Source organism: Anopheles merus, chromosome 3R (assembly GCF_017562075.2).
Source record: "Anopheles merus strain MAF chromosome 3R, AmerM5.1, whole genome shotgun sequence".
Lineage (NCBI taxonomy): Eukaryota > Metazoa > Arthropoda > Insecta > Diptera > Culicidae > Anopheles > Anopheles merus.
The window spans coordinates 44,387,149-44,531,327 of NC_054084.1; the positions used below are offsets into that span (position 1 = coordinate 44,387,149).

At 39.6% G+C, this 144,179-nt stretch overlaps 4 protein-coding genes across 11 annotated transcripts; 3 read left to right on the forward strand and 1 right to left on the reverse strand.

Annotated features, from left to right (window-relative positions):
• Window positions 1-11,813: 11,813 nt before the first annotated feature.
• LOC121596411 (retinal dehydrogenase 2-like) lies at window positions 11,814-13,725 on the reverse strand. Its single transcript, XM_041921317.1, has 3 exons — window positions 13,507-13,725; window positions 12,644-13,424; window positions 11,814-12,568 (listed from the first exon to the last, which is right to left on the reverse strand). Exons 1-3 carry the CDS (start codon window positions 13,540-13,542, stop codon window positions 11,916-11,918), a joined length of 1,470 nt encoding a protein of 489 aa, XP_041777251.1. The 5' UTR covers window positions 13,543-13,725; the 3' UTR covers window positions 11,814-11,915.
• Window positions 13,726-15,109: 1,384 nt separating this feature from the next.
• Window positions 15,110-16,858, forward strand: LOC121596412 (trans-1,2-dihydrobenzene-1,2-diol dehydrogenase-like). The gene is made up of 3 exons (XM_041921318.1): window positions 15,110-15,508; window positions 15,576-16,117; window positions 16,285-16,858. Exons 1-3 carry the CDS (start codon window positions 15,301-15,303, stop codon window positions 16,552-16,554), a joined length of 1,020 nt encoding a protein of 339 aa, XP_041777252.1. The 5' UTR covers window positions 15,110-15,300; the 3' UTR covers window positions 16,555-16,858.
• Window positions 16,859-30,260: 13,402 nt separating this feature from the next.
• On the forward strand, window positions 30,261-113,631 carry LOC121596845. Of its 8 annotated transcripts, none has more exons than XM_041922138.1 (9): window positions 30,290-30,469; window positions 31,950-32,011; window positions 46,116-46,506; window positions 85,614-85,828; window positions 93,422-93,557; window positions 100,995-101,128; window positions 105,356-105,478; window positions 107,379-107,571; window positions 112,286-113,631. In XM_041922138.1, the coding sequence occupies exons 3-9, from the start codon at window positions 46,443-46,445 to the stop codon at window positions 112,423-112,425; spliced, it is 1,005 nt and encodes a 334-aa protein (XP_041778072.1). In that variant the 5' UTR covers window positions 30,290-30,469; window positions 31,950-32,011; window positions 46,116-46,442; the 3' UTR covers window positions 112,426-113,631. The 8 variants fall into 8 exon arrangements, with proteins under 8 accessions (XP_041778078.1, XP_041778072.1, XP_041778075.1 ...); XM_041922141.1 differs by having other exon boundaries at window positions 30,290-30,415; XM_041922142.1 differs by having other exon boundaries at window positions 30,320-30,385.
• LOC121596846 (prostaglandin E synthase-like) lies at window positions 58,958-60,031 on the forward strand. The gene is made up of 3 exons (XM_041922146.1): window positions 58,958-59,191; window positions 59,322-59,398; window positions 59,683-60,031. The coding sequence occupies exons 1-3, from the start codon at window positions 59,066-59,068 to the stop codon at window positions 59,921-59,923; spliced, it is 444 nt and encodes a 147-aa protein (XP_041778080.1). The 5' UTR covers window positions 58,958-59,065; the 3' UTR covers window positions 59,924-60,031.
• Window positions 113,632-144,179: the final 30,548 nt, after the last annotated feature.

The following is a 144,179-nucleotide window of genomic DNA, read 5'->3' on the forward strand; positions in this document are numbered from 1 at the left end:
AATCAAATAACCAACACCACAGGCCAGATCAAGCGTGTTGTGTAAATGGTGATAATATTATGGAAATAGAAGCTCTTCCGTCCGATCTAGCGAATATGATTAATGTCACAGTATGCACAGTTTAGCCGACATTGGCATCTTCAAAATGCCAGGGGGAGAGCAGTTTGCACGCGCGAAATATACAATTTGTGAGTTCTTGAAGACATGGTCCGGGACAGCACTACTGGCACTTGTTAACCTGTTGATAAAACATCGATTATTAGCTATGTGACACCAGCAATCATTTACGTACACATTACGAAGAATTGCATTGATTGATTGTTGACGACTTTTAGAAGCGCCCAGAGGAAATGTGAAAAATTTGGCGTAAATTATTATTGCTTCCACAGTGCAAAAAATAAACACAAAAAATATAATAAAGCCGAAATTGAACGTCAAAGGTTCCACGATGTTAAAACAGAAAAGACCTTCCTTTCCACGAACGTCATGGCCAAGTGACCAAATGTACCCAAGAGAGAAACTTTTAGAATGCCAACGAGAATATCGTTTCTCGTGTTTCTTTCACTCAATCCTAGGCAGAATGGAATGAGCCATCGCTTGAGATGGAATGGTTTATTTCGAACGCAAAAAATGGCATCCCTAGCGATGTGCCTTTGTGTCTAGTCGAGGAATAATTTAAAAATTATCAGATTTTCGTCGGCTGTATTTTGAAATTATGCAAATGCAAGCTTGCGTGCCTAAAGCTCGTGCCGGATCGGCAAAGGTAACTGGTTGGCCTGGTTGAAAGAAATGAAGCTCAGCAAGTAAGATGCTACTGAGTGGGTGAATAGATACTGAATGAAAGCAAAAAAAAAAACCAAAAAAGATCTTGAAGTTTTAGAAGAAAAGTGTGATTAAAGCATGTTGCTAGATTTTGTCACTTTTTACACGCGTTCAATTTAACACCACGCTGCTTTCCATACTTTCACGCAAAAAAAAAAAATGCATATTTTAAGCGAACGGAATGAAATGAGGTTAATCTTCTTTTTTGCTTTGCTTTCTTATTTTGAGTGCAAGTTGAGGTAGATATTTTCTAAGCGAAGACTTACGAGCTAATACAAACCGGATCATGTCTTATTAAAGTATGTGCCTTCAAACATAAGGTTCATGAAGTGCACAGACAGCTGATTTAAACTTTGCCAGATATTTATCCTTCATTCTTGAGGACGATATATTAACTTAGAATAAAAATTGATTACCTGATTAACCTCTTTAACCAATATAACCCTAGATAAACCAATAGTTTATCGATCTCTGTCGCGCACACGAAAGTGTCTTTCGGAGCAGCAGCTTAAGACAGGCACAGTACACGCCGACTTAAGCACAATAATAACGCACCAACTGGTTCTTGGCAAATAATCCATTCATTAGTTTATTCAATTGATTTTATACTCTAAAAATGCTGACCGTCGTCGATCAGCATATTTTTCTTAGTCTATTCTTCTTAGCCTATTTTCCATTTAATCGTTAAACCAGCGCGCATCGCTGGCGCGTTGCATAACGTAGCTAGTCAGCATTTATTGACCTAGCAACGCTTTGTTTTTTAAGCCTAAATTGTCGTCAGCGACATCCCTCCCCCCGTAAGTCCTCGTAGGGGAGTTACAATTCTAGGTTTAACGTGGGTGGCCTGCATGGAGGAGGACCAATATTTTGTTTTAGATATTTCTTGATTAACATCGCGGAAACCAAGATGACCGTAATAGAAACACTTAGTATGGTTATTGAGAAAAGTACATAGTTACTAGTTACCGATTCTACTTCGTTAGACTTATCTTCTTTTGATATGCTTAAATTAACATGGGTTTAAAATATGCTCTAACTTGCTCAGATTTTATTAGCATCGTCGGTTGTATTTCGAACTTGCTCGTCAAAATGCTACAGTCTAGTGACAAGGTTATGATTCCGATTGAGCAGCTTGGGGTAGTGAGTGTTTTGTTACATTTTAGTAATATCTTATCAGGGTTGGTAGAGAAGAACAGAATACTGTTTGGATTTGTAAGTTGTATAAATTCAGTGACTTCTGGCCCTATTTCCTTTGAACTACATCTGGTACCACTTTCTGTGTGTAGTAATGCTGATGCTATGCAGTCTGGTTCTCGTTGTATTATTTTCTCAGAAGATATGTAGTGCGATTCGTTCAGTTTAAAAATTTCCTTCGGGTATAAGTAACTAGTTTCGTTGATGGCTATTGTTTTTTCATGTATGTCTAAAATCGTATGATTGGCAAAGTTTGGAACGGCTATGACTTTAAACATCTCGTAATTTTCTATCGATACAATTATGTTTTTGATAGAAAAGACTATTTCACCCTCTTCTATTCTCCTATTGGTTATTTCCGAGTATTCTAAAACGTTATAATGACTTGCCATCTTTCTTCTTATAGTTTGTTTTAACATCTCTTCGTCCTCTAAATATAATTGGGTTGAATCTATTTCGTGATACTTATTTATCATGTCTTGTACTAGAGCGGTTGTAAGCATGATCGTTTCTTGTATATACTTTGTTAGAACTTCATTTTTGTTATGCTTAAATTCCTTGCTGAGAACATCTATACCATCATAGAGTTTGTCTATTCGGTGACGTAAATTTTCTGTTATCTCATTGTGTTTTTTATTTGTTTGGGTCAAACGTTCGGACACATGTGTAATTTTTGTATCCTCTGCTGCTCTGAAGGCTGCTAATTGCTCGTCTATGTCGTCTCCCCCGAACATGAAATCTTTTAGTATACCAAATATTCCCCGGGAGCGTTTTGTCCTTTTGTGACTTATTCCTTGAATTAGTTGAATTGCATGGTTGCATTCGTGCTGAAGTGTAACTTTTAGATCCGAGAGTTCAGAGTCCGTACTATTAACGGAGTTCAATACTATGGTTAAGTGTTTTTTCAACGTTTGTAACGTATCCGTATCATTTTCCGGACGTGTCCCCGTATGGAATGTCGTTTCCCATGCTCCTTTTTTTAATAGGAGTGTCCCAATATGATCAAAATATATTCCTGGTTCAGGGATAGGTACGATCGATAAGCATTCGACTCTAAACAGTGCGGCTATGTATATTGTTATTTTAAGGATGAGCTCCATGATACGGGCCTAATTTTGAGCTTTTTCCTTTTTGGTATTTGACTTGCTAGTTCTTCTGCTTTAGCTTTTATAACGTTAAGATTTGTTTCTTTCCTTTTTCCCCAATTTGAAAATGTTTGATCTCGTTTTACCTCGAGTACTGCTAGTTTTACAGTTGGCCTGTTAACTAAATTATTACCTACTTTGATTCGTGCTGAACGAGTCTGTCCGTCTACGCCAGTTACCAGCTCGCAGATTCGGCCTTTAAACCATTTTCCTTTCCTTTGTTCATCGGGAAACGTGACAATATCGCCTATTTGTAATGGTTTGGCCGGTTGAGTCCACTTCTCTCGTTTAGAAAGCTTTGGGAGATACTCAGCTATCCACCGTCGCCAATATTGTTGTGTGATTGCCTGGGCCCTTTTCCAATCGGACCGTACCAATTCTGTTTTGGTGATATCTGAGATATTCAGCTCTGCCTCGCCGGAACAACCTAGCAAGAAATGAGCTGGAGTTAGGGGCTCGTCATCTTCTCGTTCTAGTGTTAAGTGAGTCAATGGTCGATTATTTGTTAGGAACTCTATCTCAGTTAGTATTGATCTGAGAACGTGTTCTTTATAACTCTCAGCCATGGGAAGCAGACTCTTGATTTCTCCAACCATTCGCTCCCACGCACCTCCAAAATGAGGGGCGCCTGGTGGGTTAAAGATCCATTCTATGCCTTCTGAGGCACATCGATATCTTATTTGTTTCATCTCATTGTCGGCTCCGACAAAGTTGGTCCCATTATCGCTGTATAGGAAAGATACCTTTCCTCTTCTGTATTGCAAATTTTTTAAGCAAACAATAAAGGTGCTTGCCGTTAGATCAATGGCTATTTCTATATGGATTGCTCTTGTGGTTAAACACGTAAATATAACACCCCACCTTTTTTCTGACCGTCTGCCTATCGTAACGAATAGGGGGCCGAAGTAATCTACTCCACAATGCGTAAATGGTTTTTTAAACACTGCTGTTCTACATGTTGGCAGTGGTGCCATTATTGGTGGGATTGGTTTAGCTCGTGCGTTTTTGCAGTATTGACATTTGTTTATTACGTGCTTAAGACTGCTTCTGAGATCTATCACCCAGAATTTTTGACGAACTGCAACCATCACTGATTCGCTCTTCTGGTGGTAGTACCTCTCATGATAATGTTGTAGGATAAGGTTTGTAATGTGATGCCCTTTTTGGTAGGACAATAGGGCTACGTGCGTTAAATTGAAGAAATTTAACGTGTTCAAGTCTTCCTCTAGAACGCATGATCCCATCTTGGTCCAACATAGGGCACAGGCACCTAACTTTACTGCTGCCATTAATCGGGTTCTTCAATGAGAGTTGTATCATCTCCGTTTGAAAGCTTTCCCATTGAGCCTTTTTTATTAAGTGGCGCTCAGCTAAGTCAAGGGTAGCTTTATCGATTGCTGTCGAAAATGACAGGGATTTAGCCTTACTTTTTAACCAATCCAAGTACTTTAGTGCGTACGCTACCGATCGTTTTAGACGGTGCCAGTTGGAACACCATTCGACGGAAATGGCGTCATAATCTATTCTTTCCACTGTTCTCGAAGTGTTTACCCTTTTCCGGTCTTCAAATGTGTCCGGAATGTCTGGTGTTAGTGTTTTTATTTCTAAATTTTTGAGAAAGTCGGGACCATTTAACCATATTGACTTTTTCTTACAAGTTTTTGTAGCTTCGTCAGCAGGGTTTTCTGCAGATGCTACCCAGTTCCACTGCTTCGGAGAGTTGAACTCCAAAATTTCTCCGATTCTCAGGGCTACGAACTGATTATATGTTCTAGGCTCTGAGTTAAGCCAAGCTAGAACTGTTTTTGAATCGGTCCAAAAGAATTCTGTTTGAACCTTTAACCGCAATTCCCTCTTGATTGATTCGTTTAGGCGAGTGCCTAGCACTGCCCCTTGCAATTCAAGCCTAGGGATCGACAGTGGTTTGGTAGGAGCGACTCTTGATTTTGCGGCCACGATACTTATGTCGATGCCTAAGTCGTGGACTGTCCTAAGATACGTAACCGCGGCAAAGGCTTTTTCCGACGCGTCTACGAAAGTATGGAGCTCCCTGATCTTTACGTTATTTCCAATCGAAAAACATCTAGGTATAGATATGTTGATCGAGTTTTCGATTCGGCTTATCCAGTTTTCCCATTTTTCCTTTATGGACTGTGTGATTTCGTCATCCCAGTCTAGTTTAGTTTTCCAAAGATCTTGCATCAAAATTTTACCTTCAACAGTAATGTTGGCAAGATGACCTAGAGGATCGTAGATTTTCATTATATATGAGAACATCTGACGTTTCGTTAATTTTTTAATATCTGCCCTTTTAAACTTGTAGGCAAAGACGTCAGACTCTTTGTCCCAAATCAATCCCAACACTTTATCGAAGTTTTGATTTTTCTCCTCTATGCCAATTACACTTTTCTCAGATAACCTGTTGGTTGGAATGCTTTTCTCTACTTCTTTTGAGTTGGAAAAGAAGTTTCTCATAAAGAATTTAGCATCATCATGTATTTTACACACCTCCGAGATAGTATTCACGGCTGTATCAATATCTGGATAACTATCTAGGTAGTCATCTACGTAGTGATTTTCAATAATCGCTTTTACTGCCTGGGGATAAATATTTTTGTAACGCAGTGCGTTCTCGTTCTTCACAAACTGAGCACAAGTTGGTGAACAAGTTGCCCCAAATGTCATCACTTGCATAACGTAAACTTGAGGAACGTCAGAAGGCGATTCTCGAAATAGAAATCTTTGAGCGTCTTGATCTTCCCGTCTCACCTTTACCTGGTGATACATTTCCTTGATATCTCCTGAACAGCCTATTTTGTGTTCCCTGAAGCGGACTAGCACTCCGAACAGGGACGCAGTAAGATCTGGGCCGGAAAGAAGTTGAGAATTAAGGGATATATTTTGATTTTTTGCAGCCGCGTCGAATACTAAACGTGGTTTGGGAATGGGTTTATTATGGTTTATCACGGAAAAGTGGGGAATATAGTTTATTTTCCCGTTCAATTGCAGCAGTTCCATTGGTGTCGCCTTACGTGCATATCCCTTTTCAATGTATGCGTTTATTTCTTTATGATACCATGATTTTAAGTTTGGATCCCTTTCCATTGCCTTCTCTTGACTTTTTAAGCGCGTAAGCGCTTGTCCGTAACTATCTGGCAATTTAGGATTGTCGGTTTTCCATACTAAACCAATTTCGTATCCGTCGCCAGTATTTTTAAGCGTTTCTTTCATAATCTTTAACGCTCTTTTGTCTTCTTCAGAGGCACGGGTTGGAGTAGGTTTAACTCCAAATTCCTCTGTAGAAAAGAAACCACGCAAGATTTGCATCATGTTCTTGTTTTCTTCTTCGTACGTCTCTGTCATCACAAATGAGTTCTCTGTGACATTTGGCGTATTCGTTCCCCCAAAAATGACCCAACCAAGCCTCGTTTCATGGGCAATTGGTTCGTTTGGTCTACCTTCTCGATATTTTGCACCATGGCAAAGATACGAATGTGGAAGGCCTAGTAGCACGGTAGGCCTCGCATCTGCATAGCTAGAGATACTAATGCCTTTCAAATGTTTAAATTTTCTTTGCAAAAACGGAGCATCTATGCTTTGAACGGGAAGGTTAAGTTCCCTTACACTTCTGAGACCTTTAACTTGGAATTTTCTTTTGTTAGCTCCCTCTACTGTTATGGGAACTATCCTACTTTCTGTCTCTTTTTGAATGCTTCCGTCCGTCCAGGAGAGAGTTAGCGGTCTTTTTGGTCCGTGAACGTTTAGTTCTTTTCGGACACTTTCCAAAATGAGGCTAGTTGAAGAGCCAGGATCCATGAATGCATAAGTTTCGAATTTTCTTTCATTGTGGTGCAAAGTGATGGGCACGATCTGATAGAACAGATTATTCTTTTCCTGATGGCAATTTATTTTGTTTGTAGGTTGCCCTTCTACCAGATTTCTTTTATGAAACATACTATGATGCCTTTTGCCGCAACCGTATACATTACATTGTGGTGGTAGGCGACAGTTTTGGGCGTTATGGTTGCTGTACTTGCAGCAATTGGTGCAAATTCTATGCCGAATGAAAAGAGATAATTTTTCATCGGGCGTCTTACCGTTCAATTGTCGGCAACGAGTGGTTTCATGAAGAAATCCACAAATTAGACATATCGTTTCCTTTTCTGGCCCTTTATGACGATGCTGCATGTTTTGACGGTTCGACCTTTCTTGTTTGGCTACTCCTTCGTTCGCGGCCAGTATAATGGCCAGTTCTTCAGAGGGTTTCAGCCATTCTGCTAGGTCTTCTAGCGTAAGATTCTTATTATCTTGTTTCCTACTTATTGTGTGTTTCAACCATTCGTTCCGAAGTTCGGTTGAAAACCTTGATGTCAAATCGTTTAGCAGCCTCTGATCATTCAAAAAACCTTCTTGTTTCAACAACACCATGTTATCAATGAGATTGCGCAAAGCGTTGGAAAATTCTAAAAATGCTGAGGGATTATCTGTCGTTATGTGCTTTACTGCTAGTAATTCTAACAGTAAAGACTTGTAAATGCTTTCAGCATTTCCAAACATTTTGTCGAGCCTGTTTAATACAAGCGGAACGTTTTCTGGGTTAAGCATTAACCCGCTAACCGCACGAAGTGCTTCGCCTTTCAGATGCCTTTGCAGCCTATTCATGTTTTCTAAATTTGAAAACTTACAGGCTCGGGAAGTTTCTTCGTAGGCTTGTTTAAATTGAGGCCAGCATTTATAGCTTCCATCGAAATCTGGAAGCTTTGAAAGTGTTACTTTCGAGTCCTTAGAACACAACGATTGAACCATTTTGTCTAAACTCTGAGTTAACAGTTTTACGTCTAAACTTGTCATTGGTTTTTCATTGACCTCTTCTGATTTTTTGTTTTGTATCTCTTCTTGTAGCCGTTTTAGCTCTTCTTCTATTCTTACTTTTTCTTTTTCTTTTTCTTCTTCATTTGTCATTTTTTCTTTCAGCAGTTTTTGCGTTTGCATTAGTGCTGACCTATATTCCTGCCGTTCAACTTCCCTATCTTTACACTTTTTGCATAAAAAATCTTTAACAGGTGATTTTATATCTAAGCATGACAAATGAAACCACCTGTCGCAATCAATACAAGTTATCAGTTTCCCTATCTCATCTGGGTTCGTGCATAATTTGCAGTGCCCATTCGGATTCTTTTTAAAATCATATTCCATCTTGAACTCACCCTGGTTCAGATCCGCTTCAGCAGAGTCAACTCCTATTCGGCTGGTCAGGGACGGCTGGATCGGGAGTGATGTCTTCACTGCTGCTTGTTGGTCTTCTCAGGATCAAATACGACGTCTTCTGTATTACGTGCCGGTTGCCCTCAAACCGAGAACGATGGTTGACTCAACCGGAACGATGTTTTCTTAGCGGTGGGTCGGCGGTCATACACACGACGGTCATACACACGATGGATACACTCGTCACAATTAATTTCATCAATTTGCTCTTCCTACGTTGCACTGCGTCGGATGCCTTATGCAATATTTAGCTCGCGGCACACGTGTTTCGTTATGCAGACTTTTATAATCACGTTTCGTCGGAGTTAACGTCCGATACTTGCGACGCACGCGTTTTACGATAACTGTTTTTTTTTTTCAACTGGCGCTAAACTGACGGTGTCATGTTGTGTTGCGAGAACGGATGCACCTTTCGAAGCTCGCGGCGTACACGTATTGGTCACCTTTTCACTAGTTCAGCATTTGCCTCATACGTTGGCAGTATCGAGTTCACTTTCGATTGCGTCACTTCACTAGCGGTAATGACCGCGTTCTATTCACTGTTGTGTCGTTGCACTTACAGTTATTTTGCACTCACTCACCGCCGAGGCGCTTCTCGGGTTTTGCTTCGTCGGCAACTGGTGCGTGGCCCTTCTTCCTGGGCTGGCTGTCGTATATCGGCTACGCCGGATCGTCGTCCGTCGCCGTTGTTTCACTATCACAACCCTGCTTGGGTTGCTGTGGGGTCTATTCACGCCTCTACGGGCTTGTTACTACTTCGGGTTTTTATTTCCCGATTTATTTGACTACTTGCCGAACCGTTGGTTGATGCGTCCTCTCTGGAGCCACCATTTGTCGCGCACACGAAAGTGTCTTTCGGAGCAGCAGCTTAAGACAGGCACAGTACACGCCGACTTAAGCACAATAATAACGCACCAACTGGTTCTTGGCAAATAATCCATTCATTAGTTTATTCAATTGATTTTATACTCTAAAAATGCTGACCGTCGTCGATCAGCATATTTTTCTTAGTCTATTCTTCTTAGCCTATTTTCCATTTAATCGTTAAACCAGCGCGCATCGCTGGCGCGTTGCATAACGTAGCTAGTCAGCATTTATTGACCTAGCAACGCTTTGTTTTTTAAGCCTAAATTGTCGTCAGCGACAATCTCTTCTAACCATGCAGGTTCTGGCATCCAGTTTTTCGGCTTTCAGTACGTTTGGCCGCCTTTCATTGAAGATTTCGTGGAATAACTTGTACAATGGTGTTTTTGTGAGTGGTACCGGAGAAAGTAACAACCGACATTCCGATCGTTGCTGACGTTCATACTGCACTCCATTCACAAGGAACCCCATTTTGCTTGCCAATGCAAAACAGACTTCCACTTCTCGGGCTGAAAAATGTCTTACAATTTTACGTTTCAACCTACTCCCTCGTGTTTCACCGACATTCTTTCCACTGTACACGAGCTCATCCAGCAAGACAGCATTTCTTTCCGTGTCTCCAATACTATCAACGTTTGATAGAAATATGCTTTGAAGTAAAGTTCAAACGGGACGAATACTTGCTGGAAACCGACATTCGACTGCTGCACTCAATCGTTCTTTCTCTCTCTCTCTCTCTCTCTCTCTCTCTCACGCACACACACACACACACACTCACACACACAAACACACACACTGTCTATCCCTCTCTCTATGCACTCTCTTCCTGTGGAATGATGCTTCAGTTGTTGCCTACTTTGACTTTAGATTTCTTCGAATCGTTGGATTCCTATTTCTTCCTTGCCAAAGTCAAGTGGAGTCTTTGCTGTGAGTTGGACAATGGCGTGCTGCATTGCTATCATCATTGATGCCATTTCGGCGTTCAATTGAGCACACTTCAGCCGATTGATGCAAGTGGCTACCAACGATGGGTACGTCAAAACGAACGATTGGGTTAGCATTACATGGAAATGGCATCTGAGAGCACAAGATGTGAAGAGTGAGGCAAATGATTGTATCGATAAGTAGGCAATTGTTGAAGCTAGTTTCAAACTTCTGTCTTCGTGGGTTAGTAAGAAGAATATGCAATAAAAAGCTCAGCATCGAATAAAGGTGCAGCGTTCAGTGGCATCTTGCAGCACGTGTCGTGTCGCATAGTCTAAGAATTGTTCGCATTCCCAACATCAATCCAGTCTCAAGCATCACCTTTAAACGAATACCTTTTCTCTGGGAAATTTCACAGGATTGTTCTGCAACACAATGCTGTCTGGTGTAAAAATAGCATTACATTATTTAATCTAATACTCCCATCGCTATCGTTCACATAAAGCGTTAGACGCCTCATTGCGCTCGGAGCGTCACCTGGTCTAATTTTCATGCATCAATGCACCGACAATCTTTGGAGTCTTTGCGTTTCCTTTATATACCCGTTTCTTTCTATTTCATCCTTTTGCTCATCGTATGGCATTCCATGGAACAGCCCAGGGTACATTTTTCGTACCATTTTGATGGTGAATAATTGGATGGCATTAAGCTTTAATGTAAAAAACGTGGCTGGTGAAATCGCACCAACCGGAACCAACCGATGTAATTTGAGAAGTCAATTCGTTTGCACAGGGCTTTGTGATTGTGTTGTAGAAGATTTAATCCAAGAAATGGGTGTTTTTTATGCGTACATCGTACGAGTACGTGTTTGTAACGCTCCTTGAACGTTCGATAAATACTCATGTAAACGAACAGTTTTGGGTTTGGGATGAAATTTTGCAAGAACGAAATGGTTTTTAAAATCTATTATATAATGTATACTATACACATATAATGTTGGGTCATGGTACGCTATGGTACAGTCATCAAGTTGTACGACTTTACAACATGCCCGTCATGGGTTGAAGCCCCAAATAGACCCAACCCCATACGTAGGAGTGACTATCCTGTTATGGTAACCAATATGTCACTGAAAGCCAAGCCCCACTAGTGGGTGGTACAGGCAGGCCTTAACCGACAGCGGTTGTTGTGCCAATAGAAGAAGAAGAAGAAGAAGAAGGATATAATAAAAAAAAATTACACAGTAAATGTGTAAAATTAAATATTTTGTTTAATGACAACTATTCATTCAGTTGCAGGAAATTGAGCTTAAAATGAGTTCAAAAGATTAAGTGTATTAGTTAACATGTAAGCAAAGACCACCTTCTCTTACCATGTTCAACTGTCCCTTTTTGGCTATCCGTAATGTTATCAATGTCTCTTATCGAACAGCTGGCGCTGGCAGCCGTTTTCTCCCAGCGTCTTCTTTGTCGACTGAAGATTTATCGCATTGCTTTAGCGCTGCCGTTTCCCAAAAATACATGTCGAGGGCTTGTTTTCGACCGCACTTAACGGCTCCACAGCGATGAGCGACTTGAGATAAGAGCACAAAAATAAAGCTACAGGTAAAGATGAAGATGTATTTGTTTTGAATAACAACAGAGCACGACAAAGCAACAATCGTAAATCTTGATAACTGAAATCGCTGAAAAGCAGACCCTTTTAAATTTTAGCTGGAAGTCGGATGGAGACGGATTTTGTCTCCAGGTAACCTTCGAGCGAGTCTTTGCCCAGCTCACGCCCAATGCCGGACTGCTTGTAGCCGCCGAACGGAGCCTGGTTTACTACGGCCAGGTAAGTGTTGACCCAAACGGACCCAGCTTCCACCGCATGGCTGAAGGTGAGGGCCTTGTTGATGTCGTTCGTGACAATACCAGCGGCCAGTCCAAACGAGGTATTGTTGGCGCGTTCGATCGCCTCGTCCAGTGTGCGATATTTGATAATGCTCTGCACCGGACCGAATATTTCTTCCTTCGCGATAGTCATGTCGTCCGTGACGTTGGAAAAAATCGTTGGCTCAATGAAGTAACCCTCGTTGCCGACTGTCTTGCCTCCAGTGACCAGTTTCGCACCCTCCTTCTGACCGACCTCGATGTAGCCGAGGATCTTCTTGTACTGCGTATCATCGATCTGTGGCCCGTGAACAGTTCCTTCCGTGAACGGGTTGCCAACTTTGCGCGCCTTTGCCAGTTCGCTCGCTTTCTGGACGAACTGATCGTAGATGCTCTCGTGTACAAAGGTACGCGTAGCCGCTATACAACACTGTCCCTGGTTCTCGAACACTGCCATGTAAGCGATCATAGCCGCCTGGTCAACTGTGGATATGAAAAAGATAGCGAATGCAATGGAAATTTTTATGACTGATCAAATACGTGAACCACCATACTTACCATTAGCATCTTCGCAGATGACGAGCGGACTCTTGCCACCCAGCTCCAGAGAAACCTTCTTCAGATTGCTAGTGGCTGCTGCTGCCATAATTATCTTTCCTACTTCAACGGAACCAGTGAAGGCAACCTTACGAATCTCCGGATGAGAGCTGATGGCTCCACCAGCCGTCGGACCGTAGCCAGGCACAACATTGATAACACCATCCGGGAAGCCAGCTTCCTTCGATAACGCCGCCATGTACAGAGCAGTCAGCGGCGTTTGTTCGGCCGGTTTCATGACAATCGTGCAGCCAGCGGCCAGAGCCGGTCCCCATTTCCATGCCAACATAGCTAGCGGATAGTTCCAGGGAATAATCTGTCCCACCACACCGACGGGTTCTTTGCGCGTGTACGTGAAATGAGGTCCATCCGATGGGATCGTATCACCCCCGACCTTGTCAGCCAGCCCGGCATAGTATCGGAACGTTTTGATCGAACCCTGCACATCGTACATGGCATTCGGGAACGGTTTTCCATTGTCCAGCGATTCAAGCGAAGCGAGCACATTAGCGTCACGTTCCATCAGGGTAGACAGCTTCCAGAGCAGAGCACCCCTGGCAGAGGCATCCATCTGGCGCCAAGTGGACGTGCGTACAAAGGCAGTCTTGGCTGCTTTCACTGCCAATTCAACATCGGCCTTATCACCTTCGGCAATGTCGGCCAGTTTCTTGCCAGTGGATGGATTCACCGTGGGAAAGGTCTTTCCACTTACAGCATCCACAAACTGGTTGTTTATGAAGATCTGTGTACCCGCGAAACCATACCATTAGCCTCGTCCATTTTTTGATCATAAAATACAATTTACTACATGAGATTAAACTAACCTTGGTGTACTTAATTTCCTGATTCGGGTTCGCCATTGTATACAAGGTATATAAATAGTTTTCACAACACCAAAATAACAAATATATCACACTTTGTGCCGATCAAAAACGCTCAAGGTCAACCTGGAGTCAAAACCGCAGTATCAACCAGCACGACCGATGTCTGCGCGAAGAAGATGATGGAAACCGCCGTTCGCGAGGTGTGGCTTTCAATTTTTATACACAACTCGTTCGAACAGCGCGGCTTTAGTGTGCGTGCAATCTAACCGCGACCGAGAGATACGAAGGGCCTAACGCAACCAGCAATACACAATCCCCAACCTAACAGAGCGAATGAAGCCGGCCGGTAAAATTGGAATGTGTGCCGCCTAGGGGATGAAGCTGGTGTGTGAGCCGCTGTTTGTATTAGTACGATCGCTAATCAGCGTTCCGTACAGTGCATTACTTGCGTTTTTGTACACAATATTCCAGATGGTTCGTATCGAATGATGGGAGGGATGAATGTGTCAGATGCTCGATTTAAAAAAAAATCATTGCAATTAAAAATCCACCCTAGGTGTGTGAGTTACAGAATTATAAACAAAGTGATCGTCCATGGCCTATAAAATGTTTAAATTGTTCAACGAACAATAAACTATCCTTCAAGGGCTGTAAGAGCAAGTGACATCATGTTACAAAAAACTGGTTTCAATTACATTGCCTTTTTCAAATCTAATCTTTGTCACTTAGTCTACCACATTGACCTCTGGCGTATAGAATCAACATACGTTGAGATATAGTTACCCAAATACCCTCATCAGTGAACAAATGGAGTGCACAAATACAGATCCAGTGGTTTATCACATAAATGTGCAGGGCATTAAACAAATGATAACGCGATGGTGATGCATTATTATTTGTTGAGTTTGTGTGTTGGTGATCTTTGCAGTTGCCATCGTTTGTTTTGGCACTTCTCTGTGGAGAAATTCATTGTTTTGAATAAACAACTATAGGCTAGATATAAGAAGTTGGCTTGATAATAGTTATTCTACGGTACTTTTGTGTGTGTTTGTCGTAGAAAGATGTACCGGTATACGATTGTAATATAAACAAATATTTTATATTTAATGTATATTTTTTATAATATATTTTACTTTATTTTTTTTTGCTCTAGTTTCTAGTTCTAGTAAAATCACACCAGAATATCGTTCAATGAAATTCCTGCTGGTAGGAAAATGATCTTTACCGTTAAATAGCAATTCTGCTCTATCATTATGTTTGTGTTCAGTTGACCGTATATCTGGGATTTTGTTTGACTGGTGATAACAACTCCCCTACTTGAACAGATTTCTACCAATGCAGATGTACGCAGAGTTTTTTTTTATTCTGATTAAACAGCCATCCCCCTTCTTTTAAACAGGCCTATCAATAGTGATAGTAAATATAGCATTGATAGTAATCATAAAAATAGCAATAGATTTTTTATAGTTATAAGATTCTTATTTTAGCACGATAATTAGGATAGCTGACATTTTTTTATTGTTAATTTTTTACACGAAATATACATGGGTAAACATAAACTTGTGTCCCACGCTGTAACTGAGCAAGTTGACAGCATATCTTGTTTGTATTTTTTGTGTATTCAGACAAGTGGTTTCCCATTCTCAACCACCTTCTATTTTAGTTTTACGGCATAAATACGGTGGCCTTTATCGGTTGCAGTTAGCCCCTTGTCCGTCTAATCAAGGTGCATCGGTGTATCATTACGTGACAGTTACACTATCAACTGTGTTGTAACCTAACTACAGAACAACGATGGGATCGCCACTTCGATGGGGAATTGCTAGCGCCGGCAAGATCTCGCACGATTTCGTGAATGCTGTCGGAACGCTGCCAGCGGCGGACCATCAGGTAGTAGCTGTAGCTGCCCGAAAGCTGCTGGATGCTGAAAAATTTGCCACTCTCCATGGTATTGAACGGGCATACGAAGGCTATCAGGCGTTGGCGAAAGATCCAAACATAGGTAGGTAGAACTGTCGTTTCTCACCTCAACAAGCATGGGATAAAGTTGTCCATACGGCCTTTCGCAGATGTCGTTTACATTGGGGCAGTTAATAACGCACACTACGAGCTCGGAGTGCTGATGTTACAGCACGGGAAGCATGTGCTGTGCGAAAAACCGCTCTGTCTGAACGAAGGCCAATCGAAGCGGCTCGTCAAGCTGGCAAGTGAACGGAATCTCTTCCTCATGGAAGCTATCTGGTCCCGATTTTTCCCGTTTTATCGTCAGCTCCGCGAGCGCATTGACCGTGGGGAGCTGGGAGAGATTCGCGAGGTGGAGGTAGAATTTGGGTTCGTACTGTCCGATGTCGATCGCTTGCGGCTCAAGAGTCTCGGCGGAGGCACCGTACTGGATCTGGGAGTATACACGATACAGATGTGTCTTTGGGCGTTCGGTGGAAAAGCACCGGAAAAAGTGGTGTCGTCTGGTGTGACCAACGACGAGGGCGTTGATTTGGAGGTAATGGCTGAGCTGCATTTTCCCGGCGGAGGTATTGGGCGTATGAAAACGAGCGCTCTGCGGCAGCTAAAGAATACCGCCGAAGTTCGTGGTAGTAAAGGCAATGTAACGGTAAGTTGATATGATCATCAGCATGGTTAAAACTACGTATTCCAGTTGTCGTCATCTTCAGTACATCCATTTATATTGAATTTCTATGGAATACATAATTAATTCTATATAAATCTATTAAAATAAAATATTGTTACACATTAACATACTTTATGTAATTTTTACAGCTACACGACTTCTGGTGTCCACAGTTACTCACCGATGTTGACGGCAAGGAACTAGTAGACACGCTTCCCAACGCTCGGCATCCGTTCAATTTTACTAACAGTTGTGGCTTACGGTACGAGGCAGAGGAAGTGCGCCAGTGCATTGTAGCTGGCCGATTACATTCGGCGTCTGTATCACATGTGGACAGTTTGCTAATTGCCCGCATCCAGGACCAAATTCGAAAGCAGGTAGGCGTAGTTTTCCCGGAAGATGAGCAGTTTGCTGTTTAAAATTCGTTATCATCTTCCATAAACACATTTATGCTGCTGTTTTAATTCAGTGGGGTTGGTTAAGTTAAGGTGTATTATTACTTTCATATAATCGTGAAAAGTCGTTTGGAGATTATCGGATTAAATCAAAATCAAACGTATGACAATCATACTGAAAAAAAAAAACAAATTACTGATAGTCTGTTCAACATTGTATCAGAAAAAAGAAAAGGAAAAATATGTTAAAAAAGGAAGGATTATTATTTTACTAAAAACAAGTTTGCTTGGTAATAACCATTAAATAAATATTCAACTACAACATAAATTTTGAAATATTTTTTGTGATAATTCTAAGGGAAATTTGTTGTGATGTTGTTGTATTGTTACAAAATTTCTAGCTCCATTACATTTTAGTACACGTTAGTATTGGCAGTGGGGCACACCATCAAAAATAGGGTAGTATCGAGTTAGTTTAATTTCATTCACGATTTTCCAGTGAACTTAAAATTTAAGTAAGCTGATTTATTGAATCATTTCATTGCCATGTGAATAGTCGTTCGTTTCCTTTTACACCGCGTTTAAAGAATACCTGAATCGAACGATTAGAATCGAGCGAGGTAACTTGACATCATTCTATTCCCACCTTGTTCATGCAAATGACGCAAACGGCACTAAATGTTGACTGTTTTCGCTCCCACCCTACTAACTAGCCGTTCGGCTTGAATAAATTTGACCCAACAGACTGATCCTTAAAGACGTTGGAAATAAAGACGGTCCTTGTACACCATGCGGTGTACAGCATGGATCGGTGATTCGCATTGTTACCTTCGTTACCTTCAACGTGTGCGGGGGAATAGGAGAATGTTGTCCATGGAAGTTGGGCGGTATGCATCGCGGATAGATGAGATTGCTAGCAAAGGCATTGACCCAGCTCACCAGAAACCAGCGTACCAAGCATACTACTGCTTGACGCTGTTCTCCTCTTCATGCTCTTCTATCAAGCACCTTGCCAATCAAGCACCTTCGTCTTGATGGAGAGGTTCGGTATTCGATGGCAACCGAAAGCAACCCAAGATAAAGATATCGCTTACCGATCCTTGTGGAGTGAACCTGTATCTGCTAATGCCATAAATTTATCCCTAAGCACCTTTCCTTGCATCGCTGCCTGCGACAGGATGGGGTTACCACATGCTTTTCCTTTCGCATTCCACGCATTCGGGGTGCGTGGTACGTGTAACTCTTTCACTTCGTACGAAATTAGATTGGAAATGATAGCCTTCCATTTGGCTTTTACCTAGCGCCAGAAGCCTTCACACGATAACAAGAAAACCGACACACATACACACTCATTGCCGGTTGTTGTGTCTGTGTTTGTGTGGTTTGTGTTAGAATGGCTAGAGGAACATTCGGCGCCAGTGGCCCGTCGAAAGTGGCATGCGGGGTTGGCCTGCCCAGCTAATGGCCATCCCGTGCACCAGCGACGGATCGACCGGAAGCTGTCGGTGTTGTCGTCGTTACAAGTGAACGGTAAATTCAATCAACCCGAACCACAAGCCACCGGAGTCTGTCCGTTCAAAGGATATGATCCCAGTTTTCGGGGCCCTGTGCAATAGAGCACAAAATACAGGAGCGCTGCCAGCAAAGATTGGTATGTATTAAATCACTGCAATAGAGAAAGCATACACTCGGTAAAGGTGATAGAGAATCTTACTAATGAATGTTGATGATGTTGATGGTTGTGATGAGCTGGGTAGGTACATAGATCAGAGTACAAAAACTCATGGAACATCAAGCTATGCAACATGTGTTGTCGGGATTATTGAAAAGCTAGCGTGGAGACAAATAAATTGAAAAAAAAAAAATATTGCAAACGGGTGTGCTTTATAAGTTGTGTTATTTGTAAAATCCACCAACTCTATTTATTAGCTATTTTGTACCAGTTACATACTTTCTTTTTGTGGTCTTTATTTTTCGACATAATTGTTACCAAATATCGTTGAATTAATCGAGTTTATGTTGTGGGACCAACCACAGGATATTCGTTGTAACAAATGCATTAATCCTAAATGATAAGCAAAAAATACAAAGCAACTGCAAAACCTAAGCTACCATTCTTTTAAAAGTATACTGCATTCCAAAGAAGAGCCACCCAAAACATTAACACCTGTTATCCAATCGCTTTCAAATGTGGTTACGCAAAAAGATGCTGCACGTGTGCTAATGAAGCAATTTGGACAATGCCATTAGCGAACTTTCTCCCTGATCACGTAGACGTGTTTGAGTTAAACTTGACTGACAACTGGTCTGGTTGGGTTTTAGAGCCAACAGATGGATATAGATTGTCAACATATCTCACATAAAAGTTTTACCTTACGTGTGTTTGTGGTTAGCGAATGAAGAAAACATAAAAAAAGAGAAAAACTAAACAAAATTTTGAAGGAAACATAACCATAGAACATTCGACTGATCAGTTGCAATTGAAGGTAGCGGAATAGGCTTCATAAACCTGCTACCTTGCAGAGAGTTTCCGTAGTCAGAAAGCTGCAGAAAATCACACCATGATGTGCAATGAGGGCATTGCGGTAGGTTGCTAAAGAAATTTAACAAATTCAATTTCCGGCCTCACCAACCATTGTGTTTGTGTAAAAGCTTTCCTGCTTCTCGCACAGCGCTGCGTAAGGTAAGTCATGACAGAAAACAATCCTACAGTTTACACAGTGCTCGACATAATGTTACACTTCCTTCTCCCATTGTCATTTGGCACAGTGGCAGAAGATAGTTAGTTTGCTTCCGTACGTGCTGAAGCGATATCAGAAAGAGAGAAAGACAGAGAGAGAGAGAAAAGAAAGAGAGAGAGAGAGAGAGAAAAGAAAAAGAGAGAGAGAGAGAGAGAGAGAGAGAGCGATCGTTGTGTGCCAGTGCCTTCAGTACCTTCTCTTTCTGGAGATCGTTTTGGTAGAAGCTACTCGGTTGTATTTCCCGACGTTGAGATGAACATACTAGGGAACGGACTGTGGCAGATTGGCTCGCATAAGAGTAAGTATAAGACACCGGAAGCCTTCAGCAAACCAGCAAGCTTTTTCCCTTTCCGTACTACCACAGTAAGAAAATAAAAGGTTGCGATGCTTTTAAATAAATTACTTCCACCGACTTCAAGGTGCGTACCGTCTCGTTCTGGGTTGAGTGTTTGCGTCAGTGCCTCAGAGGCTCAAACGCAATGCTTTTTGTCCATTTGTCCTTGTTCACAAGGAACAGGTAGAGTTAGCTACAGTTCCAAAAACATATCACCGAAAAATTGCCCCCCCCCCCTTCCACCCCTTGCGAGGTAGGTGCAAAGGCCGTGATTAAAAGTAATTAATTTTATCGCAATGCAGATTGTTGTGGAGCTACGAAAGCACCAGCCTTCGAACTCGTTGAACTAATCTAAGAAAAGTCATTTCGCGCGCCAGAAACTTAAACTATGCACTTTTTACAGAGAGAATGTCGTAGTCTGCCGTAGCCTTCAATTCACTAATGGGTTTTTGCCAAACGGATTTTGTCGGCCGGATCACCCTGGGTGCACTGAGACATTTTCAATCAAATTAGAACGCATTCGAGTGCAATTATGTAGCGCCGTTTCAGGTTGGAATATTTGGGGGTTTCTGGACCCGGTTGGCAAGTACTGGTAGCGAGGACAGGTGAAAGAAAAGTTAATCTCCAAATGAAATAAATCTGCTCCGGCAGTTGTGCATCCTTTAATTAGGTACAAAACAAAAAGTCGACAATGCGCTTGGCGCTTGGTAGATATTGCATAAGAGCTTCGTTATGGTAATACCATCAAATCGCGTCGGTAATGAGATAAGCGTTTTAACAAGGTAGTTGTTCTTGCAATTGCTGGTGTTGTAGAGATCCACTGTTGATAAATAGCATTTTTAATCGATATAATATATCTTCTTATTAAGTTATTATAGTATAAATTCACGTATAGTATATGCCGATTTCAACAGGTTGTACATTATTAAAAGACACCTTTCACTGAAAGCAGCAAAAAATCAATACATATATCTCCAAGAACAACCAACAAGGGAAAATGAAGTTAGTACATGAAACTCTTTCGTGAATAGAAGAATATCCGCACCAGTTTGGTACGGTCGCGAACAGGAAAGTAATCGAAACTAATTGGCAGGTGGCAGTGTCATGTGCCATCGGACCGGAAGTGTGTTATAGCCGTACTTTGTCTTTGCTGCTTGCTTGTTCTGTGCAAATGGCATTCTCTTTGCCATTGCTTCCAAAGTGCCTAATAATTTGAACATCCCCATCACGTAGGACTCGAAGTGGAAAACGGTGAAACCAACGCCTAATTTGCCGCTCCCAAATTAGTGACAGTGTTATCGTTGCGATCGATTTGAGAAACCCCACCACCAATCAGCGCAGTGTACTATACGTCGTACTATTTCTTTGCAATGTATGTACTCTGATACACCACTGTACACCACACACACACACACACACACATTGGATTATTTTTTAATGTGTCTTCGGGTATGCTTCCGAAGGGTCGATAGTATAGTCGATAGTCGACTCGATACCTGGTGGCAAAATAATTAATAACAACATCGCTAATTCGACCGCTCCAACCTAGTGCAAAGCTGCTCAAGGCTCGCCAGACTGACCGACTACGGACGTGGAATATTTGCGCGACCAATACATGCTCCAGAATGCACAAAATCCTACAAAAAGAGGCATGTATAGAGTGATTAAAATTCAATTGTCAGACGCTGGCACGGAATCTCAATTTAATGTGGATGCTTTTGACTCGGTGGCGAACAACGGCATTGGTGTGAAATGATTTCACAGCCGGTTCGCCATTTCCACCGATTGACTGCTACCGAATTGCTTCAAAGCGCACATTCCAACAGACAAGCGGACACGCGAAACAAACAATAAATTTTCGTTCTCTAAAGCGGATGAAAATATTGAATTAATTCATCTGAGTCAATAGTGGCAGCAGCAAAGCGGCTCGGTACACGCTTCGGTATGCATAGCAGGATGGTGTCCTATACATGGACGTTAAGGGCAGAGTATTTTGTTCGAATGTTTCGGAACTCATATCATCTAGCCTGAAGGAAACGTTCTACCAGCGCAAAGTGAAATCTTCTAAAGTGACTCCAATGATTTTCCATTTTATTGGCATTGTAAAACGGAAACGGTGCAGATATCTAGAAGATACTTCTTGTTCAATTTGGCGTAACGTCCTACACGGCTATGCCAGCATATAGGCCTTAGAGACTTATTTAGTACCACGCTCCCGGATAGTTGGTCCTCGCATTCTAGATTTGAACGCATGACATCTGAAAACATTGTAGGTCTAAAACCTATTATCATAACACCATAAGGTGTGCGCATAGTTTCGTTGAAAATGGACCAGCCGGTTTCGGAAAGTGGTGGCAGCAAACACCGTGACACGAGATTTTTATATGTATAGAACTAGAATCTTAAGATATAGCTTAAATCATCTACGCCAGACATGTCAAACATACGGCCCGCGGGCCACATGCAACCAGCGAAGGCTCTCAATCCGGCCCGCGAAGAACTTTAGCAGTTATTTGAATGAAGCAGAAATAGATTGTACATTATACGGGATAAGAAAAACGGGTGTATTAATGTTATCCACTGAGGAAAAAGGTTTCAACATTCAGTTTTAGTAGGAGGTCGACTGTATGCTGGTAGTCCCTTTTGCTCAACAAAATGGCCACATATCTATCCAATATTTCCCGATGTAGTGATAAATTTTGATTCATCGTTATTAGTCATTACCGTTGAGCAGCATTTGTACTGCGTATGTATACGAGGCAATATACGAGGTTTAAAGTACTGTAAGGGTAGCCGGAAAGATAGCAGATATCTGAAGCTATTGAATATGAATTATCAAATTTAGGCGAGTTAGCACGACCGCCACTAAAGTAAAGCATGAGTATTGGAGGCTACGAGAAAAATGTAAATAAGATTTTAGGTTCAAGAATAAATCCTTAATGATTTTTGCCGATTGAAAGCACTCTCATCCCACCGCCGCCCAACTGGGGCCCGCGAGGAGATTTTGAACCGTAATCCGGTCCGCGACCCAGAACGAGTTTGACATCACTGTAAAATACACTAATGTTAGTTTATGATCTTTGTTAATCAATTCCTTCACTGCAGAGCAAAAATAGAGTTATTTTTTGTAAAAAATAATTTAAAAAATTTAATTTAAGCAACTTCGGGGTTGCTGTGCATACTGATATACTGTGGAAATGATCACAAAGTAGACATCTTATACTTATGCGGACTTTAAATTTCTGTTAAACTTGAAGATAATAGAATGAAAACTTTACACAAGAGCCTATAAACTGCACCGAGAGTGAGTACAAATGGGCACGCATCAACATTGTCGCTTGCTCTTAAATGTCAATAGCATATAACTGTATACAACAACCTTCAGTGTTCACTGGCCTATGTCAGTCCTAAGGCTATCGTCGAAAGACAGTGCCGCACGATTTGAAGCTCGATTACATATTCATACGAATCATCCCGTCCGCGAATGTATTCTCCAGGGTAATAAATCTAATCGAAATTCCGCGCACATGCTCCTCGGGCATCAAGCCCTGCTGAATGATGATTTATCGGTGTGAATGATCGCGTGTGTGCGTGTAAACAAGATGTGTTTTGTGAGCCATTTTCGTTTGGATTCTATAGTCGCTGGAAGGCTAGTTTAATCGGCTTTAATTTAGCAGCACTCGAACGTACAATGCCGCAAACTTGTGCTTTTCGAGCGTAGTATTGTGTGAAACACAAAGAGCTTTAAAGTTTAGCTTCCAAATGCAATGTTTGGGTACACACCTGAGTATGGTGGAGCTGTTAATTTATATTTCCCCAATGGCCGACAGCATTTGAGTTACTCATGAAACTTGTACTAAGATTTATACATTTAATTATATCTTATCAAATTACATGTAGTTTACCTGATCTTGTTTTCTTGTTATTGTAATTTATTGCTATAAGGTTTTTTTTCTATTTCTATATTCTAATTCAAAGATTGTTTTAGTAACAATATTACAAATTCTTTAAAATACGTTTATTTATATGTACATACATTTCAAAAAATTAGTTACAATACACAAAATAACATTCTATATTCTTCATTACATTTTAACATTTTAATATTACATTTTTATATTTTAACATTACATTTTAACAATTTTTGTCTACAATGCACATTGTCAATTGTGAAAGAAGACACATTCAATAGCAATTATACTTGATGAAACGTATCAAATAGGTAGTTTGTTCAGTAGCATATAATTTTATGGATTTTCCATCGATTTTGAAGATTGGAGACCAAAATCTGTTAAAAAGATGAGTTTTATTTATTTACGCTCTAAAAAAGGAACTCACAGAAGATATAATATTTGTATGACAATTAATCGTACAGTATGAAATTGTACGAGAGAAGTTTCGTTGAGCAATAATTTTGATCTGGACTCTTGATTTATCTCTTATTGAGTCTTCACTGTTTAATATATTGCAATTTGATCCAGGTATTTTAAATCGTCCTGGTAAATTACACAAATATTACGATCGTAAGTAAACATAAAAATACAAAAACAAACAATGAAACAGATAGCGCTTTTGGGCATATTAGTCATCGCATCTTTGCCAAACAGATCCTGCCGACGGATTTAGGTCAACAAACAAAAGGATTCATCAATGCAGGAGGATTTTCTGACACTTTTCTTGGAACAGCAACCCTTGAGCAGGAATTGGGACACCTCCAAGGGTGCTAAAGGATTATAGCGCTCGTCACGTAAATCAGATTAAACAAACACCACTGACATCGGTCGATTAAATTGAAAGAGCGTTGCTTGACGAACGACTTTCTACCCTTCAGTGGATCAGTGCCGCCTAGAAGAAAAACAAACCAAGCAGGGAAAACGATTTTGCTTTCATTCGTCGCTTTCGTCCTGCGAGTACATGTGACATGTGGCAGGCGTGGATATGACATTGAGCGGTAGAGGCAAAATCAATAGAGAAACACTGGAACAGTGTTCCAGTAACAAAAGATCCGCTTCCGGTTGTTAACGGTATCCTCTGCGCCGCGTCTGTGCCAAAAAGCTTTTTCACTAAGTCGATGCCCAGGATTCCGATGACGATGATGGTGATTAGAACATGCCTTGTTACTATCTCGCGGTCGCTATAGTCATGTGTAAGGATATGTTCAATACCAGGAGCGTATCTGCCGAATCTGCAAAACGAATGCGGGGCAGGGTCATGATTTCATGTCGTTCTTAGTACATCGGACTGTTGAGGTTGATTTCCGGCTCAAAGGATTCGGGGAGCCGATACGACGACGTTTGATTGACTTACAATAAGACCCGGCTTCCGGTACCATTTGACATTTGATGGTGTGGGCGACCTTCCGAAGTCATATCGGTTCGCATCAATCAATCAAATTTCCCCGACCTCTATAGCGATTGTTTGGGAGGTAAAAATCAAATTCGGTCCTTAATCAGGGTGCGATTGTTTTTAGTAATTGTGCAAAAGGAGTAGGTCAACAATGTGTGCTCTGAGCTGAGTGTGCGTCGAGTAGGGAAGTATTTCGTATTCTCGACACATGATTGTGGAAACTTATTCAATGGTTTTGTAGAATTACATCGCTGATTAGAATTGTCATTAATTAATTTAATACATAACAATTACACGTGCAAGATTTATGTGTTATCTTATGTTCAAAATAGGTTCTTACAAAAGTGTCTATTAAAGTAATATTCAAACCTGTTCACCCAGCACATACTGACTGAAGATTACAAACATATAGGTCGAGTTGTATGCATATTTGGCTGATATAATAATTAAAGATGAAATTATTAATGATTTTCCTCTACTTCGTTGGCACAGAAACCGTTGTCGGTCAAGGCCTGCTTATACCACTGGTTGGCTTGGTTATTGTAGATTTATTGATCACGCATAACAATATAGTCTTTCCAACCTATGCACAGTGGAAGAGCCGATACAAGCATCGGGATAAAAATATGTTGTTATTAGATCTGAATATTTTCTATTGAAGGAGGATGTTATACAGTGAACCCTCTCTTATTTGAGAGGCGATGGGACTGTCGAATAGAAGGGGTTTTCAAATTACAGAGGTTTAAAGTGAATGAAAGGTCCATACAAACAAGAAAGAGACAGAACATTTAGTATGCAACCTTAACTGTTGCTATAGGAAACTGCGAACAGAATCGCTAATTTGAGCATTTACTTACTTACTTATCCGGCACTACAACCGCTTTGCGGTCTTGGCCTGCCTCAGGAGTGTCCGAAACCGCTCACGGTCTCGCGCCTTCGTCTGCCAGTCCGTTATCCCGGCCTTAATGGCGGACGCCTCCACGCCATCTTGCCACCTCAATTTGGGCCTACCACGCCTCCTCTGTCCTTGTGGACGGCCTAAAAAGACTTTACGGGCTGGGTCGTCCGTTTCCATGCGTATAACATGGCCAGCCCACCGGAGCCTGGCGAGCTTTATACGCTGTACGACATTGAGGTCGCCGTACATCTCGTATAGCTCGTCATTATGGCGGCTCCTCCATTGTCCTTCCACACATACGGGGCCAAGTATCCTTCTGAGCATCTTCCTCTCGAACGCGGCTAAGAGGGTTTCGTCAGATTTGGACAGTATCCATGTCTCAGAGGCGTATGTGAGTACTGGTACTATATAGGTACTATATAGTCCCAGCTTCGTCCGTCGCTACAGGTTCTTTGAGGTGAACTGATTTTTCAGGCTGTAGAATGACCGGTTGGCAGCCAGCAATTTGAGCATACATCTTTCAATAACCATAGCAACACCATACTCAAATAAGAGGGACACAGATTTCAGAGGTTTTCCAAATTAGAGGAACAAAAATGTACTGGAAATCAAGGGACTGTGCAAAATGTTCAAATAAGAGAGGTTTTTCAAATTGGAGAGGTGTCAAATAAGAGAGGGTTCACTGTATTCTATTTCACCTTGAAAATTATTAACTTCTTCTTCTTTTTGGCTCAACAACCGATGCCGGTCAAGGCCTGCCAACCCACTTGGGGTTGGCTTTCAGTGACTTATTGATTTCCCCCCATAGCAGGATAGTCAGTCCTACGTATGGCGGCACGGTCTATTTGGGGCTTGAACCCATGACGGGCATGTTGTTAAGTCGTACGAGTTGACGACTGTACAATGAGACCGGCTGAAAATTATTAACACTTCACATAATTAGCTACATATGGATAGTTTAACGCTTTTCTAACAGTTTCCTTGTGCTGGTACCGTAAATTAGCTGCCCTATAGTACATTCAGACAGAAATGTAAAGTATTTACATGTTGCAAGACCTTGCAAACACTAATTTGTTTTCAAAATTAGTTGCAAACAAAATCATAAGCAAAATCAAACCACAAAAAAACAAAATCGTATTATTATAAAAACGAACGAAGTTATTGCAATTAAAGCGGTAACACTAGTATTTCATGATTTATGACAGGTCGTGCTTTACTTACGTTTAAACCTAATCTAAAATATTACCTAGGAGTATATAGTTCTTTAAATTTTTACTTCTATGAAAAAGCTACGAAAATAATGTTAACATCCTAGCTGTGATGTACACTTCATACTCAAATTCTTATTCATGAAAATTTGCTCAAATGCATATTTATCGTCCTATAAATATTATTGCGATTCTAAAAAAAAAACTTATAGTAAAGTATAGTAGAGTGCTATTTAAATTATCCCTTCCAAAATAATACTGTTAGAAGAAGTAATATATTTCTTAGAAACTGATAATTACAAAATATTATGTAACTTCTAAAGTTGCGAAAAGTGGATCTTGAAGCATCTTGAATTTTGGACACAAGCTTTATAGTCCTTCTACAATATGTAGTACTAGGAAAAACACGAATATACTAAACTCTATGATTTTTACCACGTTGAAGACAAAAATTTTATATATTTTCTTCTTATAACAACTTTTCTTGTTGTAGTTATTCTTATAACTTTCATCAAAAATGAATAATAAGGCATAATTTGAGTTTATTTAGGGCATCTTTCTAAACCACTATTAACTTTCAAAATCAAAACAGTACTTTTTAAAATATTGTAGTTGAAAGATGCTCCATTCATTTGCCTAAATATGAAGGATTTGTAACATTTTTCAAGTTTGATATTATTTTCTATTGCAATCTATGGGATTTAGAAGGCTTATTTTGCCTTGCTTAATGTAATAGTATCTACTTTAAAGCAAAAATACTCTTGGCATTGAAATCTAAAAATAAAAAAAAAGATTTTCAACCCGGTCTGCTTTTACTGTGCTATGGATGCACGGTCTATTCAGGGCTGACTGTTGACGACTGTACCACGAGACTGGCCCTGCTGATTTTAATGATTGAAAATAAATGTAAGTTTCCTAGGACTATTGTTCGCAAGAATTGGATAATTCAACAATTATAGGATAGAGGATATTAAAGAGACCATATAAACAGAGAGCTTAAAGTTGTTCGGGATTCATTTATATTCATTAACATATTGTCCTCAATCAAGTGTAGCTAAAGTTAAATGTAATGGAGACATTTCTTTCGCAATTAAAATATTGCTTGAACGTCGACCATGGATAAATCGTAACACGAGGAGTAACAAAACACGAGGAGTGAATAAAAACAATTTATGTAAAAATACCTCATCTCTCATCATACAAACACTATTGTGTGTAGGTTTATCCCTTCCTGTGATTCTGTGCTGGATGATTTATGAATCAACTAATGGACGGAAACTACACAAATTAGCACAGTTCTAGCTTCATGCGGGGTCCATTCCAACAGGCCATGTTAACTGCGGCGTTGAACCGTGGCACACTTATCACTACATTCAACATTCATCATTTCATGTAGAAATCTTAGGTATGAAATTCCCTATGCCCGTTTGCATTGCCGATTCTTTCCGGAAAAAACGAGAACAATTTTGGGTCTGGTGATTGAGGACACGCTTTTCGTGTGACGGTCGACCACATACTAGCAAGAACGATCCATTTCTAATTTCCGAAAAGCTTCCCTGCCGTCGCGTCTGGACATCGAGCGGCGGAAAATGAAACGAAAGGATTGAGGAATAAAATTAATTAATGTTTGCTGTCAGTCAGTCTAATGGCTTAAGCTAATTTCCAGGTTGTGACACACAAACATACCCTTCCCAGACACGTGGTGTCTGAGAGCGTTTGAACGCATGAGTGAAATTTAATTTTATAAGTATGTTGTAATCTATTCTCTATATCACGCTTAGCAGCATAGTTTGTGTGCGGTTTGCCGAGACGAGAAAAGTTAAATTTGGATTCAAAGGGAGAAATAAAGCGGTGCAATGGTATAAATTTGAATAGAAGACAGTCGATATTAGCAGCCCAAATAACAATACGGTAGAGTTGTTGAATGCCTTCAATGTTGCAATCTGATGATTAGTTGATACATGTACAATTTGAAACACAACAAGTACATTTTGAGTATAGTGTATTTACATACATTTTGAGGGTACATTTTGAAACACAATAACTAACATCCAACATAGAGTAGTACGTTGGCTATACGGCTAATGAATAGCAAATTGCAAACTATATGACTCGTTTGTGACATATATGACTTCAGCCAAATTTGCTTAGTATGTACGATATTTAAGTGTCTGTGGTCGGCACAATATTTATTTTCGTTTAAAGTATAGAATCCGTCCGTTCCGTTCCACCAAATAAAAAATTATGAATCATTTCATACAAATTTTACATGGGCATTATATGTTCAATATTGTTTTCGAATAAAACCGTAAGCAACTCAAATTTAAAATAAACACAATGTTCCCAACAAACATTGTTAAATGGTGAGATTTAAGTTTAGATAAACAAATCTTCCTCATTGCTTTGAAAGTTTGTTTTCTCCAGTTTGTTTCCCCTATTTTTCCCCTACTATATTTCACCCCCGTAATTTAAATGTTCACAAGCTCACATTTTTCATAATGCACAGCCTTACATTGTATCATACTTTGTGAGCAAACAGGATTAAAAGTCCCTACAAAGGGGAAGTATTAAGTTTTCACTTTCACTGTTGTCTTGGAATTTATGACTGGACTTTCTCATGTCTAAACGAGATTCCTCATGAGTAAGTTTGTTCACAATCGCGTGATGGTTTGTCGTGTCACTATGGTGACTCACCGAACACCGTCTCGCTACTAGCTACGCTAGCGAAGGGGAAAACTCGTGTTATGAATCTCGGGTGCCTGAAAACTCACCAGATTCCCCATGGAAATGTTTCCCGCTGGTGAGATGTATGCAGCTTCCTAAAATATCTCACCGAATACCGTCTCACTACTGGCTACGCTAGCGAAGGGGAAAACTCGTGTTATGAATCTCGGGTGCCTGAAAACTCACCAGATTCCCCATGGAAATGTTTTCCACTGGTGAGTTGTATTTAGTATCCTAAAATATCTCACAATGGCATCGGTGTCACCAATACTAAAGTTGGCCAATAAAATTGAACATAACACATGAAAAACAATTCGCAGCATCCTAGTAAGAAAGTTTCGATTGCATGTTTTCTCGAGAGATGCTCTTCGCACGAGCAAAGAGTAAAATTATCGGTAACTCAGGAGGTAACCCACGCGCCGAATCCAATCAAAACAGGATACAACACCCCAAACACGACGGCATCGTAGCCAACGCACGGATGGAAACAACCGCGCGAACATTCGACGTCTGAAGCGGAGTCAGTCACTCGCGGATACTGCATGCGGTAGGATTCGTATGTTTTGTGTATTTTTGTATTGTTCGTACATCTACGCCAGGATAGGTGCGATGGATCCAGATGTCATTGTGAATGGTTAGGGGCATGCATAATCTTAGATGTTTTGATGATGGTATTACTTACCGCAATGTAAGTGAGAAAACCTCTAAGTGTGTGTAATATATTATCTGTGTGTAGTGTTGCAAAAAATAATGAGAGAAGAAAAAACTTCTCTATTTTCATATCAAATCCTTCCGAAAGCATTTTATTCCGGTCCAGTGCGGTGTATGTGTGTTGAACTACGGAGCCGACCTTTATCTTCTAAGTCTAGAACGACTCTGCCACATAGAAAATCCGCCTTGTCCGGATCAGTGGATGCCTAAAGTAGGTAGCCAAGCGAAACGAGCTTTTGAAGAGTCGGCCATCCTGTCTGGCCGCAGAAATGGAATCGTCTGGAATCCTTATCATTCAAATCGCACGACTGCCAGCAATAACAAAGTAGTGCCTGCTAACGATAAAGAAGCTTCGGGGCCAACGAAGAGCAATCCGAACAAACGAAAAAGGACAACGTTTATAAAATTGTCTATTTGATTTAGATCTTCTCTCTGAACGGTTTTGTTTCGGCTCGTTGTTTCGCATTGATGCTATCGTGGTAAATGTGTGAGATTGAGTTTGTTTGTATCGGTATGGTGCTTTTGAAGGTGTATGTAAAAAAAACGTGCGTGCTAGCGGATTTTTTCTTCTTGGATTGTGTTCTTCGAATTGCGCAAACCGATACTGTGGCATTTTACAATTCGGTGGTTCGTGGAAAACGAGATAATAGTGCTGAAAGTGTTTCGAGTAGCCGAGTGGGAACGCATCTAAACCAGAACAAAACAACGACACCGTGGATGGTTTTGCTAAATTCATTCAATTCTTCTGCTAATCGGGAATCGGGTGAGCCCGTTGTTGCGGTAGCACATGGTGCACGTGATGTTACCAAACTCGGTGTTTATTTTCTGATACCGTTTTGTCATTCTTTCGTGCAAGATTTTTCTTTATTTGTGGTCGGCATTTCACGCCATTGCAATCGCTTTTTCCATCCCGCCATGCTGCTGCAAGTGATTCTCGTCCTACGGTTTATCGAAGTGGTAGGAAATGCAAAATGAATAATACATCTGTCAGTTTGCTAAGCTGGGCCAACTGAAAGGTTTGTACTCGGCGTGCGCTTGTGTCGTTGGTGAATGCGATCCCTTCTTCCTCCCCCCTAAGCCCACCCTTTCTTCTCATACACACACAAACATACAGCACGCAGATCGGAGGAAGATCACATGAAGACAGACCAGCGTCAGCGAAAATCTGGACCAAAGCCCAATGTTCGAACTAATGAAATGCAGTTCACCACAGACGACCGGAAGAGAAGGGCGAGACAGTCGCGTTTGGTGACATCCGACAGTGAGTGTGTCCTTTGTGCCGGCCGTGATAGCGTTCCTTTTGGAGATGAGCAGAGTACGGCTTTGCTTTGTCCTGTTTAATTTTTTTTGACTCCCGCTGTCTGGCTTCTGCTTTTGACGCTACCGGGGCAATGCAAAAGCAGGAGCTGACGGTTTGAAGTGGATTTCAATTAACCCGGCTTATGGTTGAGTGATAGGTTTCTGTCGGAGTGGCAGGTCTTGGAAATCCAACTGTAAAATAGCTCCCGGATAGCAAATGGTAAGCATCAGAAGGATAGGGAGATTTTGTTAGATTTGTTAAATTCTCTTTCATAAATTATTATTTATTATATTATTTAATAAAAAAAAATTATGACTTTTCTATTATGGGTTTATTTTCTCTGACCACTAAGCGGAACAGCCTTATGAATTGATGGCAATTAAAAAGCATGTGAAAAAAATAATAGCAATCAAAATTTAGTAATAATAATATAATAAGAGTATTAACAATCAGCTGCAGTACTTTAAAATTAATTGTTGAATACCCTGTCACCTAAAGTCCTTTAGAACATTCTCAAAAGCATCAACAACAGAGCAGCCGAGTGTAGCAGATTACTTGAGTTACCTAAAACTAGCCGGTCTCATGGTACAGTTGTCAACCCGTACGACTTAACAACTTGCCCGTCATGGGTTCAAACCCCAAATGGACCGTGGCGCCATACGTAGGACTGACTATCCTACTGCTATGGGGTGTAATCAAAAGTCATTGAAAGCAAACCCCACAAGTGGTACTGGCAGGCCTAGATGGACAACGGTTGTTGAGCCAAAAAAGAAGAAGAAACTAAAAATACACACTTGAAATAAACACCCAAAAATATATCTTATTGAACATCGTAAGGTTTTAGAGAAATTTAGACCTAGGGGATGTAATAACTCAAAAAGCATTGACTTAGATTTATAAAAATAAGCACTTACGTCTTGTTTGGTAACTACGTCAGTTAAAGTAACACTTAATATTCATAATAAATTGAAAACGAGGGTCCTATTAAATGAAAACAAAAAGGCGAGTAAATCTCCAAAGATTTGAGAAATTAAATCAGCTTGAATTATTTCTCATAACTGACAGTAAAAATAATGGAAAAAATGAACTTTGGAAGATTGACTGTGGTGTATGTTCTTCAGCATTAAATTGATTCTTCTTTTCATTAGTTATAGCTGAAAGCTCACTTGCCCATAAGCTGTTTTTACAATTTCAGTTGCCGTAGGAATCTGCAACACATTTTATGACTAATGATTATTTTACTAAACAGTAACGATCATGTAAATTTAAGGCCGGCTAAAAAAAGATAATAGATACTAAAACAATGAAAATGCTCTGTCAATATGCATTATTTGATTTAAAAAAAACAAAGTATTAAAATCAATATATTATATACTGTCTTTAAGGTAATCGTGAAAAGTCAGTATGAATACTGACGTTGGAGGATTATTGCTGTCAGCATCAAAATCAAATTTTTTGGTTCAAATCTGACATGAGTTCATAACCATTCTGCAAAACTCACCTATACTTTTTTGTATCTCGTACCGTAAACAAAAGTCATAACCAACCGCACGCGGCTTTGGTAATGATTTACGGTCACTAAAATCAGTCCCACCGGCATTATATTCGATCCGCTTGACCCCTCCGCTCTTCCTTGCCAGGGGACCGAGAAGTCGTTTGGATTTGGGTCAGATCAATGACAGAGACGATATTTTTTCCTCCGTTTTGTTTCATTCTTGATTGCGGTCTACGGCGGCTCAACGAAGGCTAATAATTCTGCTTCAATCTCTGCGAAGGAGGAATTACCCAAACATCCAATGGCTGCTCTGTGATGAAATGGTGCATGTCCCCATTAAATAACGATATAGCATAAATTCGATCAACAGAAAATAGTACGATACGTACAGAGTTAAAAAATTGAACCCATACACACGCACACTAAAATACATCACTTTTTAAGAAGATATTAAAAATGAATGCATTTACGATGTATATTGCGAATTAGAAACATATTTCATGTTCACTACCTTGGTGCTCTAAAAGCAAAATGTATCGTTTTCTAATGAACATAATAGGAGTTTTTATTCAGTTGATTTTTTGACTGTATGTTTACTAGGGTGTGTGGAGGAGAAAGGCAAACCTCAATCATTAAAATGCTGTCTATCTCATTGTGCTGTTATTTGTTTCCCATAACCAATTTGCGATTCCATTTGGATGGAAAATTATCAACAAATAATTCTCTACCACGCTCTGGTTAAACTTTCATTCTAACCACTAATCGTACTCTTGTTGGAGAAATAGATACCCAAAATCATTCTATGCTGTTCGTATACATATTTGATGCTTTCTTCAACAGGCCACATACCATCTACGCTAGTTACAGAAGAGTTCAGGATTAAGGCAAGAGAAGCAAAGCCAGATGTACAATCTGCCCTTTAATACAAATCAATCGTTGCTTTGTTTCGCTTGATGAGATGGGTTAGCTAGACAATTGATTGAATCCGAATTAGGCGATAGATGGTAGCGGATAGGATTGGATTGGGTGCACTGGAAAGGCCGCAAATAATCTGAAAGATTGTTCAAATAATAGAAAAACAAGACAAAAAAATCACAATACCGCAATGAGAAGAAAACAGAAAATAGAAGCCCGAAACCATTATGGTAGATGATTGATTAAGGTAAACATCTCCTTCTTTTGGCTTGTAATTTAATAGCTTCCTATGAGCCAAAATGCATGAAAATTCGTACGGGGGTGTACACATCGATATTACTGAACGCATAAGCTGCGCGTTGGTCAATATTTGCAGAAAAAAATGCCACTGATAAGTCGTGTGCCTTCTCCCGTATCAAGCAGGAAAAATTTGCCTTGGAGTTGGCATCATTGTAAAGACAATAAAAATAACAATAGCCCCAAAACAAATCAGGGCGAGCAGTGAGTGAGCAACATGGAATGCAGAAAACTAGCTATAAATCATCATTCATAACAGAGACTAAAGATACCCGAACATGCACAAAATACACACACACACATAAACGAGCCGTTGTCCACCCATATTGGGTGTATTTTGTTTTGTCCTTGGTTCAATCGTTTTCGCAGTTTGTGACAAGACACAAGAGTTTTCACAAGGCTTACGTTTACGCTACGGGTGGATCCCTGTGTCAAGGAAGCAACGCAAATGATGCGATTGAGTCGTAACGGAGCGACGCGAAGACCTGCTGGTGGCGAGTTTGGTTCGAGATTCATACGGCAAATAATTGATTCTTGGCACGTAGCTACGACTACGGATTATTGTCATTCGTTATCCTGTTCTGCATGGTCCTCCTGATGTGGGGCAAACAGTACTAGGACCATTGAGAAAAGAGGGACGGAGAGAGAGTGAGAGAGATAGAGAGAAAGATATGATATTTTTCCAACTACCCTCACCGAAAGAAAAACATAGAGGTGGAAACTTTCCAAAATCTCCCGTCGTGAACGTGTGCTGCTGGCGGGGTGCGATTGAGTACGAATCCTGTTGCTAGTTTCGAGGCCATATTCTTTCCTTTTTTGTGTAGCGCACTTTATCTTATTTTTCCTCGCATCGGAAGCGATCCTGGGCGATCCGTAACGAGTGCCAAGAAAGAAGAGTCGTTAGTTTGTCCGATTTTTTGTTCGCTCCCACTCTGCTCTGTCATATTGTAGTTGTTATTTTGTGTTGGTAATGCGCGCGCGAGCATGCCACGGGGGTTCGTGCGGAATGCGGCTAGTCTAACGAATGCCGCTGGTTGGGACGTAGCTTTGAGCGCTTTAGTCAGACTGCAGCATCATTTATTCGCGTCAGGATAATGAGAAGGAACAGCGATTCGACATTCATTACACGCGGCGTTCCGCTCGGCTTTTTTCATCTTCTTCCTTATATTCATTTGTGAGGCTTGAGCTCTTTGTGTTGATGGTTTAAGAAAAAAGGGGTGTTCGGGGATGGTAGAAAACGATGGTGGCGTACAGACCAACGGTGGTGGAGCAGTGGAAGGAAATGTGATATTAATGGTACATTACGTTAGTTTGTGCTTTATGGTTCAACCACACGCCCGCAGAAATGGCTATCGAGCTGTTTTTTTTTGTTGTCCATCTCAGCCACCATCAGCTGCGGGTTTTCAGCTCGGATAGTTACAGTGCGTGTCATCATTTGTCATACGGGTTCTTGGGGGCAGCTGAGATTTATTAAGAGTCTTGCTGCGAATGCTGTGGGTGCTTCGTACACCTCAAAATGAAAGTATGTATGTTTTGTTGGGTAGAAAAAGGTTTAGTGCTCCGGCAATTTCCAAGGTGAATAATCCCGTGTGATGAGTGTTTCGCATAACTGGTGAATTATTGGAACAGATTGGACACTTTATGTCGTCGCATCCAGCACACCAGGTTCAACATGTTAAAAAAATATTGAATTTGTATATTATGTTATCGTAAAGAATGGTGTTTAGGTCTTATATGCGTTTTCAGCGGTTCTAACTATTTTAGCATACTTTTTGGAGCACTGAAATATCTTACAGAAACGCTAATAGGTTGGAAGTTGGATACACCCACAATATCCGCATTCGATTATCATTCAAAAAAAGTATCTTTTTAATATACTACATTCATGATATGAAAGAATTGATGAAATATTTACCAAAAATCAAGGAAATGGTTGATTTTAAAGTTCTTGGATGGATTTAGTTGCGTTTTTGCATATTCTTTGTCAAGTGTGTACATTGCACATCAGCTGACATTTCACATGTCAAATATTTCATTTCGCTCTGTATTTCATTGTTTGTGGCCATACGGTATCACTTTATTTACAAAGAGATAATAAAGTATACCAACTTTGTCAGATGATGTGAAACCCTCTGTATTGTTCCTACGAAAGATGCTAATTTGTCCCATTAAAGCGTTCGAATGCTTTAGTAATAATGCACACCGCATTACTTAAACGCGTACTACAAGAATGGAAAAAATTAGCCCTCGAATGTTGCCCTCGAATATCAAACCTCCCTTGGCACAGACGTGCACTCGTGTTACTTTCCCTCCTAGCACCGATAAGCGAACCCACTCAATCGGGTAAACGTAGAGAGGAGAAAAGCTGAGCTTTTTATCTTGAAATACTCACCAGTACACGGCTGAGTATACGCCATCCGCAATGGGTCGCCTATTAAGGGGGTAATAATTGGTCACAAAACCTGAGAACCCCCACTCTACCCATACCTATGCCCACAGCTTGTTCTTAGTAAATTGAGCACGTAGCGCGTAAGGGATTGTCGTGCTCATAGTGAGGCGCGTTTATGCGACCACAAACGACGGCTTGCCAATTCCCTGCAAGCTGCTGCAACTGAGACGAGATAAATGTTGAAGAACGAAAAAAGTGGGAACAGAATCAACACAAACATACCTACACACATACACATTTATACATTTAGGCACATGGTTTCATGGAGTGCAGGGGCGCTAGCATGTGCTTCACACGTGACGCAATTCACAAGATCATGCTGCTGTACGGAGGATAATGTTGCAATCGTATGAAGAACACCTTTGTGCCGATTGTTCCCTGCACGTCCTACCCCAAGTAACGCATAACGCCTGGTCAGATCGTTTTCTCATTACCCGTACCAAACCCGAGCACCATGAGCTGCTTTTGCGAAATGGAACTGATTCCTTGCGTGTCGTCCCTTCGTGTTCAGCCCAGCCGGAAGGAACAATTTCTTGTTTGCAGAAACAGCAAACGGAAGCTGCTAACAGACGATCTTCATACAAGTCATGGCGAGTGTGGCGGGCTTTGTTGCCCGATGCTCCGATGCTGACGATGTTCACAGTCGACGGTGTCTTCGTCAACGGGAGCTAACAACGTAATCCCTTAGCAAAGAGCGTTGGTACGCTTGTCAGACAAGGCCGGGATGCGCGTCTGCCGTCAGCTTCATCAGCATCATCAGCATCGTCATGAACAACAAGCTGCAGCCAGTTTGATAGCAGCAAACGGTGGCTCGCTTTCTGATCCTGTTATTGCAGGAAGCTCACAAGGGTACACCGGGAACTGTACACCAACGTTCGCACCCATCCGCTTCTCATTTCGTCGAGCAATCCGTCAAAGGCGAAGCGCATGAAACGTTTCAATGTCGAGGTAAAATCCCGAAATAAAACAAGCTCAGCCAGTAGGTTGTTGAAACTATTCGAGGGCGTATGAGAGATGGACTGAATGTGTGTGAGATAGATGGAGAGCGAGTGAGAAACCTAACCAGCTGGTTGGCCTGGGTCGGAAGCAAATATTTTAACCTCATGAGCAAACTTTGATATGATTTATGCATCCGTTTGCATACTGTGGGACGGGTGCCGGCATCGTGTTTAAATGAAAACGATGGGTACACTTTCAATCAAACCAACCTGTACCAGCAGCAGCGTCTGCTGATTGCACCGTGGGAAACATTTGCTACAAACACAAGGAAAGACATGGACCAGAGAGAGAGAGAGAGAGAGAGAGAGAGAGAGAGAGGGAGAGAGAGAGAGAGAGAGAGAGAGAGAGAGAGAGAGAGAGAGAGAGATAGAGATGGGCGGTAGAGGCACCTCTGATTGGGAAAAGAATGGAGGATGGAACGTTTCTGTGGCAGCCGCACGTGAGCCAAGGCTCTCGTTCGTCTCGCAATCGAAAACGGAAGGCAATCCTTCGTTTGGATAATTTATGGAATGCCAACTATTTCCCTTGCACCATTCCGATGCCAGAGAGATCTGTTTGAATAGCGCCTAATCTATTCCAATTTAACCTCGGCTGCCAGGTGAGGTGACCGAAAAAGGACGAAAAAGCCATCGCTTGTGGGCAAAGTGCACAGTGTCTGGCGGTGGCAAAGCGTGCAAAAGGTGAAGAAAGTTTTTCGACTCAATCATGAGAACGATGGCCATGGGCAGCGACGGAGCGGCCGACGGGGAATGGAGGAATGTTATTTTTGAGGCGCTGGAGCTGATTAAACCTGTCTCCTGCGGGTTTGGTTGCTCGATTGGGTGTACATTGGTGGCTTGCAGTGGCTTGCAGTTTGGGGATTGGAAAGGCCGTAAATGTTTCGTAGTCTGGCAATCATTTGGAAGAACAAATTGGTTTTATCGATCGAGAGCTTGTTCAGGGTGGTATGAGAGGCAGCGTTTAATTGTTTATTTGTATTCTGAAGGGAAATAACGAAGAATAAGGAGTGGGTAAACGATTTGCAGGTCGAGATGCACGATAGATACTTACATCTCAAGGGGTATCGATGATCTAATGGTTCAATTATAATTGAAACAGCTCAAATTTTAATAGTACACGATTTAAATTCAAATTATGCGCTATGAATTCATTGAGTACATCGGATGAAAGTACTAAAGGTATTGTTGAATTGGCCGTAGCAAATGAAACAAATGCAAAACTTACACTATTTTTATCTACAGCTGGTGTTGTTTAAAACGTGCTGTTAATAATAATTAACGTTAGATTCGATCTGTCGGTGTTATCTACCGTGATTCCCGACAGAGCGCGGTACAAACGCGTAGTGTGGGAAGCATCCGATACCGATCGAGCAGAATATTCCCGATCGCTCAAAGGCTCCCGAACGTCGTGGCTAAGGCAATGACCGAAGGCCACTCTTTCGCGGTAGCCCGAGTCAAGCGATTGATTTTTAGCGTCGCAATAAAATAATAATATAGACTGCTTAAGAAAACGCTTGTTTTTTAATACCAAATACTACTATGGGCGAAAGAAAGAGTGCTGTTGCAATAGTTTGCAACACGTGCCTTTTATCCTAACCAGCAGCACAACAAAATGCAGAATTTGATGAAATGTGACGCGGCGCGCTCTACATTTTCTCTTGGAATATTTATTGCGCTATCTAGTCGTAGTCCTCACAATACATTCGCTTTCAGTGTCTTTCATTGCAGAATGTTATTCCGTGTCAAAATAATTCCTATCTCTAACGTAGTTGTATGGAAAAACTCATCACAATTATGCTTTCCGTAAATCGCTTTACACAATGTACAAAACAAACGCAGTGATAAGCCTTTACCTCTAACCAATCCCATTTCAACAAAGAAAGAAAGTCAATCATCGTCTGCAAAACATATTTTTCATTGCCATTATCCATGAACCGGTTCCATCCTCTTCATTTCACGCTCACGAGAAATCGTTACTCATGCCAACAACTGGTGTCTTTGTGGGTGGTTCCATCGACCGTGGAACGAACAAGGACCAGGCGCCTCCGTCGTATACGAGGCTTCTCCTTCGCATTTTTCGTTATCACAATCACATCCATTATTGAATTCGCCACAACCATTGGAAGGCGAGAGAGGCAAGCACTGTCTCGTTTGCTTGCTCTTCATCACACCAAACAGGTAGCAAACCGTGTCTCCTTTGACAGTGTTGAGGACGCCTTACCGAAGTAGAGATATATTATGCCATCAACAGCGAAGAGTTGCGAATGCTCACACATCAACCGGCAATGGCATTGTATGGCAATGTGAGAAGCGCACAGTTTGCAGCAGGACATTTCATTCGAATTCAACAAGGAACGTATCTAGATCTTACTTTCTCACCACTGGTTTTCGAAGATGCGTTACCAAAATATCAAAACATCATTTGTGGCGCGTATGATTCGCATGGTATTACACGCAAGTTCAGCAGCGAGCAAGTAGCTTGTGCCTAACTCATTGTGTATGTGTATGAATGGCAAAATGTGTGATGAAGCACACGAAAGGATTGTCAGTGCATCAAGGATAAGGCGCTAAAAAGGCGTAAGAGGAAGCTGCTAGGAGTTTCTGAGAAAAGATAACATACCCTATACCTTTTTCGTAACGACACAGTGTACGATCGATGGCACAGGGTGTATTCGAAGCTATATAGATAAAGATGGTTGGGTCGTTTTCTTTGTTCAGTTTCCGTTCATTGTGAAGTTTTAGGGCGGAAAGTTCGTTGGTTGTTTGCTTCACACCGATTCGCAGTCATGGTTCGTTCCGGGTGTTTATAGGGTTATTTATTTTTCTCCGTTGGACCATGACTAGCCGTTTCTTTTTCAGCTATGTTTTGTTGCAGAGCAAAGTTGAAGGAAGCTTGAACCACCAGCCAACAGAAATGGATGAATGTACTCTTTGCAGGCGGTCTTCTTACTTTCTTATCGCTTGAACAATATTGGTTGGATATTATGTACTATTTTTTAAACGTAGATTTGAAATAATGCCACAGCCATATAGGGAAGAGGGTTTGTGCACTTATGATGGGGTGTATTTTATGCATCGTAATGCCATTTGAAACCCATCTGAAAATATTTTCATTGTCAAGTTTTAGTACTTTTTTAATGGTAGTAAGCTAAGGAGGCCGTCTACAAGGAAAGAGTAGGTGTGGTAGGCCCAAATTGAGGTGGCAAGATGGCGTGGAGGCGTCCGCCATTAAGGCCGGGATAACGGACTGGCAGACGAAGGCGCGGTTTCGGACACTCCCGAGGCAGGCCAAGACCGCAAAGCGGTTGTAGCGCCGGATAAGTAAGTAAGTAAGCTAAGGAGAGTGTTCATCTGTGGTTTTTTCTTCGTGTTTAATATTTTGCATCGTTACAGCATTCGAAGACTGTTAGTCATTTGTATCGAGAGGATTGAACTTAAGAGCGATAGCAGTAGTAATAGGAAAAGAACAAAAAGAAAAGAAAGCTTAACACACGCTTCCTTGCAATCTAATTTAGCGTCCTTGCATCTTAACCTATCGATCACTAAAAGAACTGAATACTTGCTATGACTAACTCAGTGATTGGCATCGTTGCTGAAGGAAAATAGGTATTGATTGTATGTAGCGCGGTTCGCCGAGGATTGCAAGATTGAGTCGATTAGTTTGATATGTTAGATATAGAACTATAAAATCAGGGAGAGCAACTTGTTTTGATGTTACTTTTTCACCAACGATTTTTTCATTGTTTAACTTTTCTTGAACCGTTGACATACCGTATTGCTTGGAATTACGGATGCTTAAGGCATTTTTGGCTGGTTATGTTATCTTACCAATTCAAATTTAATCGGTCTAGCCTCTGCATAATTCACATAATTAAAGCAAACCTTCTACATTTGAAAAAAAAAAATAAAGGTTTGTACTATTTTAAAACATTGAGAAAAATCATGAAATTGCAACAATATGTTGATCCATATTCCGGACAGTATCGAGCTCATGTTTCAAATTACGGACGTTTTGATTCAAATTCCGGACATCCTAAAAAAAACATAAATAATATTCACATTCCCACACACTACACCTTTTGAGTTTTTACTTGTTTTGAAGTCCGGAATTGGGGTCCGGAGTGAAGGAAATCTTCTGAATCGACAGGATGTCGGATTAACTGACCACCAGGTTTGGGTGCTGTTTTTACTCTGGTACTGTTAGTTGCATTGAACTGAAGTACTGCTTCGCGAATTTGAAATATTTCTCTTACGACCATCTAGAAATTTGTCGCTGCTATCTTCAAATATCGTTGTTTTCATGTAATTATCACTCTGTAAATAAATATATTTAAGCAATCAATCACAATTTCCTCCGACTGTCCGGAATTTTAAATATGATTATCTTGTTTCGAATTCTAGACCGAATTAAATACGATGATAACAATCTTGACTATCTATTCGGCTGTATTTCAATGCATTTGAACCAAATGAATAGAAATTATTTAAAAAAATCACTTTAGTAGGTTTGAAGCAATACTGCTAAGAATGTATCCAGCGATGAATTGACCGACGGAAAACATTTATGTACCGTGCCAAAAGGGCTTAATAGGCGTCAGACACATTTTCAATTGATACTAGTAAACCATGGTAGTTATGTACAATTATAAAGCGGCAAGGCCAGAGAAAGGATATGAAGAAATTGTTGTTGAATAAGTGTTATCAATAATGTTTTCCGTTTTGTACTTCTGCCTGCATGCAAGCAAAATATATTTGTATAAGGCTTGAACGAGGGAATATAAAAATTACTCAAATTCACCGACACAACCTCGCTAATGCGGCATCTTTCTCTGTGCTTCAAAAAATCGTCGTTAAAATTATCGATTTTAACTGTACTCGTTGCCATAACATTGATGTTAACTTCACAATTGAATTGGGACAAATAAAAAACTCGAACTAAATAAGTGTCAGTATTTCTCATACCATTTATCTCAAATCTCCAAAAATTACTCGGCATAACTTGCCAGACATTAATGCTTCCTTGAAATAACTTGAATAATGTATCCTTTAACCTTGTCTCCCCTTAATGCATACAACGTTTTATGTGACACTTGAGCAAACATTCAATTAAAAGCTTCTTTTCAAAATATGCACTGCATGACGTGTACTCACATGCCACCCACAGACTTGTCGCACTTAATTCTTCGCTTCTTGAGATGTTTCGCTCGCTTCGGTGTCAAACATGATTTCGTTTTACGCGGGCGCAGCAAATTATACTCCCGTGTTTTGATTGAGTTTGTTAAAGTGAAGTTTGTGACAGATTTTCCACATCGTAGCTAAAGCATAGGATGACAAGCACAGCATCAAACGGGGGTAGATTTGGTAGTGGGATAAAACTTTTCACACATCCATCTTGCATGCGCTTGCCGGATTCTGTTCGTTTTGATGCGAGAAAAGTTCTTTATCAGCCCTCGAATTTTGTCGATTCGCTTAGCCATCTTCTTCCAGCGCAACCTGTTGGCGTTTATTTTTAAAACTTTGCTGCTAGGGTGGAGGGTAGCTACGAAAAAGATAAATGCCAAAACGTGGAACAAAATCACGCGGTCTGTTGCTTCAATTTGATTCGCCTGAACGTTTCATTGCTCCGACCGAGACTACACCAAATAATCCTTATAAGAAGAGAAGCAGACAAACCAAGTCACCATTTCGGTGGAATACTAAGTACAATCTTTCTTCGTCATACCATTTGCGCGTACCGAAACCCTACCCGGCTCAAGGTTTCGGGCAGAGTGTGTTTGCATATGGGTACATTTTCTTGACTTTTATTTTTCACCATCCATACATCCACTCGCTTTACCCTCCCCCGTTGCTATTCCAAGCACGTCGGCATGGGGAAGGCTCGATGTCAGGCATTCATTAAATTGTTGCTGAATTGTGTCGCATAAGAGATTAGAATATATATTCCATGTTTAGGCCTTAGCGACAGTTTCGGGGAAAAAGTTTTGACAAGCGCACACGTATACAGGGCCGGAATGTCTATTAAGCATACCAAGGGGTTAGTACCAAGGTTGGCTTAAAAATTGGTTTAAATTTTTAATAATCCCAATTGACTTTCGCCTACCATTCTGTTACGCAGAGGGATAACATATTTAAACTTTCTCCGAAACATTATACAGGGTCGATTCAAAGTAGGAGCAAAGTTTAGCAAAAAATAAACCAAAGTACTTACAGTTTTTACTCACCACTGTAAAACATCCCACCACCGAATGATAATCCCAGTAGAATGGCAAAATCTGGTCCGCTGTCACCAAAGGATCATACCAACGTTTCATCTTCTTGCTTCATACATGCCCAAGGCGTTCATGGGAGCGGAGGGGCGAGCACAGAAGGGCATGAATAATCAAAACGAGCAATTTTCTCGTGTAGGAAATCGTGAACACCAAGTGATTTTTATATGTAAGCGAAACCGTGGCACCTCATCATTGGAACCGGATTCCACGCGCGTGGCAGAAATATTCCATCTAAGCCTCGGGTAGTAATGATGTGTGTGTGTGTATGTGTGTGGAGAAGTTTTTTTCGGCACACGTGTATCTTGGCAGGCGAAAATTTCCCAATTTCAAACATGAATTATTCTCGGCCACTTATCATGGCGTGATGTAGGATTCATCAAGGCACATGCTTTACGTTTGAGTAAGTTAGTTGAGTAAAAGATAGGAGGAACGTTTGGTTGAAAGTAAAGTATTAAAGAGCTTATTTGGTAGTAATTAATGAGCATAAAAATTCAAAGATTTGATATTATGACTTTGGTCTATCACGTATTTAAAATCAGATTAACTTACAATGTAAAAATAAATCAATACAAATATTGGTATGAATTTTACTAGCTTTTCTATAACTTACTTTAGCGATATGGTTATGTAAGGTATTATTTCAATATGTACGTTGAACCCTTTTAATAAGCTCAAATAAAACAAAAATATTGCTTAAAGTGAACATCGTAGTTTTCTTAAATCATTTCTATTAATTGAAATCTTATTTATCGTATTATTTAAATTATTGAAATCATTCAAAAAAAAAAACGATGCCGATTTGACCAACGTTAAAAAAATGGCTGGCGCTTACCACAACACTGAACTTTTCAAAACAAATACAAATAAACAAATTCGAAAACAGGTCGACCAACACGTGAATAAATTTCCACCTCACAATGCGGCGCCACAAAAAGTGAACAAAAAGTAAACACTTTTCTCAATCCATAAAAAAGGCCCGACCGGTAGGGTTATTTGAGGAGATCGTTACACACACCCAAAATTGCAAAGATTCTATTATTTATTCACATAGCATTAATTGTATATGTAGAAAATAGGAGAATATGATACGTCCCACAAAAATCTCCTACTCGATGCTAATGATGCTCAACTTTGGAACGTTTAGTAAGAGTGAATGATAATTATCAAAAAATAAAAAAAAATAAATAAATAACTTAAACCACAATAAAGACTGTGCAGATCATCTCATGTGTTTCAAAAAAGTCAAAGAGTGCGATCCTATTGCTAAGCAACACCAAAACAAATCTGTGATTAAAGCTCGACAACAAAACCTTGCAGTCCTTAAATTATACTCCTGCATGGAACAAAGTATAAACAAAAACATAAAACACCATAACGTTGCTACCAGCGATGGGAAGCAGCAATGTAGCAGCAACAGGACCAGTCAAGTCAACAAGCTAACAGGGAATTCTCCGAGCTTTCCATTTATCGGGGTGAAACCAGTTTTGGTTAAGGTGGTTCTGGTTGCTTTCTCTCACCTTGCATATAATGGATCGTGTCCGGCCAACATTTCCTTCCTTTGCATCTTAGGTTGTATTTGTGGTGAAAATTTGTGAGTGCTTTATTCCATCCGTTCTTGTAGTTTGTGCGGGTGAGGGGATTTTTTTTTGTTTTTTTGTTTTGTTTTTGGAGACCATCGTATAACACTTGAAGCGTAAACTACCATCCCATCAGCACTCGTTGGCACTTCAGATTGGGTGGCAAAAGGCTATCCTTTAAAATACCCTACTGGTGCTTTCTCTATGCAACAGGATTATGTGCACCTCAAAAGTCTGTGATACTTCTTTTTTTTTGTGGTTTGATCTTCCGCTTTCTCACCATCAAAACGATTTAACAACCTGCCGCTTTTGGTGTTTTGTAGGATCATACAAAAAATGTGAAAAAGTGTTGTGAAACAGATTTGCAGTGAACTGAAGTTTGTGAATGCATCGGAAGCAGAACGTGCACCCAATGAGGTCAGAGTTCTGGATCTTCTAAACGTAAAAGATTGTGTTTGTGTGAGTGTGCCTGTGTGCATGTAAATGAGCAAATGTGAAACGAGTGAGTGCCGCTACTGCAAAAACGAGTGTACGTAACCCCTAGCCCGGAAGCTGACCGAAAATCATTCTGAACCATTGGTGAGTGTGGTGCGCGTTAGTGAGGTTCAGAGGGAGAATCCGAAAAAGAGGGTTCTCCCTTACTGTGGAGCATGGGATCACTTCCGAGCGTAATGGATTTACGGCTTCCCATACTGTGGTTGCTGCTGGCGGCAGGTACGTGACTCGATGGTTCACTTAAAATTCTTATGTGCTTCTTTTCCATTCGTTTTAACTGTTGTTTGTGTGCCGAATTCAACTTTGCCTCGACGAGTAAAAGAGATTGTTTCCAGTGGCCTGTCGAACGAAACAATGTTTTAAGTGAGAGTTAGAAATAAAATTATTGAAAAAAAATACATTTCATATTTTGTCTTAATGAAAACTACTAACTTGACCCTATGTGAACAACAATTAAAATTCAACAATTATAAAAATGGTGCTATTTTGTCGATAATAAAAACAAAACAACTTATGATTTTAACAAGTAAATTAAACTAAAAACTGAATAAAAATAATTAGTTTAGATTTGAGTAGTATCTTACTGTCCAACCATTTAGAATATGTCTGAAGGGCCGGCATTGTATTTCAAATATTTTAAAAACTTTTTGTCATTTGTTAGCGCCTGACTTCCGGAAACGGAGCAAATAATTAAACTTTCACACGGAAACAATTACTAGCACACACCATATACAATACTGCGCAGTACACTTGTCTGAAAAAATAATCTTCCATTGTTTCCTAATACCTTTTTTGCCCACATGCTTTAGGCATCTCAATTAGACCAACAGATGAAACATAAGATATAAAGAAAAACGAATTAATGCAGCACAGTACTAACGAGCAATCTGCCCAACCGTGCTTTGTAAGCCAGTGTGCATTCTACATGGAATAGTAGAGTACGCGCCAGTGTCAGTCAGCACACAAAGAGAACAAAGCGTATCCATTTTACCCACGCTTAACTGTGTACCGCTTTCGGACACTTGAACTTATAACGATGTGCAAAACTCAACGGTTCCATAAGGGTGTAATGAAGCAAGCGGAAGTGAGGAAACACTTTCATGCAAGGGATGCAATTCCACGTCAGGTGTGAAAACATGGTATCCTAATTGCTTCAAGATTATATCACCGCTTCCAACCTTTGGCTTTCACTTTTATCGCTTGTTCGCTCGGTTGGTTATGCTTTAAGCTCACAAGAAGACCATAGTTCAATGAGTGCTTTACTGGGATACTGTTTTTTTTTAATTTTGTTTGAATAGATTACTATAGTTTAAACTATAGTTTTTTTTTTTAATTTTGTTAGAATAGATTACTATAGTTTAAAAACAGTATGTTTCTTACTGTTTGAAAAAAAACAACTTATTTGCACACTTATAAATAGTATGATGTGAACTAATCTATAAATATGAATATTAAAATGGAAATCATTTTCATTCAGAACACGCAATTAAAGCTTTTCATGTCCAACGACAACATCACCTGTGACGATATCTTACAATTGTTGTCATTTTCGCTTCCTGAGCTGGATCGACTTTCCAGTTGAAGAAACTGAATTAAACCTACCATGCCTCGGTTGTTGCAGCACAGCATCGTATCACGACCGTTAGTTTTAATTTGCTTGATATCCTATGTAATTAACAATGTGCAGTGCGGCAAGACCGAATGGATGGGTAGGTAGAAGATCCTTTCTTCGATGCGGTTTGGATGCAACCAAATGTGCCAAACGAGCTTTAATATTTACACAAGCCAGGTCCAAGATTGTGCCTTGAACTCGTACGTTCTAGCTGAACCTGTGCCTTCTGGAGCTTTCTTCTTTCACATTAGTATGTCCATGTGTGTTGACGCCATTTAAGGGGCATCCAGCGTAGTAGTACTACCCCATAGCTAGGAGAAATTGGTTTCTTCATTCTTAGCTGGTAGCCTTTAGTATAAGCTTGCTAAAGCTATTGAGTTTTTACATCGGTAAATGATTGCAACAGTGCACATCGGTTCAGTGATGTGTAAACCGCAAGCATCATCACAGCAATAAGGAAGCATGTGGCAGCAAAAATAACCACCAAAAGGTACCACAGGCAGTAAAAAACTATCACAAGAGCCACCTACAATTTTCCGAGCTGTTCTGCAACCGGCAGTTTGATATTGTGGCTCAGTAGATGGCGCCGTAACACTCATTCTCCAACCTTTCATATCTCAAGTGAACGTGGGATCGTGAAGGTGTGAGGGTATTCAATGAGTGTTTTTGAGGCAAGCCGGCTAAGCGGGACGGACTATGAGAAGAAGAAAAACGTTTGGTTTACAAACATTACAGAAGCATCATACTATGTTTGCTTGGTGAGAAAAATTAGATCAGTACCTGGATACAAAGTATTTTTAAACATTTCAATTATTTGAATAAGAATTCGCTTGAATAGAACCCATTATCATTCATAAATAACAGAAATTGAAAGGTTTTTGGTAAAACAAATGCAAATCCAAATTTCAGGTTATTGGTTTTTATTAATTAGGATTGATGAGACATTTTTTAAATCTTCCTGCGCCTAAAAGAAGTATCTTAAAGAATGTTAAAATCAACATAAGATATAGTAAGTATAAAAAACAACCTTTTCCATACATATACAAGTATTTGTACGGTACTGTTATAGTCTAGATATGGTATATTGAAAATTACTTGTGAACACGTTGACAGCAGGATTAACTTTGGCTTCAGCAAGATACGTAAACATTCATAGAGTCGGAACAATATTACTCACTATGATACCAGAATAGTCGTATTACAAACAACAAATTCTTATGCTCTTTCACGTGTGCATGGTAATGTGATATAACTAAAAGGTTAATATCAGAAAACCATGAAAACATTCCACCATCTTTGCAACCTACAATGGTCAATCCCACATACTGAAAGTTGTAAGTTGGAAAGCTACACATTATTTTGTATGAAACTACTTACCTTTGCAATCAGGTTTACTATGCAGCAGGAGGGTATTTTGTGCACCTGACAGCTGCTGATAATACGATTTCTGAAAATCATGTTTGGCTAATTGTGGAAACTGCTAGAAAAGGAGGTCTTAGATCAAGCGACAAAATACAAAGTCCTTGGCAGATGAGTTAATTTGTAAGAGTGGGAACTCTTTGATCTGATTCATCCAAACGAAACGGGTTTGCTGATACATAAGTTCGAAATAGTTATTGTGTTTGTGACATTATGATTGACTGAGGCAGAATGGATTGATTTTGATGTTTTCTCAAGAAATCCATATCGCAAGAAGGAAACAATGTATTCTCAAAAGATTTTGGGTACATTTGAGATGGCAGAAACTATTATGCTTTGATTATCTGTAAATCTTGTTCTTCTAAGGATCTTGCCTTACAAATCTTTTCTGTTAATCGCCCTGCCGTAGAGAAAATTCCATGAAATTCAGAAATATAAATCATATATGGTTTTGCGTATTGTAATTAACTCATGTACCTACATGTTTTCTATACATCTAATTTTGGAAGCATAAAAAGATAAAACTTAATGAAGATCTTGAGACTATTTCACCTATAACGCTTCTTCTTGTTGGCGTAACGACCCCATACCGGCCAACACAGATTTCCTAGACTTATTGGTACCACGGACTAGTAATTTTTGTTGCGGGATTACTGCCAGGATGGGCATCGATTCTGGCTGTAATCGGGCCGCCGCATATATAGCAAACCGTATCTTAAGCCTAATATTCAACAGGTGATAGAAACTGAACAACAGATTGGCCGGTCGTACCACGAGACCACAAGTCGTCAACTTGTACAAATTAATAACTTGTCCGTCATGGGTTCAAGCAACGAGTAAACCTTGCCCCAATAAGTACGACTGACCATCCTGCTATGGGTAATTTATAAGTCACTGAAAACCAAGCCCACTAGTGTTACAGTTACGCTTTGACCAACAATGGCTGTTGAGCCAATGAAGAGAAAAACAAAAAGAAGTTGGTAGAAGTTAGGAAAAAAGTAATAATGTCGAAATCATTCTACGATAGTCGCCACATTATCATGTTCTTACATATCAGCTTCAGATATTAATTTGGTGTAAAGATCCAACGGTTGGCTGGCAGTGGCCAAAGCTAGAATTTTCTTTTTTCTGCACTCCAGTAACGGTGCATGCTAGCTGGGAATCGATAAACATCACCGAACTTTTTGTTTCTTTATCTTACTTCCCGTTAACAATTGTATTCCTCCGGCAGCCGTTGATGATATTACCTTTAATATCAGCAAGGTGAGAAATTCAATTTTCCTGCAGGGTCTTTTTTATGCTTCCACACTGTTTACAAAGCACGCTTTTGTTTACACTTTTTTTTTCTTTGTAAACCAGCGACCAATCAGCAACCATGGCTTTATTTGATTTTTGATCAATGTGAAATACGCCAGTAATTCGAATGTCAATAACCATTCTGGAATGACATCATCATCCTTCAATCATTAAATTGTCAATATTGTTTCCAAAGTTTTATTAAAGTTAACTGTGTTCAAGAGTCATCGTTCCCATTAACATTTCCAGCAGAAACATTTTAGTTGTAGGATAATCTGCAGGGTAAATAATTAGCAATGTTTTAACCTTTATCAACACACACAAAATCGTAAAATGTTTGAAAAATCCTCATATTTAGAATAGGCATATCGATCAGAACTAATTCAATAAATGTTTACTTACATACTTAAACAATGAGAATGAATGAACCAATGTTTTTTTTCTGATTGAAACATATTGTATCAAATTAAACTAAAAACCGAACGAGAATGAACGAGTATTCATCAAGTTACTAGTAAGTCTGTTTGAGCAAAAGTTTACACTCGTCCTGTCAACAAGTGACGTCCAAATTTTTTTTGTAAAAAAACAGACAATGAGAGCTCTTTCACACCGGACGAATGTGACAGTTCGCGCGTTGGACGACCGTAGCTCAGTCCGGCTGTAGCTCAATATATCGAAATAGGCACGAACTCTCGACGCACTCGCGAACATGAGAGTTCAAACGATTTGGGGCCTAACAAAAAATGTTAATATATGTTACATACAATTGTTTACTAGTGTTGCACACATTTTCATTAATCAAAACAATTTCAAATGACCTGTTTTTACAATGCTTTTGATTTTTGGTTTCAACGTGTAACTGCACCACGAACTGCCTAGTATTCATTCATACATTTTATGAATGAACTAAGTTCGTCGAACGCGCCAATTGTCACATTCGTCCGGTATGAAAGAGCTCTGAGACCACCTGGTCTACATACACATTGATTCTAGAATCCACCACCTGATGTCTTGAATACACCCTGGGATAAATGAAAACACGACGTTGTTTTGCCATTTTTTCGAGCAGGTACTCGAATCTAATACTAGCTTTGAGGCTAGAATAATCTAGGCTGAAAATTCCAGGCTAGTTTTATGTGTGGTTTACATGATGAGTGTTGAGTCATGATTTTACCCAAAAATGTCAAACTCCATATAAAAAAGCTGACTAGAATCGTGAATGGTCCCATTTTTAGTTTTGAAACCAAATTGCCTGCTTAAATATATTAATCCTAATTAGATCATCGATAGCATAACTTAGCCTTGATTTGCAATTCCACAACACTGGAATTGACTCATTAATTAACGTATCCGATTCCTACGCCGTGTTTCTACGGGCCGAAGTGCACCGAACCCAGCACGATTATGACAATTGCTTGCCAATGGAAAAATCGAAAAGAGACCTGAGCAGGACAGGAGATACATTCAATTTAACGCGGGCGACTGCAGGACTAGGAGAAAAGATTCGTAATCGTGATAATTTTCTTGATGTTTTGCAGCGTCAAAGAAGAAACAGTAGCTACAACAGCAAAACTGTAGCAGCAAGAATGCTAGCTTCATAAAAGAACCTTGCATCCAACAAATCAGCATGCTATAATGGTGGCAGTCTAAAAGCAACAGCAGATACTGTGCAGGAAGCGGAAACAGTATGAACATTCACAACCAGGCTAGTCTGAAAACATCACAGGCCCAATTCAAAACACAAGTATCCCCGACAGCATAACAAAGATTGCCAATAAAAGCGGAATGGCTTCCAGCTCGCCATTTCTTCGATTGCTGCACGAACGCACCAGAAGGATAAACTTAACCTTCCTCCCGTTTTCCACCTTCAACCGCTTTTTGTCCGATTTTATTTCCCTGCGAGGCACGAGCATACAACGAAGAGCTGGCTTGCGGTATAAAAATTGCCGGGATTCCTTCGAGTTCAGTAAATTGGAATTTTCCCTCTCTAATTATCTCACAACCACCAGCAGGGGATCCTGAAGGAGAGCTACGCGAAAGCGTTTCACAAATCCACCGTTCGCTAGGTTGAGCTCTCCACTGCCACTCCTTTGGAGTTTCCTGTTAAAGCAAACCATCGATAGTTCTACTACTCTTCGCTGAAAGACGGTTCTTGTATGTTTTTTCAGAAAGAGAAGCCGAGATTGCTAAAATTATGCGGCTTCGCACGAGCGAACCCGCTTCTATTCGCATTTAGTGGCTGAAGAAGAGCTTTGCGTCTCGAAATGACTCAACAATGTTCTTCCGATGGAAGCTGGCAACCTAGATATACGAACGACATTAAACAAACCCTCTCGGTTAGCACATCACCGCACGCCATCCGTTTGAACTATCCTTGCTCCTGATTCGCAGGGTAATGTAGCTAGAATGAAACGTGAGATGTTGAAGCAAGAGTGTAGAGAAAATGGAAGCGATCGACTCTTGATTGCTGTTCAATGTTTACTCATTCATTATCCTCATCATCATCATCATCATCATCATCAGCCGCGTCAGGGCTTTGAGGAGCTTCTTTTCCTGAACGCTTAGCATCTTCACAGTGCAATCCTTTTCCATCCCGGCGTCCTTGGAGAAACACTCCAAACACAGCCTAAAGACGATGAGCGTGACTCGGCACGATCGTTGAGCGATTTGAAAAGCCTACCCGGCCCACACTCTCCACTAGCAGAGGGAAGAATACACAAACACACAAACGCCGAAGATGAAATAGCAGAAACCTTGAGCACCCGTTTTAACGCACATCATCGCTAATTCCTTTTAAACGGGGCTCGATTAGAATCTCGATTAGAACATGTACTTTTGCTACGGTCCGGCCCATGGTGGGCCTTGATAAACATGCATTCGCCGTTCGGGCGACCACTCGCCTCGGTGCAGTTTGATGACTTATAATGGCCGTTTCGTGATCTGTGGTGCGTTAAGACATAATCAAGTCGTCCGACTACCATTCGGACTGCGATTGAAGCCTCCGGGTGCGTATCCGCAGATAGCAAATCCACAAAACAGGAAATATGTTTTGCAGACTTGAGTGCTCTCTGGCTACAATGTCTATATTTCTACTGAGCTGCGGAATCGGCACATTTTCCGTTACCGCTAGCACAGTAAGGTGTTTCCTCCCTGAAAACCTTGCCTATATGCTCAATACTGACGCAAATCGGAAATGTCACCAGTATAGCAAAACCTCGCTTTCGATGGGATAGCAGTGTATCGGCGGAAAAGCTATTAAATGATTAATTGATTGCTTTTCTTCGAAATAAAAGGCATTGGAAGAGGTGGCATATGGGGAAAGGCAAAGCGTTAAATTATTATTTCATGTGAAGTGAGATGGAAATCTTAATCGATGTCGCACGCGCTAATGAAATAAACATTTCATATAATCTTGTAAAAGGTCAGTACATGCGTAATTATAATTGAAATTTGACTAATAGATGTTTAAAATGTGCATAGGTTACATTTTTCTATTTTTCCATTACATATTTTACAGCGATTTGCCATTGAACTGGTTTTGAACGTTCTACAATTCAATCGTTCATTTTTCAGATAACATGAGTGTAATTCTTAAGAAATATAATTCATAAAAAACTCGTATTTCTATACATTTTGTAAACGAATACCAAACTTATGTTTTATTACACTGAGCCTTCATTTGCCTGTATTTAAGGGATTCCAGACGCCAACAAGTAGGCACCTAGCACGTTATCATGGATATGTAGCAAAAGAGACCAGCCCAGACGATGCCGAAAGTTGCATGTATGTTTTCTAATATATTCTTGACATTTGGTTCTATATTGTTTTGTTATACTGTAATATATTCATTATTTTTGTCAAGCAAAATCATACATTTTGTCGGCTTAGTTATCCGGAAATTCTATATTATCACAAAAACATAAACTTCATTTTGGTTTCCTTGAAAACATTTGGCAACTTTGACCACTATAGGAAAACAAGACGACTGCTGTAGGAGCCGCAACACTATTATGGGTAGAACGAATAAGTCAGTAAAATTAAAATTTTTGCTGTTTTTTGTGTTTGATGGTTTTTTTAATTAAATGAAATATTTAACTTCTTTACATTTTAAAATTATTATTGAAGCTTTATCACAACAAATTAAACCTATATTGTTATATCTACCCTACAAATTTGCTAATCTGCCTAAAAAGGCTTCTCAAACATCTTTTGTTGTATATTTATTGTGTCTTCTTTTGTTGGTACATGTTCGTACAAAGTTTTTTACAAAAAGCAATAAATTGGCTAAAAATAGAAAATTATTTAAATCCACAAACCATTCCCATTCAAACATGACCTCTATCTTCCATTGCGAATGAGCACAAAGCAAATCTTGCTACCGCCCAAATACAATCTGGTTCAATCTAGTCTCGCGAACCCACTCTGATTATTTGCTATATTAAAAACCAACAAACGTTTGGGAATTATATTGGAAGAAAAAATAACCACCATTAAAGGTAAAATAAGCTTACGGTTCATGTTTCGGGCGAACGTTTTCCACAATCTTTCTCTCTCTACTCCTCTGCTTCCGCGACACACCTGTTAGTGTCGTGCAGTTTCCGTTTGTGGTACATTGGAAAGCTTTTGCGAGCTCCTGCCTACTATTGCACGAAACCAATAGAGGGATATAGGGAGAGCGAGAAAGAGGTTGTGTATATTTCTAGCACCAAACGTCGAGCAAAAGTGGGGTGACAAGCGCGAAGCGCAGTGAAATTCAACGCCAAGCAGAAAGCCTGTTCCAGCTCGCAGGAAGTAGCGGGATAGCTTAAGGAGAGTGAGAAAGGTAATGAAATAAAAACACCCACTCAAGGCGAAGCGACCTTTTAAAACGAGATTATGCTAGCCAGAGCCATCGACCAGCATTTTCCGTCGCTATCGTGTTGGGTTTGGTTTTCGGCTATACCACCATATCTTCCCGCCGCCCCACCAGACCTGTGGAGGACGTTTTTCCACGAAACAGTATGGACACTGTGAAATCGGGCAAGGCCAATGCAAAGCCCGTCGTCTGCAATCTGGCCCAAGCTGGTGATAATAACTTTTCTCGCCACCCCAATCATCCCACTACACTACCGTTTGACCATTGTGTGTTTTTGTCTTCTTTCCTGCACAGCACACTTAATTCGCTTCATTCCGTCTCGTTTTTCCCACACTATTCTACCATCCTACCAGCCTGATCGTCCTTTTTTTGATACTCATTTTTCACCTCCCTTATTGTATCCTTTCTTCTGGTCCGCTGCTTCCTGCTAACCGGCGTTTCATCTTCTCTTGTTTCGCCTTTCTAAAGCCTTTCTCGTACTGAATTTCAAATTGCAGGATTTTAATATTCTGTGGTATCTTACTTTTTCATACACTGCTCGCTACGCAGACGACGGGGTTTGTTTGAGTTTTGGATTAACTTTTACGAACCCACTCACGCCCATCCAATCGTTGCTTGCTTGTCTGTGTGCGAAGCTACCGTAGGACAGCTACGCGACACACCCTAGGTTAATGGAAGCAGTTGGCCTCAAAAAGGATTGTGCTGCAGTCGGTTTGTGGCATATTTAATAAATAAAAAAATCGTCAACCCAAACTTTGCCTTCCATGCTCATGCCGCCGACGCTGGTGCACTTTTATTTTGATACCATATTTTTACACCATCAAAGGTGCACCACAACCCAGTAGAGGACTGCAGCAGATCACAAAAGTGAGCAAATGGCATAAATTATGATGATACTCTCTGTGACCCGTGTCAGCCGTGGTGAAAGAGAAGGAGAATGATAAAAGCTTAACCACCGGCATCATAATCGGGTCATTTTCTCGATGGTCATCACTTCATGGTGTCTTGTGAGGTTATCTAACTGGCATAGGATCCTGCCACAGAAGTAAACGCTGACAGCAGGGCTAACACCAAAAGAGCTAAAGCACTTGGTCAAGTTCCTTCAGATGTTGTACAAAAATTTGAATATTGTTGGTTTCGAATTTATTACGACCGGAGTCAACTCTGAATCTCTTCGCCATGATAAAAGTGATGAGGTTTTATGTCGTTGATAGTGAGTGAAGTTTTGCACATTTTGACGGGGCCTGTAAGGGTGAGAGTAATTACTTGTCACTTGGATACACGAGGGGGCCGAAGGGTTATATGCTATTTAGAGAACTGCAGTTTCATGGTGACCTTTTCAGGGTGTGCTGAGATGTCATCCAACGGTTATGGCCACTTTAGTATGGTTGCTGGAGGAGAATAAAAAGATAAATTGCCTCACATTAGATTCTACATTGTAGTGTCAGCGGCAGCTTAAAAATATATAAATGGACACTAAGGAAGAGGGTATTTATGAAATTGATAATAATATTAATAATAATAATAATAGTAATAAAAATAATAATGATAATAATAATATAAACTTCAACTACTGGTTACGATGTTTTTGCAAAACGGAAGATCAAAGTGATAAAATGTGTCCTGTGCAAGATGCAAATGTCATCAATCATGCCATGAAATGCATCTAAGAAACTATTTATTGGGGGCCTTTACGATACAAGTTAAGTTATAAAACAGAAATTTCATCGTGTCAGTGGAATAATATGTATCATCCGGGGTATATTACCCAAATTGACACCAGACCAAATTGATACTTGCGATCCGTCATATTGTGACCTGTTGACTATTGTGAATAAACATATATGTATAAATGACAAAATCGTTTTATTATCCATGTTTCAGTTTGAAATCAATTGACAACATTATTTCAAATTGTATTATTTATTTCTTGGCCAAAACTTTACGCGTAAAAAAAATCAATCAAAAATTAATTAAATTTACTTGATCGAGATTGCGACATGTCGGCGTTTGATTACATTTTTTCAGACTGAATTAGTCTAGACCAGCAGTCGAAAAACTTTTGAGAGAAAGCGTCAAATTAGCTTGATTATTATCAGTCGCGGGCCAGGAGAATGCAGTTTTTTTGTACATACATTTTTACATTAAAGCATGTTTATTGTTCAGTAGGGTCAGTAGGTCAATATTTTAAAAACAAAATAATTGGTTAATGAAATTAAGTAATGCAATGCGTGTATTATAGTATATCATTGATGATATCCTCCAAGAATGATTCAAATTCCTATTATGACAAAACTGCTACTTAATTGTAAGGATACCTCAGTTAAGGATTGGCTACATGCGAAACGTGTTTAAGAGTTCAAAACAACAAAACAAGAGCATTACCGTTCCTCCCATGTTGCCAAAAAAATATTGATGTTTTTTTAAACTTCTTGGGAATCGTTATACTCTTAAAAAGCAACTCTGTGCAATTGTCGTGTACGTAAAAACAACATGCGGTTTTTTTAAATATTCGTTCTTATTTTCAAATGGAGATGAGCATTGTCATGTAGATGCAATGTTAGTGTCACATACGTGAAATTTAACCCCGTGTTTGACTATATTGATTAGCCGTCAATCCATGTTACCATCATCAAATTGGGAAAAGTAGGATTCTAAAAGATGTTCAGTATTTTTTACACAAAGTTGGGAATTTAAAAATCAGGTAATTCTTTTCAAATTCCTGATTTAATGTTGATGCAGGCCACATTTGGCCCGGGAGCCAGACTTTGTCAACCGCTGGTCTAGGCATGAAGACTGAGGCGTGATGAGCTTGATGTGTAGTTTTGTATGAATGCTTGATGTGTAGTTATATTTAGAAATTATTTCAGTCGCCGTTTTATCGATTCAAACTGCTTTTTAGATTCTGGATGAGAAGGCCCTGTTAAAAAATACTACAGGATGTAATGATCATGTATTTACAAGGCAGTATTTAAACAATATCTGAAATAAATAGCTACCAGTTATAGTTAACATTTTATGATCTCAGGAACAACGAAATATGTTTGCTTTCTCATTATAAAAAACCTAGTGCTTTTTATACGAAAATATTGTTTATTTTACATAATCGTTTCTATACATTTTTCTTCTGTATATTCCCGACTCGGCCTGACTTACAAAATCGTAACTAGTTGATTTAGTAATTTATTAGCTTAATATTAATGAGCTAATGTTATACTGAAATGCTTCATACCTTAAAGCTACCTTCATAATAATCATCACTCATCCTTGACTGCATACATTGCAATAATTTCACGCACTTATTTAATAACAATAAATCAACGTATGCACATAAAATCACAGCCTTCCCTGTATATCGCTCACTTGGCTGTCGGTTATTATCTGCCAGTCACCGTTTCGCACTCGACTCTTCTGATAAGCCTCTCACTATACTTTGATAAGAAAAACTAGATTCCATGGGTAAGGCCGGTTGAGCCCGAGTCCCTTCAGGCGCTTAGTATTACTTCACCTTTCGTGCGATAAGCATTCCGTAACAGACGGGTCCGGTCTTCCGGTAGATTGCTTGTGCCGCTTGTATTGAAACCGGTATCATCACCATGTCGCTAGTATTCGGGCAAGTTGAGCCGGCCGTTTTTCAAGCCTATGCCTTTTGGGCAGCCGTACTTGGGCTCAAGATGCTGCTCATGTCTGTGCTGACTGGGCTGAAGCGTGGCTCCAAAAAGGTAATGAAACGCTCGAAATAAAGCAAAAAGACGAAACTCTGAACACGCTCCCTTTTCTGGGTTCTGGGTATGTTGGTACGTTAATCCCCGATTTGTGAATCTCACCGAATGGGCTGGCTGCTCGTTTCAGGTCTTTTCGAATCCGGAAGACGTTAAGCCGGGCGGCAAGGTTGCGTATGACGATCCGGATGTGGAACGTGTTCGACGGTATGTAACGGCTGCCAGCTGAACCTTTGCTATGTACACGTATTGGCTAGCTTCCCAGTGCAGACGATCTGGAAGGGAAGATGGTTTTGGTGTCAGATTGCAGCTAGTGGTTGTGCTGGAATTTTTTCGAATCCCTCCTGTCCATTGGAGCTGCAATTCAGATGCAACACATTTCCATTGCCATATTTCTGCGTGGTTTCCTTGCTGTTTGTGGTCCAGCTGTTCGAAATGCTTATCGGTTGGGATGTTTTAACCTCTCTTTCCTATTTTGTGCATTCTTCTAGCGCCCATCGGAATGATATGGAAAATATTTTACCCTACTTCATCATCGGCTTCCTGTACATGTTCACCAATCCGAGTGTGACCGTTGCGACCAACCTGTTCCGTCTAGTAGCGGTCGTTCGCATCAGCCACACGGTGTTTCACGTACTCGTTCCAGTGCACAAGTTTCGAGGTATGTCCTGGGCAATCGCTTTCTTCACGACCGCCTTCATGGGCGTACAGATAGTGCTGCATTTTTTGTAGAATTCTTGTAGAAACACCTCAACTCGTACGGAAAGCACGAGAATAAAGCTTGCCCCCTATGCATACGGAGAACTATCACTGGTTCTTTGGGTGTCAAAAAACTCTTCAGCCTTAAGTGTACTTAAAATCCATTCTTTCTGCAAGGAGTCAGTCCCACCGAGTGCGGGAAGCGTGCCACCAGCGTGAGTGTGCATATTGAAAGAAAAATCATTACTATTCAGTGCGCATTTTCTTAAATCGACTCATAATGGCTGTGAAACGATCAGTTTTCAGTTTTGCAGTGCCCCTCAGACCATAAGCACTCTTTGGCACGTTCAGCAACGGTTCAAGAGAACGTTATGCTTGTCTTCCAAATACTGTTTTGCCATCGAAAGCTTTGTGAAGTATGTATGTGTTTAAGCGGCTCCTAGTCTGCAGTGTGGCTGCATTGAATGCAGATGTTACAAGGAAAACAATATTTGGAAACCTGGTGTAGCTGAAATGTGGTCGCAAGTGTGTTCTAATGTGTCCTACTGCTTTATGTGTATATTTTTGATGTTGTTTCACCTCAAGCTGTAATCGTAGGTTGGTGAAGATTGAAAAGTAATGCTATTGCGTGGAAGAACATAGGAAGAGAAAAAACACGATAAAAAGTTTGCTAACGTGGCTTTATCCGTAAGTGAACCTATGAAAACAGTTGTTTTCTTAACGGCATCCTTGTTAAAAGTATCATAATTCGGTGGGTTTTAAGCTTTTCGCTCATTAATGCAAAAGCCAAAATTCCCATTAACTAATGAAATGGTTTCCGAGAAACATAAAATGTATTGCTAAAAAGAGTCATCGGCTTATTGTATTCATCAAATATATTTTATTGCTTCATATTTCGTTTCGGTTCCCATCGATTCATTCGCCCATCGTACATCAATGCTTGAAGCATACCCCTACAGGTACCGTAGGTTGGATACATTTCATACTCTAAATGACACAGTATGTGGATGATTCTACGGTGCTCGAAGAACGACTCAACCTTTCAAAAACTACTGTAGGAAGTTGATGACGTTTACCATTTTATTGATTTAGCTTCTGGCCATTTTATTGACCCATAACCGACACTTGCACGACTAGATAACAGTAACAGGGGTTGAGCATATCGATTGAACCCGCAAGCTACGGACCGTTCTGTTCGGAGCGTATCGGTAAGGCCTGCACAAGCTGGTGCACCGGGAGCTTATAAGCGAACCACACCCAAAGATGGAGAACATGTTTGTGCATCAGCTCTTTACGCAGTGCCGGAGGACGTTGAAATAACATACCAACTACGCTCTTCCTGAAGTTGACTCCAAGGTTCTGTACTGCATTTATAACAAGCACAACATTCATTGCCTCGAAGCGTTTAGCTGGAAACCGCGTTGCTACTTTAGTTAAATGCGAACGCAAGACTTATTGAACGTTGCATAGGATGGTGTGACCTATAGCTAAACATCATAACACTTGGATTTCGGAGAAAAGTCACGTCCATTTTTAGCAGCATTGAACAAAAAACATAAAAACTACTTTGATGATTGACCAATACATGGAGATCTGGAATTAGTAGCCGTATTTTAATAGTTTCAAAGATTATTCAAAAATCTCTCGACAGCATGATAGATTATCCGGTAGAATGTATAGACATTTTTACGTGACCTATAGAAAGTCAATATGAAGAACAAAATGAAGAAAAAAAAACAAACAATCAAATCAACAGAGTTTAAACAATATTTCAAACTTTGAAAAGGCAGAATATATATTCCAAATTAGCTGATCAAAAACTAAAATTAACATTAGTCACAACCTTTTTTCATGTGAAAGCTTTACACTGTTCATATTCATCCTGTAACATAATTACAAAGGCATTATTAAGGGTAAAAAATTAAGCTAAATTATGTTACAGAGTGTTTCTGAGTGCAGATGATTAAATCAGAGCTGAATAATTACATGCATTACATGTTTATTTCATTCATTCATTAATGCTTTCATTGAATGCTTCTTCATTTAGATTACTAGAACCGTGTTGAAGCACAGTTTCATCCTACGTCTCTCGATGGCTTCGGTTTTAGTGAATTTATTTAAAAAACCGTAACCATTAACCCTAAGTCGTAAAGTCCTTCTAAAATAGCTCTGGTTGTCTAATCGTTAATCGTTAAACTTACGGTCCAAAGTAATTAACAACTCTCCCGTGTGGTGTGAAACACTCGGCATGCCGTATAATTTATTTCATGCAAATTAGTCAACGACTAGTGCACCAGCGAAGTGTATATGGAGAAAACTAGAGATTGAAATCGGACATGTTCGACTGCAACTGTAAAAAGCTTCAATATTGGTTGCTGTTGCTGCCAGTGTGCTCTGAGTACAATTCTCTTTCTCTCCACAGTGCTCAAACAAATTCAAATGTCGATTCTGCAAAATTGTCCTACCGGCTGCGGGCATGTATGCACCAATTAGGGAAATTTATGCGATTTATGCTGGTACTGGCCTTTTGGTGAAAAACTCAGCCCCACGGGTGTACTAAATATTTGACTACCGCCGCTGCTGGAATCTCAACGTAAAGCGACCGACCGAGTGCGACAAAATTGGTTTGCCCATCGGTTTGCATTCGAGGAGCGGAGAGGGAAGACAACAGTCGACGGGTCCGAAATTAGGTTGCTTATTTTCATAACATTTTAAATCATAGTCGCAACTAATTAAACCGAATGATTTATGCAATTGCTCTAGCCACCGCAAAACCGGAGAACCGTGATAATGGTGTCGATTATAGTGTTTCTGTTTTTGTTGTATAGTATCACACTCCCTACCTCACAAGCGGAAATAGCAAATTAGTGGCTTTCCTCTGCTGAATCCGTGTCACATATTGCCGTGATTTGAGCCAGTGTTAGGTATTTGCACATGGACTGATGATAAATCGAGCCATTGGAAAGGTTAAAAATCTCTTTAATCTTTAGATTTTTTTGTTAGACTTTCCCCATTTTTTTTGAAAGAAGAATCAACGTGTATTAAACCGAGATTGAATTTCCATCGGATGGCTTAATGGAAATATTTAGCTAATAATGTTATTTACGTGTGATAAAAAAGGATAATTGATATGTATTCGTGTGTTGAACTTTAACACATGGACAGAAACATGAAGATTTTTTTTAAACGAGGTCAATTTAATCGATAACATCCTCATAAGATTAAAACCATTAAGCAAAAATCGATATGTTATGTTACGAGGATTATTTATTGCCACATGGTTACGTATCGTAGTTTAAAATAGCTTTGTTTAATACATAAAAAATACTGTGGGAATGATTTTAGCAAAAATTTATTGATAATTGTTCAACTTATCCGTACACTATGAGATACAATGGATTATGAATTATTATTGTTTTAGTAAAATCATACCGATGTTTTAGTTAAAAGATAATTTAAACTTCCTTTAAAAATTATTTAAACATTAAAGAAATAATAACACAATTTAACAGACGAACATAAATTACATATGTTATGTTGAACATAATTACATATGTAAAGTTCAATTATTATTTTGGTTATATTGACTCAATGGTTTTATAAATTGTTAAACACTAAAGGTATTGCTAGGTTTTCCAATAGATTCCTATTACATAAATGAATGTTTAATGTAATGTTGATTTTATGCTATAGTGCGCGTTAAGTGAAAATCAAAAAGGAATTTAAACAAATGTTTAGCATAAACATGATTTACAAAGCATTTTTTATCACGAATTGTTGAGCTGTTGATTAATTATGTTTGCTTTTGTCAGTCATATATGCAATGATGCCTACAATTGATCATCAACAAACGGTAGTTGACGAATAATGATAAAACTCACGTATTTAACACCTCAAATAGGGCATTTATTTTGCCATGTTTACACGCACATTCATCCTGCTTCGTCACGGTTAAAACGATGTGAACGAGGTTCGAGGTTTCGAAATTGAGCTTTAAATATCGTTTATTTAACGATCGTTGTTCGATCAGACGGCGTCCTTTGGCCTGATGCGGTGACGACAATGGCTGACAACAGTGTCCCCAAAATAAACAATCAATTTATATTCAATGTCAACAGCAAAAAGAACCGCGAAACTCAACGGAAATGAATGCAGAGCGAGAACAAAAAAAAACTGTCGCACACAAAAAATACATTCATTAATAATAATTACTTCCGTGCGAACAGCACTGCGATTTTTGAGACCATCAACAGAACTGGAAGGTAAGGAATGTTGGGAAAAGTCGCCACAATTCGCCGAAGAACGGTGGGGATGTGCAGAATGGATGGAAAAGTTTTGATTGAATTTCCATCGGCAAAACCACTGCATTGCGCCAGCCAGCACGACCCGACCAGCTGGATGGAAGCGTTGGTGAACAGCAGAAAGAAAAACACACGCAACTGGCCGGCGAACCACATGGCCCGTGGCAACATAATGCAAAACTTCACCCGGATCCGAAGTTCGCTAAATCTCCGAAACCATGACCAAGCAATCCTTCATTCCCGGGGTCCCAATTTTACAAACATCATCATCTCGAGGCTACAGGGCCGATTGGCAGCATTAGCGCAAGATAAAACATCACCAGAGTGTGGATGGGGGAGGGGAGGAGAGGAGGAATGGTTTTGTTGTTGTTTTTGTTGTTGTAGCTTGGTTTTGTAGTACTCTGGAGTTCAGCTCAGAGAACAGAGCAGCTCGGAGGAGACATAGTCGGGACTGGATGGTCCGATTCGATCGTTCAAAGTTTGCCAAAGCTACGGAAGCAAGGCAATGTGCTATTGGGGTTCTGGGTTGCTTCCTGCCTCTACTGTGCACCTTACCCGTTTATCCAGTTTCGTTTTTCACTACCAACTGGTACAACATCCAGCAGCGTAGCATTGGCATGGCAATGGTTTTTTTTTCGTTTCACAGGCCAGAGTTTTTTGATTGATGACGCCAGAATAATGTGCTTCCATGTGGCGGACGAAAGACAGAAAGAAATCCATAACAAATTTTTTAGAAAGGCCCCCCGCTTTGGAACAGTTGCGCTACATTTTTCGTCAATCACCCGTGCTAGCACCAAACAGAAACACATTATCGCCTTGTGCGGATCTTTTCTTTTCCATTTTGGTTAACAGTTGAATCGAACGAACTGCATTTCGAAATTTCCGCGCTAAAATCACTCTGAAGGCACGAGGTGACGAAACGACAATGGCTGTAATAAAACCAGTCTAGGCAGAAATGGTATGCTCTTAAAAATGGACGCGCAGACTACGTGACAACGAGCAATTATGTGGTAATGATAAGGTTTTATGTGTCTTTTGTGTGTTTGAAATGTTCGTTGAAATTTGTATGCTAAGCTACAAGATTTTATCAGACTTGAAGCTTGGAACAGTCTCTTATGGATATTTTTGGATAGACTTATATATTGATCTACATAGATTTCATAATATTTTATGTTAATTACTAAGTATAACAATTTTTTATTTATGGAGGACACATCATAGTAAGAAATCGATTGGCATCTAGCTCTCATTCCAAATAGGTTAAACTCATAGCAAGTATCGTAAGTCGGTGGTACGGGTAGGATTTGTTTTACTTCAACGTAATTCAACGTTGTTCAGAGTGTGTGTGTGTTTGAGTACACGGAACGTGCTCAAGAATATTTTGCACGCATTTAAGATAAGTTGCAAGAATCCGAAGGAGTTTCGATAGTCTGTCAGTTGAACTGAACCCTTCGGCGAACCATAATGGAAAACGTGCCGCTTATTATTGATGGCAGATTTACGCACCTTTGTTAAACAGAGCTTTATTATTTAAATCAACCATCCTTTTTTGCAAGAAAACTCACCAACCAGATATAAGAATTACAAAACGGCCCTAAACCATTGGAAAGAAATACCCCCCAATTGACCGAGCATCATTCTCAAAACAAATCAAATTAGGTGTCAAATCTAATACCATTCATAAACCTTTCAATGGCACACCTTCTCGGTCTCGAAAGGCGAGCAAAATTAAATGTCTTTATGCAGCTATTTTACACCTCAAAACTATCAATTGAAATTCAATTTTCGACAGAATTACATTTTTTAGCAATTCCATGAGGTCTTGCTCCTTAAACCGCTACGATCAAATCGATTCCAATCACAATAATCTGTTTACCCAATTATTTTTGAAGCAATCGGCCAGCCACAAAGATTTCGGGGCCGTGTTTTCTGCCAATACTTGTTAGCCCCTCCCGGCGTGAAAAAACAGCGGGGAGTAAAATTTAGTGTCGGTTGTTGAAATTTTGATTAGACTCCCTTTTCGTTCCTACTCGCCTGCACCACAACCACACCACAACTTCACAGCAAACAACTCTAGTCAGCTCGTTGGCGCCAGCTGCGTAATCTGGAAAACCGAGACCTTTCACGCGGTGTGGAAAAACACTCATTTTACCACCCATTTTCTTTCAAAGCGCTTCTTTTTTACCACCAAAGCTACAATTCCATTTGAAGCCCTTAGGTCGGTGGTCGAAGTAGATTGAATTTTAACGAACTTGCGCTGTACGCATTCAATTGAACTGTTTGCCTGTCAACGCTGCTAGGGGATATGCGTCACTACGAGAAAACTGGTGCAAAAGTAGAAAAGCGATTGAAAAAAAGGCCGTACAGAGACGATTAATCGAGTCGAAAACCTTCATTCACAAATATCTTACCGGTTCGGCATTATAACTAAACTTACCAAGCTACCCAAAGGATTCGATCCGGTAACCTTCAGAACGTTCGCACTGTCTGTAATCCTACAATAAAGAAGTGTAATTTATTTGTTTATTTTGCGGGTTTCCAACTGCTCTTGCCACCAAAGGATCATTGAAAAAAGGGCAAAAATAAAAGCGAAAGTTTGGGAGCGATACCAGCACATTGAGCTGAAGCAGCTCTTGGTAAGGCCAGTACAGCTGGACCATGGGCAGAAATCGATAACGTAATGCTGTGTAACAAAATCAGTTACCAGGTCACAAACACCTTTGCGGAACGGAAAGGATGCGAAACTAAATTGAACTCAAATAGAATGGCACATGAGGATTGGTGCTAAAAATAACCGACGCGAACATTTGGTGCTGATAGATACAGGAAAATCCTTGTAGAATCTTATCCCATAAATGTATGCTTCATAGAATAGTGAGTCGGATTTATGACGGTCAGCAGTTGATCGATCAAGATCACAAGCACATTTTTTATTGCTTCTGATGCAAGACATTTGTCTTTTTATAGAAAATTTAGCTTAAAGGTAGTATTTGTTGATAGTACAGTTTAATATTCAATTGGGTGGCTGTGCTCTAAAATTAAATTCCATTTTGGAAAGACTTATTTTTACTTCGATATTTTTGAATAGGAAAAAAATATGTCACTCATTTCTCGCACAGAGTGGATTTTACAATCATGCAAATTAAAAACATCATATATTTCCAGATTTTTTGCTAGTTTCAAAGATTTCCAATTGGAGATAAGAGACTTAACAATTCAAAACATAAATTTTAGCTAGAATGTAAATTAAGGATTGAAATTAAATTAGTGTTGGAATCGTTCTTACCGCTGTTGCATATGAACGTTCCATTTGTTCGCATTAATTTCTTTTTTAGTACATACATATCCCGAACACCGAACAGCACTGATTTACCTAGTTATTTGATAGAACTAATTATTTGCGTTCCGCTGAAGGTATATTTTACTTTAGTATGTTCATTTAGATGTTCAGTAATCCATTCAGTTAAATTATATTTAATGATCCTTAAAGTAATCTTCACAGTAAATCACAGTAAAGCCATTCTGATATTACTGATTGTTCAGTAATTGATTGCGATTAAAAAGAGTTGAAAAAAACATCCAAATTGAGGTTTTTATTGATTATTGAGGCGCATGGTGGCAGTCCGTTCAGCTCTTGTTCATTCTTATTTCATAAAGTTTGATAAATATTTAAGGACCGTTCCTTATGCATAATAATAAACTTTATTTTGTCGAGACAAGTTTGATCATTCGGTAAGCACTAACGGTCATCACGAAATTTCAGCAAGAGCAGTACAGTGATGTGAAGATTTAGCACACCAACACGGTTGCCAATTCTTTCACAATAATCTCGCAAGCCGAAATTACATCCGAAACTTTATCGCGATGTATGTAAGCGCCTACCAAAGCAAGTGAATGTCGCGTTGTATTGTTTTGATGTTCTCACTGTTAGAGCGATTTGATAGAATGATTTGCTGCATTTTCAGTAATATGTTTTACTGATCTCCGGTGTAACGATTACTTATTTTGCAGATTTTCAGTAAAAATTGCATTACTGAAATGAATTCAGTTACGGTAACTGTACCAGTATTCGGCAGTGTACCTGTTTTCGGCAGGGTAACAAAAAACGTGTAATGACGCAAAAACGCGTTGGAAATTGTATCAACATACATTTTTTAAATAGAGATATGCTCATTTGTTATTCATATACGAAGTTTCCTATCATTTCCTGGTATATTTTTCAAAACATCAAACAAAATGTGCAGAGTACAACATGTTTCGGCAGATTTGATGTCAGCGAATAGTTGGGCAGGTTTCATTATTAAGGGAACTAGAGCACTAACACAATGAATGTGTGGTTTTTATAAAAGATTCTATGGCTACAGCAGTTATTCTAGCCCGCTTGGAATTTTGAAATCACGAAAAACAAGTAATTATTCACTTTAAATACTGCCGAAAATACATTTACACGGTAAATGTTGATTTTTGACACTGCTGTGGGTGCCTGCCGAAACTTGAAAAAATAACACACGTTTGATTTTGCTGAATATTCATTTATAACTTGATCAGAACACTACAATGCGTATGTCGACACATACAACCACATTTCTTGTATCAAATATCACCATTTTCACTATAACTATTCCAATAACTTGAGAGAAAAATAATAATTTTGTGAGTCAGTCGGAGCCGTACTCTATAGCCACCAGGCAGTCTCATTTCTCCAATTCCTACTTTGTTTGAAACTCACCCAAAAATAGGAGCACCGAAAATTGCCGAAAGTTGCCGAAAATAGGAGCACAGCCTGCCGAAAATAGAACCAAACTGCCGAAAATAGGAACAAAAACAGTGTTTGCATTTTCATGAATATCGCAAGAAAATGCATTTGAAACGGCAAACAAAAAATAGCATAACATTACATGATAGTTTATCGTTTAAAATAACGTCACTTTCATGAAAAATAATAAAAATTGTAAGTGTACGAGCAGTGTTTGTGAATCTGCTGCACTAACCTGCCCAATACTGGTACATTTACCCTAATTGTTTGAATGAAAAACAGTAAAAATGTACCATTTATGCTGAAATTCAGTATAACTGTCAATTACTGAATGATGTTCATTATATCACTGAAGCAAACTTTAGAAGTTTGCTGTGTAGTTCCTGTGATAAATTATAACTAAAAGCTGGCTGTAATATACGGATTGCCGAAAGCCGAAGAGTATAGATAAAAACCGTTGTGTCCTTTGCGCCAATCAATTTTCCACTTTTTATTCACTTGTCATTTCATTACATATAGTTCATTTGCCCGTCATGGGTTCAATCCCCGAATAGACCGTGCCCCCATACGTAGGACTGACTATCCTGTGGTGGTAACAATAAGTCACTGAAAGCCAAGCTCACTTCACAAGTGGGTACAAAGGCAGGCCTTGACCGACAACGGTTGTTGTGCCAAAGAAGAAGAAGTTCATTTATTAGTTCATTTCATTTCTAATCCTAAGAGTTCATTTTCAAGTTCCACTCCGTAATTGCTCTAGTTCAGTTGAAATATTTCACCATTTGAAACAATTCACGAAAACATGCAATTTCAATTAATCAAAATGTCTAAACTAACTATAATTCAATTCAATTCTATTTCCAACAGTTCCTTAGCATCATTTTAACCCAGATGCAAGAAGTGCTTTATTTTTTTACAAACTTAGATAAATTACTTACCGACATTGAAATATGATTGTGTAGTGTAAATATGACACTCAAAACGCTTTTCTCTTTAATAAAGTGCGAAACTGACTACCGTCTAAATTATGCATGTTTTATCATAAAGGAACACAATATATATTAATCAGACTTCAGGCTGTATGCGTTACTCTCTTTCACTCTGCGAACATGTTTCATGGTGTGTATGTATGTATGGTAAAGTCGCACGTCGAACACATCATTTTGTTTTCACTCGGTAAGCGTGTATGAAGCATGTATGAAAAAACAAAACTACGCAATATGCAAAACTTTTTAAGCTTGTGTATATTTTTGTCGTTTTCTTTTTTGGAGATGAAAAGTGAAAAGCCAACATGTTGATGTGCCGGATGCCAATAAGATTGTGGCTGACGGGAGGCGCATCGATGTCAAAACTTTCAAATTAAATTGCTCTCGGTAGTCTCCGTTGGCAAGTGGAAAACTCTGCGCCATAAAACACGCCTGTCCAACCTTCACCGCACTGTTTCTCCATTATTCCAGATTCTAGTCGCGGATTCCAGTTCCCGTATAACTTCTGAAGGAGACAAACAACTTTCCAAAACTACCGACGGGGGATAAATCGACGGAAGTGTCTTGAACGAGGACCGAATCAAGACGCTTTGGCTGGTGACAGAATGGCTGGAGCAAATCCATCGGCTGGTCAGCTTCATCAGCTAAGACACGGTGTGTTGCAGCAGAAGTGTTGGGTGTGACGAGACCGAGTTTATGACATCGTAAACGTGGTGATGGTTGTTTGAAGTTGTATTCGACACTGCGACACTGAGTGATGGGTATGGTATGGGTATGGGTATGCGACGGTCTTAGAATTCTGTTCCCGTACGTGGCGTCACAAAAAGTAGTGGCCTGAGGGTCGTTTTAGAACAAAGAAGAAAATGGACGCTCGGAAGCACCAGCGCAGCAATCATTAGTATTACTTCCTCCATCATAAAAACAGTTATAATTTTACTATCTGAAGGGTTCCGCTGGGGGAGGATGCATATTTTTACCATCCCCCGAGCGTACATAACAACGAATAAATCTTAGCATTACATCTAATTTACTTAAGAGTTATCCTGGCAAAATTGGTTGCTTGAACATAAAACTTTTGATTTTTGACACAGAAAAGTTACCAGAGGTGAATAATAAATGCATATTACTGTTTGTAACCAGCAATGCAACGCTGTATTGCTATACAGGGCTTCCCACGATTCATTGGTAGGTTCCCGTAATTTTTTTTCATGATTTATATTTATACATATTTATACATAATTTATTGATCGTATCCCATAGATGTTTGTTTCGCTTCCACGATTTTTTGGTATTGGACATCAATACAATTAAACAAACAAAAATTCTAGGAAATGCCAAAAAAATCGTCACCCAAAATACCCGAAAAAATATGTGAAGCAATCAACCAGTAACCATGTTCGGAAAACAATAAACAACCTTGGGGCATGTACGTAATATAATATACAAAACTTAAAAATGCAAAAGCTCCTAAAACTAAAAACTAATTCCTGTCAGAAGTAAATGTAGGTGACGAATAATGACCCCATCACGTGGTTTTTGTTTCATTTCATTTTCTCATAAATCCCTTCACCATAGGCAACACACTCGTCTGACAGCTTCGCGCATAAATCTCAACCACACCCGCAGATTGAAACAGGGAACGACTAAGCTACTACTTTTTCTAACGCAAGTCATTCTGCGACCTGAAACCCAATCGTGTAGCATCTTCCGGTCGGAAATGGAAAAAGTAATGAGATATCCGGCATCCTTTCTAGGAAGGGTCACTAAATTGATATTTATCGTGTCATAAATTATGACACAAACGGTAGTGCACCTTTCAAAAGGTGTGGGGTGTATGTTTATTTTACTTCCGCCTTAAAGGCGTCACAAAGAAGCAAACGAAATTATACTAATTTTCAAGGGAAGTAAGTTGAGGCTGTTAAGTTTCTATTTTGGAAAGTAGCAAAACTTTGCAATTGATTCAACTGCAAGAGAAAGTGGGTCTAACAAAAGTATCAATTGGAATTATTTGGAAGATTAATCCAATGTGCATAGCTGGCTTATGTAGCTGTTGTACATTTTAATAAAAGTACATGAGACTAAGCACAACAAATTTCCTTTGCGAATCCAATTATGCAATTAACCTCAAGCTTTATCCTGACTTTATTGTCCAGTTACCGTAGTAGGTTTAACCTGCATGTTAGAAACTACGACTATTTAATAACATTAGAAACCAAAAGGGTCTATGATCGGAGGCATAACAATACATTGCTTCGTTGAAACTACCGACCGCAATGACCCAAATTAACCATCTCCCTTTTTGCTGGGTTACGTTTTCATGATACCTTTAGAAAGGATGGCTAATGGAAGAATACATGATTGAAAATAAATTGAACGAAGTGAAGTAATAGAAGATTATTTTTTCTCACTCATTGTGTCATTGAGTACAAATATCTGTTTAGAGGAAATGAACACAACTAGGTCATAACATATTCTTCGTAGATGTATCAGTTGTTTTATGCTTTATTTGGAGTGTTTTGCTTATAGTTGTTTTTTTTTTCTATACAATTTAAGTTTAATTGTGTTTAAATTCCCGGAAACTGTATTGCTTCATTGTTGAAATTGTTTCTTTCAAATTTTGATGTTGTAATACTATAATTATAACATATCTAATAGTGATGGACAAAATTTGCCTACAGTCAAATTCCTATTGATACGAATCCAACTGCTTTCGGATTCGAATTCAGACGTACTGTGGAATTAAGAGCATGGGGAGGGGAGAGAGTTCCGATGGAATAATGTTTAGCCAGCTAACCTATTACTACACTTCGTAATTTTCATTCCTGTACTATACACTGTATATCCACGTAGCTATAAGCTCATTGGTCAAACTGCAAAATTTAACGGAAAAAATCATCACACACTCACAAATGCAATGATAACGACAGCAAGCCACAAGAGTGATGGTTATCAGCGCGATTCCTTACAAGGCAATAATACTATATGACCGGGCTATAAGCCACACACAGCTGAACTATTTGTTGTTTACATCCATCTATACAGATTGTACCTCCTTAAAAACACTTACACAGTGATAACAGCTCTTGTGTGGTTTTAGGTTGTTTCCTGTGATTTGTTAAATGCTTTCCGATTGCGGTTTGGGCTCATCTTATGATTTATTGTAAGCTGCCAGAAATTATTTCTATTCAATTCTGTAACTGGATCTTTTCGACAATGTATTGAACGTTGCACAAAATTGTTAAACTTATTTGTTCAAAAAATGCCATAATGCCAGCTAACTGGTCAAAATTTTCATATCTGGATCTGGATTTGTTCGGAGCAGCCGGATTCAAAGCCATATTTATTTCGGAGTGGATTAATGATTCTGGGGCTCCCTTCACTAATATATATTAATAAATAGTGCCTTTAACACACTTACAAATAACAAAACAAAAATATGATTCTACACACCTTTCAGCGTATGCCACATGCTTCAGCAACTTATACGTGAAGAGCTAACAGAGAGCAGTTTTACTACTGAACGTCAAACATCCCCAACAGTACCCGCCACATTCCATTACCGAAAAACAACGAACCGAATAACGTTACAGAAGCCTCGTCGCGGTTGCTCTTTTCTAACTTTTAAATTGACCCATTCGAAACATCCCATCCTTTCGGTTGCCTCATCTTCCTACCGAAACCCAGCTCAAGTGGTAAAAGTTTCGATCGCAAAAGTGTCACGTTCGATCGTCTTTAATATGTAACAGAACCGTGCTAGTTTTTCAATAAGTGGATTAGCTTTTCCCTGCTTGAAAAACCCCTTTTCACACCCGGCGCTGCTAGCTGCTGGTTCTTTCTCGGGCCGAAAGTTTGCGACGGATCGCGGGATGAGTCTGCAGGGCATGAGAGCAGCATCGTGTTGTCCGGACGGCGAGTATGGTGATTCTCATACTTTGAAATTAGCTACTCAAGCCAAAACCCCGTCGAAGACTTGCCAACCCAGCAATGGATAGTATTGGCTGATGAAGTTCCCACAGGACTGCCAAATTAACCCAATAATCTCGCCCGTATGCTTATGACATGGACGAACTTGTTACACGAGCTGACACATAGAAGTACCGCCTGGTTCTCGGAAATCTCTCGCAAACCCGGCACATCCAGCTACTACATCTGCCTATCAGTAATCTACCAGTTGCGAACCAGTTGGCCACAGGGGGTTACTGGCTCCTCTGGTCCGTTCTTCGACGACCCCTATATGTGGTGCCCTTTGGACCGAAAAAGATGCTAATGATAATCTCAAATCCCTCGGTGTGTGAATGTGTGGCACATGTAGTGTGTGTGTGTGTATTCCTCTCACGGATGCTGGCACCTTGACGGTTCTGACGTTGAAGCAAGATTGCCTGGAGGGCTTAGGATAAGTGGAGTAAATTGCATTTCACTCGCTTCACGAACCAAAGCGAACAGATGCGATAGCGAAGAAGCACATCGTTTTGCGTTCCTCTGCTACCGAGCGGTGACTGGAACGATTTGAGAAGAATATATTTTATTTAACTATTTTATGAATGGAGGAATGGTGTAACAAATGTAATTGGAGGATACTTTATTCTTCTTATGATGTAACATGTTGAAAGAAAATGTTCTGCGAAAAATAATCAATTTGTAAGAGTTCTAATCATATACTTTTAAGAAGTTTTCAATATTTCTATAATGCAGTATTTTTTAGAAATTACGAGAGGTGTTTTTGCAAGTTAGTAGTTTTAATTTTGAATAAAATGGATTGCATTTTCAACACGTTTATTAGTATTTGAGGATCTGTGAAAGGGAACATCGTAAACATTTCCAGATTTACAGATATGAAATTTGATAAACCGAAACTTTGAAAAAAAAAATGTCCTTCGGCACCAATGAACTTTTTCTTCTACTTGGCGTCATACAAGGTGGCGGTTCATATGAGGCTTGAACCCATGATGGGCCTGTGGTAAAACTCGCTATTTGACGATCACAGGACCGCCCTAACATGAAGTGCAAGTTGATAGTTAATAAATAAAGTAAGAGTTACAGAGGAAAGCAGCGTAGAAGCGAGTGGACTAGACACATTTCGACTAATCTATTTAATGTACTTAATTTAATTAATAAAAACTCTGCATTCCAAAGAATTGCAGTGACAATGTGATGTTGAATTAATAGCAGAGGTTAAGTTAATCTTTTGTCTTTCATCTTTTATTTATATAAATCTTAGGACTACTTCCTAACTGGTAGGAGTCTTGCTAAAGAATTCCTGTTCTTGGTCTATTCTACATTTGCGTTGCAGGTAGATGCAACCATAGGATTGTTCCTGATACCACGGCGGTGCAGTCACGTTGATGATGCACATGAACCGGTATCTTGTAGTCAGTGGCGGATTTAACGGTACGTGGACTGAACGGCCGCGGGGGGCCCGTAAATTTAGGGGTCCCATGGAAGGTATTTCCATTAGAACTATTGTCCCTATAAGGTCCCCATGGGCGAACAGATTCATACTTCGTGTTTGGTGTCAAAAAATGATCTAGAGCTAGCCCTTGATATTTTTTATTATGTCATTTCATAGACTAAAAAAACGCTCAAGTATAATTGTTCGTTGTTAGGCAGTGCCTTAGATCATCATTTGGAAGTTTGTGATCTAGGTGCTACACTGTACTCTAGTTTAAATTTCAGTTTACCTGTTGACAACACTGTTAATAATGCATACAAGAGGCTAGGTTTATTCTTTCGACAATTCCGATAATGTCGTCATGTCTTAAGTCTTATGTCGTTGTTTTCTTATCTTGTGTGCTGGTGGGTGAAGTCTTTGGTTCCCGAATTACGATGATTAACAAAATAGAGGCTATACAACGGAATTTTACAAGGCTTGCTTTAAAATGCGACCAATTCAGAGGATTTACAACCATGCCAAGTTATCGGTCGCGTTGCCTTTTACTTGGCCTACAGACGCTCGAGTACCGTTTTAAGGTAAACCAATGTGTATTTGTTGCTAAAAAAAAAAAAAAAACAAATAAGTTGTCTATAAGAGAAGAGCAACATCTACCTCTTCGCTCTCGTAACTTGCTTGTTGGTGAGAGCAGGCGTATCTTACATGTATACAATGAGCTGTTATTAGCAATGACAAGGTAATTCAATACATGGTCTAATCAGTTTGATTTTAATTTAACGACCAACGCATTTAAAGAGAATATTTTATAATTTTCCAATTTTGGCGAGACCCCTCCCTCCCCCCTCCCACTACTCTCGACATCTACAGGGGGCCTCAAATCCTTTTACCGCTTAGGTCCCCCGACACCCTAAATCCGCCACTACTTGATGTGCATTCACTTGTTATATTTCCGCAATTAAAACGCTCTTCCCAAACTCTCATTCAAAAGAATTCTTGATCATGTGCGTTGAGTTGACTAACGGTACTGAAAATGTAGCAAAGTGACTTGTAACCAAAACTACACATCTTAATCGAAAATATTCTGTAGCTGCATTGTTGTAAAGTTTTGATTGTAACAAAATAAATACTTATTTAATTTTAAATAAGTTAACAAACATTTCAATGTTTAGACTTTAATGCTAATCTCAATGTATCGATAGAATTATTATGTGTCCATCAAAGTGAAGCTTTCATTATAGAGTAAAACCAAATTTTCAAACAACACCATCCACCTATCAAAAATGCTTTCTTTTCTGTAGCACTACAAGAATTGGGAAATGAATGTACCCAAGAAAGAAAATAAAGTTATTAACGTAAATTTATGATCTCCAGCATGCCGTCTCTCATTTTCTATGGGACCAGTATCACTTCCTACAGCATTGCTGATTTACTGGACTGATTTTGCAAAACCAAAATAAGTTAACCAAACAGAAAACTTTACCGCTTTTCAGCGCAGCGTATCCTACTGCAAAAACTGCTCTCCCCTACTTGTGATTCACATTAGCAGGTGATACAATCTAAACATAGAACCGACCTCCCCGTCGCGAAACGATACAAGAACGTTACTTGACGCTTCTACTCTTCCATCTTTGTTTGAACTATTACCCATACCAACAACATTATCACCAAGAGGTCTTTGCTTCTCCACTCATCCCCTCCCCTTGGCCGGCGTTCGCCATCGAAACTCGAAAAGCTAATATTTGTTCGGTAATTTACGTGTAATGCTGATGACATCGAATTATGTTTCGCTTCAACTCCGCTCCCATGCTGTACTTGGATTGGTCTACTACAGGATGTTTTCGCATCGAATCGACCATATCGTCCGCATTGTTGTGCGGTGTGCTGGTGGTATATCGGAAACTTTTCCCTTTGTACAAGTGCTTCACTGCCGTGCTGGAACGCGTCGAAAGCCGCTGCTGGAATGTCCTTCAGCTTCGTGCTTCCATCGGCGGTGAACACGTCCACTAGGAACATCGGGCACATGGAAAACTTTTCTCCTCAACAGTTCCCAACCCAACAACAGTGAGTGAGATCGAGTCCCAATACAAACACATTGGTACAGCGTCCACCGTGGTGCGCCAATGTCTGAAATCCTGGATGGTGTGGATAGTGAAGTTAAAGCGGGTGTGCGGGGATGACAGAAAAGTTTGTGCCCTCCTCGGGGCAGCTGTCGGTTTGGTTACTTCCGGTTGGTCGGTCAGCCTGCATGCCTTCCCCTGTACTTCCATTACAGCCTAGTGGTTCGGAGAAAACGGGAACATATTACCAACACCTGAGCAGATACTGCGTACCAGCATGAGAACTTTATTTTTTTTCCAAACTTCTATCTCTCTCTCTCTCTTTCTCTCTCCTTCTCTCTCGTTGCCACGACATGAACCACAGATCGTGAACCTCCAGTAAATTGCGAACGAAAAGAGGCAGCATCGAGCGATAGGTGCAAAAGAAAAGTTTACCATTTTACAATCCGGCCACCGTTCAGGTGAGTTGTGCGGAGGAATTGTACTCTCTCATTCCCATTTCTTGTTGATCACTGGGCGAGGGTAGAGCACGCAATCGGAAGGTAAGCGCGGAAAAGGAGGATTTCTTATGCCATTTTCAACGTACCGTACGCTGCCTTATGTGGGACGATTTTCAAGTCTCATTTCCTCCACCATAATCGTATTTCGCAAGACAGTACCCGGTATGCTGGCCAGCGGTTTGCGATAGCATTGTGTAAAGTTTTACCGAGCAGCTTCACGTTGAACTTTTGTCATAACTTTCAGGCCGCACATTTTTTTGACTTTCGACCGATGCGATACATAGATTACCGCCGGCCGAGGCCGAGCATAATGATGTGCAGATGACGATGATGGTCGAGTGTTTTGATGTGGGCCGAGGTTGTTGCTGGCTGATGGTTGAAGCAAACAATACTTTCCAAGGTGGGAAGAGACGGAAGCTCGCAGGTGCTTCGAGACCAGTCCGAAAACCGATCGAAATTAAATCTTGAGTGGAATTTTCTATTTCCTGTTCTGGGCTACCGCCTCGGGCGGTCGCTACCGAAATGCCGGTCAAAGTTCTGGCTGGCAGGAAAATGTTATCAAAGATTATCGGAACATTTTCCTGGAACAAAAGATTTTCTCATTAATAATGAGTTCTATTGTGCGAAACTTAATCAACCCAAAAGACCTATTTTGAATGGAGTAAAGAAGATTGAAGCAAGATATTAAGGGACCGTAGAAGTCGGCTGACCTGGGGATGAATACCCACTTTGCGTCCTAGATGTTATTGTTTAATTTCATCAGTTAATAATTTCACAATTGGGGAAATGTATAATATTTGCTTTATTGTTATGCTTTTTGCCTTGATATTCGCTCTATTTTTTAAAATAACCATTAAATCAATGATTGAATTGAATTGTAGCATATGGCTTTCATGTCCAACGTTTTAGTTTTATGTGATTTATACGAACATAATAAACACACACTAACTCTGGCAACCTTATTACACCATCTTGGTTGTTTTTATTGCACGGTTTGGTTATTTTCAAAATCTTGAAATCTAATAAATCAATCGACGAAACTCATTCCACACGATTCACTTCTTTATCGCTAGCCTTCTGCGAACTTTCGACAATTTTCAACCTGGTAGTGCTTTCAGCGCCTTTCAACGCAACCGGTTTCGTGTGATTTTTCCAAGAACAATCAACAAAATCAAAAAACTTCTGCGCTCCATCAAGGATGTGCAAGTGAACTTGCTTGGGCAGGATGTTGTCGTAAACAAATAAAGGAAATAGCAAAAGCAAGCGAAAATAGCCCAGGCAAAAGGAGGGAGAGTAGCCTCGCCTAAGCAAAAAATCTCATTTGCAGCACTGTTTATTTTAGCTTGCTTGAATGCGCACCCGAAAACGAAAAGTACTTTAGCGCAGCCGATAGAAATAACGGCATTCGCTAAGCAGGAAAAACAAAACCCAGGCCCATACGTTAAAACCATAGCACGAAAAACTTTCCCACTAACTCCCTGCCAACGAATCAAACAGTTAAAAAGCTCCGTTTGCGAAAGAAAAACGCAAAAAGCGGTACGCCTCTGCCGTCGCTTTCCGTTCCACCTTTTGCTCCATGTGGGTGGTGGAACTGAAACGCATTCAACCGGGGCTTTTCCGAGGTGGAAAACAAACACAGAAGCGTTAGCGTGCCGAAGTGGGTTTGTGTGTGTGTGTATGTGTACGCATAGAAGATACAAAGATGAAAAGCGTAAACCCAGTTACGATACGAAGACTAGAGCAGTGGAAAATATGTTCTATTGTTTTTTGCTTTTCTCCCGTTCGTCACCGGTTTTCCTGCTCCTTCTGCTTGGGCCGGAAGTGTTTGGTTCAAAAATAGCGTTCGAAAGGAAATAGGCGAGAGAATGGAAAGCAAACAAATTTCATAGCGCAAACACGAAATCTTTTGGAGGAAGAAACAAGAGTTTGTTCAAATAGCGTGCACCAACATTAGAAGAGAATGGAAGAAGAGGGCACTCTGGGGAACATCCAGTGTCAAAAGGGTACTGAGTGACTGAGCACTGATGCTCGAACCTAGCCCAGTTTTCCGTTTCAATGAAAGCAAATTTAAAATTGAATTAAATAAATTGCACAAACAGTTGGTGGTTGTGAAAAACAAGCAAAAGCAATTGCTTTCGTCTTTTGGCAAATTACCGTTAAACTATAACTATGTGAACCCGGATTTGGATGATTTGTTTAGTGTAGCAATAACTACAAAAAAAGTTGTCAAAAAACTTTACAATTCCACAAATTTTTTGTTATCAGGAAGTGTCTGAAGATAAGATCATAAGAATCTGTGTACCCTTCGTATCGCACTAGGTGTCCGCTATTCGGACTAGTCTCACTACAACATAGACGAATGACGCCACAGTGTACTTTTATACCTAGCGTAAGCGTAAATGTACTAAAACAAACATTGTGAAGCCTTTACTGACGAGTGTAATTCTTATTATTTTTATCAATTTATTTCTGTGGTTAGCTTTTATTTATTTGCTCATGAGTTCAGTGTTTATATTAGTTAGGAATCTAGTATTAAAATATGGAGGCCAGCAAGGCTAGATAACTTTGTTAAATAAATAAATAAATAAATAAATAAATAAATAAATAAATAAATAAATAAATAAATAAATAAATAAATAAATAAATAAATACGATACCAGTAAAATGATAACGACTAAATGAATTTAATTATTTGTGAAAATAAGCTTCTTTAAATTGGTCTATTTACTGGTAACAAAGGAGTACCAAATTGCTCACTTTCATTACACACGTAATGAACTGGGAGACTTTGATAACTTTGTAAAAGACCATTGTAAAAAAATGTTCGGAACAATGCTTAAAATAGAAATTACCAAGTGCAGCAAATGCAATTCACCATAACCAACAATTGCAACCGCGAGTAGGATAGATAAAAGTAATGGGCTAGTAATCTCCTCAACGACCCACTAATCTCAAGCCCTTGTTGCAAACGCTCCCATTCGGGCAGCCATCTCGATTAGAACAAGCGATAGCTATTTATCTGCTCCAAAATGCCATGTCATTAGTCCGTGTTCGTTCTTGCAACGAACCAGTCCATGATCTGAGCGAGACACTTTTACTCGCGTGCAGATTATTTAAACATTCATCCTGTGCAAAAATGGGTGTTCCATGTATCTGTGCCCTGTTTACCAACGGGATGCTCCGATGCTCAGACGTCGCATCTCACGTTGCCAAACGTCTACCGTTGCGGACGAATTGCGTTGGCGCCAGCAACTGCTTTCCGGCCGTTTATTTTTAGCTGTCTGGTATGTGTTTTTGTTATTCCCGTTTCTTGCCACGACAGCACAGCAGTGCCAACATGTAACATCGGGGGATCCGCCTGTAACCGTCCACCGCTGAGCCAATTGCGGAGTGAATTCGTCTACGATTACCCGCGAGTGACGAGTTCACATTTCAGCGTGGAAGAATGAAGCCACTCTTGCATCGCAACCCAGGTTTGACGATAGCTTGGCCCTTCCACGTGATAAAAGTTGCAAGAAAACTGGTTCGGGCCTCACCCACCCAATCATTGGCGAATGGCTGAGTCAAACCAGCAATAAAAATAACATAAAATAGATAGATCGAGTAAAAACAAATAATAATAAAAGCAGATGGCGTGTATATGCCAGTGGCGGTCTCGTAGCCCGCAGTATTTTGCTTGAGTAGCCTTCCCATGCCTTCCTTGCTTGTTACAACAGCTTGGCGGACGGGAACAAACACCTTCCAGCGCCATGCTAATGCGTTAGGTTGGTGGAAGCTTGATATAGCGCCACATTTACACATCAGGGCACAAGCAGGAGCAAGCACTACGAATATCAGGCAATAATGCAGAATAGCGGATGGAAAGAATCGCGCTTGGTAGTGCGATGTTTATGCCCGTACCATTTCCTCCGTGCGTAAATATTTCACATACAGTTCCGTGCATACCACACAACGGTCTGTCAGAGTTTTGCATTCGGCAAGGAAAACAAACACTGAACCAGTAAACTTGGAAAAATAACAACAACAACAAACAAGCTGTCGAGAAGGATTGGAAATGTTTCGGTTGCAGCTGCATTAAAGGGGGTTTGAGGAGTTCTCATAAATTTGGGACACTTTCTTGACTCTTAATTAAGGAGAGATGAACTTTCTATTACGGAAGTTGGACGATACGGCACCCTTTTCAGGCCAGTCAATGTTGTTAATCAACGAGCGTTTCCATTTGCAACAAAATTATTGTTTTGTCATTAATTACTGTTGGCATTTAAATGAAATCAAATATCATGTGTCGAAATCAAACCACATCTTGGTTTTATTATAAGAACTGGCGCGTCTACCATTGAACCACACGATCGCTCCCGAAGTATATCAGAATAGCGAAATACAAGCTAACATCAATACACCAGGCGTCTCCATCAGTATATGAGAATGCTGACAGGAAAAATGGCACCAAACTGATGTTCCACGCAACACTGCATTTATTACTACAACATACATTAGCATTTACTGTTATCTGCAAGCTGATTTTACTCCTACAGTTATATGTTTAGTACAATCCGGTATTCTACACCGCACGAACGAAAGCAAAACATTTCAGCAATGGCATCGGATTAGCGGAATGGATGTTTGCTATTTGCTCATTTGTTTCGTGCTCTTTTTTCTCTCTTTAAATATCTCCCTTCCACTCTATCATGCCACACATTCACTGGGAGCCACTGTTCCTCTCACACGGTTCTGGCGTTATGCAGCAAAACCTATTATCCCGGAAATAGGTGCTGCTTTGGGGTTAGATTCAGCCATGGCGCTCTTCCAACTAACCTTTTACCACAGCAGAAACACATTGCTGCTTGTCATCCTACAGCATTCGACAAGCGGGACATCACTCAGCCCAGGCCGGCATCACTATTTGCTACGTCTGTTGACGAATGTCACGACACGACTCGACGGATAAGTACACAACTCGTGTCCGCTGGACAGTGGTCAGTGCGCGTGTAGAAACGTATGCGCCCGAGCGGCACATAGCCTCATTCAATCTGCGTACATTTTACGGTACGATGAAACGATTTTTCACCATTGGGTTTGGAGCCGGTGCTGGTTAGAGGAAACTGTTTTACTGAGTTCTGTTGCACTACCGATAGTCGGATGCATTCGGGTTCAGTTTTTCCTGTACTTGTTGGTGGTGGTAGAAACAGTTTCAGTCGATATTAAGTTGGTATGGCGAAAGATTTAACCATAGAACCGTGTATAACCCACTAATGGCGTTGATGGTTGGATAAGTAAAGGATTTTCGTAAGCTCTTGCGGCATTGAATGATCTGCAGCTGAGTGCAAATACTAGTGCTGTACCATGCCATTATTAGTGTTATTTCTCATTGAAACATTTTTCATACAATACTAACAGCATTATTTTCACAGTGTTAAGTACGATAAGAGATAAGAGAGAATAAAATATAAAGAGAATTTAATTTAATTTAAAGAATTAAAGATTTAATTAAATTGATCTAAGAACAACTGTGGTGTTGAAATGTCCTGTTAGTTTGTAAGCATTTCAATTATTATGAGAATATATCCGATATTATATGCCCGATGAACTATACCCAATAAATATAAAATATTAGTATTAGTACTAGTATTTTAGGTGGATTGGTTGATGCATAATATTTGTAAGAATGAATATATTTAAGTTAATTAAGAGATCTGCAAGGGATCACTAAATCAAGCGTTGAAACATATATTTTGCTTGTGTAACTAGTAACTTTTCATATTTTTTAGAGTTCAAAATTTGTTGTTAAACTCTGCAACAGAATTCTTCTTTTCGCCCACAGTGAATTATAATTTTAAAGTTAGACGAAAGAGTGACCTTACGTCCTTCCTCTAATCAAGATCCTAAGACTTCGGCCCGAGCAGTGGTAGACGATGATCAAACGATTACGATACCATAAAATGAAGTTTTTGGTTTTTGTTTGGACGGATGGTAGGGGTGATGATTTTTCAATTATTGTTGTAGTCATTTAACCTGAAACCTTTAACCTTAAAAAATTAAATTGATTCCTTAATTCCCATATTGGGGCCCTTCACGATTCTAGTCAGTTTTTTGTATGGAGTTTGACAGTTGGAGGCTGAAATCATGTAAACACTCCATACAAAACCACACATAAAACTAGCCTGTAATTTTCAGTCTAGATTATTCTAGCCTCAAAGCTAGAATTAGATTCGAGTACCTGCTCGAAAACGCGGTGTTGTTTACATTTACCTCAAAGTGCATTAAAGAGATCACGTGGTAGAATCTAGAATCAAAGTATATGTAGTCCAGGTGGTCTGATAGTATGTTTTTTAAAACCAAATTTGAATATCACTTTTTGACAGGATGGGTGAAAACTTTTGTTCAAACAAGCTTTCTTGAGGCTTGACGAATACTCAAAACACTCTTAGAATCTTCCTCCAGAAGCAGAAGCGATAAAAATCAGCCTTTTAAATACATACATCTTGGGATAAGCTCACCTGTCTATTATACACACTTAGATAGCTGCTCGAAAACTGCTACATAATGCAAACAGCTGACAGGCTGAAATTTCAGCCTACGAACTTACAACGGAAAGGGCCCCATTAACAGAAAATGTTCGAAGATCGTTTAAAGATTATTAAAATTTAATGTGTCATTCACAATACTACAGCTATAGGGACAATATCATGTTAATGGGTACAGTGCAACAATCATATCAACGATTGTATAATGAACCAATTGATTGCATTAACATGATAACTTATTTTCACTGCGTAAACTGTCACTGCACTGAAGCATGCAAAAATGTTAAAGAACTTTTTTGAAATCAAACAAACAAATTTCGACTGCCAACTTCACACATAGCTACTATATTTAACTAGATGTGCCACAAAAATATCCATTTGCTACCAGGATTGCAGCAAACGCGTTTAGCCAGTGCAAATAAAAAAAAAACACCAAAACTAAAAGAAACAAAAACAAAATGTTCTCTTTGTGTGTTTGCTTTCAATTTGCTTTTATTTTCATTTTTAATATCTAGAACATCGCTCGAATACAGCTTAGCACAGGCATCTACAGGCATAAAAACGAATTTTTAATTAAATTATCAAAGCTAAAGTGGTGCATCGAGCAAGTAAACACGGCGCACCGGTATAACAGAGAGAATGGAAAGAAAAGGAAAAACCTACACGTGGGGCAAACATAAAGAATAATAAAAAAAAGATATTTTTAACGGGTTGTATTTTAACGCTTGCTATCTGGCAAAAATGCAACAAAAAAGCTAGAAAAATACAGAAGCACTATATGCAAGATTAAACCAATTTTTTCGTCCAAATCCACAAGAAGAAATGGTTTCATGCAATCCCGTATTGTTGATTCACTTTACAGTATAAATTTTACTCAAACTGTTGTTTTTATAGTTGTTTTTTGGAATCATCTGTTGTGCTGGGTATGTAGCTGAAACTGTACCCCTTCCGGCTGTAGGAGAATCCTGCAACAGGAGTAAATCAAGAGATCTCTAAAGTAAAAAGAAAACGCGCAACTATGACTTGTATGACTTTATCCAAAAAGGATTTACGTGCCGCAATCTACGCTTGCTTAGTCGTGGCACACAGGAGTTTGCGGAGTCGAGCTGGCTTTAAGTCCCACTAATCGCGGGATTTAATCCGAGTAATGACTGTATGCATTTTATTTTATTCTCTTCATTTTTTTGCTTATCTTCCATGTGCAACACTACAGAACTGTCGCTAGGGCTGCGTAACGTACGAGTCACCGTCCCAACGGCTGTTCGCAGAGGCGATCCGGTCCATCTCTTCTGCGAGTACGAGCTAGAAGACAACGAGCGGTTATACTCGATCAAATGGTACAAAGGCAAACGAGAGTTCTATCGCTATACGCCCCAGGTACACCCGTCAGTGCAAGTATTCAGTACCGTCAGTGGAATCGACGTAGAGGTAAGGTATTTTAGCATGCTTTTTTTTAATAAAATATGGAATGGTGATTGATGTGTTGGAAAGCAATCATTATTATTTTTGGTTTGCGATTTCTGAAAGTATACATAACTAGGGTAAACGTACCTATAGTGGTGCTAGTACCAATAGTGGTGGTATTTCACTAAAATGCGGCTCATACGATAAATTAACAGTAGTTAAGTTATCTACGATAGTGTGAAATGTTCTCTAGCCTTTTACAAAGGATTTAAAAATGAAATGGGGTCATTCCGTTTCTTAGTGACCGAAAAATCCATTATTTTATAAAAGGTATCAACATTTTTCCAAAATCCTTAGGATTTCATAACGATACTCATAATTTTGTTAACGTTCTAAATGACCACATAACAACGCAGTTATTAGTTTTTTAACATAATTGTTATCAAATGATATTGTTTTATTCTAATTCATTGGCTTTTGACCATATTTACGTATTTTTAATTGTTTTTTACGATAGTGCCATTATAGGTACACCAAACAGACATGTTCCTATAGTGGCCCTAGTTCTAAAATCAATAAAAACAGGTAATTTTAGATTTTTTTCGACGACATTTTTGATATGTCGTACTGTTTTCATTACAATAAGCTATAAAAATGAGTTTTCTGTAAGTAATTTACCAAACAAAGGCTAAAATTCCCTTATTTGGCTGAGTGAAAAATCGACTTCAAATCAAGCAATCTCTTCTGGGTTTGAGTTGACGACAGGTGTTATTCAGTACTTAAGTCAATATTGTCATCAACCAAATTCATACATTTTTTACGATCAAATCACGAAAGATATCATTATTATCGCAGTAATCCTTGCTATTCACACGAAAACAGCTTCAAAACTAAGTTATATTGATATTATACACTGTTTTTAAGACATCTTTGTTTACCACCACTATAGGAACACAATACGACGACTATAGGAACCATACCACCATTATAGGTACAACGAAGCAGTCACAAAAATATGTATTTTTTCGTAAAATTTATGTGTTTCATGGTTAAAATGGTTGTGATTGCGAAGATAAAACATATTCCACCTGTTAGGTGTTAAAATATTCAGAAATTGTCCTTCCTGACACTTTAAATCCATTAAAATACATCTGTACCACCACAAATTGCACCACTATTGGTACATTTACCCTAAAAAACTTCATATTTAAAGTAAGCGAATATAACCAAAACTTTAATCATCTTATAAAATAAAATTCTATTAATAATAATTTTAACATGATACTTTCTTGTGGTTAGCACAGATTAACATGCCTTCTTTTATATTTTTTTTAAATTCCGATGAAAAATTTATTGAAATGCTTTTCCGCCTGGGAAAGCAATGCTTGGAATACACAGCCAAAGGCGTAGTTCAAAATAAAATTTATGCATACAATAGTTTGCGAAATCGGTGTGCTTGACACAACCTTTTAGTGGATATTATTTCCTTTTTGGACAAACCACACCCTGCCCTGACGTGTTCGTAAACCGTTGCTCTACGACCATCTTTGCTTAGCATCCGCTACAGCCAGCCGAATATTTTCACTACAGGCCGTAACGGTACGATGACTTTGCCGAGCCCATTCGCCCAACGCTGAAGAATGCTTTTTTTTGTTACGTTTTGGAATGCTAGTGCAACTCGTGCTCTACCGAAATGCTTCAGTTTACCCGCTTTCCCACCCTTTGCGGGCCGCAGGCGTCCACGCTGCTATTATTTTCGTCCCACAAAACATGACCCTATCTTCCGCGTGCCCATGTCGTTGTGCGAAAACTTTTGAACTTTCCGCTCATAAATCTGGTAAGCCGAACGTTGGGTTGGATTTTTACTTGTACTACAAACCCGTCGAATACGGGCATGCTTCTACAAATGGAATTACAACACTTTACATGGCGTTCCGGTTCACAGCTAGCCGGGGGTGAGCATGGTGAACAAAGTTGTAGATATATGTTGCAAAGCAAGCAATTGGTGAAAGTTCAGATGTTTTTTTTTGCTGAACGAATGACTTTCGCATACTATTTGCAATGATTTTCAAAAACAAAAACCCTGGACCGTAAAAGAGTTTGCTTGGTGTTACACGATTCAACGATTAGCACGCCAAGGCTATGTATTAATGTTTTGTGTTTTTATCACTATCGGAATATGTTCCCGTTACTTCCCAACTATTTTGTTTTCTGTCGAATGATTAATCAACCGTCGATTTTATACTCACGCAATAATAAATGATTTAGAGTGTGAGAAATGTCATTAACTTTGATTTAAAGCATTATGGTCCCCTATCTAGAACCCCTGCTTGGCTTTTATTTTTTTATCTTTTTTGTTTGCGTGCAAAAGTGAAAACAAAACAGCAATTCCGCGCTGGAAATCGTGCCCGCGAAAGCAATAAATTGTTTACCGAGGCTAAAAATCCTTCCGAGGGCTGTTTACCATCGCGGCGGACGGATTTCGATATTGAATTACTCCATTATTCAGAAGAAATCATTGCTCCCACTGGGCAGCAGCATGAAAAACCCAGCGAGATCCATTTCCATTTCGATGACGTGCGCGTTCACAAGCCGACACAAACGAACGAACCCAAAAACCGTTTCTCCTGGAAAAGCTTACCGTTTATGCCTTCTTTCTTATGCTTTGCCCATGGGAAATCTGCTCGGTCCTATGTCACGGCAAAACGGAACGGAGAAGATAAGAAAACAACAACAACTAGTAAAAACCCGGTGAAGGGTGGCAAATCGTGAGAAAAAAAGAAGAATCTAACAGCGCTGGCAGTTCACGATGACAAGTGAGCAAAAATGCGATGGGAATGAACAGACACAGCGCACACACACAAAAACTGCGCAAAGACACAAGGAAAGCATCCATAGGCGCTATAAGAGTCGCGCAAATAACAGGATGCAATTTCTATGCTTTTAACAGGGGGCGAATGGACGGAAAATTGTCTCTCCGTGTCATGGATAGCAAAAAGCTAAGGGAGCAATTAATTTTTTGCTGCTAGCGCCACTTCCAGTGCCAAAGCAGTGCCGTTACCGCGTCTTTTTGTCCGTGTGTAAAGAAATCGCGCAAGAAAGTGGCATAGCAGCGGAAAAACCGGCGGAAAACAAACACACATTGAGCCCATTGAGCATGAGATGGGCACGGTTGGGAGAGAACAACCAAGGCAGCAACCAAAGAGAAGTAACTAAATGTATCTAAAATAAAGAAAAAAGAAGCTCATTCTCTCCAGCAACCGAGGCGAGACAAATTTGATTAATGACACACTGTTCTAAGCATTTTTGTCGCCACACGGCCACAGTAAGGAAAAGGACAAGTAGATATAAGTCTTAGTAAAAGGGGATGCCAATCCAATCCTCATCTTGCGCATGGTGATACTGTGAACAAGCTATATAACTTTATTTAAAAAGACTCAATTATTTAATAATTTTTCGTAAATGTATCTCTGATAGTTGTTCTTCAAAAAAGAACATATTGTAAACTAAAGGATGTGTGATGATTTTCGATCACATAATATAAATAATTTCCTGCTATTCTTTACCTTTCATGCTATAATTGCAATATTATTAGGTACTTCGAGCGCATATAATCAATAACAGAGATAAAAACTAACATTTACCTAGAACAAGGCCTGGGCAATCAATGACAAGTTCCTGCTTCGGTCCAATCTTCCCTCTACCGTTGTACACCGATCGAATTTCGGTGACCTAAATACTTAAAACACTTCACTAATCTTCTTTTCACTACGCTCTTTCCCGAGCAATGAGGATGGTGCTTCAATCAACCGTAGGCAGGATACGGAGTAGCATAAATTGCCATACGAGTGCACTATACCGGTCAGCCCAACAACACGGACACCTAGCGTGAGACCGCGAAGCTCCATAAATCTTTACGCTCACAGCCACAAATCAATCTCGAATGTGACATAGCCAAACCAAACATAGAACTTTCACGGCAAAGACACCGGTTGTTCTCGCCAGCGCCAATCATGGGAAGGTTTTGGCGCCCGGGATGCTAATGAAAATTCAAATCAGTCAATCGCGCGATCGTGAAAAGCAGGGGGTACTCGAATAGATCGAATCCCGATGCAGCATGGAAACCGATTTCAATCGAGACTACCAATCAAAAGTACGAAATCTCCATCCTTCCTCCTCCTCCTACTTTTTTATCAATTGCAAGGCTTCCGACCAGCGCCAGTTGAGCGTTTCTACAGAGCCGTGACCCGAGCTTCCAATTATGGCAACATGCAACCATCTTCACCGCGAAAAGCAAACGCTATGTTGGCTGAGAAGCACGAAAAACGTTTCTCATCTTTCATTCGATCCAACAACTGTTGGCCACGGTTGACCAAGTAAAAAGGAACGCACAGAAATTGAGATTGTTTACGAGTGTTCCGTGTTTTTTTCATATTCCCACTATATTTGAGCATGCTATAGTTGTGTATCATGTTGTTGTCATTTCATGCCATGGTAAAACAACTGCCTTGTGCCTTTTCCCAAATATTCCCCTATCGGGAAAAAATATACGTCTTTCATTGCTATCAGTGGCCAAAGCCGCAAGAAAAGTGCGTTTTTGTTATCATACGGTAGAAGACGAACGCACATAGGAAGCACCAATAACCAATTTCTCACAACAAATTGGAGAATTTATTATGCAGCTATAGAGACACACGATAATGCTTAGGAATGGAAAGAGAAATATCTGTTTCTAGAGCTTTCACAGAGGGATACATTTTTATTGGGTTTGTATTGTTTGTGAGGCTATGTGTATGTTTGATTCTTCAAAATTCATTGTTTTGAATTTTTTATACTTTTTAATTCTCACTACTGTACTGTCCCTAACAAGGTTGGGTGAAGAGTCGCATATCATGTAGCAGCAGTGATGATGTGAAGCATTTGTCACTAAAACACTGTCAATGTATTGCGTAGTTATAAAGAAACGCCAGGTCTACTATATCATCTATAGTTATGCTTTGTTTACGCATTCGTGGCATCGCTTGTTCTGATCGAAAAACACAAACTAGCATACAAACAAGAATACTACAGATGACACAAAAAAGAATGCTAAAATTTGTCCCTCAGGCTTTCTTCAGATACAACATTGTTCGCGAGATAGAACGGACAAAGACGAAACCTACGTACACTTACTCACCCTCCAGAGAGCAATGCGCGACGGTAACGCCACATAGATCAACTAAAGTTGGCGTCATCCCTTGGAGCTCTCAGCACAGCCTTTGGAACCTCCAAAAAAGTACAACGGCGCAAAAAATTCCAACCAAACTGTCGTTCGGGGCAATATTTTTTGTGGATTTGATTTCCGTTCGGTTTTTGCTCGCACATTTTCCCTCCCCCTGTGTCTCAATTGCCGCTGTTGCCACTTTCCTTCACGCCGGTCATCAACGAGAGGGGGACTTGAACCGGAACAGGCAGCCTGCTAACAGGATACCTCGCGGACGCATTTATCGAGCACTCCCGTTTCTGCCAACGGCCGGTTGAACGATTCCTCCCGTACAGTGAAAGGAGTACCAATGTGTTGCCGAACCATTTGCTAAGGTCATTCTGGACGACCAAAAAAATCACAACATGCGCACACCCACCAATGCATACATTGGCACAAATGCCAATCGGATCGAGCAGTATTGGCGTTTCGATATTGGCTTTTCTCGAAAATGGTACGGGTGGCCCAGCGTCAGGCTGGTTTCACGGTGAAAATCAGCTTTTCTCTCCGGAAAGGAGACAAACCACGCCGCAAAATAGATAAGAAATAAATTGCTTGTATTTCCCACTAGTGTCTTTTTTGTGTCCTTTTTCTCGTGTGTCTCCTTTTTTTTTGTTTTCCGGTCGATAAACAACAACGATAAAGATCCCTTGGCTTACTCTGTGGAGAACGTTTTCCTAGCGAACTTTTGCAGACAGGACCACGGGCCAAATCGGTAACTCGGACGCTCGTGTGGTGATCCTGCGGGTAGCTTATAAGCGGCTTGCCGGCTTCCATTCGTTTTGCTCCAGTTGTAGCTAAGCAGTTTTGAGGTATGTGTGGGTGAAGCTAGTACATGCAAGTTTGAAATGCCTTTTTATGCCTAACGTGATAGAGCATAGCCACTCTCACCTTTTCCGATGCTGTCATTGGGGCGTGAAACCGGAATAAAGCATCCTTCGGTGGTATGGACTTATGGACTGGAACTGCGAAACTTATGGATACAAATATGTTCTTAATGTATCTTGATCATTTAGTTATTAATTTGCATAGGTGTTGTTTTAACCCTGCTAATCCTATCCAAGTTTCGTTCAACTTACACAAGAGAGCTTTCATTTGAAAAATGTTTAAACAAAGTTTTATTCTACATTATTTTGTGTGTTAACTTCATCTAATAGAATATAATACTTCATCCTTCGAACAATGTTCTTATGCAAATTATATTATTATGGATTTATTGTAACGTTTCTGGCGCAAACATTATCTTATTCATAAAAAACAAGAACACTGCTGGATTACAAGAATGCTGCACTCCTAATTGCCGATATTCCTATTCATAATATGCAAAAGGGTGGTAAATCCCGTTGTACGTTCGTTAAGATAGATACATAATAACATGTCCGTCGTAGGTTCAAGCCTTGTATTAAGAGTCAGTCGTAGCAAAGTTTTACATTCCGGCTGCGTTGTACTTAATAAATCTCAAAAACCTGTATAAGCGACAATAACCACGAGAGCCATTATGTCAAAAAGGAGAAGAAGAAGAGAAGATTAATAAGCAATGTATGTACACTAAAAAATATACACACAAACATCATTATTGCTAGCTCAATTGTTTGCAAAAATTTTTTTGCGTAAAATCATGATCCTCGTCAGCATCGTCGTCCACAAGTGACAAATGCAACTGTTTTTAACACCCAATATTCACCTAATATTACACTATAATTTCCTACACGTACACGACAACGACATTTCTTTCCTTCTAAATTACCGACCATGTGGCCGTAACTGTGTCAAGCCATTAAGCTACTTTCAGAACACAGCATTTTGTGTTGTGTTGCCAGCGTGTTAAAGTGGATGGGCAACAAAACAACCCGAAAAAACACAGCTTCCTCCTGAAACGAAACAACCATGGTGCCACATGGTGATTGATTGTCGGGGATTTGCGTTCCATTTTTTTATGATGATGCGATGCTCGAACACAGAATGGCTACAAAAAAAGTGCTCGAACAGCTAATCAACAGCTTTGTGGCTGTAGCATGGGAGGACGCAAGGAGGATGAATGGTTTTTCATTTGGTGGTTTGGTTGTCAAACACATTTTCATTTTCCCGCTGTGCGCTTATTGGCTGTTAAGTCTGGCTTTTCTTTTTGAGTGTGTGTGTAGGCAGCTCGTTTTGTTTTTGTTTTCGCACACCAAATCCTTCGTCAGCTATTGGAGATAGATAAATGTACTAATGTCCTGCATTTCGTTCAGCTAGGATTTTTGGTGTGTTCGGTTTCTTAATCATTCGCCATTTGGTGTAACCATTTTTGCTTCTACTGTTACACGCTCCTCTAAAAGAACGTCTTTTTTATCCACCACCTTTTTCATTCCATATACTACATCGTTCTACACCAGCGGTCACTTTCCAACGAAAGCCACGTCGTGATGAAGGCAGTTGAGACAAACTACGCGGGGAAGTACAGCTGCGAGGTGTCGGCAGATGCGCCTTCGTTCCACACAATCATCGTCTCAGGGGACATGGAAGTAATCGGTGAGTAGATAGCTAGGTCGATATGGATGTGCATCTCTTCTCCATTCCAGTGGGAATAGCAAATAATTATTGCTGTCCTACCTCATCATTGCTTTAATACGTACCAATCGACCGATTTGCAGGATAGGACATCGCACAAAGGATCTTGGAAAATTGCTGACTATTTATGGTCGTGCTGAATGGGCGATTTTAGATGAAAATCGCCCCCGAGACTTGTCTTTATCGACTGACTACTCTGAAATGCTACTGCAGAGAGAGATATATATCTACTGTGTGTGACCAAACCGAGTTTTGTTTTCTTTCTGCTGTCAATCGGCTAAGATAGTAATTTATTACGTGCAACAGCTAATGGTTCACCGAGTCAAGGTGCTTTCTACCAGAAAGAGAATATTCTGATTGGTTTTTTGTTATTGATCTTAAAAAAAATTGCATTATTTTGAATCTAATTCCTCTAGCCTCTAGCCCTGGACAGAGTTTGTCGATTGGTGATGTATCAAATCGGATATTTTCTATTTAGAATTTATGAGTTCCATACGATAATTTAAAAGTACATCAATTACTTAAGTGAGTGTAAAATGTTCTGTGGTCTTTTTCAAAGAGTTTAAAAGTTAAAAGGGGGTATTCCGTTACATAGTGGCGGAAAAATCAGTTATTTTGTGAAAAGTATCGACATTTTTCCAAAATTCTTAGGATTTCATAACGAATCTCAAATTGTTAACGTTAAAAATGACCACATAACAACGCAATTACTAGTTGTTTTTTAACATAACTGTTATGAAATGTTATTGATTTACCGAAATCCTTTGCCTTTTTACCATCATTTCGCATTTTTGGGTGTTTTTACCATAGTACCATTATAGGTACACAAAACATGCATGCTACTATAGTGGTTATAGTCACAAAACCATTAAAAACAGGACATTTTAGATTTTTTTTTCCAGGATATTTTTGACATATCGTACTGTTGTCGCTAAAATAAGCAACAGGAATGAGTTTTCTGAAAGTAATTTACTAAAAAAAGGCCAAAAATGTCATATTTGGCTGAGTGAAAAATCGACCTCCAATCAAGCATACTCTTCGGGGTGTGGATTGACGACAGGTGTTATACAGGTATCTTTGTTTACCACCACTATAGGAACACAATACGACGACTATAAGGGCCATTCCTCCATTGTTGGTACAACGAGACAGTCACAAAAATATGTTTTTTTTTTCGTAAACGTATTTGATGGTAAAAATGGTTGTAGTTGCGAAGATAAAACATATTCCAATTGATATGTGTTAAAATATTCATAAATTTACCTTCCTTGCACTTTATATCTGTTGAAACACATCTCTACTCCTAAAAATTGCACCAATATTGGTACATTTATCCTACTAACATACTAAAAATATTTTTTAGTTCAAGTAAGTAATGTGAAAGCAATTGTGAATCGACATCGAAAGAAACCGACACAGCTGTTGTTAATAAAACTATGATTCCGACTGACGATTCAAGTGCATAAAAACTGAAAATGGGCTTTTACGATACTAACCAGCTTTTTTATATGGAGTTTGACTCTGTGGTAAAACCAAACACAAAACTAGCCTCCGATTTTCAGCCCAGATTATTTCAGCCTGTAAAATATGCAAACAACGTCTATTCGTGACAGGGGCCTTCAGGTTAGCTTATGAAAGATTGATTTTTTTTTGCTGAAGGATAAATATTGAGCAAAGAAAGGTTAAAAATAGTTTGAATCGATTTTAAGATTATTAAAATTACTAAAACTCATTTCAAACACAAACATACAAAACAAACAAAACAAACGATCTTGCTTTGCATCTTTCTTTGTACACAAGCAATGAAATTCAATATGGAGGACCGTAACTGTCAAATAATAAAAACCCAGTTAATGATTACTGTTTCACTGACAGGCTGAAATTTCAACTTATTGCTGAAAAGGCTACAAAAAGAAACGGGGTGAATATCATACTTTAAATCAGGGATCTACAAACATTTCACTGCGCGGGCCACATTGCTTCGAAAATAACATTGTTGAGAACCATTTTGATACCACATTTATTAGCTAAACGTTTAAATCCTTTTCCTTCCTTAAATCCACTTTCATTAGGGTGAACGATTAAATTTAGTTTTTATGAGAAAATTCGAGCTGAATTTATAATTTGTTTTCAGCTTTCTTTTTGAAAGTTTATTTGTACACAAGCGTTGAAATTCAATACGGTGGACTGTAACTGTCAAATAATAAAAACCCGGATAATAATTACTGTTCCACTGACAGAAAACTCGAAAACTAAAAAAATGTTTTTATTTTTGTTTGAATAATCAAAACAATAGACTATTTATTTTGATCTTAACAAAGTCATCGTTAACTGCATAGTAGGCGCTGGAGGGACATATGCGGTCCGCGGACTGTAGTTTGGAAACCCTTGCTTCAGATTTATAAAACTCTTGACAACAGTAGGAGTAGCTTACCTAATTTCAAAAATAATATGAAAAGGTTCTTAAGCTCAGACTTTGAAGCGTATGTTTTCCTTTAAAACCAATAGCTCAAATTGACTGTGATTGATTCAAATATAAATACAATACACCATACCATAAGAGTATTGAGCCGATTTGGTGGTACAGTTGACAACTTGTACAGCTTAACAATATGCCCGTCCAGGGTTCACGCCCGGAATGGACCGTGTCTCCATATGTAGGACTAGCTATCCTGCTATGTGTTATCATTAAGTAACTGAAAGCCCACTAGTGGGTACAGGCAAGCCTTGACCGACAACGGTTGTTGTGCCAAAGATGAAGAAGATAAAAGTATTACGAGACCGGTCTCGTGGTTCAGTCGTCAACTCGAAAGACTTAACAACATGCTTGTCAAGAACTCAAGCCTCGGTTGGACCATGCCCTGTTACGCAGAACAGACTATCCTGCTATGGCGTATCAATAAGTCCAACTCAACTGAAAGCCAAGCTCACTAGTGGTACAGACAAGCCTTGACCGATAACGATTGTTGTGCTACAAAAGAAGAAGATGAGTATTAGCATGATCTGATTTTATGTTGAATTGTACATTCTTACGATTGAGATCAGGACATGTCCCATTATCGCATCACTATCTATCATAGCCTAATTACATTCTAAATTATCCCATTATCTAAAAAAGGTAGAATGTAGAAAGTAATACTTACTGAAAAAAATTAACAGTGTAACCGCGGCCACATGAGGTGAAATATACGGCGAAATGAACAGGCGAAATATCTGACGGATAAATCATCACAGCAACCAGCTGATGTGCAATGTAAACAAATAACGTGCACAAAATCGTTTTTAAATCCATTAAATAACTTCAATATCGAGTACTTCGTCAATTTTGAGTCAACAGTTTATAATTTCTTCCAATTATGGAATGTTCTGCTTAAGAAGATATTATTTTTAATAGAATTTCGAAAGCGGATGTTGTGTCTCCCCCAACCCTTTAGCTGAACCTGTCAGATATTTTACCTGTCAAATAGTTCATTTCGCTGTATATTTCACCTCATGTTGCCGCGCGGTAACAGTTTTACAGGGTTTTCCGTGTTTTGTTGGTTGTTTTCAGTAAAATGTAGGGTTCTCGTCTCACAGTCAATTGGCCGTATCCCACACATTTTTATGTCATTGTTATGTAAATTTCTTCACATTTAAACATTAACAAACAATGTAAGAAATTGTACAAAATCAAGAAAACGCTCTGCAAGGTTTTGAAGACTTACTTACTTAGGTTTTGAAGACTGTGACATGGGAAGCAAACCAAAAAATAATGCACGCATGTTATATATCAATCATAGTTTGAATAAGAAATTATTAGTCACCATTCATTCTATCTTCATTCCATTCTACATACCTGCGCCGTTGCAACATTTGGAACCGTTTTAAAGCACACATTTTGGAACGGTTTCTCTCTAAACGCTCTTTACGTGGAAAACAATAATAGAATTTCTGGGAAAATTCGTCCAAAATGTGATTACCACGCTCGTATTACGAACAAGAAAACACGACAACGTCACATCGAAGCATCAACATTCAACAGCGAACCCATGCTTACCGGTGCTACCGTTCGTAGCCGTGAGGCGTACAATTTAATATGGCCAATAAAAAATTATTAGATTTTGATCTCAACGGTTTCCATCGATCCGGGGCCAGTTTACCACTGCTTTCACTCACTCACTTTGAAACATTGCGACGCTGTCATCCAGTAATGTTGCGCTGCTGCTTCTCCCCAATCCCATTCCTCACTTTTTTCTCACCATCAAATCTGGCCTTTCCGTTTGACATTTGCAAGCATTCGCGTTAGGGAGCCTGCGGGTACAGAAGCACTCGAAAGCACTTTCCAGCATGAATGGCAGTAGAGACAGCGAGGTAACGGTTTGCGTTATCGGGTGCGCTTTATTCGCACCCGCGCCCAATGTTGCCAATGATGTTTCCTTTTTTTTCCACTCCAGGGCAGGATGGTTCAATGATTTTTTATTGAATATTACCGCTCCCAGCTGGAGCGTACAAAATTGCCGTGGAATTTATTTATTCCTTGGCAATTCCACCGACCAGTGCTTTCTTCGCTGCAGGCTTGCTTATGTTCTTTCCGTGAAAAAATACCTTTTCAAGCATTCATCCCAAACGCCATTCTCCCGATGCCTGTATATTTCTAACCTCTCAATTGAGAGGCAGTTGGAATATTTTCCTCTTCACTGTTTTTGTTTGATTTCCCATCTTTCCTGAGACGCTTGCGATTTCGGCCCCTTCCGGGGGCGCGCAGTAATCGAGAGCTCGGCGAAGCGCACACAAAAACGAAACGGACGCAAAAGATAGCCGCGTGACCGCATAAATGTCAGCTCCCAAAAGCGTAATGATCCTTTGCACCGGCAGGCGGCTACGACGATGTGACGCAATCGTGGCGAACCAGGGCAGGGCAAACAACTTGCACAACTTGCCAGCGCTATGGGGCAAGCATTGGGGCGTGCTGGAATTAGGGGTCTGCAACGTCGAAGCATTAATCCGGCACCAACTGGAGCGTACGAATTTATTGAACGCGCATGGAAGCAACTTTTTTGCCCACTTATTTTGTTATGCTTCTTTGAGCTCACATTTTTTTAACAGTAGAAAATGTTTCCTTTCTGCTTTGCCTCTGTGGTATCGAGAGGTAAATGAGATCGTTAGCGTGTAGTTTGGGAAAATCTGCTCATTTTGCTTACGGAATGGGTGGATTATGGCAGCAGTTTGGTGGTAAGCCCTGTGTTACTTGCAGTTTTCGACATGAATTATAGCGAACAAAAGGTTGCTTTTTGTATGCAATATTCTTCATTAATATAGCTACAGTACAATAGCAGTCTGTAGCTATATTAGTGTATGCTAGTAAGAAACCATTCTACCTACTTTGAAATACATTAATTCGTACATTAATTCGAACAAATCAATTGCCTGTACATTCAGCTACTGAGCGACTGGCGATGAATGCAATGTAATTAAAATCGATCATTAGTCAAAATTTAAATTGCAACGCCATCGCTTCCCCCTATGTATCGCCCACCGTACGACGATTCGCATAATTTGAGTTTCGATTTTAATTGTTTTGTTTCAGATCACAACTAAACCAAACCGCCCAAACGGTAACGCTATCAAGCATCGAGCGTTTTGAACACCGGCACACGCAGGAGAATATGAAAATTTTGTGGCAGCAAATCACATATCCCATTACAAATCCCTCGTCTCATTTTGCATCCTATTATGCCGGTTAATAGGATTACATATATGCATTGGGCCCAGCGCTTTCCATGACCACCGCCCACCGTTTAACGGCCGTATCAATTGCGCTGTAATCAAATGCAGTAAATACATCCCCGATATGCCCGATGGCCGTACGCTTTTGCATCACAAATTTATTATCCTTGCAATACAAATCGCCCGCATACCCGACGCGAACGCTATGCTGGCAGTGAAGGGAACGAAAGGGAGAAAATCGTAAGCCAGCCCCTGCCCTGGCACCAGCCATGCTCTCTGGCAGCCCTTGAGACGGTAACGAGGATGTACAGATTCACACGATGACGTCGGGTGTTTCGGTTTACGCGGCGCTTACACTTGCAATCGCTGGAAAGCCTTATTTAATTACATATTAATTACAACGGGCGGAGCGTTGGGCTAGACTCTACACAGCAGTTAGGCAGCAAATCAGATTGCTTCGGTTCGCTCGTCTTCGCTGTGCTTTGCTGCAATCGCTCGCTTTTGATGTTGCCGGTGGTTGCACAGTAGCCTAGTTTCTCACCATTGCTGTATGGGCCACCAAGGCCTTGATCAGGACGATAATGAATAATGTATTAGCTGTAAAATCTTACTAATCATCACGATACACAACACCGCAAGTACACTTCCGTGCACTCCGACAGCACGCTGCACTGACTCACTGCATTAACAGCCACAGTAGCCTCCCGCTCCCGGTGTTTGTCGCAACGAGTATAAATTAATGATCTTACCATCGTTCACTCAAACACTTCACGAACTCTTTTGCTAACGGTATGAGACTTTTGACGCCTGGTGGAGACGCCCGGTACTGTGCACCTTTGGCGAGCTAATGCATTTGCTCTTTTGGCTAATTCGCTTCGGTGCAGTACAGGCCAGCTTGCTCTTGCACTGAACGGTAGTGTACGGCACGATAAATCACCAATGCACCAGTGATGGTGACCCTCGTCCGAGTAGCGTAAGAACATCAATAAATCTAATGAACTGTGCCTGGTTGTCGTCGTTGTCGTCAGTTAGAGGTCACTCAGATGCATTGCCTGCTTGTACTGGGTAGTTGAATGGAAGCAGCATCGATTGTCAGGCAGACTCTAGCTAATCGAAGAGTGACATCATTTTTCAACACTGTTTGGTCACTTGTGGAAACCTTTCGTCGCCTTTAGCCACCGTACTCGAAATAGAGCATCTAAAATATTCAACTATGCTCGTAGCAGACTTCTTTTTGAACAATTTGAAAAGATTCCAATGGGATGAATGTTGAGATTTTTTTAAGAGATTGCATTTGCAGATCAAAAGTCATTTTCGCCGAAACTGGCGCAATCAGGACAAAAATGTAGACCTACTATGGCCGGTTCTGCATTGGGAATGTCAGAAGCAAATCCATACAATCTCCATTTATCTTATTCAATTCGTTTCCATCGCTCACTGGTCTAAATCCAGAGAGCGTGGCACAATTTCCTCATTTCAAATCAGTTGGTCTTATTCAACTTTTTCCATTCATTTTCTTTTTTTTCCATGCACAACATATGCGGACTGACCATATTCGAACACCGGTGAAACTGGAACTCAACTGCATTGCTGGCATTATCATCACCATCATCGTGGTGGGAATTCTTGGAAATAATAATCATCGCTGATCGGCACCTTCTACCGGATGGAATCTTCGACATCTCTCCACAGAGCCACCTATTGAACAGCCATCCGTGACGGGAGTGCAGGCGAGGTATCGGCCAGGCGATATTCTACGAGCCAACTGCACCTCGCATAATTCGAAACCAGCAGCAAATTTGACGTGGACGATTAATGATGTACCGGTAAGATTTATTGTCTTTTCAGAGGAAATGTTGGGAGTAAAATAAATAAAGCGAATTGCTCCGCCTTGTTAACCTGGCGTGGTTCGAATCCTCCATACCGCACCGCTACCTGCAAGCGAGGTAAAACCATGTTCTGTTCGTTGTCGGTGCTGTATACATTTTCGGTACCGTTTGGCTCATTGCCAATGAATGATGGAGCTCGTGTCGATGGATTTGACTTGCAGTAAACGAACGAATTTATTGATGGAAACGACAAAGCACGCACCTACAGCTATTACGCGGAAGTGATACGCGTGGAGCGCGGTGAAAAACTGTGTTTACCAATAAGAGTAAGAGAACGCGTGCCTGCACTTAGTGGTGCTGTTCCATAGCGAGCTGCTGGGGTATTGATAATCGTTGAATGGCACGTTCCGACATCGCATGAGGAAAGCATGTTCCTTTTTTTTGGAGCGTGTTTTTTGCTTCTTTTTACTGGTGGGTTTTACAAGACAAGCATACGCATGTCATGCTATAAAGTAAACTCGGAATGAAATAAGATTTCCGGCTTTGACAAACGAATAAAATGAGAGAAAAGAAAGCGTGGCGCGACGGGTAATTCGAGCTGACGAAGTACGCAACGAGGATTGTGGTATACGGAAAATGTTTCATTTTTCTCCTCCAGTCCCACGAGATATTTCCTGGAAAGCACAACAAAATGAAAATAAAAAAAAACCACCCGCTCAACCAATGGAATGTACAGTTTGCTCGCAAACCCATCAACGATCACTAGGTTAGCGGAACGATTTTGTTCGTTAAATGTATGTACACGTTTGATTTGGAAGTCCCGAGTGGAGGGGAAGCTTTAGAGGAGAAGGAGCTACAGCGGTAGCGTGATAGAATGGAGATGAATGAAAATCGAATTTCCCTTTCGAGCGAAATGGTTGCCGTACCGTATTGGTGCAACCGAAGCAACGAGCTGAAAATGTCGCTGTGGCCACAGGGTTTTTGAGAGCTCTCTCTGGTAGCAAACCAAACAGGATTTAAAAACCTATTTAGGGCATAATTGAATTTACACTTCTCAATCAAAGATAATTTCACGCAAGACTGCGGCTGAGCATAGATACGAGTTTCAAGGCGTTAGGTTAGGATAGGTTAGGCTAGCAACACATTAACAAAAAGATAAACGTTCAATTGTGGAGAGCTTGAATTGATAACTTTCCTTAGGAAGAAATGGAATTAAAAACATATAAAGAAAAAGATTTTTTGTAAAGCTAAGTAAATTGCTTACAATTTAATTGCATTGGGTGTTTCAATGTGCAGCGATGGAAAAAAGAGGGTTTTTGTGGTATGGTTTTGGAATACAGTAGTACATTGATTTATTTATTTATTTATATGATACCTCTGAATGATTTTTTCAATTTAAAAAAAAAAACACAATTCATTCCGGTTTTATTATAATCTAACACATAACATAATATGTGTATTCACAAGAATAGAAAATGTATATTGGAAATATGATTTTTACGTAAATTGTGTCCAGAGTCTATCTCTAAAAACATTCTGCGATGTGTTGAAATCAAATAAATAATGGTTATAAATGAAAGTTCGACACATAGCTGGCATAGGAACAGACTGGCCAAAACGAGTTCTATAACGAGGGACGGATATGAATTGACGTGTACGTAGATTCCTAGAAGGCGCGTTAAATTCTATCGTAGCTAATAAAGTAGGAGCATCAATGTGGTGGTTGAGTAGTCCTGATATAAAAAGGCAATTAGCTATCCCATGGCGGTTTTCAACGCCTGAATCCCTAAAAGCAGACACCGGGAATGGTAGACAATAATGTATACAACATACTTACAATATACTAAATACAAATCAATTTAATGACTGCTCCAACTCCTGTTCATCTACCTGCGGGTGAATACCACATCAAAGTAAAGATAAATAATCACACAATGGCAAAATGGTGCCTTATATTTTCCCCCACTACGAAGCTTGATGTACATTCGAGCTTCTTTCAATTAGACTTTCAAGAGGTACTTTAATTTCAAGCTCTTCAAGTAATTTCACAGAATTTGCTATCAGTATTTTTCCTATTGCAACATCAGATTTTATATTGCAACATTTTCTCCTGTTGAATCTACTGACGGATGTGTTGCTCCATTGCAGTAAGCAATGGAATGTGCTTAATTTGTGTAGTTCAGCTAACTGTAACTATGACTATTTGATAGCAGGTTTATATTTATGTCTGAAGCGACGAATGAACTGATTATTCGTTTGTATTTTGTACTAGCTATTGGGGTTAGAACATTTTCTAATTGGAGAATTGCGACATATTGTTTGCATTGTAGTAAACATACATTTATGCGTGTATTAAATGTACAGTCTTCCCTGATTTACGCTACTCTGGAGTTACACGGAACAGCACGTGTTCCACGTCTTCCACGGCGTTCTCGCACTAGGGGCAGTCGGGCGAGCCATCCAGAATGCCTTTCTCTACGAAGTAGCTCCGCAAGAACCCATTCCCCGTGAGGAACTGAGTGAGGACAATGTCTACTTCCTCGTATATTTGAGGGACCTTACGTCATTTTAAATTCGTTAACCAATAGTTTCCGCACACATAGCAAATAGAACAGGTTTCTTTGTTTAGTTCGTTTTTGTATGTTTTTGAAATTATCGGAAAAATAAGTCATATAAACGAAAAATTTGATGGTTTTTTAGTCACAAAACATAAAATGAAGTAGGTGAAGTGAATACCTAGTTCACCAAGTTCATATCAATATGTCGCAAACGTAGTGAATTTGACAATACAATCACTCTCTGCACTCGTTCTTATTATTGTATACTGCAATACCTGTGTTTAATCTAAATTTTTATGTTAAATATGAACTCGCAAAGTCCAACATGTGTTTAAAAAGTACATTTTTATCAAATCAACCTGGAATTTGATTGGATTTTAATTAATTTTGACGGTTCATATGTCAACTCGGTACAATTAACTACAACAATTGTGAAATGCAAATAAAATTGCATTATTGCTGAATGTTTGAAAGACAAAATAATCGTTTTTTAGATACATGTAAATAATAATTAAGTGCATACAAGTACTCAAATTAATATAATATAATAATTTATAAACTATATTTTGCCTGTAAAACGTAATATTCGACATAAGCGTATATACGAGTTAAACTCCGGATTGTATTCTATATATTTTAAATGCTTGTTTATAAGTAATGATTTTAGCTTTGCTTCAGGTATTATAAGTTTTCTCCTTCTTCTATTTTGTGAGAGGGGTTGTATCCTACTATGTTCGTTCAAACGGTTGTTTGAATTCCCATATTCAAAGGCTTACTCTCTCTCTCTCTCCCTCTCTCTCTCTCTCTCTCTCTCTCTCCCTCTCTCTCACCCTCTCTCTATCTCTCCCTCTCTCTATCTCTATCTGTCTCTTTTTGTTTTATAGACTTCGACTGTCCATATGACAGTCATATATCTTGGCCTAGTTTTTCATTAAGTAGATCCTTTAAATAACTGAGGAAAGCTTGGACTAATGTATTGTTGCTTATTTATAATATTGAACAAACAAACCATCAATTAAGTTCATGCATGTGTTTGCTACAATTGCTTTCGGTTAATAGCGGTACAACGTGAAATAATAACTGCCATCAGCAACTTTATGTTTAATTCATATAAGTTATTTCGTTTAACAAATCCTTGTTATGCTATAGTTGAGAGCTGCATGGTTTTAACAACATTTAATTTAACCTACATACATACGTTTATAGCACACACAAGAGAAGCAATGAAATGAAAATAGTTTGGAAGGAAAGATAAAAAATGCCTTAAAATATCATGAGGAGTCAACTTCAGGATCAATTGATGGTCCACAAGAAATTGATCCGGTGAATGGCGCTTGAAACAGATATACAGCTTAATCGTAATTGCAATTAATTTGAAACAAGAGAGTCTATCATTTGTTTATTTTATCATATTTATGATTAAATGTAACTAACGCAATGAAACGCGATAAAGAATGAAATAATAAATTATCTCATGGGTTATATTCCATCCTTGATGCAAATGCACCGTTCTGCTTACCCGCCAACTTTCTCGCATCTGCCAGTTGGGTTGGAATTATTCCCAAACTTTTCCCGTTATCTACCGGCAAAACTAATCAAAATCTCGTTTTGTTTCATATGAATCATCCTTTACACTGTCTCACCTTCTCTCGCCTTATATTCACAGATTCCGGCACAGTACGTGAAGCTGTACCGACCTATAAGGGATACGTTCACTGGACTGGAGACATCCATTGCCGGTGTCAACTTTATGGTGGCGCACGATCATTTCGTAAAGGGAAAGCTGAAGGTAATTATTCACCCGACCGAAATTTGCATCTACCGTCTGCTTTTTCTAGCTATTGTCATCCTTCATCACTCACCCGGAAGTTTGAGTACCTTCTTGTCATTTCGGCCATTGTCCTTTATCTAACGCTGTCCACCTCTTCTTTATCTTTTAATCAAGTAGGGTGGTGACTGATCTAATCAAAAACCGCACAATTTATTCTTGTCGATGCGTGTTATTCTTTACACCATTCCTGCTATTGCAGAACTAGTACTGTAAGCATGCTGTTACCATGTTCTCAGAGGATGGCCATATTTCGCACACAGACATACTTGAACTACATTTTCCCGGGATTGTGTGCGCAGTATAGAACAAGAACACAAAATTCTGCTACCGCACTCGGTGAATACAAATAGCTAAATTTATTCCATAGCAATCGGACCAGAGTTTGGAAAGTCCTCAACCCGACAGTTCATGCGCCCGTGTATTGCGTGCTTGGAAAAACTTTTCCCATCTCAATGCAAAATAATTTGGATCCTCCAAACCCTCCTCTCCTTTGTTAGCGGACCACGCAACTTCGAAATGCATTCAGTCTGATGATAGGAAGGCATCCAGAAGCAGTTCAATGATTTCCATTAGATGCTGCGTATTGTGTGTAATGCTTTCTGCAAAACATAAAACACCGGTCGATGATACATTGTGTGAGCTTGTTGGCTTTTTTGTGTTATCAGTGTCTTATGTTTAAGCTACGGTAACTTTAATTACGAACAAGTCAACTGGGGGACAATTGTATTGTATAAAGTGGGAAAGTATTGTATTCAGTACGATAGCGACACCGTTGTAGAGCAGCAGATTAACGAATCACTATACGAACAAAGTAACGGGAATACTGATCATGGATATCCTTTACTTTTAATCCCCGACTGTCCTATCGAAGTAAAAAATCTCAACTACCTCGATTTATTTCTCCTTTGGCTATGACTGGCTGTCTAGGAAATGTGTTCAATGACTCACGGATGAGATGAAGAGAATCGCTTTCAAGCGGTCAAGAGGAAAAGTTTAATTAATTAATTATAAATTTTCAAAGCCATACCTGACAAAAGAAACAGAAAAGCGGAAGATACGAGAACAAAACAATAAGCAAGGTATAATGGTACGAAAAACAGAAAACATACCTTTAAAAACCACAAAATGATGGATTTTTTAGCAATACACCCCGGCAGTTGCTAACTAATAGAAAAAGCGACGAATTTTTAAACTCCTAGAGAAAAGAAATTGATTTTCATTGTTGATCTTTTTCTCTTCTCAAGTCAATGAAAACGACAGCAAAGTTTAACCGTCAACTTAACTTGGACAACGATTTAGGAATATTTTACCCAACCAAGCACTTTTCGGAAAACTGCTCTCGTCAAATTTTACTCCAACAGAATAAGCAGGAATGTTCGAAACTAATTTACTACTAATTTCAACATACCCTTTACAAGAGCTAGCCAAACAATACATGATATTAATTAAAAGTTTAATTGATTTTAACGAGCCGTGCTAGTTCTGGCACCGGCTTGGTTGGTCATATTCAATGAGCTTTTTTGTTGGTGTGTTTAGTCTGGTATCAGCTCGATTCACGTCATATTTCACACAATTGTTTGTGCTGGTCGAGGAGTTTCGCTTTTTCGATGATGCCGTATTTATTTTTTATGAAGATTGGCAGATTATTTTTTGCGTTCCGTACCATTTTATTCATACTCGAACATAAATTACGAAAAAGTTAACAAACGATCCTGGCAGTCCCAAGGCAAATCTATTTATCCAAATGAAAACATCAATTAGAATCCGTTCACTACATAGTCGTTTCTAGGATTTGTTAAGCAGTTAGCTATGCTCTATTTACGCTATCGTACCTTTTGTCTTTTATCTCCTGCTTTAGTTAAAATGCTCTGCCTCTATACACCAGCTATATCATGAGACCATCGAACAGCTCGTGCCGGAAGATCGGCCGCGGATATTGGCAACAGGCGTATCGGCGAGCGGGCACAGCATCAGCCTCTACCAAGGCACGGTACACGAGTCTGAACAGACGGATCAGAGCGACGCCTATCTCACCGTGAACGGCTACAAAGGTAAGCGGTATGAACCTTCGTGGTTTAAGATAGTTTGTACAAGTTAGAATGAACAGCTTCCCATGATGCACTTTGAATTTCTATAACCTGTTGAACGAGAAATGCAGCCCTTTGCGGAGATTCAAAAACGATCAAGTAAAGTTGTTAATAAAAACATGGCTCTATTAACAGGGTGGTCATTTAAAATTTATATTATCAAACCACCTTAGTTTAAGGCAAATAATTGAGCAAAGTTTAATACACCAAGCTTAACAGCTAGTTTTTCTTTTGCAATTTTACCATCGGATCATTTTAAACCATCTTAAACTGTAATTATAACGTATTTCTACGGTTTCAAATTAGATATTTATACGGACGCAGTCTAGCAAACTATATCAGTGTTATCATTCCTCTCTGAATATTACTTTTACATCATGAACAGTTTGTGCGTATTTTTCAAGAATTTGTGTCGATAACCAGGGCTGCAATTACAGCGCATACTCCAAACAGTGCAGATGCAAACGTTGCAAGATGAGTAGCATCAAGAGAGATATGGGCAAACAGTAAGATGATATTGCTGTTGAACCACACATGAAGTAATTTCACTACTTCTGCCCTGTTTTGGAGCTAAGAGCAATAACAGCACACTTTGTGCCACTTAAAACCGAGCGGCAAAACCGTTCCCAGAGGCATCCTTATCCAATGGCGTCTCTGGGCCATCCCGTGCTTAAACAGAAGCCACGATTCGTACATGGATAGCTTCATATCTGGTCGGGAATAAATTCCATCCCAGTACACTACAGCATTCCTACTGCCACCATCAGCTTTTCTACCACCAGTACGGCTATAAGCCAGTTTTTGCCTACGCCAGCCGTATGTGACAACATTTTCCACATCAAGAACTTGCGAAATGAGAAAAGCTACAACGGTCGGACGTGAAGGTATAAATCATCGCGCAAAATAGATTCCCTTGTCGCACTGGCCGCCGTAAGTCTGGGCTGTGCGCGCGTTCTGCATGCATTGGAAACATTTTACACACCGAAGGAAGATGAGGGTGCCGACAAAGACAATGCAGCTCGATTTGTGAAGCAACTTCTAAACAGCAGCAGCATCTCCTGCCGGTGGCACAACATTCAGCATTTTCGAGTTTACTTCCACCCAACGAGATAGCAAGAAAATATGCAGAAAACCTTCCTTCTCCCGGTCGTACCGAAAGTGGCCAAAATGGCACAAGATTGAGGTTATTGTGCGATGGTGTGGACGTGTGAAAAATGGGCACGATAATTCATATGCCGCTTTTGGGGCTGGTTGTTGGTATTTTCGGGCTGCTGGTAGGTGTCTTTTGCTAGTCCCTGTCGTTAGAGATGTGGTTAACCCTTGGATTATCATTAAAAAATTATAATGTGGGAGCAATATGCAATATAACTCTAATGATTTAGTTATTCCTTAAGTCTTTGTAGAGCTTAACAACATGAACAACGAAATATAAGAGTAATAAAAAAATTAATTGTGGCACTTTAATGGCCCTCATTATGTGGAATGGGTTTAGATTGCAATACTTTGTTAGCTGGAACAAATTATTATTGTTGCTTTCGTATAGAAAATCATATATCAATACTTAAAAAATTCTTAAATTTGTTTGAGCATATCTTATATCGTTGGTACGAGTTGAAAACAATAGTTCTTTCTACAAGTCACCTAAGACAGCGGTCTAACAATCCATGCAACTAAGACTCTGTTCGATGTGATCGATTTCTGTCGTCTGTCCCATGTCTTACAGAACTGTGGTTACGTAATCCACAATACCTACAGTTTTAGACGGGAAATAAATTAATTGCATTGTTTAAATTAATATATAATTACAGCAAGAGCATTCAACGACTAATTTGCTAGTGTTTCAAAAAATAATTTCGTAATTAAACATTCAAAACTAATTATAATAAAATTATGACATGGATATTGCCATGGATGTGCAAAACACCTAATGCTATAATGCGTATAATACAATGTATTCTGTACAAATAATATTGGCACATGTCTTGAATCTGTATATTTTATATTTTGCACATTCATTGTCGAAGCAATATCTAATTCTATGCAGAAAAACAGACGTATACAATGAGCTCTAAAGCGTTTGGCAGTAAGGATGCACAAAGTAAAAGTATAAGTAGAAAACTTCACAAACAAAATCAAACTGATGTCCTAGATAATGTTTGTCTTATTTGTTCAGAAGTCTCTGACGGTGCGCTTATACCCCACCATTCTAACTCTACACGTTCGTTGTAGTCTAATGTCCCGTTCGAATTGACAGAACGCTGCCTAAGATTCAAATAGAATACCAAAGGGGCCATGTACAATCGAACGTGGGAATGCAGCCTCTGCCTGTTGTCGTCTATTGTGTTTTCTCTACTTCCTTCAACGTGGAAAAATGCTTGTAGAAACAGAACAAAGATAGGCGATAGAAATATTCTAGTAATACACGTGAGACAACGTACTCTGAGAACGTTGCACGTATCTGTGTTATATTATTTATTGTTTTTGAAACCTTCTTTTAAATCTTTGTAAGTTCTGGTTACTGCCAAACAATTATTTAAACGTAAGGAAACCCGGAAACGTTTTCAAACGTTTTCAACATCGTAGGAATTCTTATCCCTTTGGGGCAAAACACCACCGAACGCAAGGTATGAGCTGCATAACGCATGCAAACGTAAAGTATCCTCAGGGTTTTGCATTTAATTCCATCGCGAGCCAGCTCGAGCAAGCTCAGGAAACCTCGAACGAGCTGGCCGTTTGTTGCTAGTATCTTCCATGTGCCATGTGCACGGCATCCTTAGTCCGCGCCGAGCGAACGAATGGTAGCTGCCGGGCACATTTGCACATAACTCAAAACACTAACGCTTCCCAGTTTGTCAATTTGCAGATTTCATTCCACACCTTGCCTTTCCGATACATACTCACCGAGTGCTCGTAAATTGTACCATGTATGGTGTCGTGTGCTCTATGAAAGTGTTCCAACGCTCGTACCGGCTACTACCCAGACATGAGCCCGTTGTTCCTTGGGGCTTCTTTTTCGCTCGTTTTTTGAGTGCATGAACTTCTCGAAAGGTACTGCTTCGAGGGTTTTATGGAAAATTTATACTTTCCTCATATTTGCTGGCAAGCGGGCTGACTGTTTTATCATATTTTTCGCTGGCGCGTCCACTGCCAGCAACATACAAGCAAAAGCTTGGTTACTTCCCGTGCACTTGAGTGTGTATGTTTTCTCTCTGCTCTTTGGTAGCACATCCCAAGGGGGTTAATTCGAACCCGGCTACCAGACGAGTTGAAGATGACAGAAATGTTTTATGAAGGAAAAACAACTTCTGTCCATTGTGGGGTAAAAAGCATGAAAAAATGAAGAAAAAAATGGGAACCGAAAGCAAACATTGTCGGGTGACAGTGTTGCGAAAAGTCATACTGCACTTTCTGACATCCTCTGGCGGTCAAATGAGAATGACTTGCTGCACTCATTTGACTACCGGGATCGCTTCGGACGAGTTTCGGGTGCTGGGCTGGCTTGTTGGTAGGGATTGGCCGGACAGGCGTCTGTTCAAATAGAGCTGTCGGTAGCAATTTACATCGCTACCAATCATGCTGCTACTCAGCCCTCGGTGGACTAGGAAAGGGCTACACTAACCAGCTTCCTGGCCGGTTCGTCCAGATTGTCGTATGTCATTACAAGAATTTCCAACCCATATATCTTGAATGTTGTTTTACCCGTTGTTGCCCACACCGTACCCTTAGCGACGCTCACGCGCTTCTGATTGTCCAACGGTGTAAGAAAATAGGTTTTCCATTTCTTCAACCACAGTACCGTGTGCACACTGGCCGGAATGCAGACAACTTTGATGTAGTACCACGCTTCTGGCCAGGGCGTACTGGAACGGGATAAGTTGCAACGGTCCAGAGCGGAAGGTTGGGAAGGAGCGACGGAAGTTTTGAAAACATTTGCTACAACGATTTGTGTGAAATATACACTTATGGGACACTATGGAAATAAGCTCGTGTATCAGCATGTGAGCTGTTATAAATCGATGTGCATGTAGGTACAGTGTAACAGAGTAGGAGGAGATGTCTTCGAAGGGTAGAATTCCTGTATCATTTTTCTTTGTCGTGGGAGTGGAGAAGAGAAACAAAGCAGGCGGTGCCAGTTTGATGAAAGTAAAAACATTTTAAAATGTACTGGCTGTTGACGGTGTGGCTTAGTATGGTGGGTGATGTGTTCTACCGTATGTGATATGATATTTTCTATGTTCATGACGTACCATACTTCATGGTATGGTGCTGTTACCCTGGTGCATTTCAGCATTATCTTTACTGTTTTAAGTTTTTACTATCTTGAGGGCGAACATGATTGATTTTTTAAAGACATTGTAAATTGCAAAATAACGATCATAATTTGAATCTCGGTCATAACAGTTTGTTAAAGTTTTAGCAAAAATTGTTTGAACGAAATTACTTAAAAACTATTTTATTTTCGAACTATCCAAATAACTAGTTTTATTTCAGTTGCCCTATAAACTTCGCTTTTCACTACCATCCAACATCATTTGCTACATAATTGCATACAAACGAAGCGATTACCATGCATCCACTTTCATCCCCAACACACAAAGTTGCATAATGCACTGGTTACCCAACGTAGTGCAACGTTTTCCATATTCTAACGATCTAATTTTCCGTTCCACACTTTCAGCGGACAAATCATCCCCGCTCGCATCGTCATCCGGCAGTTTGCAGATCGATTCCTACGTTAAGGTGTGTTGGGTAACGTTCTACATCTGCATCATCTGTACCGTGATGGTATACTCGATACGCTATCTGATGGTCACCTGACCCCAGCAGAGGGAGGCCAAGAGCGGTGCTGGATCGGCCAATGTCTCCATGGCAGAAGGTACGGCACTCGAGCTGGATACGCTTCCGAGCAGTTACCCTGTTCCGCCGCCCCCGTCTGCAGCCACCATTTCTTCGCCGGCCCTCGTCAACCTGGACAGCTGCGTCCTGTTCGTTCCAAGGTGATGCAACACGTTGCGAACCAGTGTGCCGATGACTGTGTGCGTACCTTTGTTTGGTACTTACGCCCCAAGGCAATCGTTTAACCGACCGGCCAGTCGGTTTGGTGAAAATCACAAATCTCAAAAACAAGCTTAAAAATTGGGTTACTGTAAATGTATTTTCCGGTGCACAGGCACGGCATAAAATTGCTACATCGACGCAAATACGAATAGCAAAACATTATTGCTATCATGAAATTCGTAGTAAATGAGCCAACAAAACATGAAGGTTTAGTTTATTACAGCGTACATCTACTTTTATAGCATGATTGCGACAGCTGCCATGACAAAGGTGGCGGGTTGATGAATTGATCAGAAGGTTTTGTCAACATGGGGGAAGTGATGTGTCTAGGTGATAACAATACAACAGTGGCATCATTGGTACTGAACAAATCTTTACGTTACCTTCTCTTTAGGTAAAATTTGTAAAAAGTTTTAACTAAATGTACATAAAACGCTACTATCTTGCTTGTGCCAACTCCTGTCGTTTTCCTTCCTTTTCCCCCTTCCCCACCCTTTGCGACACAGTCAAATGAATTTTAATGTATCGTTATACAGCGTAAGCTATGGTGTAAAATTTAGTCCATCGAATGATAGCAACAGTTAAGATATAGCACGTACAATGAAGCGAACAGACCGAAACCTGTGACGCGTTGAGTAAACATAGGCAAACAAAACAGGTTTAACTAGCTAACTATAAGATACTACGATCTGTAAATATGCATACACCCAAGCAAGAATGTAGAATACCTACCGACAAGCAACTGGAACGTAAATGGCCGTACACAAATACAAACAAGCAGAATACAATGCATCCTTTAACCGTACCAAGTAAATGTATGCTTACCTTGCGTTTCATATCGGGTAGATCACCCTCACACAAAAGGGTTTTCAGTTACTGGGCTTGAATTACCTGTAATAGATAAACATGTATCAATTTGTTGTTCACTACCAAACAGAAAAGAAACAAATAAACTGACAGATGGGAATAAACTACTTCTACTTTGTGTAAGCTAAACCGTGTTTTCGATTCATATCACGTCAACCCTTGATTGTATATATCGTTTAATAGGTACAACAACTACTTCACACAATATTCGATGTTGCTATTTACTTCACCTATTTATAATAGGCAACACACAGTTTTTGTGCCCTAAACTCTGTTGAATAGCTTTTCTTCGAAAGATTATGTTGCTGAGCGAGCGGAGCATTCACATTGTTAGCTCTCGCGAAACGGTTTAATAATGCGATACTTACTATCTCTCAATGTATCTGAAGGTCATCAAAATCAGCTCGAATTTTCGAGCCATCACAGTCCTTAATGCCGCCAAAAAGATTCTATCCCAGATCCTGTTCTGCAGACCGGCGCCCCTTGCTAAAAAAATTATCGGCAGTTACCAAGCTGGGTTTGTTAGATGAAAATCCACCACCGACCAAATTTTCACTTTACGGCAGATCCTCCAGAAGTGCCGAGAGCGCCAGATCCCTATTTACCACCTGTTTATCGACTTTAAGGCGGCCTACGTCCATAAACCGCAATGAGCTATGGAACATCATGAAGCGGTACCACTTCCTTGAGAAGTTGATCCGACTGTTACGGGCCACCATGAACGGGGTGCAGTGAAGGTAAGAAGGGGGTGCAGTGAAGGGGTGAGAGTATCGAACTTTACGTCGGAATCGTTCGATTCTTACAGGGGTCGGAGACAAGGTGACGGACTCTCCTGTCTCCTCTTCAACATCGCTCTGGAAGGTATCATTCGAAGCGCGGGGCTAGACAACGACATCCGTGGCACGATCCTCTACCGATCTCTCCAATTTCTTGGCTTCGTGGATGACATTGACATCATCGGCAGGACAACAGCGAAGGTGTGTGAGGCGTACACTCGACTCAAACGCGAAGCAGCAAGAATTGGATTGAGAATCAATGCGATGAAGACGAAGTACCTGCTTGCCGGTGACTCAGACCATCTGGAAACCAGTGTATTAGTTGACGACGACAGTCTCGAGGTAGTAAAGGAGTTTTGCTTTTTCCGGACGGTCGTTACTTCGGACAACGACATCATCAGCGAAATCCGGAGACGCATTGTGCAGGGGAATCGTGCATACTATGAGCTTCACCGACTGCTGAGATCAGAAGACTTCGAGCCCGCACGAAATGTAAGATATATCGCACATTGATTCGTCCGGTGGTCTTCTATGGACACGAATCCTGGACCATCCGAGCGGAGGATGCAAACGCTCTGGGCGTGTTTGAGCGACGCATCCTCCGGACCATCTTTGGCGGTGTGTTTAAGTATGGATGATGAGAAGAGAAGAATGAATCACGAGCTTACTGCGATGTACGGCGAACCGAACAAAAGTAAACGAAATACAAATCGATTTGTTTCAATTGCAAAAAAATGATCCCATAGCACGAGTTTGACAATTCGTCTATACCAGCGGTCGGCAAAGTCCGGCCCGTGGGCCAAATGCGGCCCGGCGCATCATTAGATCAGACCCGCAAAAGGATTTGCCTGATGTTTAAAGATAGGAAGAAACTATTCGTATAAAAAGTTACTGAACAACTTTTAGTATGACTTTTCATACCATCGTACTTGTACAACCTTGATTATCGTAATATGGATTGATGGACTAATCATTACTGAGGTTTTCAGAAGTTCTGATAATTTTGGGATACTTTCTTCATTTGGTTTTGGAATATGATTTTGTCCCAATTAAATGTTATTGTTATTGGTAACAATTTATAAATTGAAATGGTGTGGGGTGTTTGTCAATTTGTGCCTATGCTGCGCTTTTAGTGTTTTTACAAAGGTTCTGGAAAGTTTCAACTGTTCTAGCCAAAGAACGTTCGACGATCATTGCCTACACTGCGCTTTTAGCAATAAGTTGCTATGCGTTCTCGGTTCACCTAGTTTGCCTGATTTGCTTATTATGCGTCTTTCGGGTGTTTTCAAGAAGTGTGTCACAATTGTTTTTATATGAACGATGGGGCCTGAATTCTTCCGGCTGCTGTTATGGTATGATCTGATTTGCTGAGTGTGAATGTGTTGCAATAGTGTGGTTTGACTTTCCGAAGTGTGTTACAATGTGTCTATAGCTGATAGTGTGTATTATAATAAGATCTGTATAGCAGGTATGCTACAAAATGTTTAAATTTTATTAGCAGATTAACTTAATAATAATCAATATTCTTACAGATTAGTTACAGATGAGACAAGCAAAACAGCTTTTTTTATCACAGCTCCAAAACAAGAAAATCCAAAGGAGAAATCCGCTTTCATTCTTCACTAGCTATGTAAGTGTACCAATTGTGGCTATAGCACCAATTATGGCTTTAAAGAACAATATTTTTGCTCTAAAACGGGTAATTTACGTTCTGAAACTACGGATGGATTTTTTGTTTCAAATCTGATCTTTTTAACAAATTTGTGCATCATTAGTTCCATGCTGGCCACAATCGGATTGTTTAATATCACCCTTTTTAAAAAGTGTTGCCTCACATAAATTCTAGCTGAATATTTTACAGAAAAAGACGGATTATGGTCGCAATAGGCATGGGGTGGTAAAAGTAATGATGAGGTTCGCTAAAGGACCTATCAACACAAACGTATTGCTAAAAAATAGGCATTAAAGTAGTGGAATAAAAACTAAATTAGTTTTAAAAACTAAAAAAGTCGTTTGTTTGTCATGCGAAAATTATTAGTCTATCAGACTTTTGGCGTAATGTGCGTAAGAAAACAAACGTTAAGAAAACAACATAAGATTTGATATTGTTTCTAATTGACGATTTACGAAGATACGATAACATAAAGATACGATGTTACTAGGGCTCAGTGAGAAAAGCTATTGAAAAATATATAGAAAATTATATATTATTATTTTATTACAAGTTTCAAAATCAGTCGAATGGTAGAACATACCCATTTGCCCAAAACACCAATCTTGCTGAAACAAAAGAGATGAAAACGATTTGGTAGACCCTCAATATGATATCAATTGCCAATTTTTCATTGGAACTAGGCCACGTGATCCGGCAATGCAATATTTTTCCCAGAGATTAATTGAAACAAGTCTTGTAGGATGAGTGAGTCAAAAATACGCCCTTTTTGAGGTTCGTTTGTTTTCTTACGAATAACGTTTGTTTTCTTACGCACATTACCCCAAAAGTCATATAGACTAATAATTTTTGTACGCCAAACAAATTACTTGTTTCAGTTTTTAAAATAGTTTAGTTGTTATTGCACTACTTTAATGATTATTTTTAGCAGTACGTGTGTATTGATAGACCCTTTATCAAAATTCATCATTACTTTTACCATCCCATGCCTATTGCGGCCATAATCCGTATTTTTCTGTATAATAATCAGCCAGACGAATACTTTTTTGACTGACTAGCTTCCAGGTGTTATGAAGGATTGAGCGAGACTATCAATACAACCAGTGATAGAAAACGGATGTTTGAAAATGTTAATTTTACGTATTTAATGATGGTTATATACTTATATTGGTGCAGTGAACTTATTATTACTTGATTTGAGTTAAAACAATGTCACAAAACAATTTTTGGTGTAAAAATCCATGAGTTTTGGCATACGGCCACAATTAGTACAGTTATGGCGAATTCCTAGCAACACTATAGGCATAATTGGTACCTTGAGATGCAATTTTTAATTGAACTGTATTTTGATAAATCTAGAGCGAAAATAAAAAATAACCCTCGTGTTCTACATATTATAAGCTACAAATAACTTAAAGATTTTTTGACATTTTACTTAATACTTATTTTTACAGAGGTAAACTCGGTATTTTGATGACATATTATATCCATTATTGGCCATATTAGGGGCCATATAGGCATATTAAGCCGTAAAATAGGGGAAAAATAATTTTAGAAAACATATTTAGGCTCTTTTTAACCACTCGAATTGTTTTCACAAAAATAAGTAACGATTATAAATGTCAATAGTCTTGCCAATAAAAAGGCTGAAATTTGCATATCAAGCTCAGTGAAAAATCGACTTCAAATCTAGCACACCAGGCCCAGGTTGTCAATAATAACTCATACATTACTACATTTAATATTTTGATCATTGAAAATAACACATATCTGACGTCTGATTTACCCTTTATGATTCGATATTACTACAGTAACCCTTGCTATTCATACCAGCTTGAAAACTCAATTACATACCAACTCTAACTCCTCTGTAATCATAATACACTAACTACAGGAATAATAATGGGTATACGGCGCTTTTCGAATTTTTGATTTTTTCGTTATTTTTGTTTACATGGTGGAAAATTTGGGAATACATGAAGTATTACAATGGCCATGTGTTAAAATATGCATATGTTTACTTTATTTTTTTTTTTAATATTGGCACTTTAACTAATGCTATCAATGCTACCGCATACTATCAAATTCCTATGAAAACCAATCAGAACTACTCATAAGTGACACCTAGAAAAATTCTCAGTGAGATTTTTTGTATTCTAGGTCTTCTTGAAATTTGTTGACAATTTGTTGGCTGCCATATTATAACGAACAGATGATATGAAACAATGACTTATGGACATCAACGTACACCTGATATCTTATCGGATAGTCTCGGGTTCGATCGATCCGATGCCTAGTGTACAATCAAGTCATGTTAGTGAACTGCTGTAGTAGAGTAGATGTTTTAGTTTACTCGTACGTTTTTTACTAATTGTTAGGTATTGGTAAGCCAGAGGATGTGCAGAATTTTTATAGGATTTCACGTATGTTTGATGAAAAATTGAATGTCATTTAAAGTATATTCGATGTTTTAATAAAAAATGTCGTAATAATTGTAGCCATCCATGAAGACACTCGACCTCCTGTCAACCTCCCTCGGGCGTATCATATCCTGCCGGTCTTGTTTATTTTCACAAATTTTCACTTAATGTTTGATACATGTGAAACTTTTATCAATAACGATATGTACGTCATGTTCTATAAATTGCATGTGAATTGGAGAATTTATGTACATTTTTTAATACACAAATGTATTCAGAAATTAAGTAATTAAATGATTATCAAACTTCTGGGGTTAACAATAGACATGTAGTTTGTGACGGTTCATCAATTTCTCTGCAATGTAGAATAACTTCCACAGAGATTCCATTTTAATGCATTCAAATAATGTTGAAATGCCAAAAAAAAACAACAAATTCCAGAACTAATACAGTAAAAATCAACCCCAAATTGAATCATATCGCTTTTGCTTTAAATGGCCTACACGTTCAGCTAAATCGGGCAGTGAATGGTTTTAGTCAAATATTCATGATGTTTTCCCTTTCCAGCATTCATCAACTTGGTTGTTCCTGGAATTCCACCACACTGAAGCCGCTTTTCCTCTTGCACGGGTCGTCGCCCAATTTACGCCCAAAATATACACTACCGGGAGGAAAATTGATTGTACCCATTTTGCATTCCAGCACCACTCCATCGAGCTTACGACACAGGCATTCATCACTTTCCTACCTCTGTGATCGCTATGTTTGGTTCATTTTCTACTCGATCTCGGTAGTTCTGAGCTCCAACCATGATATGCGCCTAATTAAAACAGTTGCAATCTTTTATTCATAAGCAAACTCGTTATGCCGCTTTACGTACCGCGGCGGAACCAAACAAATAAGTAAACGCCGCGCATAATTTTAAGAAGCAAGGATTAATGATTTTAATCATGCTTAGGACGCAATATCGTTGGAGCTTTGAAAACCGATCACTTCTCAATCGTTTCAATCACACAGAAATCAATTAGGTTCTTCTCCTGGGGTAGTGTAATGATTTCCGAACGCTCGTTTATGCAGTGTTAGTTTATTAAAGCGGAGTAGATTAAGTCAACAAAATCAGATCGTAGATAAATGAACTCTCAGTTAATTTTATTGACGAATATAATTTACTCATTTACATTTACATTTTACAAAGCCTGAGGAAGAACTATAAGAATGTTTAGTAATTAATATTGCATCAATGATTGCTTACAGAATTAAGTTGTTTTTTATTCAGGAGGAACGGCTTTGCCTTAAAATTAGTGTACAATACATACTCGGACTCTGCTGTCGAAATCCGATCCTATCCGATCCGATTAAAATTAGTGTACAATACATACTCGGACTCTGCTGTCGAAATCCGATCCTTGCCTTGTCGAGTAGTCCAAGAAAAGGGTGGAATAGATCGAAATCATATGTTTTGTCATTATCATGTGTTGGCTGCAAGCGAATAGAATTTAAGATTATAGGAAAAAGGTACATAGGATTACGTTACTATTAGTGTAAGAAGGACTGTTAGGTTTAATGACGAAAATATAAAAAATAATTACTAGCAATCAGACAGTCGACTCGGCAACATACAATTTGGAAACCATACATATCACAAGTATTTCATGAGCTATCGTTCATCATGTGAAAGGGAATTTTCCACGGCTTGCTCGAGCATTGGTGGTTTGATGTTGTCCGTTTAATTAGGTACAATGGACATTGCAGGAGTCTTAATCCAATCCATATTCCAGGGCTGTTTGGATGGTAATTTACATCATTCTGCAATCTTGCGTCTGGTAGCAGAGTTGAGTTGCTATCTAAGTTGTTAGTTAGCTAAATATTGTATTGTGGGACGATCCCGTGGTACATTCGACGACTTAACATTATGTCTGTGGTGGGTTGAAACCTCATATCCCAAGGAACATTTAAAATATTATCATAGTTTATACGATGATAGTGTTAGAACGGTTATTCGGTTTAGTCTTCTTTCTTCATTTCAATGTCTTGTATGACCTAATAAGATAATAATAAATCTCACTTAATACTGAAATGACCCATCTACAGAACACTGTTAAGACTACTATTTAAAACCATTTTTAGACCTTTATGTTGTGAGGTGCAAATGAATTATCAAAATTACAGCTTATTGTTATAGATATATTTTTGAGAAGGCAATGAAATAATGAATATGAAGTCATATGAATTGTTGAGAATTATTTGCGCATTATTACACTGTCATTATATTTTTTCTGATGGGATCTCTCGCGTATTAGCATAAATCCATGCCAAGTAAATTCAATGTTGAAATACATTATTATACTTTGAAAAATATCAAAGCGCCTCAATCATATGCATCTTTTTAGTTTAAAAATTTATCATATTAAATATACAGATTTGTTTTAAACACCCTTTATTTACACCAAAAGCTATTTCAAGGCTGTGCCATAATAAACATGACGTAAAAAATGTTTGAAAAATTGACTTTTTTCTATTTGTCATATAAACTATGAATTTGTTAGTTAAAATATCAACATGGCTGACATATATTGGCCACACAAATCAACAATCATATCAATAAAAATGGATTCCATCGGCTTAAGATCAGAAGGTCCTTCCTGATCACAAGTTCAGTCGTTTTGTAATGCTATCTGTGTGGCTAAGATAGATTTAAACAGCACATAGCTTTAGGAAGAACTTGTGCAAGTTTTAAGACTCTCCACGTACGGTACTCCACGTATCCGAGATACTGTAATATATTATGGCCGAAAACCGCTTCTCGTCGTTTTGCGTTAAAAGCGTATCTCAGGTACAACCTGTATAGTTTGTTACATGTTCCCTTCATCCAAGACTTATATGCATTAAATAAGATCAGTTGATCTTGATGCCTCAGTCTCAGATAACAAGTCTTAAAGCTCGCTAGAGAATACGTTTACAGGTTGATTAAAGCCAGCCATCTTATACGTCTTATAAGCCAGTCTTATATGTGTCTTCAGATGTGTTTTTAAAGTTTAACAATTCTAATGACTGTTAGGAATCTTCAAAAGACATATTAAAACTATGTGTCTTAGTACACTCATAGTAAATCATTCTTTAGATGTGTTTAAATGTAAAAGGTTTAAGAAATGTTCCATGGGATGGATTGTCCCCTCGTAGCAAGGACTGATTGCATGGTATTAAATAAGTCCCGAAAGCCTGCATAGCGCCGGCACGGTTGCGTTGGTCGTTACTCCAAAAGAAGAAGAAGAGATATTATATTGTTGTCTTCTTTTTACATTTAGTATAATGTAATAAAAGGTTGTTGCACAAAAACTGAACGACACATAACAAAACGATTCTTTTTCACACTTTTACTGCATGAAAGATTTGAGCAATAGTTACATTTCACCAGAAAAACAAATAGAGTCCGAGGGTGTGCACTCAGGCACTTGCTGCGTGCGCCTAAAGTAAATGATGAATACATTTCATTGCACTGGGAAAACATGACAAGTTGCTGGGTTTCCTACATTGTTTTCGCTCAGAAAACTGGGTGATTCTCCTATTTCATACATTGCTCCGAGTTTTGTCAGTGCATCGTAGAGCACTATTTGTTTACTGGCTAGAAGAGTTAGGCTTATTTGACTATGCGAACCAGAAATGGAATGGTTCTCTTTCATCACCATACTATTCCTACTAAGTTCTTGGAGCATTAAACTATGATGTTCCAGAAAAGCCATCCAATGCCATTCGAGGCCATCCAAAGAAAAGCGACTAGATATTGTTGTATTGTTTATTGTATTAAGTGATTGGCCAAACAAGCGACCTTATCACTGAATTAAAACTAGAACTTAAATAACTAACACAAAGAGCAGGTTAAACGCAGTGTACAATGACAAGACGGATCAACAGAATCTTGTAGGTAGGTGCCAGTCAAATAACATGTAACGCTGATTAAATTTACGGGCCATCGCAGTCATTGGGTCGTTCTCGCTGTATGCACGTCTTGTAAGGTCAGTTCTTATTAGTCTGTAGTTACGGAACACTCTAGCAGGGACATTTATGTTGACTCTAGCCAGTAGTTCTTACGAATCTATCTCACCGACAATAAGTTTGGACAAAAACGTACATTGGGCATTATCACGTCTCCTAGCAAGTGTGTCCAGACCAAACAACAAACAACGAGTATGATACGATGGACGAGGGGTTACATTACGCCACGGAGTGAAGTGTAGGACAATACGAATAACTCTCTTTTGGACAGCTTCTATTCTATTGGACCAAACACTAGAGAACGGACACCAAACTGTAAAACTAAACTCAAGGATGGAACGAACATAGGACTTATACAGAGTTAACAGGCAGTGTGGGTCATTGAGTTCTCTCGAATGTCGACGAATAAATCCTAGCATTTTGTTAGCTTTGTCTAAAATATCACAGTAATGTGAAGTTAGCTGTGATATGGGGAGTAAATAAGGACACCGGAAAATAGATTTCTACACGATTTATTTCTCGTTTCGTAGTTCACATTTAACCGCTCCCGTATCGTTCCCCAAACTAATGTTGTTGTTAGTATGGTTTAGAGAGGCTTTGGCTCCTGCGGAGTTCTTTCGCCTCGTTTCCCAAACTAACTCCTCGTCCCCAAAGCGCGCACCGCTTTTATAGCTTCTGCCCATCTTCGCTCTCGCTCCGCGTTACACGCCATAGCCGCGTTCTCCTTCCTTGCTCATTCTCGCACGTTATTCTTTCCCTCTCGCGCACATTCTGTCGCTCGCGCACGCTTCCTTACTCTTCCCCATTTCACAGTAATGTTGTCGAAAATCTAGTTTGCGATCCAGGGTGACTCCTAAATCCCTCACCATATTGCACCGCGTTAGTTGTGTCCCTGATATGCTATAGATATACCTTATCGGACTAGCTATTCTAAAGAACGACATTGACGTACACTTATCATCAGAAATTAGCAGGTCGTTATTGATACACCAGTCAGAGAAGACATCAATCGATCTTTGCAGAGAATGAGAGTCGGAAGTGTTCCGTACGATACGAAACAGCCTTACATCATCCGCATAAAGCAGACAATCTGCTTCCGTAATGGCCAGTGTGACGTCGTTAATAAAAAGCGAGAACAGCAGTGGTCCCAAGTTGCTGCCCTGAGGGACGCCAGATGAACTCTCGAAAACGTTGGAGGAGACACCATCGATTTGTACGTAGTAGCTACGTTCAGAGATATAGGACCTGAACCAATTCACCAACGGAGCAGAGAGACCGATCCGGGCGAGCTTAGCCAACAGCAAGCGATGGTTCACACGATCAAACGCAGCCTTAAGATTAGTGAATACTGCATCCATCTGAGCTCCGGAAGTAAAGGCTGCGTGGCAGGTGGAGACGAATTCCACCAGGTTTGTGGTAACACTGCGTCGAGGAAAGAAACCATGCTGGCGTGTAGAAATATAAGAACGACAGTGATGCATTAGCGAGTTTTGTATGACGATCTCAAACACCTTGGCACAAGAAGGCAAGGTGGTTATACCGCGGTAGTCCTCAGCAGAGATTTTATCTCCTTTTTTGTGCACCGGAAACATCACAGAGGATTTCCAGGCCGTGGGTACAGTACTTTGTGCAAAAGAGAGTTGGTAGATTTTAGACAGAGGCTCTGCTAAAAATTCGCGGCATATGGCAAGGATTGCCGTAGGAATACCATCGGGTCCAGGGTTGTATGAGGTTTTGACCTGCTGCAGAGCACGCAGTACAGTATCTACCGAGATAATCATATCGTGTACATCAATGTCAACAACATCACGGAGCACATTATTTAAAGCTGCTTCTAATGATAAGCTTGCATCATCCGTAGTAAAGCAGTCCTTGAAACGATCAGCAAATAAGTTGCACATGCCTTCCTTACTGCTTGTGGAGACGTTGTTATATGTGAGAACATCGGGGAGCGAGCTGTTACCGCGTTTTGATTCAACATACCTCCAGAATCGTGTAGGGTGTCTGATGAGCGAGAATTTCACTCCAATGCGATAACGAGTATTAAGTCATCTGTTATAGCTTCTATATACATTATGGGCAGCAATAAACCTTAATTTGGAGTGTTGTGTACCATTTGTACTGTAAAAGCGAAAGCATGACGCTTTGTTTTGCTTTAGACGGCGTAAACGTGCATCAGACCATGGTGGACTGCGACGGGGTGGCATTAGAGGACAGCAATCAGATATAAGCGCCAGTAGTGTTGTGTTAAATAGTTCCAATGCTGAGTTAACATCCGGATTACCTTCCAGGAAAGACCAGTCAGTAGATTGCAGCAGTTCAGCTAGACGGATAAAGTTAGTTCGCCTGTAGTTACGTGTGCCGAAGTCATGACTTGGTGAGGTAGAACGCCAAGAACGAGCTGAATTGCCAGCACCAGTTAAGTGTAGTTCAACAGGAGGATGATGGACAACAACGGCACATATGCTGTAAGACTCTTACCATGGCGACAGGGCGATGTGTTACCGCAATACCATTCCCGGTGTCTGCTTTTAGGAATTCAGTCGTTGAAAAAGCGCCGTGAAATAGCTAATTGCCTTGTTATATCAGGACTACTCAACCACCACATTGATGCTTCTACTTTATTAGCTACGATAGAATTTAACGCGTCATCTAGGAATCTACGTACACGTCAATTCATATCCGTCCCTCGTTATAGAACTCGTTTTGGACAGTCTGATCCTATGCCAGCTATGTGTCGAACTTTCATAAATAACTTTGATTTTTTTGATTTCAACATACCGCAGAATGTTTTTAGAGATAGACTCAGGACACAACTTACGCAATTATTTTATTTCCACAATACATTTTCTATTCTTGTGCACCAGTTCTCCCCTATCGATTTATGTACCTTACACAGTCTATAAGCACTAATTTAAGTACATTCATGTAGGATCTTCAAGATCCCGATGGATTAATCAATAAACATATTAAACATATTAAACATGTTTGTTGGATTTTGGGTTATTATTAATATTTCAATTATGAATTCAAATAGGAAAACACGCAGGAATTAGAAGGAACTAAACCATAGGATATAGATAGAACTACTTGACTAATTAGGACTGCACGAAATGAACTGCTCGAACTACACGAATGAACTTTGTAATGAATTATGTAATGAACTATAGGACAAACGAATACACAGTTGCAAACAGACCGGCGATTAAGGAACATTCTTTTCATTCTCATCAAATTTACACAAGTTAATATCAATATCCAGTACTTTAGTGAATATATTTCACAATGTTGGTATACGACAAATTGATAAAAGTCTGTATTTCAACTAAATTATAATAAAATGTGCTGAACTACATCGTCATAAGCATTATAAAGCTGAATTCACCACACCTTGCACCAAATCGACCAGAATGTAGCACAACGTTATAAAAATTCTCTCCACGCTTGCAGAATATCCTTTGGTAGATGAACAGCATGCATCTTCTGAACCTTCTCGCTTTGAATTTGAATAATCTTTATAATTACAAATGCATTTACTGCAGCTGTGTTTCCAAATTACACGCTCAGCTCATTCTGCCTGGCTAAACTTTTTTTGGTCGTCATAATCATCACCATTCTCATCGTAGTTCATCTTTCAATGTAGACCAAACTTCAACCAGCAGCCATAAAAGAAGCTTTCTACAGCCCTTTTTTTGTTTGTGCTTAAATTTTGGAATGCTTTGGGACGATAGCTACTAAATCGCATAAGCAATAGCAGCAGCACCAGCAGCATAAACGGCAATGTGCGAATGGCGTGCGAAACAGTCTCGGTGAGTAGAAACGAGATTGGAAAAAAATTAACAACTAGATCTGCTCAACCGCTGCATCGCTATGCATCTTGCTGCAACGGATGTAGCTTACGCTTCCGTTCTTTTGCTGCTGAGGTCGTACCAACGCTGGAAAAGGATTGCAGCTCAGTGAGCGCACGAACCAACAAGACGCTCGAATTCTTCCGCCCGGAACGAAAGACGAGCGACCCGTTGAAGCAGAAAAGCTGAAAAGTACCAGCATCGGGGATATGAAAGTACCGATACGGATGGTGCTTTACTTCAGCTTGACCGAACTTTAACGAAGACTTAGGCTCTCGGCTCGTGATGTGAGCTCTACGAGTACGGCAGCTACGAATGGAGAAAGGGAGCTGTTGTGAAAGGGTTCCAAGGATTGACGCTTGCGGTAGATTGTGGTGATGCTACCATACTTGGCCATCCTCCAGTCCAGAGCCCAGAGTGATGAAGCAAATGCCGGACGGCAAGGCAAGAACTCACCCGCAGCAAAACCGCCGCTCGCCTGACCTTCACCGATCGGCGTAAGAACATATTGCAACAGACCGGGCTTGTAATAGGTTGGCCTGCTCTCGAAAGCGGACTTGTGCAGTGCTGTAAGTAGTTCTCTAATTAAATTTAAATTTAATCCTCCTTTTCCCCGAGGAAATTATGGTTTCCTTTCTTGTGGTTTTCAGCATTCACAACTTTCGGACGTCGGTATGGTGCGGTTGTGCTTGTGCGTGGCCGTATGCTCCGTGTGTGTGGTTTTTCCGAAACACTGGCTGGATCGGTCGGGGCCGCCCAATAGCGAGAGTTCGTTTGCTACCGAAAGGCCGATCCGCACTGCTTCGTACACCTCTTACTCGAAAAAGGGAAGGTAAGATCATATGAGAGTCACCGAAAATTCAGTATATTTCCCAATCGGCTCTACCTCCTTCACTCCTGCTAAACAAGTTTAAAACTTAAACCAATCGAATCACCAACCAGCGGCTGTACAGTACAGTGAAATGTGAATCCCAATAAAGATACTCAATATTACGAGCCATTCGATAAGCAATGTATGGTTTAGGGTTGAACTATTTTCCATTGTGGTTTGGCTTGCGTGGATTGTTGAGTAAATATAATATATGTATAGCATTTCTGCTGCGGAATCTCGCTTGCGATCAAGAATGAAGAGGCACAATGATGTGTAGAAATGGTCTTCTGTAAAATGTCATATTTGTTTTTATTATTTTGAAAGTGAATATGGTATGAGAATAATTAGTCAATAATCGATAGTTACGTTGACCAAATCTGGTAAGTAACCTAAGAAATACTAAACAATATCACCACTTAAATCTTGAAAGTTTTCCACTCAAATACCGTTTCGTTTTATAATCATTTTACTGATAATATTCAAACATGTAGAAGAGAGGCAAACTGTGGCTACCTTCGCATGAGACATACATCAAAGAAAATAAATCGATACAAAATTTCATTAAAACTCGCAAACAAACCACAGTGATAGGAAAATGCAAATAAAAAAATACTGTCCACAATAAGAACGACACATGAGTGTAAAATCGAACCCTCCCATTTTTGCTACGATCAATCATTATGAGCCTGCCGTCGATTGCAGCTGCGTCGTTTGGGGGCGATAGTGTTTGGGCGGGCGTGCATTCGGACGTGTGGTGCGAAATTACACACCAAATTCAACAACAAAAAAAAGCTCACCCACGCACGTAAGCACGCAAACGCCAGTAATAACGAAAAATTGCATGTTTTCATGCTTTAGTAGCAAACGAGCCGCCTGTCTTCTCTGTCTCCCGAACTGTTCCACCGGTTGAATAGGCAGCCAAGGTAAAAAAAAACAGGGAAATATTTATGCTCGTTCGATCCAATGAATGCATGACAAGCATAACTTTGGTTGTTGATGAGGGTTGGTGAATTGTTGAGCGCGTTCTCTTCGTTCGAATGCAATTTCCGTTCCTTTTGCCATTCATCTACTTCGCGCTTGATTAATATCGGAAATTTACACCACGCAAATAAGCGTTGCGTCGTGGTTATTTGCGTACCAAAACCGGACACTGTCCGTTACATTTGCACACTGCCACGATACACGCACACGCTTACCTCATGTCACCTCAGTTTTCGTCGTCATGAATGAGTATTTTCCGAGGCGTGCCAGAAGGCAAATAAACCATCAGCCGCGAGCCATCAGGGTACGCCGGAATTTGACAATGTGGCGGCACTTGGTCGATTTCCCATGCCACGGTTTATGCGGCGGATGTTGTTACACTGTAAATGTGCTCACATTTTTACCTAGATGTATTGCTGGAGCTTACCACGGTGCATCGTCATTGCGGGATTTGCTACAGATAGTTTTTGGCAAGCGGCTCTAAAAGATCATTGAGAGAAGGGATATCCGTGGGGCCACGTCCGCGTAAGACAACCAATGTATGGATCAATGCTTGAATTTTGTATTTTTGTGTATTTTTGAGCACTTCCTTTCGACAAAATGTTAAACATGTATGAATTAAAATATATAATTCGATAAAAATATGCTTATAGGTAGGTTGTAAAATGTAACTCAATTGAATGTTTTGTAATAGAAGATATTTTGAGTTGTTGAATTCAATTTTTTTACAAAAACATGATAAATAAGGAGTTTCTAAATCAATAAACACATTCAAGCAACGATCAATATCAGTTGTTTTGAATCTTCGCAGTCGAAGGAATGTTGAGTACTTGAAAGTATTTCTAGCTACCGTTTAAATGTTGTTTCTTTTTATAAGCAATAGCTGAAACATTGCTCAGTTTCATCAATTACTAAAATAGTATGCAATAATGAAATAGTAAAATAATATGCACAATAAACTAAAATTCAGTGTTCTCACCTACCGAAAACTGAAAGTAGAAGAGGAAGAAAATTTAGAAAGTTCTAATATAATTGAGAAGCTAATTAAATTAGGTACATAGGAGTGTAACTAACAGTAAGTTTTCACCTTCATACAATACTGTTATATTTCTTCCTATATTTACTTACGAGCCCTAACAATTCGATGAATTAGTCCCGATTGTATTGATCGTAAAGGAAAGGTCTTTTGAATGTAACAGCATATCAACAATTATTTACAGTTGTCCATGCATAAATTTTACCATGTTTACAAAAAAACGCGTTACATTTCAAGGTATGCATAGAAAATATCATTCTACAAACAAATGACAACGAGATGGGTTAACAGTTTGCCGTCCGTATGTTCCGACAAGGGTCATTTATTCCACCTACCTACCGACACATCACTCGTGTCCGACTTCATGTCAACGGGTCGTTTCGTGGGTGGCGTATAATTTTTCACTCGTCTAAAACGCATAACTTATTCGTACAAATTACATGCACATCAATCTTTCGCTGTAGAATTCAAAGGCCACTATACAGTCATTTTATGGTGTTCTTTTTATTGTTACCTTTACTCAACACCATTGCGATAGTATCCATAACATGATGTAGGTTGCGAAGCATATTCGTGTAGGTTATCCCACCGCCATACCCACACACGGAGCTCAGACACGGTCAGTGGAGTCAGATAAACGAACAATGAAAACTGCACGAAGATAAATTATCTGGTGATTTTGGTCTGCATCGAACGAAGCACAAGGACTCGGCATGGCACATGGGAGCATTTTGAGCGAGAATGAGAGGGTATGAAATTTGGCTCAAACTGTCGGAGTTTCACCTCGTATCGTCAAAAGAATCGTATTAAAAGTGCATTACGATAGGCTAGGCAATTTTTTCTTAATAAAAAAGAGAATTAGATGGGATGCAATGTTTGAATGGCACAGTAGCAATGTCGTTTCATTATCAGGTCGTTTACTTATTTTTATGTACAACAAGTGTTTCGATTTGTCTTGCTATAAATAGATGAGTCTCCCTTGTGATACACAAACCGTTATCGTTCATTGGAATATTGTTACAAATTGCGTGCGTCAAATTAAAGACTGTCAATAAAATGAATCAACCAAGTTTTGATAAGTTTCCAAGTTGTCCAAGAAATAGTTTATTCAAAATATCAGGTCCGAATGACTTCAATTTGATAATTAAATGCTACTATTTGAAATATGCTGATTCTCGGCGATTTGGTATTATTGATTTAATATTTACCGGCTGTTGTTTCTCGTAGCGTAATTTCACGTAATCCTCTTATACTAAAAAATCATTGATCGTGTCGTATGTTCCAAACTTAACGAAAGAACCTTGCAAAGGCTATGTCTGGACAGACCACTATGTATCTCATAAACTACTGAATCTCCCTTATGAACCATCAATACCATCAATATTATGGCCGGTTTGGTTTTGAATCAATCATCAACTCAAACGACTTAACAACATGCTCGTCATAGGTACAAGCCCCGAATAGACCGTGCCCCCATACGACTATCCTGCTATGGTAACAATAATTCATTGAAAGCCAAGCTCATTTCAGTAGTTGGTACAGGCAAGCCTTGACCGACAACGGTTGTTGTGCCATAGAAGAAGAAGAAGAAGAACATCAATATAAATAGCCTATTCGCAATTGTAAACTATTTATCGGGTTTCGTTAAGTTTAATCTTGGGGTCGAATATCATTAACTAGGCAGTATTAATTCTATTCTGTCCTTGTGAATCAAACTGTCATTGTCAATTTTGTATGTGGGTGTCAAATGTGAAGCTCGATTGAGCTAAACCCATAAATCTGCTAAGCCTTTTTGCTTTAATTTTTGCTAGAAAATAAATACAGTGACAATGACAGTTTCATTCCTTAGAAGGATAGAATGTTATTAACAGTGTCCAATTAAGCGTTTAAGTGAAGCTTAACTAAGCCCGATGACTACTTTAAAATAATGAATTGTTTATTAAAATCCTGTAATTAGGTGATGATTGACTTGAGCGCTATATAAGTCGATAATTGTAAGAAGTAGTAGTAGTGGAACTTATTTTGGGTATGATATATAGTTGTGTACAAGACTAAAATTTCTTTTGATAATAGGTTCGCTATAGTGCTTTCCTCAATAATTATAAATATGTAAATAGCATAGCTGTGTTACAACGTGTCCTTACTTGATCTTAGTTTTATGTGTATGGGAAAAAAGTGCAAAAATCCCATGTAATTTTAATAATAATAATTGTAAGCTCTGCAGATTCTCTGTTAGGTTAGGCTGTTAGGCTGTTCTCTGTCGCTCTCTCTGTTAGGGAATGATTTTTGTTCGACTTTTATTTCATATAACACAACAAATCTTTTTTACATTTATTAACCATTTTACTATTTCTTCAAGAAAACTTGCTGATCTTGCATGTGATCAACTAAAGAGTTTCATGACGTGTCATAAAACGTATAGAATGATTACTATGACATTCAGCTCACCACGGATCAATTTAAACGTAGCTTGCTTTTGATATTTACTTTGGAGTTCGACCATCGACAACGTAAAATGTATTCAGATAATATGCTCCTTATTAAGTTTGGCTCTGGGTAACTTGTGCAGGAAAATCATATGCTACAATCAGTGTTCTACCTTGGGTTAAATACCTTTTTATTCGTTTTTTGGGGTTTTTACTTGATTTTTACCATTTTCGGTTTTTACCGAGTAAATATTTGGTAATTTCAATTGAATGAAGGTTTCAATACTTTTTTATCACTTATGGAGCCCTTTCCGTTGTAAGTTCGTAGGCTGAAATTTCAGCCTGTCAGCTGTTTGCATTGTATAGCAGTTTTCGAGCAGCTATCTAAGGGAGTATAATATACAGGTGGGCTTATCCCAAGGTGTATGAATTTGGAAGGCTGATTTTTATCGCTTCTGCTTCTGAATGAAGATTCTAAGAGTGTTTTGAGTATTCGTCAAGCCTCAAGAAAGCATGTTTGAACAAAAGTTTTCACCCATTCTGTCAAAAAGTGATATTCAAAATTGGTTTTAAAAAACATACTATGAGACCACCTGGACTACATACACTTTGATTCTAGATTCTACCACGCGATCTCTTTAATGCACCTTGGGGTAAATGTAAACAACACCGTGTTTTCGAGTAGGTACTCGAATCTAATTCTAGCTTTGAGGCTAGAATAATCTAGACTGAAAATTGTAGGCTAGTTTTGTGTGTGGCTTTGAATGGAGTGTTTACATAATTTCAGCCTCCAACTGTCAAACTCCATACAAAAAAATGACTAGAATCGTGAAGGGCCCCTATATTAGAAATATTTCTCAAAATTTTATATAAAATAGACTTTTCGATATTCTTATATGCAGTTTAGGAAAATACTTAGTCTCTTTATCTAAATATTTCGTAATTGTTATTCTGTTTCTAATGAGACTATGATTCAACACCTATTTCCATTGAAGATAGCGTGAAATTAGAACTTGGTTTTTAAAAGATTCGTTCATATTTTTCAATAGGACAAGCTGTTACTTCACAAAGTTTTCAATCTCTTCAATCGTCAAGAGTTTGCTCCATTTCCTAGGCTACCATTTCCTCGAATTAAGAACTATTTTTTAGAGATAAGTTGAAACGCGATCAATTCAAAGCGTTTTACCATTTGGCATCCTCCAAGTTAGAACTAATAGAACGTACGAAACTAGGATCTGATAAAGATGGACATGAAATAGTTTTCGCCATGAAATAAATTTCGCTAAACACCATTATAATGGGCTCCTCCACAACGACCAAGCTCTATTACTAATGTAAAACAAGGTTCCTTTTTGCAACACATTTCCATAAGTAGATTACCTTTTCTTCGTACATCTTAGAAAGCCACATAAATGTAATTGTCGAGACGATTTAATGATGAACTTTCAACATATGATTTATACATATATACTGGCGTTATCGACGAATGGTCATACAAGATAGTGATGGGTCATACGATTCATTTCACGACCCGACGTTGATCAGTAGGTGCGAGAAAGGATATGCAACTCCGACAATTTAATTTCTCGCATCTACTGATAATTCGGGTCGACCCGGACTCACTACACCAACGGGTTTGAGTCGTTTATGGTGTCTTGCACCTACTGGAATCGTCGCACCAATTGAACCTACTTGTACCTTTCGAGTCGACCCGTACGACTCCGGGTCGCTTACACATGGCACATATGTTTTACATTTAAGATATATTCTACGGGATCATGTAATCCTTCGTGCATACATGTGCAACCTCACATAAAATGTCCTTTGAAGACCTTTGGAATGCAAAAAAAAACTGACATCGGGCCTTTTCCGTTTTAAGTTTGTAGACCGAAACTTCAACCTGTCAGCTGTTTGCATTGTATAGCAGTTTTTGAGCAGCTATCAAAGTTGGTATAATATACAGGTGGTTTATTCAAAGGTGTATGTATTCAAAAGATTGATTTTTATCGCTTTTGTTAGGCAACATTGTGGACATCTGACAAATTTCCAAAGTGTATGTAGACCAGGTGGTTGTTTTTTATAATCAAATTTTAACGTCACTTTCTGACAGGACGGGCTTTCTGGTAACTTTAAGAATACACAAAACACTCCTAAAATCTTCGTTCTATTAAGTAAAATTTCTTCAAACGCGTGAAATGCTGCTAATTGTAAGCTAAATCAATTCAGAACAACTTAACATTCATTTTTGTTCCGATACAATATCTTCGATGAAGTGTCTGCTACATATGTGCTAATATGAAAAACGATCCCTTCCTATGGATATTCATCTCACCTGTTCTGTCAAATTTTAAGTTTTTTTGATTCAGAAGTTAATTGTTAAACATTATGAGATGAGACCATACACTTTGATTCTAGATTCCGCCACCTGATCTTCTGAATGTACCTTGGGATAAATGAAAAACTCAACCTTGTTCTGGCATTTTTTCGAGCAGGTACTAGAATATAATTCCAGCTTTAGCTGACATAATCTAGGCTGAAAATCACAAGCTAGTTTTGTGTGTGGTTTTGTCTGGAGTGTTGACATGTTTTCAGCCGCCAATTGTCAAAATCCATATAAAAAAGATGGCTAGAATCGTGAAAGGCCCCATTAGCTATTGCACCATTAAAAAAACCCAATTTACCCGGGAAAATACCCGTTTTGGTGCATCCCTGGCTACAATTATTTAATGCTGCAATTATTTGAACTACTACAGAGACACACCTGCAATGTATATGGTGTGTGGCGCATTTTAGAACAATTTTCTTAAAGTACTGTGATTGAAGCAAAATTCCAACTTGCATCGAATCTGGATGTTCTTTAACATAAAATAGTGTTTGTCATGTTGAAAAACATCATCGGTTCATCCAAGCCTCGTTTTTAAGTCTACTCATGGCTGTTTATCCCCAAAAAATACAACTTTACTTTAAACATTTGTTTACATAATTGCGTAACCGACACATATTATTATCTATGCTCTCAGCATCCATTGAAACTGCTTATGCAGAACAATCTAAACTCTATAACCTATACTAAACTATAGTTGTACACATTCCGCACCGTTAAATACATCCATGTTAACTCTTCAATCAGCATGTAGTCTGCTTTAACTATGGTACTTAATAGTAAACACCATCACATAATACGCACCAGCATTCCTATGCAAAATTGCCCACCCGGTGAGAACGATCGAAGGACTTGGATTGCACTCTCTAAAAGAGGTCAATCAGCGAAACAATAGATAATCATACGATGCTTTTGCTGTTATTGCTGGATACTGCAACTGACAGCTACTCGGCTGAGCAGTGTTTATGCATCCAACGACTATTACCATTAGCGGTGGCCCACTGCAACAAAGTGCGTTCAACGCAGCTCTGGCCGTCGCTGTAGGTGATTGATAGTTTGACTCATTGCAAAACAATTTCCATCACCGGAAACCTCACCGGACACGCAGGATGCATGCGTAGCGACTTTTCAATCGAACCGATTATGCACGCAACAACCAATCAGCCACAGCATGAGGCAGCACAGCAGAGACTAAATTCTATAACACGAATGGAAGTTCCAACTCCAGCCAGCGTTCGGTCAATTACCACCACTACCAACCCATCAGCCCCCAACCATGTCACACCTGTCAGGTCAGCTTTCAAGCAGCAGGTGTGAGTGTGTTGATAAATTCCACACAAACATTCGATAACCACGGAGTTACGCACGTAGTGGATGCAGTTGCGCAAAGTAAATTGCACTAGACTCAGCAACTTTCCCTAACGATGAAGCGACCTAATCGGATAAAGCTCGTAAAATACCGCACTTGTCCCCGTAATCATCGTGGTATTTCCTACCATAATGAACTACTCGCGACCTCGTGTACGATCTACGGGTTAGCGATGGTGTACCTATTTTATGCACCGTCTCATCTACGGCTGAGATAGAACTTTTGTAAAGCCTTCTGATGCATTCCGTTTGCTTCGATACGCGAAAGTATCGTTGCGTCAGAATCATTCAACCGCTGTAAATGGATAACCATCAATTTGATTTAAATTACTATATCGTCGTATAAACAAGTTGTAGTTAAGTCTAGCTACAAGTTACTTCTATGTTTGGAGTTAAATGTGTTGTTTGGAAAATTTGAAAAATCGATTATTAGATTCTTCTTCTTCTTCTATTTGGAGTAACGTCCTGCGGACATGCCGGCCTATACAGGTTTTCGAGACTTAATTCATTACCACGTAGCCGGATAGTCAATCCTTGCTACGGGGGGACGGTCCATTCTGGGCTTGAATCCATGACGGGCATGTTATTGGGTTGTTCGAGTTGACGACTGTACCACGGGCCCGCCCCGATTATAAGCTTATTTTGAGTAATTTGAGTGAATCAACCTTTGCTATAGTAGAATCAATAATTTCCTGGCGACAGGGCGATGTATTACCGCAATACCATTCCCGGTGTCTGCTTTTAGGAATTCAGTCGTTGAAAAAGCGCCGTGAAATAGCTAATTGCCTTGTTATATCAGGACTACTCAACCACCACATTGATGCTTCTACTTTATTAGCTATGATAAAATTTAACGCGCCATCTAGGAATCTACGTACACGTCAATTCATATCCGTCCTTCGTTATAGAACTCGTTTTGGACAGTCTGATCCTATGCCAGCTATGTGTCGAACTTTCATAAATAACTTTGATTTATTTGATTTCAACATACCACAGAATGGTTTTAGAGATAGACTCAGGACACAACTTACGTAAAAATCATATTTTCGATGTGCATTTTCTATTCTTATGCACCAGTTCTCCCCTATCGATTTATGTGCCTTACATATGGCCTCAGCACAATTTTGCGATCGAAAAAATTATCTAGGCGCTCACATAAAACTGACAGTATAAATATTTCTTTCATACCCCTACATGAAGTCGATTCTCTTTGAGTTCAGTATTTAGTGTAGGCAAACCATTTTTTTAAATTAAATTAAAATTAAATAATAAATGATTTTTTATCACCCAAAACATTGCAAAAAAAAAACAAAACAATTACCAACCTGCTTTTACGAAACTTTTTTCAAAAACATCAACGTTGATTAATGGAATTATTCTGAAATTCGATAATTTCCGCAGCTCAATGCGTTGCGGATTTTTCGCCATACAAAGCGGAACGATCGAATTTTTATAGCATAGTTCGTTTTGCTCGTGAGTATTATGGTATACCAGTTTTCAAAAAGACCAGTAAACCTTGGCGGCAAAATGTGCGTCGAATGACACCAACATGACAGCCGGATCGATCGAATTTTTTCGATCGAAAAATTATGCTAAGGCCGATAGTCTATAAGCACTAATGTATGTACATTCATGAAGGATCTTCAAGATCCCAATGGATTAACCAATAAACATAAATAAAAAGTGAGGTGACAAATGGAACGGGCCACAAACGAACAATATCAAACTTTAAAAAATACTGTCCCAAAATAGAATGTGATCAATCTAACACAGCCAATCAACTACGCGGTCAATCACAAAAGAAGTCGTTTAGCCAGAAAATACAAAAAAGTCCATACATTTTTTTAGAATATAAACCACAAAAAAGTCAATCGCGAATTAGTACATACTCACACGAACACACGGACACACGAGAAACGCTCAAAGTCTACTAAACGCTAAATAATTGCACCCTATTAAAGATGAGAGAGATATTGCATAAGTTCGATTTCAAATAGCTTCTTCTTACAGCGTGTGTTCTAAATTTTGTCCCCAACGATTATCCGAATATTTGAAAAGAATATTAGATGGAATAATTAGCAACAATGAAGTATGTTTCAGTTTCAGTACGTGAAAATTCTTCAAAATATCTTTTTTTGTGAAATATCACAAAGCTGTCGAAAACACCATAACTATGTATAGCTTAGGATAATTTCAAAGTATGACGTTATTCAGTTAAATTATAAACGCACAATTGTTTTATAGAGCATACTAACATAATGCCACTGCTCTCTACCTTGCGAAGCCTTAAAATTCCTTTAGAAAATCATTCACACGGTATCGATTGTATAGGCCAGCAACTGAAGATGCTCCCTGGTGTTGTTGGTGATAGCTACATTCATCGTCCGATTATATGAAGACGTATCCCAGACCCCGCAGATGCGCCAAGTTGCTTATGCGAACGTGCACATAAAACACTCGCAAAATCATCCATTTACATTCAACCGCACAGTCAACAGTCGCATAAACCAGCCACATGAATACAATCGACGCAAGTAAAGAAAACAGACGCTCCATAAACGCAAACCTTGTGGTTGAAGATTATCATTAGAACATTGGATAAGGTGCAGATAAGCGAGGGTAGTAACTTCCCTTGAAGCAAGGGTAGGTGAATAAGAATGGATGATTCAACCATAACGTTGATGAAACATTGATCCGCTAAAGTTGACAAAGTGCACCAACCGAACCAATCACTTAATGGTACAAGAAGGTGTCCCCTTCACAAGTTCACGAAGATAAAATCTTACTTTAAGTATCTACTCTTCTCTTTTGAGACTGTAAACTAAACGGTTCATTGAGCTCATTCAATATGCTGCTATGGGGGAAGCTAGGTATACAAACTTTATGAGCAGTTTTTTTAATATAATTTAGTTTGTTTGTGACTTATTCGACACAATGCAAAGTTCTTATAGTTCCAACATTAAAGCATAGTTTTCATTATTGTTTTCAATATGTTTTTGATATATATTCACAGGTGTATAAGTGCTCCAAAAACCTGTCATTTTTCATTGAATTTATGTGTACATTTTTCAAAACGCTAAAAGACGCGGTGCTAGCACAAGAAATAAAACAAGCTGCGCACTCGGAAGATCACGTTCGCCGGAAAACGAACCAAACCGGAACGTGCTCATCGTGTTCCGGAAGTGATTCCGGAAGTAAATGCAAACAAAACCCCGTCCCCGTCCAGCTTATTTGAATGCACGAACACCGGACCCGGGTCGCTTGGCTAAAGTAACATTCGGAGTAAAAGTGTACTTTGACAATCAAATAGTGTATGAAGCGATCCAGCGTAACAAAAAAATGAAATAAGTATGGCACTATCCTCGATTCGAAATTTTGCTAAACCGCAGACCAGAATTATATGTATATATCAGCATCGGGCACACAAGGCTGATAATAAACTTTGAAAAGTGTTTGTACTTTGCTACTGAAACGTACGAATTCGCTCGGCAGAGCAGGAAGGAACTTTTTTTATTTTGAATCTACCACAGCCTTGCAGTCGATCGGCCGGAGTCCAAATCAACGTCAACCAATCAACAAAAAATAGTCCCTATATAGAGGAGCAGCCATCGATTCCAGTCCTTCGAGGGAAGAAGGAAAGCCACACTAACAATGGCATGCGCTTCGATTGATGAGATTGACAAGGTGAGGAGCAGTCGGAAGCGTCTCGCAAAACGTCAGAGAGGAACTATAACGTGAACAAATACACCAAAAAAAGTACTTTTTCATTCGTTCCAGTCTGAAACTGTGACATAAAAAGTACTCTCTAACAGAGGCAACCCGGTGGGTCGTCCGGTAAACCTATCCGGATCTGACATTTTCAACGCTGTTCATTGAGAATGGAAACATAAAATGTGATAGGAAAAAAATCCACCAGAAACACGCAACGGGCAAAAAACATAGTTCACCTATACTGTCCTTAGCTACGGCAGCAGCTGGACCAACTTTTATGCTTTCGTTCTAGTTATCGTTCTTCATGGGATAGTTTTGCCTTTCCATTGGAATGCTACCGCCAGACCAAGCAACATCTTGTGGTGCACCACGGCGTTTGGCGTCCTGGCATCATCGTCCGGAACTACAGACAGGCCGGATGTCGACGAAATATCTCAAATGCTTGCTGCCACCGGACCACGGTTGGCTTAGCACATAACGCATGCAACGCCAGGTTTATCATTCTATACGATTCATTGAATATGTATGAAGGCAGTTTTAAAAGCCTACGATTGAGCGAGATGTAGAGAAGACACACTCATAACAGAACTGAACTTTTAAACACACTTTAAGATATTGTTGTACAACATTTAGATGTAATTAACAACATAATTCGAATTTTAATATTTTTTTTCACGAGAGAACTATTCGTACGATAGATGGTGACGTAGATGCTGGTGACGCAAAAGACATTATAAAAAGGAATTTATGAAGCTTCTTCTCATAAATACTAAATAGCTGTAATCATGCAAATAAAAACATTAACAAATTGTAGTTAAATAAGTTATTCTTATGTTTAATTATTTGATCATGAAACCGATAAATAAACATAAAAAAACGAACGTTCATTTACAAAATGAATTGTGTAGTTAATTCATATATATGGTGCCAAGAAAGGTTAACAATTGTTTGGATTTATTTTTTTAATTATAATAAAAGTACTAGAACTCATTTCAAACAGCACAGAAGAAAACAACAAAATAATACATTTTTGTTTGTACACAATTGCTGAAATCCAGTAATTCGAACCGTAACTTTCACATGGATACGACCCGGATGAATACTGTTGTACTCGCAGACACAAATTTAAGCTCGTTAGCTGGAAAAAGAAAATGCCTGATTAACGGTTGTAGTGCGTCCAATTTTAGGAGCCCTATGTTTATAATACTTTAGTTGTAGTTTAGGCCACAGAGGCTTAATAACCTTAATCACAGCAAATAACACTCCTCAATAACGCACATTTCGAATAGTCCTGCAGATGACCAAGACTGAAAGGCAGTTTTAACAGAATCTAATTAAGTAAGTATTAGCGTACATGTAATAAGCTTTATGAAATTTGTTTACAGCATGCAACATTTCCGAGGCCTTTTTAATGACCTTAGCAAACATAAAACTTTGCGGTGGCTAACGGACTAAACAATGAAGTGGGGTCAATCATGTTGTATAGGGCATAAAATTGGATTTAAATGTGTTAAACGAAACGATTTAGTCACAAAACATACAGGACATTACTGGTATGAAGTCGCCATGGTCAATATTTAGGTGTTCATAGTATCTTAGAATCCCAGTTGAAGTATTTATACTTAATATTGCGAACAAATCTGGAGAGTCAATAATATGTGTTATGATTTTAGCCACAAAGGCGCTTTGAGCATCCATTCGACGATGAGTTTAGATTTTGAACAATAAAAAAGCTTTTTGATTATATTGAACTATTTTTGACATATTTTTTATATTAAGCACATCATACGCAGTCAATGCCTACCTAAACCGTTTATGGGCATGAATATATATGCCTTAAAACTTGAGTCAGCCCAGTTTTTGGAGTTAGTGCTATACAAGAACTGCTACAATTGAATAAATTAAAATACTTATGTTCCTACTACGTTTGAACCTCGTGCTATATATTCCCATACTTATACTCAAACGTAGTGTAGTAAGTTTGGAAGATAGCTACGGTCGTCATGTAATGTGATGATCGCACAAACGGTACAACTGATCGTCGAATACCGTCGCGGTAGATCAGTGTTTCGCTGACATGTATCGAGGTTGAATAATACTTTGTTCCAGGAGGGTCCAGTGGGTGATGGACGTTGGGGCCCCGTGCTAGACGAACCATAAGCACCCCCTCCCCCCATCAGCAACAAAATTTAAGTTGAAATGTTACATAATCAATGACGGATGACGAGTACCCCCCGGTAATCATGTACAAAGGGGTCTCAACAATTCTTACTACTTGGGGCCCCCGACACTGTCAATCCGCTACTGGTTGGAAAGCGAAGTATTTGGGCAGCATAACGTCCTATCTTGACAATCCGAACAAATCTGACCGCTACGGTCGGAATTCGTTTTATTTATACTCAAAAGATGTTAAGGAATATGTTTTTGCCCCAATTGAAGATTATTGATATGAGGTGCAATTTATACATTGTATCGGAGTGAGGTATCTGTCATTATGTGCCTATGATGCGCTTTTAGTGTTTTAACGAAGGTTCTAGAAAGTTTAAACTGTTCTAGCTAATGAACCGGTTGGGCCGGTCTGGTGGTACAGTCGTCAACTCGTACGACTTTAACAACATGCCCGTCATGGGTTCAAGTCCCGAATGGACCGTGCCCCCATACGTAGGACTGACTATCCTGCTATTGTAACAATAAGTCACTGAAATCCAAGCTCACTTCACTAGTGGGTAGAGGCAAGCCTTGACCGGCAGCGGTTGTTGTGCCAAAAAGAAGAAGAAGAAGCTAAAGAACGGGTGCGCCGGTCGATCTTTTTTGCCTACACTGCGCTTTTAGCAATAAGTTGCTTATGTTGCGCGTTTCGGTTGTTTTCGATAAATGTGTCTCAATGTTTTTTTTTTTTGGACGGTATGGTCTGGTTATGTTGCTATGGTGTGGATTGATTTGCTGATGTAATTTAATGAATGTGTTGCAATAGTGGGATTTGGCTTTCCAAAGTGTGTTACAATATGTCTATAGCTGATAGTGTGTATTATAATAAGTTCTGTATTTTAGATATGCTACAGTAGACAGCTCTAAACATATTCTCAAACTACATAAAAACTACTAGTCGAATGCCAGCCTAAGCAGCAATAAAGGTTGTGTGCAGAATTAATTTCTTGTAAGATAACAATGAGCAACATTGTAACGCTACACGAATCATCGCTACATTGTTGTCAACAAAATGGCTAAAAATATGCATAATAATTTTATAATTTCACGCCTTGTCTAATTATGGACGTCGATGTCTGTTGTAGTAATTATAGTTCATGCTCACTCACACCTTCAAATTTTGCTTCACCATAGAGCTTAACCCCGTCAATGCCTAAGCTATTTCACAGGGTGGAACAATTCGTAATCTTTTCTCAAACACAGACTTGTCTAACCGTTGTCTGTACTGAAAGGATTTTGTTAATTTGTAAATATTTGTGCATGAAAACAATATATTGGTTTACTGCCTTTTTCTGCCAAATTCATTGGGATTTGTTTTAGTAAATGAACCATCCTGTGTACCAAGTGTAAGGTACCCAGCTTGATGCTAAAATAAACGATTAATATTCATCAATACCCGCACTGATTCATGTCACTCACCAACCAACGGCACCAAGGTAAAACGTTGTAAATGAAGATGAGATTTTTGCACCCCGCTTCATTCCAATATGAGCTGTGGCATCGCACCCTTCTTACCCCATTCACCACGAGCTTAATTTTTCGCAGCCCATAAATGCCATCGCATTGCTGCCATCGATCGGGACGCTGAATAATTAATGCACCAACCAGTCATTTCCGATCATTTTCAGCCCCGTTTAATTTGCTCTCGTGTACGAGCTCCGGCCGCACTCGCTTCCGTTTTGGCACCTTTGGCGCCACACCGGGGAATATGCCAGCTGAAGTGCCCGATCATAGTGTTGTTTGCTTATTTTATTTACCCTTTTCCGCTTGCTCAGTACCCTAGTAAACCGTCGCCTAACCGTCGAAGGCATTGACAGCGTGTCACCTCAGCAACCGACTTTTATTTTTATGGCTCATTTTTATCATCATCCAATTCGCGCTCGATGCGATGCGTTTATTGACTTGTTAGCGCGATGCTACCGATCCCGCCGAGGTTCTGAGTGCAGTGCAGAACCGTTGCCGGACATTCGCGTGATGTTTACACAGAAATAAAACAATTAATAATGCAGAAGTATGATGAAAAATAACGATAATCACAACCGAACCTGACAGATTGCTCGTTTCATTAATTAATGCAATAAACTACACCACCCGGGCACTCCCAGTTCAATTTAACGATCAACGTTAGTTGGTCCCACCCGTGCACGCGCTGCTACTGGCAACGCGGTTACCCTTAGTTTCGATAATTTCTGTTTTTGCCTGCATTGTTTTGCTTTCCCTTTTAACCGTCCCTTGTAACACGGGGCCTTCCCGCCCCGGTTGGCTAAGGAGAGCGCGCACACGTTGCATGTGCACGGCAGAACTATGGTGGCGGAAGCCGCGTGCGATGGATTTTCCTACCGCAGTGTACCGGGCGTTGCAATGCTTTCCCGTGCGCGTCAAGTGCTCAAAACCAAGGCACAAAACCAGAACCGAACAAGACCGAGGGAGGTCGTCATCGGTGGGTGGTATAACTTTCCCAGCATTAATTATGTCGCACATCGTTACGCTCGCGTCACCCCTTCGATGTACCCGATGGCGCAACAGGATACGCGAAGGATAACAGCACGATATGGCGTGACAAAATGGTGCCACCGGTAGCCTGGCGATGTAGGATGACAGCATCGCGGACGCTGGGTAGCGGAAGGTCGGAGCCCCAACAAAACGGGAAGGCGCAAATTTTCACACCATCTCCTGCGCCAGCGAATTCTGGTGAAAGTTGGGCTAATGTGTTCCGTGTACTATACATCCACATGACTACATGAACACAGTCACAAACGAACACTCATGCTTGAAGTTGCCGATATAACAAATGGAAAATTCGGTAGAACCCCCCAAAGGGACGGTTTACTCCGCTGTGTCGCGCAAGAGAGAGAGAGACAGCGAGAGAGAGAGAGAGAGAGAGAGAGAGAGAGAAAGAGAGAGAGAAAGAAAGAGGGAATGAGAGAGAAAGGGAGAGAGATAGAGAGAGAGCA

Excerpts from the sequence above, each read along its gene's own strand:
- LOC121596845 (XM_041922144.1), top strand. The coding sequence starts at position 46,443 with ATGGGATCACTTCCGAGCGTAATGGATTTACGGCTTCCCATACTGTGG. Across the intron at positions 46,507-85,613 it reads GTGGTTGCTGCTGGCGGCAG|AACTGTCGCTAGGGCTGCGT; the intron begins GTACGTGACTCG and ends GCAACACTACAG. Across the intron at positions 101,129-105,355 it reads GGACGATTAATGATGTACCG|ATTCCGGCACAGTACGTGAA; the intron begins GTAAGATTTATT and ends TTATATTCACAG.
- LOC121596411 (XM_041921317.1), bottom strand. The coding sequence starts at position 13,542 with ATGGCGAACCCGAATCAGGAAATTAAGTACACCAAG. Across the intron at positions 13,425-13,506 it reads AGGAAATTAAGTACACCAAG|ATCTTCATAAACAACCAGTT; the intron begins GTTAGTTTAATC and ends GCGGGTACACAG. Across the intron at positions 12,569-12,643 it reads CATCTGCGAAGATGCTAATG|TTGACCAGGCGGCTATGATC; the intron begins GTAAGTATGGTG and ends TCATATCCACAG.
- LOC121596412 (XM_041921318.1), top strand. The coding sequence starts at position 15,301 with ATGGGATCGCCACTTCGATGGGGAATTGCTAGCGCCGGCAAGATCTCG. Across the intron at positions 15,509-15,575 it reads GGCGAAAGATCCAAACATAG|ATGTCGTTTACATTGGGGCA; the intron begins GTAGGTAGAACT and ends GGCCTTTCGCAG. Across the intron at positions 16,118-16,284 it reads GTAGTAAAGGCAATGTAACG|CTACACGACTTCTGGTGTCC; the intron begins GTAAGTTGATAT and ends TAATTTTTACAG.
- LOC121596846 (XM_041922146.1), top strand. The coding sequence starts at position 59,066 with ATGTCGCTAGTATTCGGGCAAGTTGAGCCGGCCGTTTTTCAAGCCTAT. Across the intron at positions 59,192-59,321 it reads TGAAGCGTGGCTCCAAAAAG|GTCTTTTCGAATCCGGAAGA; the intron begins GTAATGAAACGC and ends TGCTCGTTTCAG. Across the intron at positions 59,399-59,682 it reads GATGTGGAACGTGTTCGACG|CGCCCATCGGAATGATATGG; the intron begins GTATGTAACGGC and ends GCATTCTTCTAG.